Source organism: Prunus dulcis, chromosome 4 (assembly GCF_902201215.1).
Source record: "Prunus dulcis chromosome 4, ALMONDv2, whole genome shotgun sequence".
Lineage (NCBI taxonomy): Eukaryota > Viridiplantae > Streptophyta > Magnoliopsida > Rosales > Rosaceae > Prunus > Prunus dulcis.
The window spans coordinates 7,701,715-7,823,949 of record NC_047653.1 but is presented as its reverse complement, the minus strand read 5'-3'; the positions used below and the strand labels follow the sequence as shown (position 1 = coordinate 7,823,949).

The 122,235-nt window shown below is 37.0% G+C and overlaps 20 protein-coding genes, 1 long non-coding RNA gene and 1 pseudogene across 29 annotated transcripts in view; 12 read left to right on the top strand and 10 right to left on the bottom strand.

Annotated features, from left to right (window-relative positions):
- Positions 1–1,403: 1,403 nt before the first annotated feature.
- Positions 1,404–3,772, bottom strand: LOC117626069 (uncharacterized protein At4g26485-like). Of its 2 annotated transcripts, none has more exons than XM_034357710.1 (4): positions 3,427–3,772; positions 2,932–3,130; positions 2,373–2,702; positions 1,404–1,738 (listed from the first exon to the last, which is right to left on the bottom strand). In XM_034357710.1, the coding sequence occupies exons 1-4, from the start codon at positions 3,578–3,580 to the stop codon at positions 1,444–1,446; spliced, it is 978 nt and encodes a 325-aa protein (XP_034213601.1). In that variant the 5' UTR covers positions 3,581–3,772; the 3' UTR covers positions 1,404–1,443. The 2 variants fall into 2 exon arrangements, with proteins under 2 accessions (XP_034213601.1, XP_034213602.1); XM_034357711.1 differs by lacking the exon at positions 3,427–3,772 and adding an exon at positions 3,234–3,315.
- A 5,513-nt stretch (positions 3,773–9,285) lies between these two features.
- On the top strand, positions 9,286–10,309 carry LOC117625026. The gene is made up of 4 exons (XR_004585405.1): positions 9,286–9,469; positions 9,583–9,706; positions 9,813–9,968; positions 10,081–10,309. It is a non-coding gene; the product is annotated as an uncharacterized LOC117625026 (long non-coding RNA).
- Positions 10,310–10,347: 38 nt separating this feature from the next.
- LOC117625025 lies at positions 10,348–13,088 on the bottom strand. The gene is made up of 6 exons (XM_034356588.1): positions 12,866–13,088; positions 12,200–12,410; positions 11,600–11,959; positions 11,242–11,414; positions 10,875–11,085; positions 10,348–10,774 (listed from the first exon to the last, which is right to left on the bottom strand). Exons 1-6 carry the CDS (start codon positions 13,017–13,019, stop codon positions 10,459–10,461), a joined length of 1,425 nt encoding a protein of 474 aa, XP_034212479.1. The 5' UTR covers positions 13,020–13,088; the 3' UTR covers positions 10,348–10,458.
- A 1,149-nt stretch (positions 13,089–14,237) lies between these two features.
- LOC117625235 lies at positions 14,238–15,422 on the bottom strand (annotated as a pseudogene).
- A 3,523-nt stretch (positions 15,423–18,945) lies between these two features.
- Positions 18,946–21,555, bottom strand: LOC117625032 (uncharacterized protein At4g26485-like). Its single transcript, XM_034356594.1, has 4 exons — positions 20,957–21,555; positions 20,294–20,504; positions 19,741–20,103; positions 18,946–19,197 (listed from the first exon to the last, which is right to left on the bottom strand). Exons 1-4 carry the CDS (start codon positions 21,108–21,110, stop codon positions 19,194–19,196), a joined length of 732 nt encoding a protein of 243 aa, XP_034212485.1. The 5' UTR covers positions 21,111–21,555; the 3' UTR covers positions 18,946–19,193.
- Positions 21,556–23,808: 2,253 nt separating this feature from the next.
- LOC117624356 (guanine nucleotide exchange factor SPIKE 1) lies at positions 23,809–41,025 on the bottom strand. Of its 3 annotated transcripts, XM_034355552.1 has the most exons (30): positions 40,671–41,025; positions 40,252–40,414; positions 39,477–39,604; positions 39,217–39,320; positions 39,051–39,106; positions 38,818–38,915; positions 38,569–38,700; positions 37,317–37,628; positions 36,794–37,075; positions 36,074–36,241; positions 35,793–35,984; positions 35,580–35,623; positions 35,112–35,181; positions 34,561–34,722; positions 34,076–34,183; positions 33,852–33,889; positions 33,202–33,346; positions 32,193–32,319; positions 31,007–31,200; positions 30,273–30,403; positions 29,681–29,756; positions 29,258–29,368; positions 28,588–28,770; positions 27,897–28,040; positions 27,495–27,668; positions 27,068–27,415; positions 26,654–26,986; positions 26,325–26,510; positions 24,382–25,356; positions 23,809–24,264 (listed from the first exon to the last, which is right to left on the bottom strand). In XM_034355552.1, exons 1-30 carry the CDS (start codon positions 40,728–40,730, stop codon positions 24,010–24,012), a joined length of 5,499 nt encoding a protein of 1,832 aa, XP_034211443.1. In that variant the 5' UTR covers positions 40,731–41,025; the 3' UTR covers positions 23,809–24,009. The 3 variants fall into 3 exon arrangements, with proteins under 3 accessions (XP_034211443.1, XP_034211444.1, XP_034211445.1); XM_034355553.1 differs by lacking the exons at positions 39,217–39,320; positions 39,477–39,604; positions 40,671–41,025 and having other exon boundaries at positions 40,252–40,329; XM_034355554.1 differs by lacking the exons at positions 39,217–39,320; positions 40,252–40,414; positions 40,671–41,025 and having other exon boundaries at positions 39,477–39,599.
- Positions 41,026–43,368: 2,343 nt separating this feature from the next.
- Positions 43,369–52,824, top strand: LOC117624060 (ATP-dependent zinc metalloprotease FTSH 12, chloroplastic). Of its 4 annotated transcripts, XM_034355181.1 has the most exons (19): positions 43,369–43,928; positions 44,236–44,420; positions 44,603–44,829; positions 45,576–45,853; positions 46,174–46,251; positions 46,335–46,577; positions 46,667–46,807; positions 46,915–47,082; positions 47,814–47,926; positions 48,536–48,752; positions 49,461–49,532; positions 49,914–50,033; positions 50,132–50,248; positions 50,343–50,519; positions 51,100–51,219; positions 51,342–51,416; positions 51,650–51,757; positions 51,896–51,976; positions 52,213–52,824. In XM_034355181.1, exons 1-19 carry the CDS (start codon positions 43,515–43,517, stop codon positions 52,288–52,290), a joined length of 3,012 nt encoding a protein of 1,003 aa, XP_034211072.1. In that variant the 5' UTR covers positions 43,369–43,514; the 3' UTR covers positions 52,291–52,824. The 4 variants fall into 4 exon arrangements, with proteins under 4 accessions (XP_034211072.1, XP_034211075.1, XP_034211074.1 ...); XM_034355184.1 differs by lacking the exons at positions 46,174–46,251; positions 46,335–46,577; XM_034355183.1 differs by lacking the exons at positions 46,174–46,251; positions 46,335–46,577 and having other exon boundaries at positions 46,631–46,807.
- A 127-nt stretch (positions 52,825–52,951) lies between these two features.
- On the bottom strand, positions 52,952–56,215 carry LOC117624062 (peroxisomal 2,4-dienoyl-CoA reductase-like). The gene is made up of 5 exons (XM_034355185.1): positions 55,938–56,215; positions 54,817–54,976; positions 54,018–54,187; positions 53,722–53,944; positions 52,952–53,366 (listed from the first exon to the last, which is right to left on the bottom strand). Exons 1-5 carry the CDS (start codon positions 56,121–56,123, stop codon positions 53,212–53,214), a joined length of 894 nt encoding a protein of 297 aa, XP_034211076.1. The 5' UTR covers positions 56,124–56,215; the 3' UTR covers positions 52,952–53,211.
- Positions 56,216–57,762: 1,547 nt separating this feature from the next.
- Positions 57,763–60,470, top strand: LOC117624797 (DEAD-box ATP-dependent RNA helicase 36). The gene is made up of 6 exons (XM_034356248.1): positions 57,763–58,403; positions 58,813–59,135; positions 59,297–59,500; positions 59,587–59,668; positions 59,925–60,023; positions 60,146–60,470. Exons 1-6 carry the CDS (start codon positions 57,789–57,791, stop codon positions 60,302–60,304), a joined length of 1,482 nt encoding a protein of 493 aa, XP_034212139.1. The 5' UTR covers positions 57,763–57,788; the 3' UTR covers positions 60,305–60,470.
- Positions 60,471–62,585: 2,115 nt separating this feature from the next.
- LOC117625760 (SKP1-like protein 1A) lies at positions 62,586–63,421 on the top strand. The gene has a single exon (XM_034357307.1). The coding sequence runs from the start codon at positions 62,719–62,721 to the stop codon at positions 63,250–63,252; it is 534 nt and encodes a 177-aa protein (XP_034213198.1). The 5' UTR covers positions 62,586–62,718; the 3' UTR covers positions 63,253–63,421.
- Positions 63,422–64,431: 1,010 nt separating this feature from the next.
- On the bottom strand, positions 64,432–66,798 carry LOC117625234 (FT-interacting protein 3-like). Its single transcript, XM_034356840.1, has one exon. The coding sequence runs from the start codon at positions 66,796–66,798 to the stop codon at positions 64,498–64,500; it is 2,301 nt and encodes a 766-aa protein (XP_034212731.1). The 3' UTR covers positions 64,432–64,497.
- Positions 66,799–68,229: 1,431 nt separating this feature from the next.
- Positions 68,230–71,123, bottom strand: LOC117624181 (nuclear transcription factor Y subunit C-2). 2 transcript variants are annotated; one of them, XM_034355323.1, is made up of 2 exons: positions 70,885–71,123; positions 68,230–69,450 (listed from the first exon to the last, which is right to left on the bottom strand). In XM_034355323.1, the coding sequence occupies exon 2, from the start codon at positions 69,395–69,397 to the stop codon at positions 68,555–68,557; it is 843 nt and encodes a 280-aa protein (XP_034211214.1). In that variant the 5' UTR covers positions 69,398–69,450; positions 70,885–71,123; the 3' UTR covers positions 68,230–68,554. The 2 variants fall into 2 exon arrangements, with proteins under 2 accessions (XP_034211214.1, XP_034211215.1); XM_034355324.1 differs by having other exon boundaries at positions 68,230–69,384; positions 70,885–71,068.
- Positions 71,124–74,476: 3,353 nt separating this feature from the next.
- LOC117624180 (GRAS family protein RAM1-like) lies at positions 74,477–76,075 on the top strand. The gene has a single exon (XM_034355321.1). The coding sequence runs from the start codon at positions 74,477–74,479 to the stop codon at positions 76,073–76,075; it is 1,599 nt and encodes a 532-aa protein (XP_034211212.1).
- Positions 76,076–76,436: 361 nt separating this feature from the next.
- LOC117624179 lies at positions 76,437–84,266 on the bottom strand. Its single transcript, XM_034355320.1, has 9 exons — positions 83,984–84,266; positions 79,790–82,751; positions 79,633–79,713; positions 78,489–78,641; positions 78,171–78,334; positions 77,826–77,973; positions 77,609–77,731; positions 77,133–77,220; positions 76,437–76,889 (listed from the first exon to the last, which is right to left on the bottom strand). The coding sequence occupies exons 2-9, from the start codon at positions 82,568–82,570 to the stop codon at positions 76,696–76,698; spliced, it is 3,732 nt and encodes a 1,243-aa protein (XP_034211211.1). The 5' UTR covers positions 82,571–82,751; positions 83,984–84,266; the 3' UTR covers positions 76,437–76,695.
- Positions 84,267–86,977: 2,711 nt separating this feature from the next.
- LOC117624178 (L-ascorbate oxidase-like) lies at positions 86,978–89,429 on the top strand. Its single transcript, XM_034355319.1, has 5 exons — positions 86,978–87,262; positions 87,367–87,459; positions 87,729–87,941; positions 88,023–88,211; positions 88,304–89,429. Exons 1-5 carry the CDS (start codon positions 86,978–86,980, stop codon positions 89,264–89,266), a joined length of 1,743 nt encoding a protein of 580 aa, XP_034211210.1. The 3' UTR covers positions 89,267–89,429.
- A 244-nt stretch (positions 89,430–89,673) lies between these two features.
- On the bottom strand, positions 89,674–95,162 carry LOC117624176. Of its 2 annotated transcripts, none has more exons than XM_034355317.1 (13): positions 95,055–95,162; positions 94,158–94,367; positions 93,779–93,829; positions 92,706–92,836; positions 92,467–92,583; positions 92,154–92,273; positions 91,753–91,874; positions 91,364–91,530; positions 91,180–91,233; positions 90,799–90,908; positions 90,305–90,418; positions 90,094–90,225; positions 89,674–90,016 (listed from the first exon to the last, which is right to left on the bottom strand). In XM_034355317.1, exons 2-13 carry the CDS (start codon positions 94,332–94,334, stop codon positions 89,989–89,991), a joined length of 1,323 nt encoding a protein of 440 aa, XP_034211208.1. In that variant the 5' UTR covers positions 94,335–94,367; positions 95,055–95,162; the 3' UTR covers positions 89,674–89,988. The 2 variants fall into 2 exon arrangements, with proteins under 2 accessions (XP_034211208.1, XP_034211209.1); XM_034355318.1 differs by lacking the exon at positions 95,055–95,162 and adding an exon at positions 94,977–95,046.
- A 3,807-nt stretch (positions 95,163–98,969) lies between these two features.
- Positions 98,970–103,556, top strand: LOC117624175 (glyceraldehyde-3-phosphate dehydrogenase GAPCP1, chloroplastic-like). The gene is made up of 14 exons (XM_034355316.1): positions 98,970–99,275; positions 99,733–99,827; positions 99,925–99,992; positions 100,074–100,112; positions 100,595–100,695; positions 101,217–101,329; positions 101,480–101,579; positions 101,664–101,810; positions 101,937–101,997; positions 102,094–102,191; positions 102,333–102,475; positions 102,562–102,645; positions 103,045–103,134; positions 103,256–103,556. Exons 1-14 carry the CDS (start codon positions 99,180–99,182, stop codon positions 103,305–103,307), a joined length of 1,287 nt encoding a protein of 428 aa, XP_034211207.1. The 5' UTR covers positions 98,970–99,179; the 3' UTR covers positions 103,308–103,556.
- Positions 103,557–105,145: 1,589 nt separating this feature from the next.
- LOC117625233 (receptor-like protein EIX2) lies at positions 105,146–107,479 on the top strand. The gene is made up of 2 exons (XM_034356839.1): positions 105,146–105,438; positions 106,549–107,479. The coding sequence occupies exons 1-2, from the start codon at positions 105,146–105,148 to the stop codon at positions 107,477–107,479; spliced, it is 1,224 nt and encodes a 407-aa protein (XP_034212730.1).
- Positions 107,480–107,600: 121 nt separating this feature from the next.
- On the top strand, positions 107,601–108,638 carry LOC117625232 (receptor-like protein EIX2). Its single transcript, XM_034356838.1, has one exon. It carries the CDS (start codon positions 107,601–107,603, stop codon positions 108,636–108,638), a length of 1,038 nt encoding a protein of 345 aa, XP_034212729.1.
- Positions 108,639–108,654: 16 nt separating this feature from the next.
- LOC117625231 (receptor-like protein EIX1) lies at positions 108,655–111,547 on the top strand. Its single transcript, XM_034356836.1, has 3 exons — positions 108,655–109,205; positions 110,175–110,266; positions 111,228–111,547. The coding sequence occupies exons 1-3, from the start codon at positions 108,655–108,657 to the stop codon at positions 111,545–111,547; spliced, it is 963 nt and encodes a 320-aa protein (XP_034212727.1).
- Positions 111,548–118,857: 7,310 nt separating this feature from the next.
- On the top strand, positions 118,858–120,048 carry LOC117625230 (receptor-like protein EIX2). Its single transcript, XM_034356835.1, has one exon. It carries the CDS (start codon positions 118,858–118,860, stop codon positions 120,046–120,048), a length of 1,191 nt encoding a protein of 396 aa, XP_034212726.1.
- A 1,715-nt stretch (positions 120,049–121,763) lies between these two features.
- The window catches only part of LOC117625229 (receptor-like protein EIX2), a 1,017-nt gene continuing 545 nt past the window's right edge, over positions 121,764–122,235 (top strand). Inside the window, exon 1 of the mRNA XM_034356834.1 lies at positions 121,764–122,235. This exon is cut by the window's right edge and continues 545 nt beyond it. Coding sequence (XP_034212725.1) covers positions 121,764–122,235 — 472 coding nt within the window.

The window sequence follows — 122,235 nt, the reverse complement described above, 5'->3', positions numbered from 1 at the left end:
GTGGAAATAGCAGCACTCTAGTTGGAAATAGCAGGACAAATGTTATATATATACAGAGTGAGCAAATTGTTGACACAAAGACGTTTCTAGTTGTGTTGGTTTGTAGGGCCTCAACTTCTATTCAGGACTCGACTTCAAAACCTGCTTGTGTTAAAGGCTTGTCCGATGTCAACACCAACATTCAATATCNCATCTACTTTCACAACCACAAACTGAAATAATAAATACCCGATCACAATGAATTAGTCAGTAATTATGCTCAGATATTCAATTTCGCAAAAATAATGCATCCAACTAAGTCAACCAAAATAATTGCATCAAATTAATGATGTTCTTGGAATATTGATACAAAATAAATTAGGTGTTAAAAAATATTTAATATCTGAGTATGACCTATGATNACAAAGACTCATCGTCACAATCATGGTGATTATTCAAAAGGTGTAACATCTCTGACCNAATGTAATCGATTTAATCCAATTTAATTCTTTTGTGAAATTTCAATTTTGTCCTTGGGAGTAGGGGTACTTTGATCACTTGAAGAAAAAAAAAATTTATTGTATGACATTACATAATGGTGTAAGTTTGTGTTAGCTTATGTGAGGCCCCAATTTAAGGTTTGCACAGGGCCTTCAAAATCTCAAGACCGGCCCTGCTGTAGTGCTTGGACTATTGAATATCTTGCAGGTCAGGGAAAACTGTTAACCTCCCAATTTGATCTTAAAAGCATATAAAAAAAACTCCAACACGCGTGCAAGTTGGTAATTGAAAGGTTTCCTATTTTAATGTTCTTTCTAAGTCCGGTCATGTTCCATTTCCATGTTGTGTTATTTAATAAATTTGGGACTTGCTGGAAAACCAGTAATGTTTCAACTCTACTGATGCATTAAACAGAAAACAATTCGGCTTACGAAATTCACTTGCTTAAACATTGCAGGGTTCAAAATCACAACAAACTTCAAATAAACTAAAACAAAGCACGATGTGGCCTAGAGCATCAACCATGCACTACTAGTACTCTCCAACCACCGAGGAGGAAACTGGAAGCAGAACGAATTGTACTTGGAAAATTTGAAGGTGCTAGAAATTCCAAATTTATAGTGGAGCCCAATGTTAAAAAATATTTAAAAAATATTTAAGATCAACCTTTATGAGATGTTATTTTGACATCAGCACATTAACCAAAGGTTTATTTATTGCTCACCACCTTTAGATTATGTCTCAAGTTACTATTGCTTTATTATTGCTTATTTTATTAAATACATAAGATACATTGGCCTGGTGGAATAAATTGCCATATAAACTATCAAATTTCAATTTTATATATTTATATATATATATATATTTTTTACAAGAATTTCAATTTAATATTTTACATTTGACATTTTGCTTAGATGCTCTAACAACGGTAGTAAGGATTGTGATATTGGAAATCTTCAAATCTTATGGAGGTCTCAAATTCTTGTGGCCATGCTTTGGCTTCTTCCTTTCCAAGCTCTCTAAATAAGAACAAGCCATATCTACTATGTCAACTGACCATAAACTAATGGTCAAAGTACCAGGGTGGAAACTGGAAGCAGCACATGAACAGTCCCATGGTGAGAACTCTTCTTCTTTAACCAAAAACAAGCCAACCTCTTTTGTTAACTTCTCCATTTCCCAGTCACTGAAAGGATATGAAGCCCTGTGCATCTCACTGGAACTATTCAAGTATCCCATCACAAAATTCTGATGCAACCTGAAAATTAAAAAAAGAGAGAGCATGATTTTAATCTAATGAACTTAGAAGATGGGCCTAGAGTACATGCTATTTGGGCAAGGCTGAACGGGTATGAAGCACGGGTAGTGAGCTCAATTTAAGTAGGTCAGCATGACCCGATTAGCTCGGTTGCCACCTTTATCATGTGATCATGATCGATAAGAAAACGTACGTACATGATTTTACTTGCACCCACCCTATCAAGGTATTCGTCCTTGTCAAAATCAAGTCCTTGAGAGACAAGGAATATATATAGCAAATCTATGAAATAAATACAAATAAAACAGGAAACTAAATTATGTATCATTAATCTACTCCATGGAATATTTTGCATCCCCTGATCTATAATTCTTATGTGCTTGCTTTCTTTCAACAAGTTAAGCAAAAGCACAGGAGAAAATTCAAGTGCTCTACCCCTTGAACTATAAAGCCTTGCTATATTCAATAATAGTACTTGTATATTTTGGCATATCCCGGTAACATCCACTGTGCCAAAATTTGACTTAGGCAACGGAGTCCGTTGCCTATGCACCCACCCTACCGAGGTATTCGTCCCTGCCAGATTTCAACAAATTGAAATAGAAGAAAACAAAATTTCTATGATGGGGCTTACCGTTGCATGTGAGGACCATTAATTCCAAAACATCCAGACCATGAAGTGGTAGAACTGTACAACAGCTTGGCAAATTTGAAGGTGCTACACATTCCAACATGAAAAGTTTTATCACACATCCCAGCTCCTCTCTTATTTTCATAACCTGGATAATCCAATAGTGAGAACTGTTCTTCATCAACCAGATATAACCCAACCTCTTTTGCTAACTCCACTATTTTCCATTCACTGAAAGGAAATGTTGTCTTGTGTGTCACATGAATTTCTCCTATAGCAGTCAGCATTTCGCATGCATTCTTGAGGAATCCCCTGACCAAATCCCGATGAAACCTGAAAATGCATGAATTTCATTTAGAATTCAAAATCCTCTGTCTACATTTTTGTGCTAGTGTTCTGCTTATGCTCAAAACTACATTGTTTCCATTCTTCATTTAATTACCCTTCTAATATAATCCTAAACCCTTTCTCCTAAAATAAACACATTATGAACACAAAATACCATAGAGCATATACCATGATTCTTAAAAAGGGCTGGATATATGGGTTTGTTTGAACTTACCAAATTTGTAACCTGTTGCGTTCAGAAGAAAAGAAACCGGCGTGAGGAAAATTATAGATTATGCGATCAAAGCGTACCCTAATCAAGAAAGGGTGTTGGCTCATGCTGTGGACATCCACCTCATGCAATACTTTGCATCCCCTGGCCTCTAACTCCTTCACATTGCTCATAGCTTTTGAATAATTCAGCATCAAAGACTCTGCAATTAGCATGCAATGCAAAGATTCAATAAGCAACCTTCCAGGTTTTTTTTTCTCTTTTTGAAAGGTCCCCTCTATCTATTATTTCCTTTGGGTCATTACCAAAATGTAACTTCTAAAACCTGACACAGAGTTAAATTGCAGACAGATAAAGTAACCAAATTTAGAGTTAGTTGGTTGTTTTTATTTAAATTTTAAAATTGGGTTGCTTGAAAACCAAAGAAATGGGCATAAATAAAGAGTAAAAATTGAAGGACTTGGACGTTGACACAAGTCAATGGTGATCTAAAATTACCTCTGGAGTCGAGAGAAGTCGCAACCATGTTGACAGCCAAGCCAAAAGCTCTAGCTAAGCAAACAGAAAAAGAGAAGTCTCCTTCTCCGGCTAAGAGTATCTTCTGATAGCTGCTGTAATGCTTAATCTTTTTCTCAAAGCTAAACACTTCCATTCTGATTTGATTTTCTCTTCTTCTTCAACTTTCCCAGAATTCCTTTTTTTTTCTCTTTTGGGACTTAAAACAGTTTGAGTCTGTATTAATACACCTCGAACGCTTACAAATTAAAACACCATCTCTACTTAAAGTTTGGTATTTTAAAGCTATATAAAACGATAATTCAACCGAAAAAAAGGATGTACTTTTGAACGTGAAGGGAAAAAAAAAAAGTTGAGGAATCTGCTCGTTTCACACAGTGATGTAGTAGTTGTTGGGTTTGCAAAAACTGATTTGCATTTTGAATTTTGAATTGGAAAACTAAAAGAAGTCAAGAGAGCATCTGTTTGTATTGAAAAATCTGGTCAGATTGATTGCTTCGGGTTTGTGTTCATGCTGCCTTTACTTTCATTGAGGACGTTGAAGTAAATCTCTTTGTACTTCTACTTTACTTTTATTTTAATTTATACTTTACTTTTAGGCTGCCTTACTTTTTATTTAGTTAAAGAAGTAACTCTTGTAAATCATGTTCAATCTCCTACTTCATTCGGTGGAAACCCCTCAAGGGGACGACCACGTAAATGAATGTTGTCTGTGGAATCAATTTGTATCCGCAACACGACACTACTACAATATTTGTGTGCTTTCAAGTTTAAAAGCACAAATATTTGTGCTTAATACCAATAGCTACAGTGCAGCCATGGTCGGTTTCCTCTATAGGAGTTTCTTTTGCTCATAGAGCACAAATCTGTGATCAGTAGCAAAAGTTTAGAGCACGAATAAGGGATTTGTGCATCTATTCCGACACTTTTCAATTGATGCAACTTTTGTACAGACCCTTTTGGCACAATACTGAAATCGTGCTCAAAGAGTATACTTTCTTTATATATATAAAATTAATTTATATGCTTGTGGTCTTCGTTCTCTATGCCATTGTATGCGATTTTCTTAGAAGAAATATCTGCATATTTTCCTGCGGATGATAATGATGCTAATGGAGGTTCAGTTGAGGAGCATCGGCACAAACAAAGCCTTAAGATATTTGGAAGGACTGTATGGGAACTTCTAAATCACTGTCTTGTGATGTGAAGAAAGAGGAAAAACCTTCACAGCTATGGAATCTGCATCTGAGAATGTGGAACACGTTTGGGATAATTTTCCCTATGGAGTACATTAAGGCATCTATTTTATTCAATTTCAGAAATCATAACAATTAATGATGATGAAAGCATTTTGTATGAATGCTTCAAAGTAACTTTCCAATAAAAAAGAAAAAGAAAAAGAAGAAGATAATTTCAATTAAAAAAGAAAGAAGAAAAAAAATGCTTACCACAGATCAGTGGTGGAGCCAAGATTTCATTTGTGGGGAGCCTCTCACAAAATATATATATATATATATATATATATATATATATATATAAAATTCGAACTCACAACACGACTAAGTGGACCAAAACATCTTTTTCGAAGCAGATTCGAACTTCCCACAACGTTCCCTTATAACACTTTATATTTGCGAATTTGTTAGTCTTTTGCCTTATCACTTGAATGATCAAGCTAGGATAAAAATCCATCCCAACTGAAACTCCAGCATCCTCAAGCATCTCTGTTACATTAACGTCTTCATAAAATTTGAATGCTAAATTGAAGTAGTCTTTAGCAAGCAGATCAGAGTATTTATCATGGACTTTCCACTGTTTTTTTTCCAGAGTTTTGAGTCTCAGTCAAATCCTTCGCTGTTGGATTTAACCAGTACTCTTTCAGCTTGACAAAACAAGCTATTTCTCCGCAATCTTGAACTGTTCGCCAATGAAATCCCTTTGAGCTGGTAAAACTGATGTGCACCGTGGATGCAGTGCACATTAACGTCATGATATGTTGGCCATAGACCATGGATGATAAATCTCTATGCAATGGGTATTAGGCCAAAAACGGTCTTTTTCATTTGCAGGCAGTAGGTATTAGGCCAAAATACCGACAAGGTGTAAAAATTGAAAGGGTCGTATTCACCATATTTGCCAGCAACCGCGGGGGCTGACTTGGAGAGCACAATTAAACAAAATATAAGAATGCGCATCACACCTGGGAAAATTGGGGTTACGGTTTAGGGAAGGACTTCTATTACTCTATAGTTATTTCTTGGACAGCTTCAACTATATATATCCATCATGAAAAACCATCACATATTAAATATATGGGTTCAGGGTAATCAATTTCTTATATTCAGAGTTTGGCAAATAGTTTAATTTTGATGATGTAAGGTGTACTTTCATTTCTAGAAAAACTATAGAAACTAAGTATACAAAAAAAAATTATCATTCGATTGGGTTGGTGAAACTGAAAACTCGAAGACTCGCCTCTAAGTAATTATCACAGGGTCTCTATCTTTTCAATTAGGGTTTTTGTGAAATTATAGATGCTAGCTTTAAACTAGAAGACTCGCCTCTATGTAATATCGATTGAAAACTATCAGGTTTTTGTTTCGTTTTATTTGATCCAAAAGCGATCAGATTAAATAAATATGGGACATTCAATGGTTATAAAAATGTAGTGTTGTATTTGGAGAGTGTAATGAAGGAAGCGTGCGTTCAGACAATGAAGGAAGAGCAGCAACTGTGCAAGTTATTGGGTTGGTGAAAACCATTATTTGTTCTATCCACAACTAAAGCAACAATCAAGACACATGAATCAAATCAACCACATGCTTGTAGCTCATAGGTCTTAGGTTCGATTTCCCCTCCTCCAATATCACTTTCACTTGTATAAAAAAGAAATAATAAGCTTGAAATTGAATCAAATAATAGGAACAACTAATGCACGACTAAACCATGACATTCAACCACTAACCATGACTCCATGACAACTTGGACTCTCCTATTAACTAGCAACTAAACAACCAAGTCCCTAAAGAATAGGACTTCCACAACTTAACAAGATAATCATAAACATAATAAATAGAATAATAAATATTCTCAACAAAGCAGCGGCAAAGCACCCAAGAGGCCGTAGTTGTAGGCAGTGGCGGATGCAGGAATTGCCACTCATGGGGTCACAAAAATAGTGGCGGTGACGGAGATGGCTGTTGATGAACGGCAGCTAGCACCCTTGGCAGCGATGTCAAGGGATGAGATATTGATGGCGGACAGGGACGGACCCAGGAATTGCAAATCGGGCGGGCTAAATTTACCTTAAGTACAAATGTATTAAGAAAATTTTGTGAGTTTTGTGGATTTTGGTTGGTTTTTGTAGATTTTTAGGCTTGAACAATAGATTGTATGAACTGAGAACTAGAGATAACCCACAAGAGTGGCTTTTTTTTTTTTTTTTTGGGGATAAATTATAAGCCCTTGTTGTTATATTTTTATTTTATATAAGCAATCTTTTTTCAGTATATTTTCTTCATCATATTTAGAACTTTTTGTTATTATACGACATTTGAAATAGAGAAAATTATGGAATTATTGATAATATTGTTGAAATATTTGGAAGGAATTGAAAGGTAACAAAGAAAAAAAAAGAAAAAGATATTTATTATATTTCCCCTCTCTCTCTTTTTAATCACTCCCTCTCTTTTTTATTATTTTTTCCTCTTTCTCGCTCTCCCTCCTCCCTCCTCCCTCCTCCCTCCTCCCGTCTCCCTCTTTCTTTATTCTTTTTCCTTCTTCCTTTTTCCCCTCTCTTTTTTTTATTCTTTTTCCTTCTTCCTCTCTTCTTCGTTTCTTTCTTCTCTCTCCTCCGTCTGCTCCATCTCTCTTCCCTCTCTCTCTTTCTTCTTGCTCCAGCTGCCACCACCGAAGCTTCTTCTTCTTCTCCATGGGGTCACTTCCATGGCTGCCAAGGGCAAAAACCAGTCCCTACCACTAAACTCCAGATCTGCCATGGGGTCGTCTGACCCCATTGACCCCATGGTGGATCCGTCTATGGTTGCAGGCTTGCAGCGACCACACCAAGTAAGAAGCGTTGCAATCCATTGCTTTAAATTCATTTCCCCAACAAACATCTCATATGTTGGCTTCTTCTTGTGAATGTTTCCATCACTACAATTCCAAAACTGTACACATCCTCTCTTGTTGAAACCATTCCTTCCAATCCATGCTCTGCATTACAAAAAATCGGCCTAGGCTGCCTGGGCAGGTCTGGGCGGCGCCAGGCGAGTCTGGGTGCCGAGGTGGGTTTGGTTCTTTTCTTTTGTTCTTAAGCCTACTGCCTAGCGATTTTTCAAACTCATGCACTGCAAGGCAAGTCTAGGCTGCGCTGGGAGGGTCTAGGCGGCGCTGAGAGGGTCTGGTCGGCGCTAGGCGGGTCTGGGCGGCGCTAAGCGGGTCTCGGCGGCGCTAGGCCGTTCTGAGCGGCACTAGGCGGGTCTAGGTGCCAGGGTGGTTCTGGTTCTTTTCTTTTGTTCTTTAAGCCTACAGCCTAATGATTTTTCAAACTCATGCACTGCAGGGCAGGTCTAGGCGGCGCTGGGAAGGTCTGGGTGGGTCTGGGCGGTGCTAGGCGGGTCTGGGCGGTGCTAGGCCGTTCTGGGTGGTGTTAGGCGGCGCTGGGAGGCAAAGCAGCGGCAAAGCACCCAAGAGGCCGTAGTTGCAGGCTTGCAGCAACCACACCACCCAAGAGGCCGTAGTTGCAGGCTTGCAGCGACCACACCAAGTAAGAAGCGTTGCAATCCATTGCTTTAAATTCATTTCCCCAAAAAACATCTCATATGTTGGCTTCTTCTTGTGAATGTTTCCATCACTACAATTCCAAAACTGTACACATCCTCTCTTGTTGAAACCATTCCTTCCAATCCATACTCTGCATTACAAAAAATCGGCCTAGGCTGCCTGGGCAGGTCTGGGCGGCGCCAGGCGGGTCTGGGTGCCGGGGTGGGTTTGGTTCTTTTCTTTTGTTCTAAAGCCTACTGCCTAGTAATTTTTCAAACTCATGCACTGCAAGGCAGGTCTAGGCGGCGCTGGGAGGGTCTGGGCGGCGCTGAGAGGGTCTGGTCGACGCTAGGCGAGTCTGGGCGGCGCTAGGCGGGTCTGAGCGGGTCTAGGTGCCAGGGTGGTTCTGGTTCTTTTCTTTTGTTCTTTAAGCCTACTGCCTAACGATTTTTCAAACTCATGCACTGCAAGGCAGGTCTAGGCGGCGCTGGGAAGGTCTGGGTGGGTCTGGGTGGGTCTGGGAGGCGCTAGGCGGGTCTGGGCGGTGCTAGGCCGTTCTGGGTGGTGTTAGGCGGGGTCTAGGCGGGTCTAGGCGGCACTAGGCGGGTCTGGGTGCCAAGGTGGGTCTAGTTTTTTTCTTTTGTTCTTTAAGCCTACAGCCTAGCGATTTTTCAAACTCATGCACTGCAGAGCAGGTCTAGGCGGTGATGGGAGAGTCTGGGAGGCGCTAGGAGGGTCTAGGCGGCGCTAGGCAGGTCTGGGTGCCAGAGTGGGTCTGGTTCTTTAGGGTTTAGGGTCTGGGTGCCAGGGTCTGGTTATTTTCTTTTGTTCTTTTAGCCTATACTGCCTAGCGATTTTTCAAACTTCATCTATCTTTGCTAATTGTTCGCACAAGTCTCATTTTTGCATCTATCTTTGCATCTATCTCAAACTCCATTAGTAATCTGTCACATTTTTTTCCAAGTACGTGTGCCATTTTCTTCTTTGAAGCCAATATTTCGAGCAATAACTGTATCAGATGCACCACCTTTTGACCCCAGCAATATTGTGTCATTGCAGGCACATTTCTGCAGCCACTTTCTTTTAGTCTATTCCTTAACTTCATTTTCTTCTATGTTAATTGATGGGATTCAAAATTATGGCAGATCATGTTTAGAAAGTTCGAATTTGATGGGAAACTAAATCCTACTTTTGTGGAAGGGGCATTTAAGCTCCCATTATCAAGCATACGAGCGTATCTAAAAGAGCCTATTACTCCCAGGTTTCACATTCTTTTCATTTTGTTGGATTATCTTATGACTAAACATAATTGATCTGCTAGGTGCACTTTCTGTTTTAGTCTTTAAAGAATCTCTTTGCTTGTGTTCCGTGTAGGTTCGTACACCTAGGTTCTGCAGGAGTTACCCGACCTGACAGGCCTGGACTTGATCCAAGTAAACAACCTCCTGCTATTCGCTTAAACAAGGAATTGGATTTTATACTGACATGCAAGTTGAAGGTTTCATACTAATTCAGTGCACGCTGTTTGATATTTTTATATATAATCAGTGTATCAAAATACCACTTCTTAGCTCTTTTCTGTTCTTTTTCTTTTTCTGGGTCAGATTTAGCTCTTTCGATTTTGTACATTGATAAGTTTCGGAGAAGGGGGAGGACTTAATACGGGAAATGGAATACCATATACAATTGTGAGGCCTTGTGCATTAACTGAGGAGCCTGCCGGAGCAGATCTCATTTTCTACCAGGGAGACAATGTAATGGTATATAATCTCTCTTTGTTGTATGCCTGTGATGACATGTATTGCTCTTTCTTTCCCTTATAATAATAATAATATCTGAATGTTATGATTTATAGTATTTATATATATGCAGGGTAAGATATCAAGAGAGGAGGTTGCTCAGATTTGTGTTGCTGTTGTAGTGCTTAATGGAACTGCTTGAACTATTGAATATCTTGCAGGTCAGGGAAAACTGTTAACCTCCCAATTTGATCTTAAAAGCATACAAAAAAACTCCAAAACGCGTGCAAGTTGGTAATTGAAAGGTTTCCTATTTTAATGTTCTTTCCAAGTCTGGTCATGTTCCATTTCCATGTTGTGTTATTTAATAAATTTGGGCCTTGCTGGAAAACCAGTAATGTTTCAACTCTATTGATGCAATAAACAGAAAACAATTTGGCTTACGAAATTCACTTGCTTAAACATTACACACAACAAACTTCAACTAAACTAAAACAAAGCATGATGTGGCCTAGAACATCAACCATGGACAACTAGTACTCTCGAAGGAAACTGGAAGGTACTTGGAAAATTTGAAGATGCTAGACTTTCCAACAGGAAAAGTTTGGTCACATATTCCAGCCCCTCTCTTGTTCTGATAACCTGGATAATTCCATAATGAGAAACTCTCTACATCGACCAAAAATAGCCCAGCCTCTAGCGCTAACGTCACTATGTTCCATTCACTGAACGGATATGTTGTCTTGTGTGTCACATGAACTTCTCCTGTTTCGGTCAGCATTTCTCGAGCACTCTTGAAGTATGCCCCCACCAAATTCTGATGTGACCTGAAAATCCATGGTTTAATTTTAATCCAATCGATCATAGTACTCTTTTATTTTAAAGAAATATAATGTTGCATAAATGGATTAGTTTGTTTGAACCTACAAAATTTGGAAAATGCTATATTCAGACGAAGAGAGACCATTCGAGTAACCCGAGTGAGGAAAATTAAAGATTATCCGATCAAACCGCTTATTATAAAGGCGAGGGTGAAGGTTCATTGTTTTGCAATCCACACAATGCAAAATTGTGCATCCCCTGTCCTCTAATTCCTTTAAGTTGCTCATAGCTTTTGAATAGTTCACCATTAAAAACTCTGCAAATATAATACAGACACATAAAGGATTTTACTATAGGAACCATTTAATTTTAATAGAAGAATAATCCTAGTTATGCAAGTATATAACTTGTAATCTTCATTTGGGTTTTCTTTTTCTTTTTTGTATGAAACAGTCAACGTTGATCCAATTACCTCTGGAGTCGAGAGAAGTTGCAACTATGTTGGCAGCAGAGCCAAATGCCCTAGCTAAGCAAGCTGCAAAGGAGAAGTCTCCTTCTCCCACTAAGAGTATCTTCTGATAACTGCTATAAGCCTTGCTATATTCAATAGTACTTGTATATTTTGGCATATTCCCAGTAACATCACTGTAAATAATGGGTACAGTCATATGCTTATTATGGTAAGTGATTCAATGAAGGAACATTATAGCTCTTTTGGTGTATTAACCCTGAAAACGATTTAGGCTCACGCAAGTCGCTTGCTCATTGTAGTATTAAAAATCACAACAAATTTAAATAAAACAAAACAAAATTCATGTGCTGGGGCTTACCATTGCATGTGAGGACCAATAATTCCAGAATATCCAGACCATGGACCCGGAGCAGTAATGCCAAGGTTGAAACCGGAAGTGGTATAACTGGGCAGCTTGGCAAATTTGAAGGTTATACACATTCCCACAGGAAAAGGTTGATCACAAATCCAAGCTCCTCTCTTATTTTCATAAGCTGGATAATCCAAAAGTAAGAAATGTTCTTCATGAACCAGATATAACCCAACCTCTTGTGCTAACTCCACTATTTTCTGTTCACTGAAAGGAAATGTTGTCTTGTGTGTCACATGAATTTCTCCTACCGCGGTAAGAAGTTGGCTTGCATTCTGGAGGAATCCCCTTATCAGATCCTGATGAAACCTGAAAATGCATGAATTTCATATAGAATTCGAAATCCTCTGTTTACATTTTTGTGTGCTAGTGTTCTGCTTATGCTCAAAACTACAATGTTTCAATTCTTGATTTAACTATCCTTCTAATACAAATCCTGAACACTAAACCCTTTCCGCGAAAATAAACACATTATGAACCCAAATACCATAGTGCATATACCATGATTCTTAAAAAAATGGCTGCATATATGGGTTTGAGTGAACTTACCAATTTTGGAACCCGTTGCATTCAGCAGAAAAGGGACCGTGCAAGTAACCGACATGAGGAAAATTATATATTATGCAATCAAAGCGTTCACTAATTAAGAAAGGGTGTTGGCTCATGCTGTGGACATCCACCTCAAGCAATACTTTGCATCCCCTGGCCTCTAATTCCATCACCTTGCTCATAGCTTTTGAATAATTCAGCATCAAAGACTCTACAATTAGCATGCAAAGGATTCAATAAGGAACCCTCTAATTTTTTTTCATAAATAACATAAAAGATTGCATCTCTGGCCCCCTTTAACTATTACTTAACCACTAATGACTCTACAATTGGGATGCAAAGGATTTCAATCAGGATTCAGAAACCCTCTCGTTTAAACAAAAAAATTAAATCTTAGGACCCCTCAATCAGGAACCTTCCAGGTCTTTTTTTTTTTTTTTCTCTTTTTGAAAGACAACATCTTTGGTCCCTATCAAAACGTAAATTCTAACACCAGACAAAGAGTTAAATTGCAGACAGAAAAAGTAACCAAATTTAGAGTTAATTGGTTGTTTTTATTTAAATTTCCAACTGGGTTGCTTGAAAACCAAGTAAATTGGGCAGAAATAATGATTAAAAATTGAACTATTCGGACGTTGACACAAGTCAACGGTGATCTAAAATTACCTCTGGAGTCGAGAGAAGTCGCAAACATGTTGACAGCCGAGCCAAAAGCTCTGGCTAAGCAAACGGCAAAAGAGAAGTCTCCTTCTCCCACTAAGAGTATCTTCTGATGGCTGTTGTAATGCTTAATCTGTCTCTCAAAGCTAAACACTTCCATTCTTGCTCTCCAACTTTCTCAGAATTCTTTGACTTGTTAATATTTTCCTTCTTGGGTACTTCAAACTGTTTGAACATTTTTGAGTCGGTATGTATACTCGCGCAACGCTTGCCCTCTTCACACCCTTTTGATTTGAAAAGCTTAGGAAGATGGAAAAGTGTTTGCGTGTGTCACATCAAATTAAAATAGCATCTCTACTTATCACTTTTGGCCTAAACGTTCAAGTTTAGTTTTTTTTTCAAGGCACACTCTTGTCGGGTGTTTTGCATTGTATTTCATTGATTTATACTTTAAGTATTTCATAAAACATCATTTTTGTGAAAATCATCGAAATTCGAAATAGTTTAACCATTTAGTTAAATGATTTTTCATTTTAATGTTTTCTTCAAACACCATACTCGTTTATTTGTGAGTAAAGTCTTCCATTATGCCCTCCTTTATATGACTTCCTTTCGAAGCTGTGGCCTTCTTTTTAGAATCTGGGGCTTTTTAGGTTCCTTCCTTTGGAAACTTTCTGTCAATCAAGTCTTACTCATGTTATCAAAATAACTAAACAAGTGCCTAGCCCATGTGGAGAGAGGGCCTTGACTTGCATATAAAATGTCTCAAGTGCGATCATGGCCCCCTCCTATATAATTTAAACTATCACTCGCTTGTACTGTTTTATTTATTTATTTATTTATTTAAAAGAAGTGCAACCTTATTTTACATTTTGGAAAACCCGAAATAAAATGTGCGTGCAAATAGTAAGTACTAAGTAGTGCCTGGAACTAGAGAGAGTTTTTTCAGTGAGAGAGAAAGACGTCTTGTAAATCTTGTTCAATCTTGTGAAAACCCTCAGAGGCCTTAACCTCAAACCTAGCTCATTCTGAGCAAACCACGTAAATGAATATTTTGTGGAATGGTTTGTATTTCCAAAATGAGGGCAAATTTACCTTATCAAATCCCTTGATGCAACTTTGCCTTTTTGAACCTACTTTCTCAATAAGATGACATGACATCGCACACAATTAACAAAGTGTTTTATTTAGGGAATTTGCCTCAGTCCAAGTAACTCATGTTTTATATGAGGCAAATGTTAGAGATAAAGAGCAACATAAACCATAAAATAAAATAAAAAATCATTTAACTTATGGTCTTAGATAGAGCAGGGATTCTAATTCAACATGAAGTATCCAACAATGGTAGTGAGGTTGTGATCTTGAAAATCTTCAATTCTTATGGAGATCTCAAATTCTTGCGGCCATGCTTTGGTTTCTGCCTTTCTAAGCTCTCTGAATAAGTGCAAGCCATATCTACTATGTCAGCTGACCATAAACTAATGCTCAAAGCACCAGGGTGGAAACTGGAAGCAGCACTAGGGTACAAGCGCTTGGCAAATATAAAGGTGCTTGACTCTCCAACATGAAAATTTTGATCACATTTCCCAACTCCTCTCTTACTTTTGTAACCTGGATAGTCCCATGGTGAAAACTCTTCTTCTTTAACCAAAAACAAGCCAACCTCTTCTGTTAACTTCTCCATTTCCCAGTCGGTGAAAGGATATGAAGTCCTGTGCTTCTCCACTTCTGATCAGCATCTCACTGGAACTCTTCAAGTATCCCATCACCAAATTTTGATGCAACCTGAAAATTCCAAAATGCATGATTTTAATATCAATATAATGGACTTAGAAGATGGGCCTAGAGTTTTGGCTATTTGGGCCAGGCTGACCGGGCATACATGAAGCACGAGTGAGCTCAATTTAAATAGGTCAGCTTGTTCCGATTAGCCCGGTTGCCACATTTAGATGTGATGTGACCATTGATCGATATAAGAAAACTTACATACATGGTTTCGCTTCAACTTACCAGATTTTGGATTTCTTCTTTTTCGAACCATTCAACTGATCGGAATGAGGAAAATTAAATATTATTCGATCAAACTGCATCTTGATAAGGAGAGGGTGATAGTGCATGGTGTGCACACATCTAGCCCGTGGAATATTTTGCATCCCCTATTCTCTAATTCCCTCAAGTTTCTCAAAGCTTTTGAATACTTCACCATTAATTCCTCTACAATTAGGATACAAATGAATTCAGTCAGAAACCCAAAATTTAAGCAGAAGTAAAAAAAAAAAAAAAAAAAGAGTAACTTTTCAGATTTGTTATATAAATATTAGAAGCAAATACATTAATGAGGTAACTTTAATATCAAAGTATATATCTTATAATCAGAATTTGTGAAACAGTCAAAGATGATCCAATTACCCCTGGAGTCGAGAAGTTGCAACCATGTTGGCAGCAGAGCCAAATGCTCTGGCTAAGCAAGCTGAAAGGGAGAAGTCTCCTTCTCCCATAAGAGTATTTTCTGAGAACTTCTGTAGTGCTTAATCCGTTTCTCATCGTGGCCAAATAGTTCCATTTTCTTCTCTTCCAACTTACTTGAAACTCGTCCCAAGTCTTTAACTTCTTTTCATTTTCCGGGTCTAAATTTATTCGAACATTTTCTCCGGTACTCTTTCAGCAACGGTGCTGATCACATCTACTTATATAAAGAGTTGCAGGCTAGAAAGGCAACTGTTAGGCTCACCCTCAAATGTCTCACATTAAATTTTCCATGCATTCATTTCCTTGTTTTCTTTCCCAGTCTGTTTATGTTCCATGTGTGCCACTGTTTATGTCCTCTCTTATACTTCAATCCCACATCGACGAGTAAAAGCGTTTATAAAGCTTTTTATACTTTTGCCCAACACAACAGATCGGCCAAATTCAATAGAATCTGAAACAAGAACAAACTCAAACTTTGTTGGATCTGGCCATTTTTGTTTGCTGTATTTTTTTTGTCTGCAACTTCCTTTTTGGAAATTCTAATACGACTACTTTTTTAGAAAATAAAAATAAATAAACATTAAAACAACAGACATTTTACTTTTATCTGGAAAACTTGTCGATTGATTTGCTCTAGTTTTTTTTTTTTTTTTTTTTTTTTAATAAAAAAAATTCAAGAAAAGCATTGGTGCTAGTATTTATGGATGTAATTTTTAGCTGAAACCCTTCAAAACTTGCAACACCTGAAGTAAGATTGTAGTACTTAAATGTTTTTCTTTCCGACTGCAATTGAGTGGGTATGTCAAAAAGATCCAACTTGGAGTAAACTCGCCCTAAATTTATAAAAATAAAAATAAAAAACTCGATCGGAACATGAGGTCAAGGCCCAAAAATAAATAAAAGAATAAAACACAAAAGGCAAAAGAACTTAAAACAACATTCATTAAAACTGTTAGATGAACAATGTTGAGATTCATGCTTTTCCTGATACCTGTAGCTGTAGTATAAAATACAAATTAAAATATGTGAAGAGTATAGCCGCGCGGCTATACTCCTTAAATAAATAAATAAATAAATATATTTAAAGCGTATAGCCGCATGGCTATACTATTTACATAAAAATATGTTTAACGAGTATAGCCGCACGGCTCTATGCTTTAAATAAAAAATATATTTACTCTTTAAATATTCTAATATATTTAAAATAGTATAGCCGCATGGCTATACTATATATATATATATATTCTCTAAATATATTTCCACCGCTACCTCCAGAGCTCAACAGCTCAACAGCTCCGAAGAATCGAGCTCTTCTCGGTCACAATGCTTTGGCAGAAGCTTCAGATTCGTTGGCGGTATGGTTATTCTATTGCATGCATGAATTTTACTTATTTTATTGAACATAATGCTGATTTGCCGTAAACCATTTCCCATTTTTTTGGTTTCTAACACATTTTGTTATTGTAAAACTTGCAGTGGGATGGTTTTGTTAACAATGATCTCTGCTGGGTTAGCTGAAGTATGATTGCAAGCTCTCTCTTTATACAACTTACAAGTCTTGTTGTTTTGAGTTTTTTATTTAGATGTAAAATTTTGCAACTAGTTAGCCAAAAATACATGTGAGATTTTTCAACTTCAATCATTTTAGATAACAAAGCAGATTCAAGCTATCAATGAGGTGTATAAGCTTCACAATCTTCCTGAATTTTACAAGGTTAGCATTGGTTAATTGGAGCAAGTGATTTTGCATCAATTTTACTCATAACTCGGAAAAAAAGAATTCACAATATTGGATGTAGTTCATGGCAGGATCCAGGCCCTCATAACTCGGAAAAACAGAGGCCTAAAGTCCATCATTATCAGGGAACCAATTGATTCAGTACGTGCGCCTCGCCTAACCTCATCACTATTGAATTTTATTTAAATGGCAAAGTTGCACAAGTGAAGAAAACCTTTCAATTGCGTTCAGATGTCTAATCATATTCTTGAACAGTCAGTATATATACAGAAGTCCCTTTCCTTGGTTATGTCACAACTCCGGGGAGGATATATGTATGGCAAAGAGGTTTAAAGCGGTAAAGAGGGCAACTATTGACGGCAATGCACTTCTTCTAATCAAAGGGATCGATCCGAGGTTCATGTTCGCTTGCCATCGCCATTCCAGTGCAAAGGCATGTAGGGCACATTACCTGCCAAATCACACGTAGTGTTAAATATAGTTGACATATCAGTCCTCAAAACACCTGAAGCAGATAGTCCACGAACGGTATGAAACTGAATAGTTTAGAAGTTAAAACCAAAGATATGAAACTGAAAGTGTGTATAATTCATTCCGGAACTTCCACGAACGGTAGCACATTTCATTTCTTTCACCACAAACTTCAAATGAACTAAAACAAAGCATGATGTGGAGAAGATATTACTTCTTAAAATCATCTAATCTTTAATTCTGTAATAAAAGATGGTTGAAAAAGTGGAGAAGATGCTTTGTCCTGTCTCTTATACTTGAATCCCACATCGACGAGTAAAAGAGTTTATAACACTTTATATACTTTTGTTTAAGACAAGGGGTTGGCCAAATTCAAAAGAATCTGAATCAAAAAACACTCTCAAACTCTCTTGGATCTGGCCTTTTTTGTTTGCTGTGTTTTTTTATTTCTGCAACTTCCTTATTGGAAATTCTAATACGACTACTCTTCTTAGAAAATAAAAATAAATAAACATTAAAACAACAGACATTCTAGTGCTATCTGAAATTGTCGATTGATTTGCTTTTTTTTTTTTTTGGTTCAAGAAAAGCATTGGCTGTAGTATTTATGGATGTAATTTTTAGCATTGGGTAGAGAGTTCCTTATAAGTCTGGGAAAATCTGTACCAATCCGAGTGCACCAGGTTGACTCCCTGGTCACAATGCTTCGGCAGAAGCTTCAGATTCAGAGGCGCTATGAACATAATTCTCTTGCGTGCATGATTTTTACTTCTTTTATTGAACATAATGCTGATTTGCGGTAAACCATTTCCCATTTTTTGGTTTCTAACACATTTTGTTATTGTAAAACAGGTATTGGTATTGGAAGCAAGTGGGAGGTTTTTGTTAACAATGATCACACCCGGACCTTTATGTCGATAGAAGTTATTGCTGCCGGGTTAGCTGAGGTATGATTACAAGCTTTCTCTTTATACAACTTCCAAGTCATGTTGTTTTGAGTTTTTTATTTATATGTAAAATTTTGTAGGTAGTTGGCCAAAAACATGGGATTCTGAAACATTATATCTTGCTTACTTGTTTTTTTAGCTATATATGTGAGATTTTTCAACTCCAATCATTTTAGATAACAAAGCAGATTCAAGCTGTCAATGAGGTGTATAAGCTTCACAATCTTCCTGAATTTTACAAGGTTGGCATTGATTAATTGGAGCAAGTGATTTTGCATCAATTTTACTCATAACTCGGAAAAAAAGAATTCACAATATTGGATGTTGTTCATGGCAGGATCCAGGCCCTCATAACTCGGAAAAACAAAGGCCTAAAGTCCATCATTATCAGGGAACCAATTGATTCAGTACGCACGCCTCGCCTAACCTCATCACTATTGAATTTTATTTAAATGGCAAAGTTGCACAAGTGAAGAAAACCTTTCAATTGCGTTCAGATGTCTAATCATATTCTTGAACAGTCAGTATATATACAGAAGTCCCTTCCCTTGGTTATGTCACAATTCAGGGAGGATATGTATAGCAAAGAGGTTCAAAGTGGTAAAGGGGGGAACTATTGATGGCAATGCACTTCTTCTAATCAAGGGATCGATCCGAGGGTCATGCTCGCTTGCCATCGCCATTCCAGTGCAAAGGCATGTAGGGCACATTACCTGCCAAAGCACACACACTGTGTATAATATAGTATATATCAGTCCTCAAACACCTGAAGCAGCTAGTCCTCAATATGTATGTATGATGAGCCAAATACACTTATGTGGCGACAGGAAAAGGATTTTAAGTGGGCAAAACACGACATTTTAAATCTCTATTACTCAATTGAATACTGCTTTGCACATTACATGGAATGGTTTAAAAGTTAAAACCAAAGATATGAAACTGAAAGTGTGTATAATTCATTCCAGAACTTTCACGAACGTTGGCACATTTCATAGCGAATATAAAACTTGATAGGCCTACTTTCTAGCTGAAGATGCACCCTAGATTTAGCTATATTCAGATAGTCCAAACAAAGTAGTTGCCTTGCAAACAATGGTAATGAATGTCACTTGCTTAACAGAAACATAAGCTCATTCTCATTCGGCGTATTGGCCCTGAAAAAGATTTAGGCTCATGCAAGTTGCTTGCTCATTGTAGTATTAAAAATCACAAAAAATTTAAATCAAAGAAAACAAAGTTCATATGCAGGACCTTACCATTGCATGCGAGGACCATTAATTCCAGAATATCCAGACCATGGACCTGAAGTAGTAATGCCAAGGTGGAAACCAGAAGTGGTAGAATGGCACAACAGCTTGCCAAATTTGAAGGTGCTACACATTCCAACAGGAAACGTTTGATCACACATCCCAGCTCCTCTCTTATTTTCATAACCTGGATAATCCCATGGTGAGAACTGTTCTTCGTGAACCAGATATAACCCAACCTTTTGTGCTAACTCCACTATTTTCCATTCACTGAAAGGAAATTTTGTCTTGTGTGTCACATGAATTTCTCCTATTGCGGTCAGCATTTCGCGTGCATTCTGGAGGAATCCCCTGATCAAATCCTGATGAAACCTGAAAATGCATGAATTTAGTTTAGAATTCAAAATCCTCTGTTTACATTTTTTTTTGGTAGTGTTCTGGTTAAGCTCAAAACTACATTGTTTCAGTTCTTCAATAAGGAACACATTATGAACGCAAAATACCATAGAGCATATACCATGATCTTTAAAGGGGATGCATATATGGATTTGTTTTAACTTACCAAATTTGGAACCTGTTGTGTTCAGAAGAAAAGGGACCATGCAAGTAACCGGCATGAGGAAAATTATAGATTATGCGATCAAAGCGTATGCTAATCAACAAAGGGTGTCGGCTCATGCTGTGGACATCCACCTCATGCAATATTATGCATCCCTTGGCCTCTAATTCCTTCACATTGCTCATAGCTTCTGAATACTTCAGCATCAAAGACTCTACAATTAGCATGCAAAGGATTCAATAAGGAACCCTCTAATTTTTTATTTTTTATTTAATAAAATAAAAGATTGCATCTTTGGGCCCCTTTATCTATTACTTAACCATTAATGACCCTACAATTAGGATGCAAAGGATTTCAATCAGAATTCAGAAACCCTCTGTCTATCTTTTCACCATCAAAGACTCTACAATCAGCATGCAAACTATTTCAATCAGGAACTTTCTAGGCTTTTCTATTTGAAAGACAACATCTTCGGTTCCCTCTATCTATTATTTCCTTTGGGTCATTACCAAAATGTAAGCTTTAGGACCAAATACAAAACCAGTTGGTCGTTTTTATTAAAATTTCAAACGGGGTTGCTTGAAAACCAAGGAATTGGGCATAAATAATGAGTAAAAGTGGACGTAATTGGACATTGACACAAGTCAATGGTGATTCAAAAGTTACCTCTGGAGTCGAGAGAAGTCGCAACCATGTTGACAGCCAATCCAAAAGCTCTGGCTAAGCAAACAGCAAAAGAGAAGTCTCCTTCTCCCACTAAGAGTATCTTCTGATAGCTGCTGTAATGCTTAATCTTTCTCTCAAAGCTAAACACTTCCATTGTGATTTGGTTCTCTCTTTTTCTTCAACTTTCTCAGAATTCCTTGACTTGCTATTATTTTTCTCTTTTGGGACTTCAAACAGTATGAACTTCAAGGAAATTCTTAATTGCAACTCCTAAAGTAAGATTGTAGTTCTTAAATGTTTTTCTTTCCCACTGCAACTGAGTGGGGATGTCAAAAAGATTCAACTTGAGGTAAACCCACCCTAAATTTATAAAAATAAAAACTCGATCGGAACATGAGGTCAAGGCCCGAAAATAAATAAAAGAATAAAAGGCAAAAGGCAAAAGAACTTGAAACAACATTCATTAAAACTGTTAGATGACCTGCCTGTATACCTGTAGCTGTAGTATAAAATACAAAGTAAAATGTGTCAAAGATGTATATATGATTTACTTCATTCACATTCACACTAGATCCTCTCTCTCTCTCTCTCTGCAAATTCAAAATTGGAGCAGGAGGAGGAGGTCTTTTGGGTGGTCATGGGGAAAGATAAGTTTTTGGGTGTCTTGAGAAGGGTTGACTGGGGTTCTGGGTTCGATAGAGAGAGAGAGAGAGAGAGAGAGAGAGAGAGAGAGAGAGAGAGTGGGCTGGGGTTCTGGGTTCGATAGGAGAGAGAGAAATATATATATATATATATATATATATATTTAAAGTGTACAGCCGAACGGCTATACTCTTTAAAATACAAATACATATTTAAAGATTATAGCCGGGCAGCTATACTCTTTAAATAAAATATATTTAATGAGTTAAAATATTTAAAGAGTATAGCCGTATACCCTTTAAATAAAAAATATATATTTTTCATACGTCCACTCGGCTATACTCTTTAAATAATAAAAATATAGTTAAATAGTATAGCCGTCCGGCTATACTATTTAAATATTTGAATATATCCGGCTATACTATTTAAATATTCGAATATATTAAAACAGTATAGCCGCCCTGCTATACCCTTGCAATAAGAAAATATATTTAATCCGTACAGCCACTCGGCTAGACTCCTGCAATAAAAAATATATATTTAACAAGTACCGCCGCGCTGATATACTCTTTAAATAAAATTATATATTTAAAGAGTATAGCCGTCCGGCTATACCCTTTTAATAAAAATATATATTTAAAAAATTATAGCCGCGCGGCTATACTATTTTTAATATATATATATATATATATATATATATATATATATATATCGACCGCCACATGCAGAGCTCAAAAGCTCCGAAGAATCGAGCTCTCCTCTGCCCCCACTTCCTCTGTCACTGCTCAACAGCCCCAATTCCGTTGGTAACTACTAATTGCAATCAATTTTCTATATTTTTGCCTTGTTTTGGTATGGTTTTGATAAGAGGAAACTGGAAGCAGTAGAAGGGTACAACTGCTTGGAAAATTTGAAGGTGCTGCACTTTCCAACAGGAAAAGTTTGGTCACATATCCCAGCGCCTCTCTTTATTGACTAGCCCAACCTCTTGTTCCAACTTCACTATGTTCCATTCACTGAAAGGAAAAGCTGTCTTGTGTGTCACATGAACTTCTCCTGTTCAGGTCAGCACTTCTCGAGCACTCTTGAAGTATGCCTTTACCAAATTTTGATGTGACCTGAAAATACATGGTTTTGTTTCAATCCAATTCATCATTGTACTTCTTTATTTTATTTTATTTTTATGTTGCAAACGTGGTTTAGTTTGAACCTACAAAATTTGCGAAACGCTGCTTTCAGAAGAAGAGGAACCATTCAAGTATCCGGAGTGAGGAAAATTATAGATTATACGATCAAAACGAGAGGGTGAAGGTTCATGGTGTTCACATCCACCCCATACAATATTGTGCATCCTCTGTCCTCTAATTCCTTCAAGTTGCTCATAGCTTTTGAATAGTTCACCATTAAAAACTCTGCAAATATAATACACAGACATATTAAACTTTCCATGCATGAGCATCATTTCCTTGTTTTCTTTCCCAGTCACTGCCATTCATGAGCACTAAAGTTCACTTTAATTTGGCCCTTGGTTGCTCGAAAATTAGTCGTGCTCAGTTATTGTGACTTCATCCCCTTGTTTAAGACATCAATCTGTGCAAAGAAATGTTTTTAAAAAAATACACAAAGCAAAGTAACATATTAAAAATCATAATCTTTAATTCTGTGGTAAAAGATGGTTAAAAGGTGGAGAAGTTAGCCTGAATTTGCTCTTATCTAATCCCACATCGACAAGCTGACACTTTATATCTCTGTGTTCAACATAATGATTCGGCCAAGTTCACTAGAATCTGAAACACAAAAACTCCCAAACTCTCCTGGGCCCGGCCATTTTTGTTTGCTGTACATTGGGATGTTTTTAAATAATACGACTTTTACTCTTTGTAAAATAAATAAACATTAAAACAATAGACATTTTAGTGCTATCTGGAATTGTCGATTGATTTGCTTTTTTTTTTTCTTTTTTTTTTTGGTCAGAGAAGAACATTTGCACTAGTATTTATGAAGGAACCCTTTAGTTGAAACCCTTCAAAACTTCAAGAGGACATTTTTAATTGGAACTCCTAAAGTAAGATTGTAGTTCTTAAATGTTTTTCTTTCCAAATGTAATTGAGTGGGGATGTCAACTTGATGTAAACCGGAGCTAAATTTATAAATAAATAAATAAAAGCTACATGACCTTAAAAATAAATAAAAGGCAAAAGAACTTTGAAAAAAAAAACATTCATTAAAACTGTTCTGATGAAACAATGTTGAGATTCATGCTTTGCTGCTGAGGCATAGGCCAGATACATGAACAACCATGAGCGTGAAAGATATTGACACATTGCAGCAACAGCACAAGGAGAAAAACCTAAAAAAGTAAAAACGAAAAGACGAAACAAAACAATAACATGAGTAATTCTACAACAATGTCACAGCTCTGACAGAATGGCAGGGATGTAATGAGACAACTCAGCAGTTAGAGATTGAAATCCATTCACAAGCTGTGTGTGGAACTCCTGATCTTCCTCACCAATCAATCTGAAGTGTACACGGATGGCACGCTTGCATACCGCCATAAATTCAAGGAGCGCAGCAATGAGTTGCTGCAGTTCCTGTGACCGCAACCTTGTTGCAGGCTCACCAGACAGGAATGCAGTGCACACACTCAGTACCCCACTGTTAACCTGCAAATAGAAAGTAGAGAAATCTGATCAGTTATATATAGAGATATAATTTGAATGATGAAGTAAGCAACTGATACACTTGCTTCAGAAAAACGGAGTTTGAGAGCAAACTTCAACCTGAACTGCAACACTGCCTTGAAGAATTCTCTGTAGGCTCTGGAGACGTGGGAGTTGATCCCCTTCGGAACTGCGAGGCTCTTCAAGTTCATTTCGTAAGGCAGCTGTTCGAGTTTCAATCATCCCAATGGCATTTTCTACTGGGGAAAACTCAAGTGATTCCGATTTGGTAACTAAAAGCCTATTCACAAGAGCTGGGAATGAACCTTCAGTCTGAAGAACAGTTCGCCTCTTCCACTGGTCTTCCAATCCACCTTGAGTCTTTCCATTTTTCGTAAATGGGGTATCAAACAAGAAACGATCAAAGACTCGTGCACGAACACTACCAGTGGAAAGCGAAAAGATTCTCTCCCTTCTGCTTCCCAAATCTTCATCTTCCATGACTGGATCAACAGCAGTTATCTGCAGGTAGCAGACACCAGGCTGCAATTCATCTGCCTTTACCTGCCTGGAATCCGGAATAATGTGTAACGTGTGATTGCCATCCATCCTAGACTCGTATATATGACTAAGTTTCTCCATTATGTCACCTAGCCTTACATCACGGGCCTCCCTGTATACATATTCCTTTCTATCTAACTTTCCAAATCGGTCACTGTAAAACCCAACCCTGTAGTATGTTGCATCAGTGAACGGAATTGGACTTGATTCCTGCTCAAGTATTGATTCATAGATATTAGTAAGCATCGTGTGACATTTACTCAGCTGTCCATATGCCCTCCTGCTTTTGTAAACTGGGATAACAAGTTCCAGAATGCTTGCACAGAAATGAAAGAGTTCAGCTTGAGAAAATAGCTTATTTGCGAGTTGTAGGTACTTCACTGCAGAGTCAACAGTAAGTTTTGATGCACCATATCCTTCTACCTCAGCTGCAGAAGTCTCAGAGCTGATCTCATTGCTGACCATTGGACAAATTTTACGTAGAGCAGTTATGTGATCTTTGCTCCAGACACCATCATTTCTCGCCACAAGGGCCTATAAAGAATAAAAATAGACTATTAGCTGAAAGTAAACCAGTGAGCAACTGTTTTAAAGTTATGGAGCCATCTTTTTAATCCTCTACTATACAGAGTAATCCACAAAAATCTTACAAAACTAATAGGAAACCAGATACTGAACAGAGAGAATACTGGTATAATTCTGCATCAAGCTATACACAGAAAGTAATTTCAATTTTACATCAGCTCCTCATAACTCAGAATAGCCAATATCTAGCAATTACTTTCAAGTTTTCACCATAACTGCTGCCACATTAGCCGGTGCGGGGTTTTTGGCTACAATTTTTTTTTTGAATAGAAACATTGTATTGATAATCAAGAGGAAAAATCCTCGATCAAACAAGAAGACCTAAAAAAGAGTCTGACCTACTAAGATTGAAAAACAAACTGTATAAAAAACAGAAAAACACAAAGCTTTAGTAAAATCATCTTAAGACTGCCATCATGTCTCTCATGATGGTAGAGTAGTGATAGTCCTTGAACTGCCCCGAATTAAGCAGGTCTAAGCCTCATTTTGATAAATTATTGACTTGTTCAACTTTCACATTCCAACCAACTAAAATATCTCAAATCTCAAATTAAAATTACCCAATAAAAATGAATTTAAAAAGTCAAAGAATTTGTCCAAATTGCACTAGTGTCAGAGCCTAAACACATTTAGTCCTTGACAATCTTTTGAACTACAACTTGAGAACAAAGTAGGTACAAGAAGGTAATAGATACCAAGAAAATATGTCAAAATGGAGAGGGAAGAGAAAGAAAATTAGGTTGGTTAGTCACAACTCACAACCAACAAAGATAAATGTAGAGTTTGGAAGTTTGCAAGGTCAGTCACAACACAAATAGGACTGTGCTAACATTTGAGACACTTCAAAGGTCATGAATTTTGAGAACAGACAAATGTTTCATGCAAGATGGCATTGTGAAAAACCATAACACTGTTACCTGCATTACAATACCAGCCACAGCAACAGCACACTGAGCAGCTTCTGCCCAAGACTGCATTTCTTGGTGTGCATCACATAAATGCAGTAACCACATTATGTGAAGATCTGGGACAGGGGCAAATGCCATAGCCAGTCTATAGAAGCTTTCTGCAGCTGCATATCTGTCCATAGTCATCAAAGAGCCCTGCAAACCAAATTGCAGCCAGTATTAAAATCTAACATCGAACTTCCAAATCAACAGCTACAAAGGATAAAGGGTCAAGATCATTTAATGTTACACAAAATATCCTATAACAAATAAAGTTATGCAGGCATTGTCAAACTTACCAGGAGTGCGTGTTCCAAGCTGGCATCAAGAGCAAGAAGAAGGCTTTCAGAGAGATACTTCACTTCTGACCAGGACCATCTATTTTCTGTCATTCTTTCTGGAATGTCTAACAGAGCACTCTCAGGAAGTCCACACTCTCTCAAAAGACTGGGGCTCTTAGAGGCATCTGCCACTTCCTCCAGTGATTGCCGAAGACGCCTTGCTTCACCACTCTCTTCTAGTGTTCCATCAGACTTCATCTGAGTCACTTGTACATCAGACATCAACTCTGACAATGTGATGATCAGCATGACCCTCAACCTTGCTGTCTGCATAAAGTAGTAGAAAGAACTCTGCCAAAAAGAGAAGGGGAATTATTTTTTAGTTGAAAATGAACTGGAGCACATAATGTCAATGTGTCAGAAGGAGCCTACCCTTATAAGCATCTGGAGCCCCATAACAGCCCTTTTTCTGATATTATCATTTCGAAACACAGCAAGTCGAAGAAGATGGAAAGTGACTTGCTTTAAAAAACGGTCATTTTCCCTTGCCATCAAATTTGCACCATGAAGATTGAAGACACTGTTGAAGACAGGAAGCAGTGATCTCCAGAAAGACAATGGTTGATTTCGAGAGAAGAAGCTCATGAATATAGCTGTGACGCAATCAAATTTTCCATAGTCAGTGGCGATGCTATGGGATGCTGCCATTGTGGAAAACTTCTCGGTTATTTCCAAAACCTGAAGACTGACAGAAGCACTCAAGTTTTCTTCCCAGAGCTCCTGAAAGGTGAAAGCTATTAACCACCTAATGGGGATCATGCTGCAATCAACAAACATAGAATATTTATAGAAGCATTACCAATTTTTGTCTCAATATTGGATGCAAAGATTCTCTTAGTGCTTGAGCAGAAGCTCCAATTCTAGAGGATTGTGCCTGAGCCAGAGCTTCTCTTAAGGAATACGGCTGGCTAGGGGAGCTTAACTGAGAATTTACTCTCTGCCACGAATACCCATTTTCAGGTGTACCCTGAGGCTGCATTAAAGAGATTCAAGATTCTTGAGGACACGTTTGAAGATATTGATTTCTATGTAACAAAACTGAATGATTTACCCCAAGATGAGACATGAAACTACTAATGGAAGCAACATTATATCCACTGTGCACAAGATTAAACTCCTTATAAGCAGTGAAAAAAAAAAAAAAAAAAAAACTTGCGCCTCGTTGGTTTCTTAAGGAACTGAGATCAGAAAATTAACTCACTCTGACTTCTTGTCTAGATGCCTCAGACAGATAGTTGTTGATCGCTGGAGAGAGTCTGTCAGAATACTTGGGGGAAGCAGGGCCATCACCAACAGGACTGCGAGAACTAGATCCCATAAGCATGCCATCAGCAGGTTTTCTGTGCTGTAAAACACATTAAATACAACTAGTGTTATGGGAAACATTTGAAGTTGGAGTATGTTGGGTTCAATTAAGCAACTTGTACATTTCATAATCTCATAAATATATCTTGACTATGAAAAGACCTAAAAGAGTTTAACTCCTTCACTGAGGAAGAAACACGAAAAAGTGAATGATTTCAAGAATGAGTCACAGAATGAAAAATAATATGAGCTAAATCCTCAAAGAACTAAACAACTACAACAATTAATATGCACCATTCGCTTGAAAGTCCATTTACATCCAAAGCGGTCTTGAAACTTGATGGTCGAAATTATATGGTTAAACATAGCTCAGTGAGTTTTCTCACGTTGACTTAGATTTTTACCAACTAAACAAGAACTAAAATGTAAGTGCCACATGAGACCACATTATCACTTTCAAAAAGAATGAGCACATGAACATCCTCAAAATGAGAACAAAAGCATAGTATGTTAACAATATGAATAAAAGGTCATAGATAATCGCCAAGGTAACAAATAACCAAGAGGAGTAATTAATAAAAGGCAACCTCAAATAGAACAAGGCATTCCTCCATGAGTTTGAAAAATAATCTAGTTCTAGCAATGCTTTGCTGCCACGCCTTGACAAGTGATGCATCATCAAGGTTCCGGACAATTTGCAAAATAGCGACTAAAACTTCACGCTTTTCAACAGCATTGAGGTTGTAAAACACGGGCATTTCATCTAGAATCTGCATAGACCACAACACCACTAGTTAGGATTTCTTAGTTTATGACATTGACCATGAACTGATACGTGCATCATTCTATATTTTGGAGGACCACAAACTTTCATAATATTATAGATATAGCTAAGAACTGTCCTTATTTCAATACATGGGAATATGTTATTAGTTTGAAGCTTATGCAGGTATGGGGAGTGAGAGAACCTGGAAATTTCTGGATCTACGAGAATACTAATGGATATTTTGACATCAATATTAGTAAAACATTAATTAAAAAAATGGTTGTAAAATGGTAAACTTCAAAAGATGGTATAGCTATATTGAGTATATGATAAACTTGTACTATAATGTAGAAAAGCATCTTTACTTCATGGTATTTTAAGTGGTTAATGCAAAACTGAGATTCCCACTAGTGGGGTTAAACAATGAAAAGGAGGAGCAAATTGAAAAGAAAACCTTTTATACAGTGCATTATGAAAATAACACTATGCACCTGTCCGATAAGTGGGAAATATAGCTGCGCAATATAAAGTTTATCTTCGGGCTTTTGGTATCGAGCATCAAACTCATGCTTGCACAAAAGGACTACTAAAATTCTAGCCGCCTACATGCAGAGACATGAAAGAGTTAGAACAGAAGCATAACATATAGTGCACATCTAATCAACAATAAATTTTCAAGACTTAGCAAATTTATCAAAATCCTGTATATGTTTTCATGCCTCCTGCTAAAGGAAGGTGCAAATTAAGGATGGATGAGTATAAAAATGTATCCACCAACATAAGTAGAACAAAATAAAAAATGTCAGGGCAGATTATGAACTCCAAGCTTTTTGTTTCTTGTAAAAAAAACACTAAATAAATAAATAAATTCACTAAATAAATAAATAAATGCACAATTATCACTATAAACTCACCTTTGACCGCAGAGATAAATCATCATGATCCCAAGTAAGAAATAGCTCTTGTATTAGAACAGACGAAAGGTAGTTCCTATGACATGAGCATTCACTTCATCAAGACATGCTAACACTCAAAAGCTTCTTATACAGATGAGGTCTATGCAATAAAAGTAAACAAAATCTTGAAAGAGAAAAAAAAAAAAAAAGATAAAATCCATCTTACTCACAACTATTAGCATACAAATAAATAATCATGGAGATCAAATGAATCTTTCTTTTCTTATTAGAAATAAACCTCCAAAAGAGAGGGTTCATTTTATTGAAGGCAACAATCCTACCCATGTGTGATGAGCTCAGTGTAATGTGCATAGCTTGCAAAGATTGCATTTAATATAAATTGTGAGGATGACAAAAAGTCATGAATTTGGTAAATGAGAGAGAGAGAGAGAGAGAGAGAGAGAGAGAGGGTGTAGAGAGGAGGAGGAGGAAGGGGAAGGTAAAATACCATAGAAGACATACTTTTCTTTTTCAAAAGTTCATCCGTAGTGCCATGGTAAAAGTAAGAAGGTGAGGTAACCAAAAGTGAGACAGTTAATTGGTAAGTTACCTATCAGAAGGGTCTCTCCCAGGCATTTCCACAAAAAGGTCGTGATCACATATAATTTGCAAAAATGTGAGCTTGCAATCATGCAGAACCAATTGACATACCCCAGAAAACTTGTCCAAGTACAAGGACACCTACAGCAGATGGAAGACACCATAAAGTGAATGGAAACTACAAAATGGCAACCAGAAAGCTGAAATAAATGGATAAACCTAACGCTTACATTGGCCCTTTCAATCTCATTTTTATCATTAATATCATGCATGCAGCTAGAGTAGTACTTTCTTGTTCAATCAAAATTTCATGATGTTGTTCTTTCACTGTACATATATTCTTTCTGGACCCCCTTTGCTCTAGTAGCACTAATGCAACCCGCAAAAGAAATATATAAACATACACCCACACACACACACACAAAGAAAGGAATAGAAAGATTTGATTCAAAATTTGAATAAAACATTAAAAGTACCAAGGCTCCTGCAACATGTGCACCTCTAGGACGGAAGTGTAGCTCAGCTCCACAAACTGAATAACGGAAGTTGAGCAGAAGGCTTAAGAATTCATAGGGTTGTCTTTTTCTATAATTGTTGGCTACTCCATGGTTTTTTTTGTATCTTTTTTAGGTTCAAGCTAGTGGTTGCAGTTTTCTGTGCTTTTATGTTTTCTTTTTTTAATTAATAGCTCTTGTTTCATAAATATATATATATATAAACAAGACAGATAAGCAGACAGCATACCAATTCAAAAACTTGCCGAGGTTCGATGATGGACAAGAGATCATAACAAAAGAAAGCCAAACTGCTGTTTAAACGCTTTGCCAAGCTTAATCCTTTCTTACAACGTTCATGCACTTCTGTTAGTAGGCAATCATACAACTGCATTATACATCTGAATACACCTTCTTTCAATTGCATAGGCGGAATCTCTTCACCTGCAATACAAAAAGAAAAATAAATAATAAGAACCTGAAGAAAATTGTCTGCAAATACTTATCATAATAACAGGTGAATTGGAAACCTAGGCACAAATAGAAATCCAAATTTAAGAGATGCAAGAATATTCCATAGAAATGTAGACACCATATATTACCAGAACAGTATGGAACAGGTATGAAGTTGAAACTGTACAAAGTCCAATAAAGTAGGGTAGGAAAACAATCTTTTCTGGGCAATTGTTGAAAAAATGAAAAAACAAAACAAAAAACAAAAACAAAAACAAAAAAAACAAAAACAAAAACAAAAACAAAAAACAAAAACTATATTATAGCTGTTGGAATGATCACTGAACCATTTAACTTATGTATGGCTATTTGAGATTCTTTTTTTTTCTTTTTTCTTTTTTTGGAGAAGAAATGAAAGTTATTACCAAAGATAATAGAGAACAAGAAAGGAAAGTGGCTAAGAAAGCCACAGGCTATTAGATATTTTAATAAATTGAAGTTCTAAGAACATAGAAACAATGTTTGTGAACACTTGTGAGAGACAGAAGCTTGTAGGCTGAAGAGATATTTTCACCATGGTTCAACTTTATACATGATTACTATGTTCACATTCTATGCATTCTCACTGAAATTTACTAGCTAATAGATTCTGAGTCCACCAAACACACCACTTGCCTGCCTGAGTATTTTCTCTTCATTGGTTTATCTGCCATCTATTTTCGATGACATTGCTAATGTGTATACAACTTGCTAGACAGAAGTATAACTTTCAAAAATTTGATTTCTACAACATGTTACTACTGTTATTTCTTTGTTTCATTACTCGAAAGCTATTGTTTGCAGCTTCTTTTTCGTGTTTGTGTGCAGAAGGGTCGTCGGTGTATGAGAGCAAGAAAAGACGCTGTTTAACAATCAAAAAAGATAAAAGTTAAAATAGCAATCAGATGATTTGTTACGAATAATTTTCTTGCATTGAAATCTACCTAATGGAAGATTATGATAGAAAAGACGCATCTTCTCCAATGCCATTGACTTGACAATTAGCTCAAGGAAAAACCAAGCCATTGCCAAAACGTCATCATACACAGGTCCAACACGGTATCCTTTTGCCTGCACAATGAAATAATAAAGTTTAAAACAGTTGGACTGTTGGAACAAAATAATGATGATAAGAATCATGAACCACATCTTGCAGCCACCATACAGAATCAAAGGATGCAAACATTACAAATCGACACAAGCATAATTCATGAAAATCAGGATTCTCAACTAGATGGGTATGAAGTCTTCAAACTACAATGGAAAGATGAGGGAGGGAGTTGATATGTAAGAGATGCGATGAAGGAGTGGGAGAGATGAGGGAGAAGCACAAAATTAAAATGAAAGAAAAAAACTTTAAAACTGTTAGTTTTTAGTTTTTGTTTTAACAATCATTTGACATGCATATTTTCCTCCTTTCCTCACATCTATCATCTCTCTTCTCAACATCCTCTCATTTTCCTTCATCTTTAATTAAAAATGAAAACCAAAACTTAAAAAACCAAACGTAACATAACTTACAGGAGAAAAACTTAATTTTGCTAAGTAGATTAGACATCAAGTGATCTCGGATGACCCTGGGCTATGCATATAAAAGTTAAGCAATTATCTCCCCATTCTTTTATAATAGTAATAGAAAAATGAGCCATGGAAACCCATTAGATTAAAGATGATGCTATAAGAGAAATATAGCCTCACAAACAAACTAGAAAGAGTAGCTTAGGACTCTGGCATGACAGAAACCAATCCAATTGGGTAACACAACAACATGGAGAAGTTATCAAACCCCAATTGGCAGGGAACAAGTCTTCTTTCAGTTGAGTATACTGTATGAGAGAAGGAAACAGCATATCTCATTTTGTCAGGAGGAAGGAGAAAACTAATAGTGATGATCAAGAAAGCACATGATAGTAGCAATTGGCATATGAAAATCTCCATTCCCAACAAGCTTACCTTACTACGAGCCAAGCTTCCCCAAACAGTTGACAGGCCAGGATAAACTGGTGGTTGACGACCTCCAAAGTCATCAAACGCATAATCAACATAGTTAACTAGGAAGTGATTTCTTTCAGCATCATCAACCGACTCCTGCTGTACCCTACAGAAGACGTTCCATACATGTCAAACCAGAAGCGTTTTAAACAAATGCAAGAAGAGCAAAGGCTGGTGCAGAGTACAACTTTACAGCAAACGGCCAGTGATTACGAATAGAGCAGAGGACCAATGCATGTCATATTTAAGCATTTTGTATCGTGTTGTATGATATTACCCTAAACCCAAACCCATTCTCTAATTTAATGTATTTTGTCTTGTTTTATGCATAAAGAAAAACCGTAAACCCACATCCACACTAAATAAACCATAGCCTAAAGGAATTTTCCAGAAGCAAAAACGTAAATAAATAAATCACCTTCCATAAAAGTTTAGCTTTCACCACCGTATTGCAAACTACAAGCATGCCTAAAAAGTACAATTGTGTACTACTAAATTAGTTATGGAAGAAACACAAACTATAAGTTTTTTCTTTAAAAAACACTTCTGAAGCCATGATAAATTGCAATTCTGAAGAATGTAAAATCATTAATCAAAACTAAACCACACACCGGGTCACGATATTAACCATGGCTCTGAATGCTGCAACCTGAAAAGCAGCAGTAAAATCAGAAACTAAGATGGCATTACACAACCCAGAACCCAGTCAGTAGAAGGATGAATCTATATTGTTAAAAAAGGGGTTATTGAATTACCAATTTAGGAAATAAAGACAACGAATGGAGCAAGAACATCAATTAACATTAAAAATCAGTACTAGAAATTTGAAAAGAACCTGGAGGGTTTCTCCGCCATTGCCTATTAGATGGAGAAGCATATTCAAAATTGGATGAAGAAACTGAAGCAAAGCAATGGAATCAACATTCTTCAAACTGTTAATAGCCTGCATGCAAAATTTTCAGACACTCGAATCACTTATTGCTCAGCATACATTAAACACTACAATATCAATATGTAAGGAAAAGACAGAAAACAAAAACCCTCTATATTAATTACACTGCTTACAAGGTATTGCACGATCAACATCCCAGACACATATTAACCAATAATCCAATTACCAACGTTATGTGAATATTGAGATTTAAAGTGAAAGATATGTATCCTAATATCACCTTATTCAAGAAAAAATAATTCTAATAGCATATACATACATGTATTTCACAACTTTTGTTATAAATGAGATAATGGAATTTTGTCCCACAATAATACAAGAAAACAGGACAAGTGGATGTAAAATAAAAAAAATAAAAGGAAGAATACCTCCAGAAGTTCAGAACCCCAAGGTGCGCTTGTTCGAAGAGTGTGCCTATCGTATTCAAGGAAAAAATCTCTTATGCGCTCATTGATAGGATATAACGACGAACAAAGCCTTAAGCGCAATCGAAATATATTCTTTCCATCTTCCAAATAATCCAACCTCTCCTGGATGGGGGAAAGGGGTGGAGATAAACAGGCAATGGAATCATCAGTTTAAGAAAACAAAAGCTTCTTACCAACTACAAGACTAGAATGCTGCTCGTGTATATGAGACTGGCAAAATGGCTTATCAAAACAAAAGATGTAGTTTAACATGCACGACGATGGCATTCATAAAATTAATGGAATGAGCACTCAAAATTAATGAAATCAATATGTACTTGTTGAGGAAAAACTGAGATTCAATTGTTTTGTACAATATATCCCTGGTAACCATTAAAGTGAGGTTCAAACTAAAAAATGATATAAAGAGAATCAATTCAAACAAAAATGAAAAAGGAATGAAACCACAAAACACAAACAAGTTATAAACTCAGAAAGCAGCCCAAACATACTCGGCCCATATCTTGGAGATAATGTGGAACCAGCTCCCTCATAATTGGCAAAGAAATTTCTGAGCGCAACCTGAGAAGGAAAACAACCATTATTGCTTTGGGATACCACTGATAACATTAAAAGTCTAGAAGCCATGGGAAGATCAAACAAGTAGCAAGCAATAAACTAAAGCACAATGTTTGAAGACCTTTGCAAAATTTGTTTAATTCGCATAATCGAGCCCAACAGAGTTAATCACGATATTGTATAGAAAACAGTAACCAAACTGAGGCATGCATTAGATACAAGTTGTATTAACTCTCGAGCTATTTTAGCAATTTCATTGGATGAAGAAAGATTGGTTTCAAATGAATAACAGACATTCATACATGATCAATATATTAAACAAGCAACCCAAAGCTTTTGAGTTTCATTATGTTTTAAGATCAAAAGAGGAAGAAAGATCAGACTTGAAGGCATATACATACTGAGCATGTGTGGATAATGGAAGTGCCGCATATCCAATTACTATCTGCAAAGTCAACGGATGTAATAGTCATTTTAAGGGAGTAGATATGATCAAAATGAAGCAGCAGGGTAAAACCAGCCAGAAAGAAAATAAACTATTGTTGGGGGTGGGGGGAGTGAAAATTCTTGGGAAAAATTAGCAAGTCCATCAGAGAAACAAAAACTGAACTTACCGGCTTTGGAGCTTCTAATTTTGTTTGAAGATCAACATGAAAAAAAGTAAATAAAAGATGATGTGTTGGTGTCCAGGTGGCAGGGAGAGAGAGTTTTATTTCATCATGGTAAAAGGCCACCCTTGCCCCAACAGTCAATTGTGTGTGAGCCCACTTCTGAAGTGATGCACTTGGCTCCCGTGGATACATTGCCTAGTCAAATCAATTGCACCACAAACCAAACAAGTAAGGAATGAATTCAGAAAAGTGAAATTCTTACATAATATAATAGGCATATTTACCTCTAAAGGCTGCCTACGAATGTCATTATCATCCTCCCGAAGTTCAACTCTTATGAACAAATTCCTCTTCCGACTTAAACTAACAGTCGTAGGATACACATACAGACAATGAAAAAGCTGCAAGAAAGGCTCATTTCTTGTTGTAGTACGGAAGTCGAAAGCTTGAAACTGGAAGTTAAACAAAACAGTCACTTTAGTATATATTATGCATGAATACAAAACATTTAAAACATAATTAAAATTGGAATTACTATTTATTGCAATAGACGTTCCTGATATGTTGCATGCATATCAGAAGGATAGAAATGAATGACAGATAGAAACAGCAATCCATTTCGTGGTGCCATATACAATATTATACATTACATACATAATTAAGATGTATGATAGTGAACAAACAGTTTTTACAAATGAAATGGAACAATACAAATCAAGTGAACCAGAGGTCACTGAGGGTTCGCTTAAATATTATAGCTGCCGTTAATCAGAAACAGCCATAGAATGAAACTATCAAACACAACTAAACAACCCAGACCCTAACAAATTACACACACAAACAGAAACCTAAAGAAAAACCTGAGAAACAGTTGCCTCTTAGCAGACATTCAGAAAGGACCCACTGCAGGGATATCATTTTCTCAAAGCATATACACAGAAACAATGACCCACAATAACACTTGAATTTGAAGACAAAAAGCAGTACGATGCTATGATACTTACATCATCAGAACTGGGAACTGAATTTCCATGAGCATTTGATCCATTTCCAGACATTTCTTTGGCATCGAAAGAATTCCACTTAGAGCTGCTACCCTGAGGACCATCCAAACCATTACTTGGGAGCTTCCCAAATGTGGAATCAGTAATGCGATCATCAATAGAATCATTGGTCACACTACCACTTTCTGATATATTTTCCATGTCAACATGGTCATTCTGGTGCTTCTCGATTTCAAGTCTCAAAACACCTTTCACAGGTTTGTGGATCTTGCGTTTGGGATCCTAAAATTTTCAGGTCAACCACCCAAAAGAAAACACACTGTCATAATATGAAAATCTATAGCACTCTTAAGTTTAGACATACTAAGCAAGTATTCAGAAAACAATCTGTATCTCCTACATAATTTTTGGGGAAAACAAAATACAGACAAAAAAATTCAAGCCAACAAAGTGAACACGCACAAGCACCATGAATAAAGATTATGGAGGTGTTAAATATTCATTCAAGACAATTTGTGCATACCTGAAGTGAGTCCTCAGTATAGCATTCTTTGACTTTATTTAAATTTGATATTTCGACAACAACAGAGCTTCGACTTGAATAACCTAGCTTCCCATCTAATGTAACCTTTGCACTAGGCTCAAACACACCCTCATGAGAACTTGAACCAGATATACTAGGAGCAAGAGGACTGCTTGGTGAAGCAGACCCACCAGAAGCTGCACCAATGCTGTTATCAAATAATGAAACAATAGCCCAGGCGAAGGACTCTCTGTAAGGCATTATTTGAGACCACACCTGCAGTTTTTGCTTTTCTTTCTCGGTCAAGTGTACCTGTTCAGGTAGAGTGAACCCAAACTTCTTAAAAAGCAGATAAAAATTAACAGAAAGTTGCATAATCTTACTATGTAATCATGTGCACAAACAAAGACACAAATGCTATCCTAGCCTACCCAAAAAGAACAAATTGTGAGCAAACCTCTATTTCTCAAGAACAAGGGAGTAGTGTAGAATGTCATTTCTTTCACCACACAATGCAAGTCGAGGTTGAAACAAACTTCTTAAAAAACTCTTTTACCATTTTTTATTTATTTAAAGAAAGCTCTTTTACCATTTAAGAGAGCATGCCCTCCAGTACATTGTTTGCAATCATGTATCCTATCTATTCCAAGATATCTATTCTCCCTTCCTCTTCCCTTCACAATGACGTCAAGATAATTCAAATTACTCCTCAGGCATGTATTAATTTCATGTCATTCCAACAGTAAAACAATAAAAAACAATAAAAAACAATCTTCCTTTATCTTGTCATCAAATTCTTCTAACTTTATAGAACAATTACAATCTATATCTCATTCCATAAATTACTGTTTTGTCATTTTGAAAGTCCATATGTGCAAAGCACAAATTAAAGGATACATCTTAGCAAGTCAAATGGATATAGGTGAAAATATTAGAAATACACTAGGAAAGGTGAAAATTGACAGTTATGCAATTTTATGTATTTTTTTCTTATGTTTATTAACTTAATATATATAGTGTAAAAACTGACAAAGGAGCATTGAGTAGAGGAGGTTGTATCAGGAAAAACTAAGGATGCTTTATCTGGTTGTTCTATTTGGAAAAGAAATCAACATTTTAAAGCAACCTAGGATTTCATATGATCTTCCGTTGAAAGGCAACTCCAATTTCGGCAAAACAAATTTCAAATCATAATCACAAGTTGAAAGCAATGAATAAATAATAAAAAAGTAACATATAAACGTGGACATACTGGTTCTTTACGAGAATAAACTGAAGGTGTAACCCCGCCTTCTTCTGTGGCATGCTTCTCTAACTGGATTAGGAGACAAACAGATGATGATGGAGCATCCAAATAGAAGATTCCACGAGGTTCAAAAGAAATCTTCAACAAAAATGATGACAGGGGCAACAAAAAAAATTTTAGTCATAACATATGCCGAAGTAAAGGACACCCATTAAAATTGGAGGGGGAAAAAGTTATATTGATCTTATAGCTTACATCCTTCTTTTCAGTTGGTGCATGACGAAAATAGAAGTCCTCTGACAGTTTTTCTCTTCTCTCCCTATTGTATAAGCAAATTGTTCCGTAAAATGGTTCTACATGAGAGGGAGGAGAGGACATGGAGAGAGCACAAAGTCAGAAGTCTTGAAACAGCTCCAAGTTACAAAAGCAGTAGTACAAAGATGTGAGCACCAATGATATAGCACCCGTACAAAGAGCATAACACTCACCAGCTAATCCCGCTTGAAAAGATAGGGACATAACTTTCACTGAGATCTTCAATCCACTGAGACAGTCCAAATGAATAGAGAAAAAGACAATTAATAAACACCTGGAACAGCCCAAAGAGGCAAAGATGAAATTCTACTCAACAACAAGATTTTAGAACTGCCATACTGAGATATTGGTGTTTCGGGAACCCTTTGGCCAAATATCATTGACCTTTCATTTTCCCAATCAAAAGCTGGTTCATAGGCAGGGAGGGGAGATTGACCAAAATGCTGCATATATAGTATCAACTTTAAAGAATGAGCACTAAACAAGAGCAGATGGGTCATTTGAACTACTGTAGTATGTTTTAGAGATTAAAAAAGACAGGTACTGAATAAAAGTAACTTATGCTGCATGTATAAAAACTATCATCAAGCCAATAAAACCTTTGGATCGTTGGAGTGTACTGAATCGGATACAGTAGCGTCCATAAATTGTCGTCCCGAGGTACTTGGGACATCATCATCAGTAGTATCTTCCACCTTGGTTCGCCTTGCACTTGAAAGGTGCATTTCTGCAAATAGGATCAAGATATTTCAAGAACTCTACAAAGAAGTCAATGGCAAAACCCAGTCCTGCAGTGTCACTCAATCTTACTGCAATCTGACTCGCTATCACAAAAACTTAGCATCTAACAGGTGCCTATTGAAATAAACAATTTTAGTACTTGGACTACACCAGTCTTCCACTTTAACCAGCACTAGACTGACACCTACTAGAGGCGGGCCAAATTCACAACAGCATGTATTCCCCATATCTATAACTACCTTTAAACTTTTCACAAACTATATATGTTATGCCAAAAAACCAAGTTACAAGCATTCCATTGTTTTCTCTTTATATTGTCTTTAGAAACCAGGTGCAGAAAATAACAAATACAGAACAAAAAATCAAATATTTATCATTAATTAAAAACTCTAGGAAAATAGGTATCGACCAGATACTGGTAATGGACACGTTTACACCAATTGTGTACTTTTATGAGAAGGGTTTCATACGTGTAACAGAAAAGGGTCTGTGGTGTCCAATAATGAATGTTTCCATTCCAGAGATTAATCTAAAAACTTAAACACCCTTCTGATGTAAAGACCCAAATGCACCCCCATTTGTGCATGCTCGTGAAAGCAAAAGGCTCCAAGAATGAAAGAAGGGGTTACATACCAGTCTCAATATCAGTGTCAGGACCCTCATAAATCTGGTTCTGAAATGACGGCGGTCCAACATTCTCGTAGTGACCATACTTGTTCTCATCCTTCACCCAGTCTGTTGTGTAGCACTGTACCAGCTCCTTCAGATGTGGCCATTGCTCCAAATTCTCCTCAAACTACAAAAACCCAATTGACCAAATAATCAAATAAGTACCCACTTTTAATTATTAAGCTCAATCCCTTTAAAAGCTTGAAACCAACCCAAAAAATTCAAAGACAGAGAAATGTACACGCACATTACCTTGCTCTGCTAGTTAAGTGAATACTCAAAATTATATACAATTTATTGCATTTCTAAAGTAGAATTCTTGGACCCTTTCAGCCCAAAAAGAAAGGGAAGAAAAAACAAAGCCAGAGAGTAAGACATATTACCTTGTTTTGCCATTTGGTCGTGTACGGAGTGGAATCGCGGCGAGGCCGCAGGTTGAGCATGGCGGATCTATGGGTCAAAAGTTTTGGACTACAAGAAGAAGAGGATGAAGAAGGACAGGAAACAGAGGTAACAAAACTGGGTTTCTTTCAAATTTGTGATTTTCTCTTTGGTTTTTAAATGGCAGACACAGACAGCAGTAGTGGGAAAAGATGAAATGTAGTGCTGTATTTGGTAGATCTTAACTGCAACCAAAAGCTAAAGCAAAGAAACTTAAAGAAATGCCTGAAATGAGTAAAATTTGAAAGAAAGAAAGAAAGACTGAGAGAGAGAGAGAGAGAGAGAGAGAGAGAGAGAGAGAGAGAGCAAAGGCCAGAGCTTGAACACTGTACGCTCGCACTCAAGTCAAGAACAGTCCACCAGAGAAAAATGCCAAGCGGGTCTTGGCTGTTTTATCGCACCCCAATGCTTCGGGTCTGGCCCGTGGGATAGTTTATTACTTTAGTTTTATTATTTTAAATGAAATTATTGGTTTGTTTTTATTAAATAAATAAATGTTGAATACATTATGATGTTAAACTTTTACAGCTAACACAATGTTGTATCATCATTTTATGATTAAAAATTAAAAAAACACTTGTTGAGTCCAGTAGTATGGATATATAAATATGGGAAATTCTATCTTATGTTATGTAATAACATTTCATACAATTAATTAGGTAAGTTTTGTTTAAATGTGTGTGCCTATGTTGACAGTCTGACAATGTAATATATTTAGTTATTTTGATTATATATTTATAAAATATGAGCACGTGGAATAAAAATAGATTTGAAGTACTAAAGTGAATAGCTACTTCACAATATAGAAAAGTTTAGGATGAGGGGAGGCTATCCCATTCTAAGGTCAGGGCATATCAAGGCCTCTTTGAGGACTCTCTATTAAGTATTTTATGTTCAAATTAGTTAAGGATTTCTAATCTTGGGCGTTTGATTGCATGTGTGTTGCATATTAAGCCCACAAATATATCTAATAAATCGCTAAGATTATAAAGCCTTAACCAATCCTTAACTTAAATCCTTAGTGGAAAAGCTCCCTTTAAGTAGGTAGGGTAAAAGTAGAATAATGTGTAATTAGCAATTTATCATAGTAAGTTTAAATTTACTTCTTATCAATAATTTAGTATGGTATGTACTAAACCAATGATTAGGTAACTTCTGTTTGAAGGTATTGTTCATGCTAACAGTTTAGCAATGTGGGTAGGTCATATGTCTCATTGTTAACAACAAAACATGGGATAAAAGCAAATGGGGTTGACGTATTAAAGTGGGTAGGTCATATGTAGCATAATATGTAATTATTGCAACAAGTTAGTGTTTTTTAAACACGAAATATATTAGAGGAAAGGAAACTGAATTCACGAGTCATGACTTCGTGAGTAGGGAAGCACTCTTGAGTACTTGAATTATAAACTCTGTATGAGTTGGGTATTTTTTAGATCAGCGACGATTTGAGTCTTGAATGTAGGAGATCTTTCACTGTTGAGAAGAAAGATACTATTACACAAGCAGTTAGTTACTATATTTGTACACATTATCTACGGGGAGAATTATCTCGATGTCTCAACTTATTCTGTCAACGTCAAGATATAACACAAGCACAACAGACTAGCATTTCCTTCTATTGTTTCGCTTCTAAGAAAAGCATTTGGTATTTTGCTTTCTCCACTTGTCTTTTTTTATGCATACTTTTCCAGCTTCCGACCAAATAAAACTTCACACAGAAGTTACAGCTACTATGTATGTAGATCTAGGATTCTAGTGCAACCTTTTCCTGCATCCTATGCAGTTGGTGCCGTTTTTGGACCCTTTTGTAAATGCTCATGGCTTTTACTGTTAAGCTTTTTATACTAATTGATGAAAAGGTTCTTGCACCAACAACGCAAGTGGAATAGTTTCCAAAAAGAAAACGGGGACAATGTCACATTATCAATTTACTTTCAAAAAGACTAATAATTAGAGTTAAGTCACTCTTAGGGCAGTTTTCATTACCTTTAAATGATTCACCAGACACTTGGGATGGACCAGGATTTTAAAATGGGGTGAGTTAAATTTACCTTATGTACGCACCGAATAGTGGAATATAAAAGTGCAACTACTACAGCGTACCAAGGAAAATTAGCAGTAGGCTGTTTATAAAATAAATATAAATAAAATAAGTTGGCAGTAGGCTAAAAATGTAAGAACAAGACAAATATTTTTTATTTTAAAGAGAACTTTACAGAGATATCCTACACAAGAATGTCCAGAAATTATCATTAGTAGGCATAGGGGCTAAATCAAATTTTTAACTAAAAAAATAACAACTATTCCCTTCTAGGGACCGTCCCCGCCAAACACCATAGAACAAAAGTGCTTTTACTAATTTTTCTTTTGCTAAAAAAGAAAGAGTGAAAGCATTCCTCGAACTTTTACCCTACATACGAAGATAAAATGTTCTAAGCTATAAATTTATCATAATGCATAAGTTGATTTCTGCTGTAACTTATCTGGTCTAGCTATCTTTATTGGTAATATAATTAGTGTGCATTTTTCCCAATTGGTTTAAGGCTTTTTTTTGTTTTTCCATTTTTTGGATGAGAATTTAGGGTTTTTTTCTTTTGTGCGACAGTTTAAAAAAAGGTTTTAGAACAGCATAACGGATAAACCCCAAAACCTCTAAAACCTGAGCAGTCCTAAACCACCACCACTGCTCTGTTCAACTACTGAAAACTGACAACCGATGAGAGGGCGCACAAATTAAGTTTTTTTCTATGAAATCTTCGTAATTCTCAATTCTACACCCAAAAATGGACCTTAAAATCACATACAAATCAAACCCACTTCTCTTTTCTTCAACCCAACTCACCCAGCCATCTGCAAGACCCGTCCTTTTCAACCTACCCACAAAGCACAGACCCAAAATTTCCCCCAAAAAACCCACTTTTCGTGTTATGGGGTCTGCAAATTCAAATGGGTCTGATGGGTTTTCTTGGGTGAGTCTGACTCAGTCAATTCGGCGCGGTTCGGAGCGATTCTGGTCGAATTTTGGTGAGTCGGTGAAGAAGGAAACTGGGTTTGATTTGAAGGATGCTAATGTGAAGGTGGGTGAGTATGTGGGGCGAGTTGAGGGTGGATTAAAGAAGGGTAGGACTGAGTTGGAACGGTTTAAGACTGAGTTGGTGCCAGAGTTCGTCAGTTGGAATCGGTGGGAACGTTGGAAGGTAAGTTGGATTTAATTTTAATTTCTGTTTGGTTGCAAAGAAAGTGTAAGAAGATACTGAAGCTACAAGGTTCAGTTTTTTGTTTGATTAAGTTGAGGCGGGCACTAAATGTAGCTTCGGATTAGTGGAAATGTTAACCTTTTGTATTAATACTTGCAATTGTTTAAGCACATGAACAATCAAATTCATAAGGAATGGAGGTCGGCCCTTTTGAAATAGTTTTGTGCGGTGCGATGTTTACAATAGATATGCCAACTACACCCTCTTTTTGTCTTTTCACATTGGTCATTTTCATTTGTTTTCTCAGGATATTAAGACATGGGAATCCAAAAGAATTGCTGCATTGATTTTCTATATTTTTCTTGCCGTAGTTTCTTGTCAAAGAATATATATAACAATTCGAGCTCCTCTCCAAGATCGTCAAAGAAAAGAGTTGACAGAGGCTTATATGGAGGCAGTTGTTCCCGAGCCATCTCCAAGTAATGTTAGAAGGTAATTTGATTTTGTGTGTATCTGTCCTTTAGGTCATGTTGACTAAACGCATTTATGCTTTGAAGTTTAGATATTTCCTTGACATAGATAAGGTTTTAAACATGAGGAATAAAGGTAAAGACGCTTAAGTAGTTCGTTTCTGCTTTCACTAATCCAGGCCCTCTGGTTGTCTTACATTATAGGTTTAAGAAGAGTATATGGAGGAAGACTACACCAAAAGGCCTGAAAATGAAGAAGTTTGTTGAAAGACCTGATGGAACACTTGTTCATGATAGTTCTTATGTGGGAGAGGATGCATGGGATGATGACCCACAGCCGCCTCAGGACAATGTAGAACAAATTATTGACAGTGATGTAAAATTAAATCAAGAGGAAAAAAAGGAACTGAAAGAAGACTTGGGGATTTCTGGTTAGTGTCCGTTTGCCACTTGCATAAGTGTTTTGAGTTGGTCTTCATTACAAGTCCAGCATGGCAAAATTGGTAAAAGGAAATTTTTCTCTGTCTATGAAGATTTTTTATGTTGAAAAAGATACAATTATATTTTCTTTGCCAATGAGGATTTCATAGCATATTATGAATTGTGATTTGTGAACATATCATATCCTATTACATGTGTATGGGTGTGTGATAGCTAAACTAGATAAAGTGGACAACTTGTCCACAATGATTGTAATCATTGTGCTGTACTGTAGATTTTACATTGTAAGCAGTGGACAACTTATCCACAATGATTGAAATTGTTTTGATTCCAACAAAATTTTCTTTTCTTATAATAAAATATACAGCCTTTTCTAGAAAGTTATTACCTTAATAGAAAGAAAATTTAGTCAGATATCTAATTTTTCAACTCTGCTTAGAAATGTTGGCTGTCTAAGTGCCTATGTAGGTTATTTGGTCTGAAACCCCGCTATACATGAGCAACTCTGAATCTCAAGGAATGGTCGCAGAGAATTGTGTGATTTGATATCTGTGTATGTTTACTGTAAAACTGCATTCTAGAGATTACAAAAACTTCGACTGATTGATGGTTCTTGTTAGATATTATGTAAAGTTTGACTTGAGAATTTGTCTTCAGATCTATCTATCAATACTGTTTTTGATATTATCTACCCTTTGGAACCTTCTGGCCAATTCATTTGATGTTTGCTTTGCAGGTGAAGTTCAAGAAAATAGAGGAACATGGCGTGAAAGACTTAAGAAATGGAACGAGATACTTCAAAAAGAAAAGTTAGCTGAGCAGTTGGACTCTGCAAATTCTAAGTATGTAGTTGAATTCGACATGAAAGAGGTAGAAAACAGTCTTCGCAAGGATGTCGTGGAAAAGGTAACAGAGACACAGGGAACACGGGCCCTATGGATAGCTAAAAGATGGTGGATGTATCGTCCTAGACTTCCTTATACCTACTTTCTTCAAAAGCTTGATTGCTCCGAGGTAACAAGTTTCTCTCCTTTGTTTTATTTATTTTTTGTTTTTCTCCTTGTGTATAGATTCAGTGGTTCCTTGTTGTTTGGTTTAGCATTAAGTATGCGTTCTCTTTGCATCTATTGGTTTTCATGGAAGAGTGTATATTATTTGGGTTTCTCTAGTATCTAAACGGGTTAGTTCAAAAAATAAGATGTTATATTGACATTGTTCCCAACTCTGCATTCACATGTCCAATCTAAACATTATGCATCTAGAGGATATTTTTTCCAACGTTGTTAGCAAGGGTTGGGCAGGTAGTTTCTGATTCTTTAATTTATTTTGGACAGGTTGCTGCTGTTGTATTCACGGAGGACCTAAAAAGAATATATGTTACTATGAAAGAGGGTTTTCCATTAGAATATGTCGTAAGTTTACCAATTTTTTTTAACAATCACCCTGATCTTATTGCTTGACTTATTAATGCTTAGTGTTTTTCCTTATATGGTAGGTAGATATCCCCCTAGACCCTTACTTGTTTGAGATTATCTCAAGTTCTGGAGCTGAAGTTGATCTTCTTCAAAAGCGCCAGATCCACTACTTTATGAAAGTTCTGATTGCATTGGTGCCTGGGATACTTATTCTCTGGCTAATACGCGAGTCTGTGATGCTTCTGCACATCACTTCTAAGCGTTTCCTTTACAAAAAGTATAACCAGCTTTTTGATATGGCTTATGCAGAAAATTTTATCCTGGTAAATTTTTAATTTCCAGATATTTTGTCCCTATTTATCTTCCTACTGTGTAGATTATTGAGTTCTCATTGCACTTGACACTCCTTCAGCCAGTCGGAGATGTGGGGGAAACAAAATCAATGTCCAAGGAAGTTGTGTTGGGGGGTGATGTTTGGGATCTTCTTGATGAGCTCATGATTTATATGGGAAATCCAATGCAATACTATGAAAGAGATGTCAAGTTTGTCCGGGTAAGTTTTTCTGTAATCATGAAAGATAAAGGCAACTCTACTGGAGTTTTGCCTTAAATATTGCAAATGTTATAAGAGAAAAGTTGTTTGATGATTATTCATAACAGGGTGTTCTTCTCTCTGGACCTCCTGGAACTGGCAAAACACTTTTTGCAAGGACACTTGCCAAGGAAAGCGGATTACCCTTTGTTTTTGCTTCGGGTGCTGAGTTCACAGACAGTGAGAAAAGTGGTGCTGCAAGAATCAATGAAATGTTTTCCATTGCAAGGAGAAATGTAAGCATTCTTCTCTTTCTAATTTTCAAATGCAATACTGTGGATTAGTAAAATGCGATTTTTTTTAGGAGATCATCCACAAAAGATTGGTGTTTGTCATAAATATGTAAGTCATAATGCTATGGAGCTATTGTGCTTACACAGATGATGAAATAAATAATTTAGTCTGTCGTAATTGTATGATTTAGGATACTGGTTTCTTTGTGATAAATGAGTTAACTCCTAAAATTTGAGCGCTTAGCTCATACTCATTTTATCATCTTTGTTCCAAATGGGTCTGTATTGGTCTGATGGCTCTTTATGAAAACTTTTGCATTGAAAAAAGATCTTAAAATTTAAGCTTGTTATGTCCTATGTGTGCTCAGCAGTTGATAAGATTAGTGCTCTTTCACCTACCACTTTAATTCACTGTATCTTTCTTTCCTAGTTTGGTTGTCTAACATTTGATTTTCAGTATATTAAAAATGTCACGGTGTAAAAAAATCATAGAAGTTTTTATCTGACCATATCTAGTTGACCTTATTGTACTTTTTTAATTTCTAAGCTTTGTTTATTTCTGTCATGGAATGTACTAAAACAGATTTTTACATAACCTCAGGAGCTTTAAGGCCAGCCCATAAACAAAACTTTTTAGAACAGCCGTCGTGGAGTTTTTTCAATCTGGATATTTTATTTTTATTTTTCACTAATTACACTAAGACAAAACATTGAATTCACTACCCTGTGCTCAGGCTCCTTCTTTTGTATTTGTGGATGAAATTGATGCTATTGCTGGAAGGCATGCAAGATTGGATCCTCGAAGAAGTGCAACATTTGAGGCTTTGATATCACAGCTCGATGGAGAGTACGTGTATTACTTGAACACATCTATTTTTGCTTTTATCTAAGCAGTACTAATTAAATTCAACTTATATTATAAATATAGATATATATTTCATGTGCCAACCTACTTTCATGTAAAAATGGACATAGTGGTTTGATTATTTTCTGTAGTCTACTTCATCATGTTATTTTGGACTATAACTTTTATGTGTGGGAAAGAGTAAAAATCACTTTGAAAAATAATACCATTTGAATTCTACTGTTGGAGAGTATACAAGTTAGACCATTGTGGCAGATTTTGCATGACTAATTGCTTTATTATTATTTAGACTGTGGCCTTGCATTGATGTGGCTACCCGTGGAAAGTTTTGAACTTTTGGTTACTGAACAGTCATATCGACTATGATTAATACAGGTTTCTTGGTAAGAATATTAAGTTATTAACGTCTAATTTTGAAGGTTTATTTTAGGCATCATAGGTTGCTCCCCAATAACAATCAGTTAGTGTTTTCAGTGACATAATGTTTATCTTTTTTTTTTACGTCTAGTGTATTATGATAGGTGCTACATGCGAACTTATCATTTTTCCTTATATAATGAATTTTAATGTTCAGTATTTGATCATGTCTAGGAAGGAAAAAACTGGTGTTGATCGGTTCTCTCTCAGACAAGCTGTGATATTCATCTGTGCTACCAATAGGCCAGATGAACTAGACCATGAATTTGTTCGACCTGGGCGTATTGACCGTCGACTGTATGTTGGTTTGCCTGATGCTAAGCAACGAGTACAAATTTTTGGTGTGCACAGTGCAGGAAAGCAACTTGCAGAAGATGTAGACTTTGGGAAAGTAAGTGGTTGATGTTTCTTGTTTTGCATTATTCCTTCAAAGTCATGCTTAAGAAGTTGAATTTTCTGCAATTAATCATGGTATTTGACATTATTTAAAGCTAACCATTCAACAATGAGCATATGAATTGGTTCCTCTCTCTCTCTCTCTCTCTCTCTCTCTCTCTCCCGTCCTCTCTGTCATTGTCTTCTTTATTGTTGTACGACTGTTCTTGTTCATTGATTTTCACCAATATGAATGGTGGAAAACACTCTTGACTTTTCAACCATGGGCGACTGTTGAAATTTACACATACGGATTCCCAAAGAAACACAATGTTTGATCACCTCTATGCATATTTTCTTTTATACTTGCGTGAGTTGGTTAAGTAGGGAGATATATGGTTCTTTTTCAGATATCTTGTGGATATAGTGCTTGTTTTGTCCGTTGGTTCTCTATGCTGTGGTACTTTATTTTGGTAATTGGTGCTTACTTTATTGTTCATATTATTTGAGAAAATAGATTTGGCGTTTGGCTGCATATTGCCTCTTCCACTCTAAAGATTCATATATATTATGTTAAGTGTCTTGTATCCAGTGATGATTTCGTCTCTAGGTTTGGTTCCTTTTATTTTGGTAATTGGTGCTTACCTTTTGCTGTTTATATAGTAGGGATGGACATCTAACTTGGTTTTGTGCTACTGTTTGCCTCCTCTTTCTTCCACTTCAGCTTGTCTTCCGAACTGTTGGTTTTTCTGGGGCAGATATTCGGAACCTTGTCAATGAAGCAGCAATTATGTCAGTAAGTAAAACTTACAAACCTACAAAGTTGCTTAATAAGCTTTATATTTGTATGAATTTTCTCTTGAAATAGGATCCTTAAGTAAATATGGATGCTTTGGCTCTTGGAAAATAATATGCTTCCTTATTCAATTTTCGGTAGTAACTATGGTGACGTTACTGTTCTTGGTGAACAGTTATATTAGGTGAAGGGTGCGTTTGCTATCTACTGGGATCTTAATTTAAAAATATTTAAGTGATGTTTCACATGATATGTAACTTTCAACTACTTTTAATTTTTTATCTTGAAAAGAAAGTTTCTAATGCATTTTTTGCAATCTAGTGTTGCTGAACAGTTCTCTCAAGTTTCTTTGCATGTTGTTTTCTACCCTTCATTTTTTAGGTGAGGAAAGGGCATTCAAAGATCTTCCAGCAAGACATTGTTGATGTATTAGATAAACAATTGCTTGAGGGTATGGGTGTACTCCTTACTGAAGAAGAACAGCAGAAATGCGAACAAAGTGTATGTCCATGTTGGTTGTTCTTTGGTGTTTCTTTTGGAGTGACAAATGTTATATAATACTTAATTTAGTCATTGAGTTGTATATAATTACATCATAGGTGTCTTCGGAAAAGAAGAAACTGCTGGCTGTTCATGAAGCTGGTCACATAGTATTAGCTCATCTGTTTCCTCAATTTGATTGGCATGCATTTTCTCAGCTTCTGCCTGGTGGCAAGGTACAAATTCTGGTGATAAAAACAATCACTGGTGGATGCTATTGAAATTCTGTGGGAGTTGCTCTCTGACGAAGCTCATTTATAATATGAACAGGAAACTGCAATATCTGTGTTCTTCCCCCGAGAAGATATGGTAGACCAAGGTTATACAACCTTTGGCTACATGATGATGCAAATGGTGGTAGCTCATGGTGGGCGTTGTGCTGAGCGTGTCGTGTTTGGTGATGACATAACTGATGGAGGAAGGGATGATTTGGAAAAGATAACAAAGGTAACCACAGTTCCTTTCTTATGATATAAATTTACAGAATTTATTCTCTGGAAGAAAAATAAATGAAAGTGCAATTAGCTCAAAGTTGTATGAATAAATTGCCTATTTAGCAATATACTTATTTGCTTTAAAGTTTAGGTGATCTAAGGTGTTTTCATTTATTTTAGGCAGTGAAAGTGTGTTCAGCTCATTTCCTTTTTATCTCTCTCCTCCTTCATATCAGGCAAAGTTATTGATACAGACAAACATGGTTTTTAGGGGGGCTTAAATTTTAAGAATTTGGATGTGTTTATATTTAATAATAGGCAGTATGCATGTAAGTAATCCTCTTTGCAGAAGTACTGTGAAACACAGTCTCTCTTTCTGTGTTGTAATCTCTGTGATGAACATTCCTTGTTTAAATGCACAGTGCATTTTAATCTCATAGGAAACATGAGTTTTCACAGATTTGTCTTAAATATGAATCTTGACCTTCCGAACAATTTCACAAATGTTTCCTAGTAGATCACCAAGGACATATTTAGTAGTAGTTAATACACAATTTGGTATATCTGTTTCCTCAATTAAGTAATCTCTTCAGATTGCTCGAGAGATGGTAATCAGCCCTCAAAATTCAAGGTTGGGGCTTACAGCTTTAACAAAGAGAGTTGGACTTGTGGATCGACCAGATAGTCCAGATGGCGAGTTAATAAGATACAGGGTAATCTTATTTCTCTTTACTTGCAAATATCTACAAAATATGCTGTGAACCTCCATCATTTTTATTTTTTGATTTGATTATCTTCATCAACTGATTCTTCTTATCTTTCTTCATGATGTTAGTGGGATGACCCCCATGTTATTCCAGCCAATATGACTCTTGAAGTGTCTGAGCTATTTACTCGAGAGTTGACAAGGGTAATTTAATTTGCTTAACTTTTTATCATTTTTCATGCTATCCGGAAAGGATACTAGTGAATGTTAGCGGTTGTGTTGAAGCTAGTTGTTTACTTTGATTTGGCTTAGGAAATGCCTTGGTATAAATAATTGAGGCAGGATCATTATGTATTCAGTCCCCATGTGCTTATGGGTGCACAATGACATGACAATTTAGATGATAACACTTTGTGAGTGTTTGGTGTTTGTTGCAGTACATTGAAGAAACAGAAGAACTCGCAATGAATGGTTTGAAAAACAATAGGCACATATTGGACCTGATTACGGAGGAACTATTAGAGAAGTCGAGGATTACTGGTTTGGTACGTTATAAAACATCCTTCTCTTATTGCATTCTCTCTGTAATGTTGATTTGATAACAATTATCTTCATATCTAATGAAATTCTTGCACTGAACTTGTTAGATGTGTGTTCTCACAATCTTGTCTTCCTATTTATAGGAGGTAGAGGAGAAAATGAAGGACCTTTCTCCAGTGATGTTTGAGGATTTTGTAAAACCATTTCAGATAAACTTGGAAGAGGTATTCATTTCAATAGTTGTTAAGCTGGTAGATATCCATTTAAGCTTTACAATTTCATTGATTTCGTAGGGAAGTTTTGCTCTGAATATAGCTTTCTCAATGGTTTTATATAAATTTCTTTTGTTATAATATTTGTTTCTCTGTGTAGCTTTCTTCCTCATGTTAAAGCGTCTTTTGGAAGATAAATTTCTTTTGAATGAATTCCAACTTACATGTGTTATTTGGCTAATGTTTAGGATGGACCGTTGCCACATAATGATCGGTTGCGATATCAACCACTGGACATATATCCTGCACCACTGCATAGATGTTAAAATATTGCTGGAACTCATCAGCTCATTGGAGGTCAAATCTTTAGCTTTTGTCATGGTGCATGGGAAGTCTGAGAAACTATGCTAGATAGTTTCCTCTGAAAGCCAAGCTACCTGGTTGTCCACGACTCTGTTGGTTCAATTTCCAGCAGAGATGGCGGTGACATCGCATATCAGGGTTTTCCATCTGCCCCAAAAGTCGACTTTGTTGAAGCTCCTGATACCTATAAACGGCTGAGCCTCAAATATTGCTAGCTAAACAGACAACTATCGCCTGTTAAAGCAAGATGTGGACTATGTAAAAGGATGGTAATGTGTTTTGAAACGAGCCTCAGTTGGAGTTTATTAGAGAGAGAATATTAGGCTCGGCTGGTACTTCGTGTCAATTTTGTATTTGATAGTTCTTTCTTTTCTTTTCCTGCTCAAATATATCATTCATTTTTCAAATATTGCAAACTCCGAAAGCATAACCAAAATTTATTTTGTAAGGATGTAAGCTACACCATATATAAAATAGGTTCAGAAATTTCAGGAGCATTCAAAATTTTGAGCTTATATTGAATTTTCCTTTTGTTTTAGCTTTTGCTTCATTTGCGACAGCAAGCCTCAAGTCACTGTCATGGCACCTTTCATGTTTAGTCAGCTTAAATTGATGGAAAAAATCAAAATTAATAATCCCATGAAGATTTTATTATTACCTTTCAAAACATATTAAGATATAACATAAACACAAAATAAGCATGCTAACAACTTGGCACACGCAAAGGACCTACTAGTGCAGTGGTTTGGAGCAATTAATCCCTCAGGCAAGGTCCTGGGTTCGAGTCCTAGCATCCATGTATCGTGTGTGAGTTTGGCATATTATTGCCCCTCTCAATAGGAAAATTCCTCGAAAAAAAATTGACCATGTACTTATTCTATGCCTTACAACTTGCTCCTTGGAACCCCTATTGGTGCATCTCTAGATCTCTTTTCTACTGATCGTGAAAGCTGCTTCACCGCATCTTTTGGCAGATGGCGAGGCCGGCTCAGCCAAAGTCCTCCATCAGCTATAATGACAGTTCCATTTATAAATTTCCCTGCAAAATTTATAATGATAGATAAGTTTCCAATGAAACAAAAGGGAAAAAGAGAAGGGTAACAAAACTTGTTTAATGATTTGTTTCTACTATTTCCTATTGACTTAAGCTGCGTATGCATGCTCTATTCCACCAAAAGAATAATAGGACCGTGATGACATTAAAAAGCTGAAGCATCAATCAAGAGACAATGTGTACAAAATAGTCCAAAATCAGATGCATATGGAACACGTACAGATTCTTGCATGATCTCAAACTATCATTTTATCTGGTTTTGGCATGAAAATTTATGATTATGCAAGAGGTACTGTACAAATATGGCGATGATACAAAATTGCATGCAAGGGTTACCAACCTGCATCCGAAGCAAGGTAAAGGGCGGCCATAGCAATATCCCATTTGTCCCCTAGTTTATACAAAGGCATGTAATCTCTAGCTTTGCTATTTATCTCCGAAGGTGCAAGTTTACTCATGCCAGGCGTATCATCAATGGGGCCTGGAGCTATTCCATTCACCCTAATGTCATAGTCAGCTCCCCACTCCAATGCCAAGTTTCTTGTTGTGGCATCAATTGCTGCCTGTTGGAAAGGAATACTTCAATAAGTTTATCACAAAAATAAGATATAACAACTGAAAACCTATCAAACAAACCTTCGCAGCTGCTACATGGACTTGATACCAAGAAGCTGTATAATGTAAAGTAGCACTGATGTTCAATATTGTTCCACCACCAGATGACCTCCTTCCTGGTCCTCCTTTTTTAAGATACTTGAGTGCTTCGTAGCACATTGTGAATGTTCCAACAGCATCAATATCCATAACTGCAGGGAAGAGATGAAATCAATGGTTTTTTGTTTTTGGGTCAAAATCTAGAAGTACCTATAACATGAATATGTTTTGAACGCCAAAGATAATCAACTTTTTTGTTTATTCTTCAGCGATCTAGTGAAAAACCTCAATACTGTGACTTTGAGGAGTCAGCGATTACCTCAGAAAATCACCTATTGATCTGACAATGAATCCCATTTGACTGTTATTACTCTCTATTCTCCTATTTCAATTGAGTTAAAAGGCCAAGACGCCTGGATCTTATCGTAAAAAAGTAGATCGGTTCATAAGTTATGGATGCATCCATGCATTCCTGCTTTCTTCTGATTTGAGCATTTCTTCATAATGTTATTTATTTTCTCTGTTAACTTAATGTCTTTGAACTTTCCAAAAGGTTCATTTTACACATCGAACATGAGATTCCAAGCTAGAGCAAACCTCACACTTAAGCAAATTTTCACCAAAAATCGTCCTCGATCAACCATTGGCTAGAAAAACTTTTAGCCCATTCAGCCACAAGGAGAATTTCTTTTGATGAAAAAATGACATGAATAATAATAACCATGTGTTGAAACAAATTCATACGTGCAAAAAGATGATAAAGACTCTTACAACACCCAACCTGTTCGAAATCCATTAGGGGATAGATCCTCGGCTGATACAAGAAAATTGCCAGCTGCACCATTCACAAGTATGTCAAGCCTACCAAAATGCTGGAAAGTTGATTCCACCACTCTTTTTGCATCTTCATGTTTACGAACATCCCCCTCAAAACCAACAGCCTGAAACGAAAGAAAAGAAATAAAATAAAATCTAGAGCTATATAACCAACTAATTTCAAGTCAGATACAATGTCTGCATGTCACAAGCAAGTCAGTGTCATATAGATAAGTGCCTGGAAGAAGCCAAGAAAAGCGACTCAGAAAGCTTTTGAATGGACCCTTAGCAGACTAACTGGAATTTTTTGTAACATTGTTGAACAAGTCAATGCAGCCAGCGTAAACTAAGCAATCTACTTTTAGAACTTATGAACTAACACTAAACCACTACTCCCACAGTTGGATTTTGAGCCAGTTGATGCCAGTGAATACACAGCGACCCACAAGCCGCCAAGTAAACTCTAGAACCTACCTCCTTGTGTTGCTCATAGTTTTCAACTTTTAATTTCATATCTCAAACCATAATGCATTTCTGCCTTCGAATTATTAGTTTTAATCAATTGACCTCGTTGTAACTAAAATAAATGAAACACACCTTTGCAACTCCAAAGTATATAATCCCACGATCACATAGCAAAAGAGACAGGCAAACATGCATAATTTAACACTTGTAATTCCTTGGCATCAAAGTATAAATTAAACTCCGAAACGAAATTCAGAAATTCACAGCTTTTTCCATCAACCAAGCAGAACCACAATTTTTATTTCCTGGACAAAAAAAAATCTGTTTCACTTCCTCCTTTATCAGCAACCAAACAAGCCCACGACACGGAAAAAAAAAAAAAAACCGATGGGGAATTAAAGCATAGTGGGAAATTCAATAAATTTCCTCAGTTTTCTCATCACCCAATTACAAAAGTAGTTCGCTAATAAAAAAGAAAACAAAGAGACCCAAAATGGGCAAGAACAGAAGTATGTCTGTTCCATTTTCCTCAAGTTTCTGAGCAACCAAACAAGCCCAAAGCTAAAAAAGATAGCCCAGATGAAGAAACACAAAAAGCAAGAGCTTGAAAACAGAAGATACCTGAATTCCAAGAGACTGAAGAGCCGAGACAGCAGAGTCAAGGACTTGCTTGCGTCGACCCATGATGGCAATGGAGGCTCCATGCTTGCCAAATTGGGTTGATATTTCGAACCCAATCCCCGACCCTCCTCCTGTTATCAGAGCCACCTTCCCTTTCACCACATCAGCCTTGAACGGTGACTCCATCTCTCTCAATCTGATTTTCTCTGTTTTGCTTTCTAACTATGAAACTCCTGTTTTGTTTCATATAAGAACACAGTTTGTGGTCCAAAATAAAGGCTTTTTTTTTTTATTTATGACAAAACGTCATTTAAGTTTGCGAAACTGTATTTCCGTCTGAAAATCTGTTAAACTGATCACGCACACGTGGACTTAACGTATGCAATGATATGACGCCACGTGAATTGAATAATACTCTCCAGGCCAATCCCACCATCCTCTCTCTCTCTCTCTCTCTCTCTCTCTCTCTCTCAAGTCTCAACCTAGGTAAGAACTTACATTACATCATGTAACAGATGACGGTATTCCACTTATCTTATATTGGTATATCGGAAAGTTGTATTAGCATATTGGAAAGTGACCCAAATACTTCTACGGCAGCTGGACTCTTTGCCGCCATCAACACCCCATCTGTCTCCTCCAATCCTCATAGGGTACCTCTTCGAAAAACCCAACCCAATTATCTTCTTCCCCAATTATCCAATCCAAGCCTTACTTATGTAATTACGTAGAAAAATTTGTAACGAGGATACAGAGGCGGACTCATTAAGGCGTAAAGAGATGCAGCTGCACCTTTTCTCATTGGAAAAATCATTGTAGGTGCTTCAAATTGCCCTTTTGCTCAACTGGTATATAAATTACCTTATTTTCATTTTCAACTTTTAAGTAAATGTTTTTGTCCTTTTACTTTAATTTATTTTTATATTACTCCATTTACTTAAGTTTACAATGTAAATAAGGAAGTACCCCTATTTGGATTCAAATAAAAATACTAGAAAATCAAGTTTCCACCAAATCAAAATATGAAAAAATCGATTTTAGTGCAAAATACGATTTATGCTAAAAATGATGACTCATTAAGTCAATATATACTTCATACTAAAATCCCATAAAATCAAGTTTTCTTATTTGATGTGTAAGGAATAAAAGCCGCTAAAAATTATCTTGAGAAAATGATTATTCCGAAAAATCATTTTTCATACTTAGTCAATTTTACACCTCCGCTAAAAAATTTATGGGTCCGCCAGTGCAGGGATATCACTGTTTTTTAATCTCCAATCAATAATACAATAACATATAAAAAGTTATCTCACGTTTTCTTACGCTATTGGTCGAAAATACTCTTCCCGTTGCATAAACAAGGCTAATACATAAGACAAAACTGAATAACGAAAAATAAACAAATTGATCAAGATGAAAACCACAAAACCAACAGTACGAATACATTAGACCAAACATAATAGGATCGATGGGGGCAAGGAAGCCCATCCTTAGGTAACTTTTTTCGCCCCTCCCTTTTTTAAAATTGTTTAAAATTATAATTAATTGATGGAAATACACTTAAACAAAATAGAAATTCGAGTTAGACTTTAACTCAGTTAGATATAGACGGTGGATTGTAATATTTTACAAAATTCTTGTGTTTAAAATTAAAAATTAAAAATTCATGTAGTAATGATCTACATGTCCAAAATTACGATGATATTTATACAAATTTTTCTATTTATTATTAAATTATTTTCATTTTGGCGCTAACAATGGAGCAGCCAGACGGTGTCGTTTCTGCCACACCCTAAGTTAAAGGTTAAAACTTTCGTCCCAAGCGCTCAACTTTCAGTGAAGCCAAACACCATGGACGAAGAAGAAAACACAGTCGACATAGACTTCCCTCTCTTCAAACCATTCAGACCCAAGACCCCAAAACCCTCCCAAACCCCTAACCCTAACCCTACTCCTACGCCAGACCCCTCCAGCACTGAGACCGAAATCGAAAAATCCACAAACCCTAACACTGACTCCGCCGCCACATTCTCCGACCTCGGGCTCGCCGACTGGGTCCTGAGAACATGTACCGAGCTCGGTATGCGGAAGCCCACGGCGGTCCAGACCCACTGTATCCCCAAAATCCTGGCGGGACGGGACGTCCTGGGCCTTGCCCAGACCGGCAGTGGCAAAACGGCGGCGTTTGCGCTGCCGATACTGCAGCGGCTCGCCGAGGACCCTTTCGGGGTTTTCGCGCTGGTGATCACTCCGACTCGGGAGCTGGCGTACCAGCTGGCTGAGCAGTTCAGGGGTCTGGGGTCGTCTCTGCACTTGCGGTGCTCTGTGATTGTGGGAGGCATGGATATGTTGACCCAAGCTCAGAGCTTGATGGCTAGACCGCATGTGGTGATTGCCACGCCGGGAAGGGTTAAGGTCTTGCTTCAGCAGAATCCGGATATTCCTCTTGTGTTCTCCAACACCAAGGTAATTGGTCTTATTTTAGCTTGCAATGTGGTGAAGCGAAATGTATTGAGTATTTGGAAATTCAATTGTTCTTGATGTGTGTTAATGTGGGTGTTTTAATATTTAGGAATTGTAATTATTTATCCGAAATTTCGGCCTCTTTATGAAAATGGGATCATGTATGGGAAGCTAAGGATTTTTTATTTATTTAAAGAAATGGTGATTTGTAGATGATACTTGAAAAGGGATATATAATGGGAAGATTAGGATTTTTAATGAAAAGGTGGTTTGAAGATAAAAAATTTGCAATGGATTTTGCTTGTTTACTAGTTATCCAGGACGAGGAGCATAAGGTGTTTTTATTTGTCATACTCACCCTGAATTTCCGAACTCAGCTCTTATAGTTATAGGTTATTTCATTTTCTTTCAGTTCCTAGTTCTTGATGAAGCAGATAGAGTATTGGATGCTGGCTTTGAAGAGGAGTTGAGAGTGGTGTTTCAGTGCTTGCCAAAGAGTCGGCAAACTCTGTTATTTTCTGCAACAATGACGAGTGACCTCCAAACGCTGATTGAACTTTCTAAAAATAAGGCATACTTCTACGAGGCATATGAAGGTTTCAAGACAGTTGACACTCTTAAGCAGGAATATGTTTTCATATCCCAAAATGTGAAGGATGTGTATCTGGTATACATTTTGTCTAAACTTGAGGATATGGGTGTTCGCTCTGCCATTATTTTTGTCTCAACCTGCAGGTATTCTTTCTTTTAAGATCTTTGTCTGGATTTTCTCGGCCTCTTCTACTTCTAGTGCTTATGTTATAGAGCCATGGGTGGCTCTTTTGTTGAATGTCTAACCAATTGACTTACAGATCATTAATTAATTATTAATCTATGATTTTATGATGTGTGAGCAGAAGTTGTCACCTTTTGAGTTTGTTATTGGAGGAGCTTGATCAAAGAGTTTCAGCATTGCATTCATTCAAAGCTCAGTCTCTAAGACTTGCTGCATTACATCGATTCAAATCTGGACAGGTTCCTGTGTTGCTCGCAACTGATGTTGCCAGTCGTGGTCTGGACATTCCTACAGTTGACCTAGTAATCAATTACGACATTCCGAGGTCTTATTCGTCAATGGATTTTAATTATTGCTACTCTCTGTAGAAAATGTAGTTCAAGTAGGATTTAATCGCCAATCTACTTGCAGGTATCCAAGGGATTATGTTCACCGCGTGGGGCGTACTGCAAGAGCAGGCAGAGGAGGATTAGCTATCAGCCTTGTTACTCAAGTAAGTAGCAGACTTGGTCATTGTGAATTGAGTTAAAATTAGCATTTTGTAGCTCAGTAATCTCTTTCCTAGTTTCCACCGGTCCCAACAAATCTGTGGTGGTCGTTCACTTGCAGTTCACAGTTCTAACTGTTGAGAACTGGGAGGAAGATGGTTTTTTATTAATTTTCTTTTCTTTTGTTTGAAACAAAAATAAAGATTTTTATTTGTAGAGAGAGTAGTATTTTTGTTTAAACACGGAGATTGTGTTTTGCAGAATGATGTAAAGCTCATTCATAAAATAGAAGATGTTGTTGGGAAACAAATGGAGAAATTTGAGTGCAAGGAGGATGAGGTTCTTGCTGATATTACCAAGGTATTGCCTTAGTAAATATATGTACCAGCTATTAGATTGGTAAAGCTTGTGGAAAAATTATTCGTCAATGTCCTTTTTTAGTTTGGAAATGTTAGCTTATGTATTTCACCTCCAATCTGCAGATTTACAAGGCTAGGCGTGTTGCAGCGATGAAGATGGTGGATGATGGGTTTGAAGAGAAAGAAAAAGAACGGAAAAAACAAAAACTAAATACCCTAGCAGAGAAAGGTTTATTGAAGAAAAGGAGTAGGAAGAGGAGAAGAGAAAAATCTGCTAAATAAGTGGCTCCACCTTTCATCCTCTACGCTCTCTTCATATGGATTATAGAGCTTTCCTGGTTCAAATCTACAACAAGATCTTTGGCCATGCAACATGAAAATGCCAATTGTATCATTTTTTGTAGTTTAGGCGTTTAATACAAGCATAGAATATCTATTTTTCATCTTACTATTTTGTTTTTGTTAATTGTGTCAAGCTTATGAATGAAATCTTCTTCCCAAAAAAAATGTCAAGCTTTGTATGTCTAGAAAAGTGACTTAATTTAAGAAAGAAACTTTCTTTGGCACAATTTGAATAAAATCCTCAACCCACTCGGTCCCTACTGCTTTTTTCTCTCTTTTGTGCTCGGCCTTCCCTCCTGTTCTTGGTTTTAAAGAAGGAAAAGAACTGGTTTCATGCGAGGGAAGTGCTTACTCTGCGAAGGGGACAAAATGAAAATTTGGGAAATGGGGTTGGGGGTTGTTTTCTTAATTGGGGAGAAAAACTTCCATATAAACGATTGCCAAGAAAGGTGGTGGATTTGATTTGAAGTCTCAAGTCGTAAGTTTTAAGTTTCTTTGATAATATACGTACTATTTTTATTTCAGATTACTTTAATGTGAAAAAGTACAAGGTAGAAAAAGTGAAGAATACTAACTGGCCTTTATTAGAGGTATTTTAAGATTGGACTCAAAACACATGAGAGGACCATATATATTTTGAGCAATATGCCTTTTCTGCCGTTTCACCCAACTATCACCTTAATCGAACTTACCCCATAAACTAAAAAAATTTGCCAATTTAGCACTTGAATTAAACAAATTCGCTAATTTCACCCATATCGTTAGATTTCAAATGATTTCATCCAAAGTTCCGTCAAAATTCACACGTGAGGCTCACGTAGAATATAACTAGAGGGCATTTTCGACCTCACATGAGTGGGACCCACATCGAAGCCAAGTCAAACCCACATGTGAATTTTGTTGGAAGTTTCGATGAAATCATCTGGAATCTACGGTATGGGTGAAATTAGTGAATTCATTTCATTCGGGTGCTAAATTGACAGATTTTTTAGTTCAGGGGGATAAGTTCGATTAGGGTGATAGTTCATAGGGTAAACAACTAAAAATCCTATATATTTATAGTAAGTTCGATACTTAATTGTGATTAGCGAGTCCGGATCTACTACCCTCAAATTCCATCAAAGTATTTTTGTAACTATCCTATCTTTATGTTTAGTGGTATTTCTCTTACCGGTTAGGTTGCCATTTGGTTTAGTAATAACCAAACCAATCGATTGCCAACCGATTTTTTTGGGTATGAAAATCGCTTTTTACAATTCAAAATTGAGAAAAAAAATCCAAAATTGAAAAATACCAAACTGAAATACATGGAAGAACTTAAGAAAAATGTTAGGTTTGGTGAAAACCAAATCAACCGGTTACCAACCGAATTTTAATTTTGGTATAGTAATGAATTTTCATAATCTAAAATCGAAAAACCCAAAAGCAAAATACCAAAAAGAATTGGTTTGGTTTTAGTAAATAATGAGACTGACTAATTACTGGCTTTTTTTTAATCGAAATATATGGTAGAACTTGGGAAAACGTTAAGTTTGGTAAAAACCAAACCAACCGATTATAATCCATTTTTGTTTTTGTTATGGTATTAGGTTTTTGCAATACGGAAATTGAAAAATACCTAAAGAGTGACGAGAAGGTATAGTATTCACTCACTAATACTAAACTAACACTTCTACTATTATTTCTGATATTTATATACTAAGATACATACATATGCGTATGTGTATATACACACACATATATACCTACAAACTTTATAGTACAACAAATACTAGAACATATATAATGCTATTAACACTTTGATTAAATTATACAAACACACATATATTACCAAATTCCTTGTTTGTTGTTCTAATGGTATACTTAAGAGTTCTAAGAATGCATTCATTAAGTTTCTTTAAGAGTCCCAATTTTTCAAGAAGGTAAATCTAGAAGAAGGAACACCTTTTTTTTCCCTTGTGTTTTTTCGTTCTTCATTTTTGTGGTTTCCAAAAAATTAAAGATAAAAAATTCCTAATTTGTAGGACGTGTTGAATTCTTTTAAGCCATGTTCACGTGTCATGCACGTACCCGGTCTTCCTCCACAAACAGCTTTTCCCGGGTAGCTGCAGGGCCTGTGATTTTCAAAATTTTTTTTTTTTTTGCGAGAACACGATTAAACACACTCACTCACTTCCAGCTCTCCCTAATTTTTCGTCGAATTTGTATAAATGTCATGTTTTTAGCAACCAAATCCTAATTTGGAAATTAACTTTTCAAATTCCATTTCCCCCAAACCGCCCTCCCTATAAATTCCTCTCATAATCTCCACAAATCAAACACTAATCCCCTTTTTTAATCTCTCCTGAAACGACATGTCGGCCGAGGAGGAGAAGAACGACGCCGCGCCGGACGGGGAGAAGACGAAGATCTCGCTCAAGACCTCCGAGGGCGAGGTCTTCGAGATCGAAGAGAACGTCGCGATGGAGTTTCACACCGTCAAGGCGTTCTTCCAAGACGAAGGCGTTTCGCGCGAAGTGGTGATGCCGATCCCCAACGTCAACAGCGTCGAGCTCGTCAAGATCATCAATTTCTGTACCAAAACGCTTGAGCTCAAGCGCAAGGCCGATCACGAGGAGAATGCGAAGAAGGAGCTCCGGCTGTTCTACCAGGACTTCGTCAAGGACGAGACCACCGAGCACATCATGGAGCTGATCCTGGCCGCCGATTACTTGCACGTCGATGATTTGCTCGAAGTTCTGAACCAGTGCGTGGCGGATCGGATCAAGAACAAGAGCGTTGAGTACGTGAGGAAGCTGTTCGGAGTCGAGAACGATTTCACGCCTGAAGAAGAGCAGAAGCTCCGCGAAGAGTATGCTTGGGCTTTTGAAGGAGTTGATGAGGACTGAGCAAATTTACTCTACAGTAAATTCTAATTGAAATTGACCACACACAGATAAAAAAAGAAAAAGAAAAAAGAAATGAATTGAAAAGAAAGTTGCTATTTTTTTTTCTTTTAATGTTGGAATTAGGGGTAGGGTTAATTTCTGTGAAGGTAAAAATGGGGAAGATCGGTAGTGAATGGATGAATAGAAGAAAAATTACAGCTTAATTTTTTTTTTTTGGGGTTCCATTTTAAATAAAGAAATTTAATTTTCAAGTGCACACTTGTAGATTGTTGGTATATGTGAATTTCTTCCATGCATGTCTTGACTGATTTATGTTGATGCGTTTTGGGATGTGCTGAACTTGGTTAAGAAATCTTGGATTAGAAGTTTGGAGTTGATTTAATGATTGAGAGAATTAATAGTTGAGTTCTTCTTGGGTACTCTTGTGTTTGAGAAAATGCTCCAAAGAGAAAATAATTATAAAAATAAGGCTTAGGAAGATGTTTTGCAAAAGTATGTAGTTTGAGACAGTGCATGATGAACAAAGATTTTTCGAAAAAGAGAAATGAGCTATTGAGGAGCAAGTTGGTGAACAAATTGGGAAGTGAAGCAGCATCACATTGAATTGAGGTAGGGGGATTTGAACAATAAAATATTTGAATTTGTTTTAATGATGCTTTCTACGCCTTGTTTAATTGTGCGGTCGTTCCAAAGGAAGAAAAAAAAGCATGTTTCGAAACAAATTTTAATGCTACATGATCATTTTGTGACAACAATACATTTTAAATATATTTTTTCATTAATCCTTCTACTCTTATGCTTTTATTTGTCATTTATTCACTTTTTAATTTCATTATATCACATCTTAGTTTTGGTGTGTGACAAAATTTGAATGTAAAGAATCAGCTCACTACTTAAACCAACTGGCGGCCTAACTCACGTTAAATTGGTATGTAATTCTATCTTTTGGGAAGGGAGTCAAAATATTGTTTTGGAATTATGTGAACCATAAAAAGGAAAAAAATCAAGTTAGATAAACTGCGTTTTGTATAGAGTATTTGTAACTTTTTCAACAACGGTTAATAATGTTGCTTGCCACAACCATAAGAACATACAGATGCAATTCACAAATACCAACTTCTGTTTTGGAAACAAAAGAGAGTAGGGAAGAAACTAAACAAGAAAAAATATCTCCCTAGACGTATTTCGAACTATAGAAATTAGAAAAAAGATAAAAATGATTCTGTCACCAGATTATAAAGCTCTTCATAAAATGCTATCTGATTTTGCTGGCATCCTCCTGAGGAAGTTTTGTGGGAATGTAGGGATGTTAATGCGCCAATATGGGGGCCTCATCACATAAGTTCCTGCAAAAAGAGCTAACCACCATGCAGGGACAACACAAAACACTATCCCAACAATCAAACAGAATATCACAAACAGAGCTGTGGCTCTTGGATCTCTCCAGCTGAGCAAAGACTGCATCCTCTCCCCTTGAGTTGCTATGTCCCCAAGCACTGCCTGGATCCTCCCTGCAATGCCCCGGAGCCGATCGTATCTCCTCTTCAGAATATCACCGGTCTTTTTTGATGGAAATGAATCAAACTCTTCATCCAAATCTTCTGGGTGTACATCATACGCATGTGACAGTTCTGTATCTATGTGAGCAATCTGTCTCGGCCTCTTTCGGTAGTTCAAAGCCCCTCGAAAAGACAAGCACAAAAATGCCGCGGCGATTGTCAAACCAGGTTGACAAAGCACAAACACAAAGGTAATGTAGACAAGTGCTGAGGCAAGCGGATTAGTCCATTTGCGTATTTGATCAAACCATTTGAAAAGCGCAACGAGACCATCGAAAAGTTTGATGATCCTGTCGAAATTGGCCTTGCCTCTTCGAAAGCTCCAGAGATGTGCGGTGGCATCCAACATACAATCTACAACCTCTTTCCTTAAAGGTGGCTCAGCACGGCTCAGCCTCAACCAGAGAATCAAAGCGGCTTGGTGTCTTAAACTAGCAAGCTGGTAAATAGATAGTGGGAGGACGTAATGCATTTTCGGCAACAGAGGCTGTGAATATAATTGCAATAAGTTAAGCATGTTTGGACAAGAAAACCTCACAGCCAATTGGATTTCGCCCATCTTCTTCACCCCGGAATGTTGTAAAGCCACAAGAGGATAAGAATGTGTGTAAATCCTATCAGTTTCGAGAGTGGAAAGCCGAATCTTTACCTTCCCAATGTTTAAATCCATAGCAGCCTTATCCTGCAAATTTCCATTGTCAAAAACTCCAATAGTAATGACTGTGCATGGATCATATACTTCCCAAGTATATTGCTCATTCCACTTTGGAGACGAACTATCAACAACCGTCCTTGTTCGAACCCACTTCATGCCATACTTAGCCACGCAATACGCGTCAACCTGATTCTTAGGCTTCATCGGCGATAATCCAGTTGCATTCAAGATTCCCAGTTCCAAAACCCCAATTGGTGGTTTCCACAGTATCTTTGCTGTTGGTCTAAGATCACTGGTGCTGTGAGCAGGCTCATCAAGAACATGGTACCCTCCATCCAAACTGACCCTCATTTGGACCTTGCTGGCAAACTTCACCTCCTTCTGCACACCCGCAGCCACTTCAACCATCCCGAGATTATACCACTTGGGAGCAGCAGCAGCAGCATCATTCCTCTTCGCAACATCCCCTAAAGGAACCACAATCCTCCCCATGGATTCTTCCTTGTTATTGTTCAATTTCTCCTCCACACTCACCACCAAAGGATCATCAAACGGCTCTGCTACAACAAACATTAGATCCTCATTCCATGTAGGGTTCACAGTCTTATTTGGAGAGACTCCACTTCTCAAGATCAAATTCCCAAATTGAGCTTTCACAAAAAACTCTGGTGTTGTTTTGTTCTTGTCTTTAAGCACAAGATCCTGAGCTTGAATCACATTAACTCTCATGTACCAAAGCCTAGGTGAAAGATATACCTTGGAACGAGTGCTTGAAACACCATCACCGCTTACCGCAGCCACATCAGCATGCCAAGCCTCAGGAAAGGCCTCATCTGCCTGTGTCCCAATCCAAAATGACAGCATCAACTCCCCTCCAATCCTAGCCTTGTTTTTATCCTCCAGCATATACCATTGCGGCGCCAATGGACTATCCGGGGGAACTCTAGCGGGAGCCTCGACCAATGCAAAAGCAAACTTCCCAATGGTTCTATGATCCCCACCTTCTGCAACAATAGCCTTGTCCTTCACCAAAATCTCCACACTGACAACCTGAATTCTGTCTTTCGAAAAAGCAAACACTTGGTTCCATTCTGGGTTTGGGTTTTTTATCATGGGTCTTGTGATTGCCCTGTAGTTCCCAAGCTTCAGCTCAACATAAGGGTCAGCGATAGCCGGCAAACCTCTAGCTTTCACAACCCTCACATACAGATATTGCATGTGCTCCACGAGGTCAAAGGCGGTCATGGGGCCAGTGGAGACCCTCCGGCCACTGATGTTCGGCGAGGTTTCCTTGAGGGAAAAATCTTCTTTTGGTGGTTTCTGGTTAGCCATATGTTCAGACTGCAAGATTGTCCAAGTCTTAGAACCAAATGGATAACAAAAACAGAATAAAATCATACGGAATAAAACTAAATTGCAAAGCCATTTGATGCACATAGTCAGCTTTAAGAAGACCACTTCCTAAATGAGTTTTGGATATATTTCTCAATTGTGAGAGAGAGAGAGAGTAGCAATTTTCCTCAATGGAGCCTGACATTTATTTTTTCCAAGAAATAATGAAGAACCAATATGAACATTCTAAGAACAACCACAAAGCTCAAACAAAGAAAATGATGATCAATATAAATCTCAACATTTTCAAGCAAATCAAGCTTTACTAGTCCTCAAACAGAAAAGGTGGTTATAGATTGTTCTAGCAAATCATGAACTGCCCATGTAAACTCAAAGAGAGCCCTTAAAAGAGAATCACATAAAAACCACACAAGCATTAATCATCGAGAAAAATGCAATACAACCACTTACAAAATCTTGAGAGAGCGAAAGAGAGAGAGAGCACAATAGAAAACAGAGCAGCAGATTTCAAATGTACTGCAGAAGAACAGATTGAAAAACTCTGGATTGATTTTTTTTGAATTGGGTTTGGATTGGTGTGGGGTGGTTTATGGTTTTAGGAAGAAACAGGGGAAAAACAGAGCAAGAAAAGCCCAAGCCTTTGAAGTTTTGAGTTAATGGTGAATTAAACCCTAGGGATTTCAAAAGATGAAAAAAAAAATCAAGAAGATGGTTTTTTGGAGGTTTGTAAATGGAAAATATAGAGCTAATTCAATGTGGAAGATTTTTGGAAATCGAAATGAAATCAAAGAAGCCATTTTTGGAAGGTTTTTTACTTGCTTCGGTTTTGAAACAGAGGGAGAGAGGGAGCGAAATCTGGTGCACGTACGCTGACCGTTATTCGTTGAGATTGAATTTATCGTATGTGTCGTGATATTTTGTGGGGATTCTATTGACGAGATATTGTTGTTGTTCAATATATATATATATTTTTTCCTTTCAATGAATTTTGATTTTTGAATCTTTGCTTGGGTTCACCTTTGTTTTTTCCTACTTTTCTGCCATAAATGATGAATACATCGATTTGAAGTCATCCAATTCACATTAATAAAATATATATAATTACGATTTTATTCTTCTTATTCTTCTGTGAAATTAACTCAAGGTATAGATTTTTTATTTTTTGGTTAATTAGGCTAAAGAAGGACCAACTAGTCCTAGTAGTACTTCTTTTTTCAATATTCTTTTAATGGGAAATTCAAACTCGGGAATTATTCCAATATTAAGAAGAGAAGTACCACTAAGCGAATAGCTAATTTGGCCAACCAGGCACCATGGAAGATGGAACCACCCAAGAATACCTAGAAAGAACAATGATGCAAGATGAAGTTCAGATATGTTGGCAAAATATTCACAGCAGCCAAAGTAGCATCATAACAAACAAAAGCACTATAAAAATATTTTCCAGTCAATTTTCAAGCTTCTAAAGCTGTCTTGATCCTCTGCTGAAGCAAACTAATTTAAGAACAAACTAGGCCAAATAAGAAAGGGCCGAGATAATAAACACACAATTAAGGTCAATTTTCGAATCAGAAGCAATACAAGCACATACACAATACAACCTAACATTAGCTCACTGCACAATCCACTGCATCACAATCGCCAACTAATCCAACGGTATTAAAACTCATCTCTAACAATTAAGAAGCTATGCCTGGGAATAGCTTTGAGAACAGCTTGGCCAGAATCATTAACATTAAGTATCTGTCTGCTGATGTTGGGCTTCTTGTTGCTGTTGCTGTTGCTGCGGCTGCTGAGGTTGAGGCTGAGACCATGGCATGAAAGCCATAGGTGGTCGAGGCTGTTGAGCAGCATAGATTGCCGCTTGATCCACTGGCTTCCCCATGATCATCCCAGGAGCTCCCACAGGATGTTGTGGTGGTACATAATAGTATGGAATATCTGCTGGGGAGCCCACCACCGGGATTGTAGCCTTAGTCACTCCAAGTCCCTCTTCTTTCAACTCATCTCTTGGGATAATATCAACCAAAAAATCAAAGACATCAGTCCTCGAAATAGCAGCTGCAATATCATTCTTTTGTAACGTCCTCCTTTTGTTCTCCTCTGTGTGAATCCATGAGCGCAAAGTCAGCTCCAGGATGAATATTTCACATGCCTTTGCAAATATCACTGGAGCCTCAGCAGATATCATTCGAACATCCTCATCAGCTTTCATTATTTTCTTAATTCTTGCAAGTGGAAGGCTGTGATTCTTGAAGTCAGATGCTTGTTCAATATCTTGCATTTGGTTGGCCCAGAACACTTGAAGCTGCTGCTGTTGTTGCTGCTGCTGTTGGTTGTGGAAATGCTGGGCTTGCTGGTAGGCAATCTGATGCGAGGAATTAGAGAAAGAGGCAGGGGGCTGTGTTGGGGAAGGGACGGCCACAGCAGGAGTTCCCGAAGCTACCATAGGAGCAGTTTGATAGGAAGGAGGTGCATATGTCATTTGGCCTCCACTTGCCACAACACCCACCACAGGCTGCTGCTGATGGTGTTGCTCCTGTTGCTGTTGCTGTAGTGTTTGTTCTGAGTGATTCATGGTTAATTACAGGAAAGTATCTTTCTTGTTCTTAATGTTACCTAATCACAATGCTGGATAAAGAATAAAACAAATGAATAAAACAAATTAAAATATATTGGACCTCTACAAGACAAGAATAAAAACCACCTGCACAAAGAGAATGCTAAAAGAACTCCTCTTTCATTCTCCTGAGTTGGGAGGAAACAAAAAAACTCATTCCACTCTACATCAGTACATCAGCAACTCATGAACTTTAGCATCTATTATAGGTCCTAATTAAACACATTTTTCCTCTCTTTGATGCAGAATAAATGGTTTTGACAGAGCATAATCATTCTAAGGTCAAACGAAGTTTGAGTCACACTTTTCTTAAATATTCAAATAAATACGGAATACATTAAAATATCGTAAACATCAATCATCACTTTTTCACCAAAACCAAATTGTTTCAACCATCTCTAACTCCTGTTTCAAAGGGATAGTCAGGGTTGTAGTTCTTTGAATACTAATGTGGAGAAATTACCAAAAGCTGGGGAGAACTTCGGATTGGTGAAGGAAAACTCAGATATGCAATAAGCTTCATTTAAAGTCATAAGTCTCTCCAATAAACCGAGTTCTGTTTCCATTCATTAATGCACTCTATACAAGCTTAACCCCCAAATGCCTAGGCCACGGCTAGCTAATTTCAGAATTTTAATTTTTCTAAGTCATCTTTTTTTCCCTGTTACATACCAATGGAAACAATTGATACATTTAAACCCACACAGATCCAAACTAGTCAATATTCCCTGCTTATCAAGGAAAAATGACCACCGCCATTCCTTCACTAACATCATTCTTGCCAAATTGTTTTATGACATTTTTCGACACATGCATGTAGCATACATAGAATCACATATACATAACCAAAAGGCAAAAGCCATTGGCAACACAAACAATATACACACTAGAACCTTTATTTAAAATAAAAATAAAAATAAAAGAAGAAGAAGAAAAAGAAGATAATGCAAATAATATCAACCTATCATATCAAATCTCAAAATCAGCCTAAAACTAAGTTATCATGAACCATCATGCAAAATAAACAGGCAGTTGCCAACTGCATGCCTTCAAGTTTCTAACAAGTAAAGCTTGAATAATATCAATCTTTTAACCAAAAGATGCAACTTTTGTAAACAAACAATTAAAAGAGGAAACAGGAAGTGCTCAATTTCATCTTACCACATCCAAACCCCTAAAGCACTATTTGGTTGCTGAGGAATTTATATAAAATGACACATACAGCTAAAATTATAATTCTCTTTCCATTATCCACTTAAGTGAAGCCACTAATTATTATATAATCTATAACAACATAAAAACACAAAAATGGAAGATTTTCCCTTTTTCTTGCCTGAAATTCCCAGCAACTGAACAGAGGATACATAGAAAATAGCAACCCAACAAACGATCTAACAATGAAATTTCTCAAGAACCCCCAAAAAGAAAGTAGAATTAAGACTTACCCATCAAAGCTTAGCTGAACCTTGTCCTTGGCAGAAACCCTAAGAGAGAGAAATTTAGAGAGAGTGTGTGAGAGTTAAAAAGGAGGGACACAGAAAGTTTGAAATGTTGGGTCTTTTAGGGGAGAGAGAGAGACAGAGAGAGAGACAGAGAGAGTTCTTCTGAGAGCATCGTTAGGTTGACACGTTTCCAACACTGAGAGTTCTGACTATTCGAGGAGTTATGTTCAGAACTGACACGTGGCGAAAAGCCACTGGAGTTGCAGTAGAAAAGGATGCTCACGTATACCACTGTGACGTCTGAAGAAAAAGACAGCTTATTATGTGAGGGTATTTTTGGAAAGATAGCTTTGTCCAGATAAGCAAGCGGAGGGACGTGGAGCAATCTCATGAGATCACGTGACTAAAAGGGTCCCATTCACTTGGGAGTCTATTGACCATTGTCATGTTCACGTGACAGACTTTTTATTTATTTATTTTTTTTAAAACATTGTCATGTTCAGGCAGGTGACAGACTTGTGCAAGCTGTACTGGCATTCAAGCTGTGCCTTTTTTCGGTTACATTTTGGAGGAAATCGGATTAGATATACACTACGGATTTATGAATTTTTCTTATTGAAGGCTAGATGTAATACAGTCCTGATTTTTTGGATTACAAGAATCTAAGAGATTTGTGGTCATTTATCGTTGGATGTAAATTCAACGGTTCACTCACTCTTACACTCCTTTTAAGAAACTTTTTTGAATCATTAGATTAATATCCAATGGTGGTGACCAAAATCTCTTGAACTCCTGTGATCCAAAAGATCGGGACTGAGATGCAATATTTCAATTTTACTTATATTTTTGAATTTTTTTTTAACAATGTGATATTTTAAACTACTTTAATATACGGGGGAGGGAATTGAATTCATATGCAAGAGACATGCACATTGCTTAGTCAACGAACCTAACCCACATATGCACTTTTATATTTTGAAATTGGGGCTAATTCTTTTTATAATTGGAGTGCTTTTAAATGCAAGGGGATTGTAACTCAAACAGTTAAAAATATTTACCACTACATTTGAGGTCTTAGGTTCGATTCCCTCTCATTCAATATTGCTTGTATATAAAAAAAAAAAAAAAAGTGTTTTCAAATAATCTTTTAAGGGTGTGTTTGGTATGCCTCACTGGACTGGACTATACTAAATAACACTTGCAACCCATGTTTGGTAAAAGGGGGGACTAACTTAAATGGGATTCTACAATCCAACAGTGTAAAAAACACGGTACTCGCTCGTCCAATATAGTGAGGACAAAATGCAGTTCGCAAAATAGCGAGCGTGCTATTCTGAATAGGCGAGTCCGACCAACACAGAACCGTCACAACCTCCAATCTCTTCTTCTCTCCTCTTTTTCTCACATGGAGAAGCCTAAACACCAAAGCCAGAGCTTGCACCTCGAAGGCCATTACCTTTTCCCTTGCTGTTTATGGTGTATTTAGGTCAGTAACATATATAAATATATATTGACTTTTCAGATTTCAATTTAGGCTCAAAATTTCAAGTTTTCATATTTCAATTGGGCTTACAAGATTACAGTGGTGATGAGGATGTTGATGGAGGCTTTGAACAACGACAACGAGGCCACGATGCAGGAGGCTCTTGAGTTGTTGATCGAATTGGCGGGGACCCAGCTCAGGTTCTTCAGGCAGCAGGGAGAGTAGGTTGGGAAGGAGTGGATCTATTGGCATTAGGTCCAGGTCGGGGCGGGTGTATGTGGGTGGGTCGACACTAGATCTCTTGGGGCTGGTTCAAGGTCGGCAATGAAAGAAAGGTAGAGAGAGAGAGAGAGTGTGTGTGGAAGGATGAGGAAGGGAGAGAATGTGTTTTTTTTCCTTTTTTAATTTTTTAATGTTTTAATTTTATAATATTTTTAAAGATTTTTTATTTTTTATTTATTTCACACATCAGCCCCAATTTAATATTCCTAATTGAATTTAAATATTTTTCATGTCAAAATCCCTAATTGAATTTTAATATTACAATAATCATTTTTTAGTCCGACACAACACCAAACGTAGGTCTTCACTATTTTTACAATCCAGCTTGTTAGTCCGACGCTGCACCAAACGTAGGTCAGTACTTAATCCAGCTTAAGCCAATCCGAGCTAATCCAATACAGTCCCAGGATTTAGTCCAGTCTATGACAGTCCGCCGTACCAAACGAGCCCTAAATGGATAAACTTGTCTTTAAAAATTCTATTAAAACATAGTTGTGGGAAGTCTTAAGTTCAATTCCCTCTTCCGTTATCCTAGGCTCGCTTTTCCATTTTCCCCAACCCCAGGTGCTAAGCCCACACCTTTTGTTTGGTTAATGGATAACGGGCTATCTCTAAAGATGAGGCATTTAACAATACGATTGTGGGGTTTTGACCCAAAAAAAGAAAGAAAAACAATATGATTGTGGGGCACCTACAACAACAAAAGTGTTTGTGTGGTTAGTTGGTCCAACCACTGGGTGAGCCCAAATCCAAAAGCACACAAGTGGACAAGGCATGACACTATGCAAGGACTCACTCCTCTTTGTAATGCCCTTGTTCACTCTCAAAACGCTCTCAAGCCTCCATTTAAGTTGTAACCCTTCACAATTTGTGTTTGTGTGTGTGATTGTGATTGCTTGATTCAATCTTGACCGTTGATCCAAATTTTCACATCAACAAAAAGCAAAACCAGCAACCAAAAAAAATAAAGAAGCATAGATTTGCTAGAGGAAGACATGAGTTCCTTAATACTTGGTAAAATCCCACATTCTCTAAACGACTTCATTTTGTTTTTAAAATGGCAAGATATAAATTTACTATCCACCACCTTCTTCTGTATTAGCAACTGACCATACATAATTATGAGCTGCTGAGGGGTTGGCTTGGCATGCTATAACCTAGTCGTCTAGATAATAAACACGAAGCAAACCAAATTGGTTGCAACCAGAAGCCACCTCCTATGTCTCATTGCTTGTTGGCCGACCAAGCTGAGAATGACTTAGAGACAAACAACAAATGACACTAAATCATAAACTGTGGAGCCCACATCTTGGTTGAGGTTACCGACCCAAAAATCCCAAACTGTTTGTCTTTCAAGGCCGGCTACTAAATTTGCAGCACAAATTCATATTCCTTGAACCTTTCTACATCCAATAACAAGAAAAAACTTGCTGTTTCCACCTTAGTTCCCTTTGAGGAGGAAGCCAAATATGATGCATAGAAACATGGTGAGATTTTTTAATGTCTCAAAATGTCAAACCTCAGCAACCCATCTGCAAGAATCAGCGGTGTTTTTTTGGGGTCACATCTACGAAAATGTATTATTTTCACCTTATATATATATATATATATATATATATCTAACCATTGCTCTCCATAGAGTAGTTTATTTTGTAGGAGAGATCATTGCCCATCACCTCAAAACAAAGGGAATATTCTAGCTCAGCATAGTAAATAAAGGAACAGCCATTTTACACACTGTGAGTAGGGGAACCATCCAAGTTCCTAAGATCTCTAATCTCTTTTATTGCCTTACTCTTCTCTCCCCTCAATCTCCTCCAAAAGCTAGCAATGGAAGACTTCAATGGTTGGCTCTCTTTCCCCTTCCATGAGAGTCTCAACCACGATCTCGCCATTCGAAGGTTTTGTCCAGCAAGAGTTCAGCAAGAACAAGGAGGAGAATGGGAGGAAATACTGAATGAGATTGAGTTTTCTTCACCCTCTGAGACCACAAGCCCTCCTTGCTTGCCAGCCTCAGAGGTAGATGACTTTGTTGACAGCTTCATCAATATGGATCATTGTAGGGATGATGATATTCAATCCTTGGAGAAGCAACAAGGTTTTGATTACTATGATCAAGATGGGATGGAGACATTTTCAATGGTGGATGATATGTATGGAGATGTTCTGATGATGATGGAAGGAGATGACATGGAGATGGGTGGCTTGGCTGAGGATTTTGGAGTTGGAGAAACTAATATGGTGCCTAGTGTTGAAGAGGTGACCCATGGAGTGGACCAAGGGCTTCACTTGGTGCACATGTTGTTGGCTTGTGCTGAGGCTGTGGGCTGCAGGGACACCAAACTTGCAGAATCTTTGCTCAGCCAAATTTGGGCTTCAGTTAGTCCTTGGGGTGATTCTTTGCAGAGAGTCTCATCCTGCTTTGCAATGGGATTGAGGTCAAGGCTTTCTCTTCTTCATAATGTCAATATAAATGGTACATTCAACAATGATACTATGGATGTCTCTTTGACCTCTAGGGAGGAGAAATTGGAAGCTTTTCAACTCCTTAACCAAACAACTCCTTACATAGCTTTTGGCTTCATGGTTGCAAATGAAGCTATATGTCAAGCAGCACAAGGGGAGGAAAACCTGCACATCATTGATTTGGGAATGGAACACACTCTTCAGTGGCCATCCTTGATAAGAACCCTGGCATCAAGGCCGGAGGGCCCGCCTAAGAAGCTCCGAATCACGGGACTCGTTGAAGATCACAATGTGTTTGAACTTGAAGCCGGCATGAAAGCCCTGGTGGAGGAGGCTAGCTCACTAGGCATACCAACAGAATTCAACATGATATCAGAACCAGTAAAACCATCACTTCTAACTAGAGAGAACCTGGACTTGAGAGAAGGAGAAGCATTATTTGTCAATAGCATCATGCACTTGCATAAGTATGTTAAAGAGAGTAGAGGCTTTCTGAAGGCAATCCTCCAAGCTTTGAAGAAATTAGGTCCAACTGTTCTTACATTGGTGGAACAAGATGCAAATCATAATGGGCCATTTTTCCTTGGGAGATTCCTCGAGTCTCTTCACTTTTATTCTGCCATTTTCGACTCACTCGAGGCTAGCCTCCCACGAAATAGCCCTCAGAGGATGAAGATAGAGAGGCAGCACTTCGCCGACGAAATTAGAAACATTGTTGCTTTTGAGGGCTTAAATCGGATCGAGAGGCACGAAAGGGCAGACCAATGGAGAAGGCAATTAGGCCGCGCTGGGTTTCAAGTGATGGGGTTGAAGTGTACAAGTCAAGCAAGGATGATGCTATCTGTTTATGGCTGCGATGGGTATACTTTGGCTACTGAGAAGGGTTGCCTCCTCCTTGGATGGAAAGGCAGGCCCATAATGCTGGCTTCTGCATGGCATGTGCACAATGCTTCTTCCTCCTAGCCTCCTCCATGATATCATTTGCCGACGTTGCAGCTGATTTGGTTAAGCCATTGGCAGTCATTTTATTTTATTATTGGAAAGTAATAAAATGAGTTATCTTCTAATCAAAGATCCCAGTGATGATAGAAATTTGGTTTCTAAAGATCTTCCTAGTGCTCTCACTTGGGCTCAATACACTTCAGTTATAAAATTAGCATTGTAGCTTTGAAGATTGCTATTTGCTTGGGACCAAATAAACCAGTCAAGGTGCTCTAATACAAAGCTCTTTGAAGGCCCCATTTATAGCAAAATTGGCCTACCAAATAAGAAGTTATAGTAAATCAGAAATGTTGAAGGCTAGTAGAAAATGCATTTGTAAGAATAGTAGAAACCAACTCGCAACCGTGCATTCTCTTTGTGAAGCTAAAACATTCTACTACAATTTTGTGAGTTTCAGGGGTAGAAAGCAAAATAAAAGAAAATTACTTGAAAGGAGCCTATTCCATTCCAGAAAAAAGTGGAAAATCGTGGATCTGCGCTCCAAATACGATATCATACACACTATCTTATGAGGTACCAATTGAATGAATAAAGGTATCATGTCTAAAGCATGCAAAAACGCCACAACTGTGTTCAAATGATCATTTAGAAGCCTTATAACCCTGTGCTTTGGGTTGGCTAGCAGCTGTAGTCATTACTCGTAAGCAACCGGCGATCTCTGTGAAAGATGGCCTGGCCGCAGGATTAGGAGCCCAACACTGCTCCATAAGCACTCTCCATTCAGGATCGCAATAACTTGGAATGGTGGGTCTCAATGTGTTATTTACAATACCTCCTGCATGTATTAAAAGAAATTCAAAACACTTAAATCTGTAGCAGTGAGTTAATAATTATATACATACATACATACATGAGAGAGAGAGAGAGAGAGAGAGAGAGAGAGAGAGAGAGAGAGAGAGAGAGTAATAATAACAAATTGAAATTAAGTTAACCGTGAGGCAAACATCAGTCTTTAATGGTGCAACAATATTGACATGCAAGCTCAAGCTCAACCAAAACAATAGAGTAAAACAATCACCTATAATTGCTCCATAGTGCATGTTGGCATATGGCTCCTCGCCAGTAAGAATCTCCCATAAGACAATACCAAAGGAGAATACATCAACCTACAGCATTTTATCAAGAGTCAGACAAGGGAAGCAATGAAGTCCCTAGATATGCGAATGTACCAGGTTAATCCGAAATCATTCAGATCCGAGGAAAAAAGATATATGTTAATAAGTTTCTTTCTACACTGGAAGAAACAGAAGGAAGAGAGAACAAGAGATGAAGAACAACAAACAAACAAACAAACAAACAAAAAAAAATCTTAAGAACAACTTCACCAATTTGACATTTTTATTAAAACTAGAAAGAGATCCAGTAAGAGACTTCAATCACGTTAGCTGCAGACTGCCCTATATTTATATGGGCTAAATTGATACACACTCTATCCCTCACTATTTATCTATTTCTATTTCCATTGTAAAAATAAAACTTAAACAGAAATCTTACCTTTTCAGATACCTTAGTGCTGCTGCCATTCAGCAACTCTGGTGCCATCCATGGTAACGTTCCCCGTACACCACCAGAAACCAGGGTATTTCGCTTGATTTTCGAAAGCCCAAAATCACCGACCTGGGAAGAAACACATATTATTATTGTTACTCATGGTAAGTTGCTAACAGAGAAAGTTAACCATTTCTAGTATTGATAACTTCATGATAATTACCTTGCAAATTGGCCGTACAGGATCTTTTAGGTTCACAAGTAAGTTGTCACACTTCAAGTCAAAATGCACAATATTCTTTGAGTGCAAATATTCCATTCCAAATGCTGCATCCATAGCAATTATTAGTCGCTTGCGACGATCAAGATACCTGCATAATAAGATTAAAAGAAAGAAGGTGAAAATTAACGAAATAACTGCTGCCATTCAGAAACAGTGAACTTGAAACATACAGATAAAAATACATCAAAAGCTTAGTGTACTTTCATGATTGTATAGTATTGCCATGATGATCTGAGCGCATGAAACAAAGCAGAAAAGTATAGGACAGCATCAATGGATCATTACCTATCTTTTCGAAGCAAGACATGCCTAAGAGAACCATCAACCATGTACTCAGTTACAGTAGCAAGTGTTCCCCCTGGTCCATCTTGCACTACACCATAAAACGCCACAACATTTGGATGGTGAAGCTTTGAAAGAATGTCAGCTTCCCGCCAGAACTCTATACTCTGACAATTGGGTAAGAAATACCATTATGGCCTTGAAAAGGAAAATATTAATGTGTCATAGAAGCAACATAAATATTAGAATATATTTCCTCCACAAGCTTTTCAATAAATGTGAATTTCATTGCACAATTCAGAGGTGGGGAAGAAAGGCTACCAATCTCTCTTGCTCTGATGATCTCCCAGTGAAGCAGCTCTTATTTAGTCTCTTAATGGCAACATCACTGCCCCTCCATTTTCCATGATACACAGTCCCAAATGTACCAGAACCTAGTTCCTTCAGCTGTTCGAGATCATCGTTCTTTATCAACTATCATGTGCACAAAGAAGAAAGAATCAAAGAGATGTCAAATGGAAAGTCGATACTGTTGTCAAAAGTAGGTTAACCAATACCAAAATAACAGATCCAGTGCATTTACTAGCAAGTTTGTGTAGATGTATAAAAGAAAATGAATAACCAATTAACTGGGGGACCAAATGCTTTAACAACAGTGAAACACCTGAAGCCCATAGAGATTACTCAAAATCTCCACAGTATAATTAATGAATGATAAAACATTGCATATTAAACATTAGGGATGATTCTCTCTGTGTGTGTGTGTCCATGTGCCCAAGTATGCATGCACAAGTAGTTTTTCTTTTGGATGAGGACAATATTGAACGTAATGTTTCTTTCTTTTTTATCCCAACCTCAATTCATCCTTTCATGACATAAGATATTCACTATGCTTGCATATAATGGTTTTCCTGACATACATGTGAGATTTATTCAATTAGAAGAAACTGTGACGAAATGGGAATGAACACAAAATGATGCGATATTCTCATTTTCTGATACTAATAGGAGGGCTATTTGACATTATTATCCAGATCCAAATCCTAAGCCAAGTTCTAACAACATTGAAAATTTTTGTTTCTTAAAATATGGAGTAGCCAGGTCTCATCAGTGCAAAGCACTATATTTGTTGTCTAAATCGGGGGGTTAGGGAGAGGGAGGTGGATAGGGAAATGAGAACAAAGCAAAACTTTCTACTAAGAGCTACACCCACTCGAACGAAGTAAACTTTTGGTATAGCTTTTTCTATAGCCAATCACTTAATAGACAAATATTTCATTTAACCAAGTTAAAAAGAGAAAACTCTTATATCAAATTATTTAACATGTAAGCATCACACTCGAACGAAGTAAACTTTTTGTATAGCTTTTTGTATAGCCAATCACTTAATATACAGATATTTCATTTAACCAAGTTAAAAAGAGAAAACTCTTATATCAAATTATTTAACATGTAAGCATCACACCTGCAAGGTACTGATATCAAAATCTCCCAGAGAAGGATCTAAAGGAGGCAAACCAGCTTTTCTGCTTGCAAAATTCCCCTCCTACATCCAAGTTATGGGAACATTGTTAGCAAAGGGGCAATTTGTTAAGAAAAATGAGACCTGATCAAAAGACTACCTCATACTCCGAATCTTGCGCTCTTATGTTTTCCATCATTCCCTCAAACTGCATACTTTCGGTGTCCTTCACTTGGAGTTGATCATAATTAGAATGCAGAACTGTTGTTTCAGCTTGGGTCATTCCAGGCAAGTCTTTTTGAATGTCTTTCGCAAATTTAGGCTGAGAATCCACATGGACCATTGAAACTCCAGCTGCTATTAATGGTGTGAGATGATAAGATCTACCATCTCCTTCCACATCATTTCCAATCACAGACGGAAAACCAAGATCCTGGTCAATAAGAGAAACATCTTTTTTATCAAACCCTTCTTGTGCCAACTTCTGGAAATATGACCAGCGTCTAGGTTCATGATTTTCCATATTTAAGCTCAAACCAGTTCCATCCTTTTGCAGCAAACCAAAATCAGGGGAGTCTTCAGAAAGTACTGCCTTGGAGAATATATCAGACAGGAAATCACGAGGAAATCGTTCTTCAATATCAATAATGATGTCTCCCTCCACTGGAGTAGAAGCACCAACTGGAGCTGTTTCTTGAGAAACATCTTTAGACAACTTCCCTGTCAAAGTAATGGGCTGAGCACGGCCCATAGTATCAACAGTACTTGGATCCTTGCCAGTGGCCTCTTCCTGATTAAGCTCAGAATGATTAGATGCAGAAAGCTCCTGGTGCTTTACAGAAGGTATCCCACTTATAAGTGATCCAGCTTCTACAATGTTATTCTTATGGCTATCTTTAGGGAAGTTTGTTTCTTGGTCAGACTCAAGAATCCTATCCCTTTTTGCAGCCTCTATATTATCCACATGGGTTGGTAATGCCCGCTTTAGTTCGCCATCTGTATCTTGCAAAAGCTTTGTATTCATCTGAGAAATTGAATCAGCAAACTCTTTGTACTTCTGAAGTTGGGCAAGTCCATCATCAACAGTTTGAGCATCCACATATACCGTTGGGGTAGACTGTTCAGTCTGGGGAGCAAGGTTTCCATGTTCATGCAATTTGTTAACTCCTTCCGTGATTGGATCCTTCTGGGTGACATCAGAATGAGAATGAGTTATGAGAAACGGAGAACCATGAGAATCATCAGATTTTGATGAACGATTCAGCAACTCTGCCTGTTCCCTGGGAATTCTTTCTGAGTAGTAGACTCTTTTAGGAAGCACAGCTGGCTCTTGGTAACTGAAATCAACTCCATTAGACAAATGGTCAGCATAAGCAGGAGCAAATGCATTGCCAGATGTGGAATTATGTTCAATTTCACTGGATTTATGAACCAGCACTGGGTTCCCAGAATCAATTGATGAAGCAACCTTTTCAGGTTCCTGGTACTTTCTTTCATCTTTTGATGCTTCTTCAACAGGAAGATGGTTCATCAAATTACCATCATACAGCTGTAAAGGGACAGAGTGCTCTTTCCCCGAGGGGCGAAGTTTTTCAGGATCACTCTCTTGCTGCAGTGAACCATCACGTTTCACCTGCTTTACTGGCATCTCAAAATTTTGTTCTCTTGAGTGACTAGATGGCTGCTCTTCAATTGAACCTCCTTGTTGATTCATAATTCCATGATGAGGCACTGAAACAGTAGTTCCTCCAAATGGGGAGTGACTTGGGAGGGTATGGCCATTGTGCAACGAGTACTGCACATTTTGTCCATAATGCATCACCTGGCTATGCTGAAAATGAGGATACGTGTCATAGGCATTTGAAAAGTTAGGTAGCATTGGTTCAGAAGACTGAACGGTTCTTGATGAAACAATATTGCCAGTTAAACTTGAAGTGCCTACCTGTATTGAGTCTTTTGCAACCCTACTTGTCTCCTTCTCAATATTCTGTCCATTTAACTCATCCAAATTATTTGTTAAAGTGCTCGTCATACCAAGTAGAGTCGAGTTTTTTCTCGACCCCAGGTCCATTCCATTGACAGCAACTACATACTGAACCTCAGAATCACCATCCACACCGTGCAGACCAAACTGAGCATCATCCAGATCACTCATGGAGAACAAAAACATCCTAAGCTTTTGTGGTCCTTCTTTATCTTCTAGTTCATTCCATTCTTCCATCATATTCTGCAGATCCTCGTCGCAAGATACAGACACTAAGGCATCAAGATCCTCTCCAGGAAGCTGATATTTAATTACATGCACTTGATTATAAATTGATAAAGCTTTATGTATAAGCTCCTGCCAGGAAATGTCCTTTCTTACACGGATAATGCGTGTTTCACCTCCAACATACCTGAGCTTCCCGTCACTTGGTCGGGGTAAGATTTTACCTCCAAAGCTGCAGAGAACTTTCATTTTCATTGATGAACTATCAGAGGCTCCAGAAGAGGCATATCGATGAATATGACTATTTTCATAGCCTGATGAAGCTCTTGGTACTGATTGAACTGACGCATAGTTATTCCTGTCATCATGTAAAGATGACCTGTTTCTTTCAAACTGGTTTGGCCCTTTTTCAGCTAAAGGGAGCATTGAAGTATCTGACCCACTCTCAGACCCTGTATTACTGATTCCTAAAATTCCTTTTAGTTCAATATAATCTGTTGCATAACTTGGATCACCAACAGCATTCGGATTCAAAGGCTTCCTGGGGTTCACTCGATCAAGCATAAATTGAAGAGCAAACTCCTCTCCAGTCTGTATGGAGTAATTATGTACAGGTTTAATTTCTGGTATATTAAGGTCATTAGATCTCATATCAGTATGCATGCTGCTGCTCAGAGAGTCCTGCAAATATGACTGGGATGCAGGTTGGAATTCATCCTTTCCAGGTTCCATGGAATTGTATTGGAACTGTCTATGCGTTAATAATTGTCATACCATTGTTTGAATTTCTTCCTCACCTTAATTGGGATTAACCTCAACACCAAAATACTAACAAAAACTCATTCAATATATCGATTGCTTGCAGACAACTCCTATGACATGCAGTAATGCTGATTTCTCCAAAAAGAGAAAACTGAAACGACAAACAAGCTTCAATAAGTTTCCAGTCCCTATTATCTAGACAGAACCCAGAAGCTTCAGCAATCTTGAAAATGCTTCATTAGGTAAAATATGTATATTAGTAGATCTTTTTCTTAATTTCAGTAACAGAAGTGAAAAATATGAGGAAGCTGTGTTATCCTCCACATTTTAATTTATCAAAGAACTAGAAGGAAGAAAAAAAAAAACGCAACTTTTATTGTATCATCTGTCATTTCCTTGTAAAAAAACCAAAAATGTACAAGTCATATAGAAACTATTTTTCTAGCATGTGCGTATTGCAATATACTCAGTGTCACTGCCCATGGAGTGCTAATGCTTACATGTAACCATCAAAGTAATTAACACTGACGTGTCCACAGTTTCCACCGTGTTCATGACTTATGTTACAGTAATCACAGACCACACAAACACCAATGTTTATTGAACACACAAAAGGAAACTTGTTCTCCAGCCTCCATTACAGTCAGAATGATCTTATTAAAACTTCAATTAGATGCCTAAGTTTCTTGTATTACATTCTTTCTAATTTGTTTGAAAAGACAGATCATACTGTAAGAAGTCCTTCTTCCTATCCTATTGGAAAGGATTGTTAAATCATGAAGGCCATGCATAAACACATTTAGACCTAAAATTCTACCTAGCTTAGTTAACTAGCTTCTTCAAACCTGCTGTGATCACCTTTAGCTTTAACCAACTCTAATCACGACGCGTAGCGTATTTTCTCTATTGTATGATTATTGTTAGTCAGTTGCCCTCACTATGAGAAACCAAAGCTAAAGAACTACTGCTGCATAGTAAAATCCAAGGGAAAAAAAGAGAAGAATGGAAGGATATATCGTTCAATGTTAAGCTTGATTACTTTATTGCCGCAGAAACATCTATCCAGTGGAGGACTATTAACTCATTGAAGGAACCAATTAAAAAATTTACCAATAAAACAACTTTATTAATTATTCTCTCTATTTTATTGGATTAATAAAAAAATTCTTACCCAGTCAATAATCATAAACAAATTAAACTACCTTCAACCTGTATTCAGTGCCATGAAATACAATGCACAAAAACACACAGAAATGCATGAATATACGCATACACCAATACCAAAAAACAACTTGAATCACTCACAGATCAAAATAAAAAAAACCCAAAGACCAATACTACAAATAGATCAAAAACAATAAAAATAAATTTAGCCTCAAGTACCTGAAAGAACAATGCTTTTGTAGCTGAAAAGCTCTCACAGTATATCTTTGGTTCGCGAGGGCTTGAGTGAACCAGCCACCATTACTGTATTAGCGGAAAAGGAGGAGTCTTTGTGACTGCAGCTCAAAGAACACAAATTCGAAAGAAGGGAATAAGATTTTCCCTCACTTTCCCTCACTCTCTCGCTCTTTCTATTGAAATTTTTGGATTGTTTCGGCTTCCGAGAAATGAAACAACTGCTCATAACTCATAAGGCTTTTGCTTTCTTGTCTTTTAATTCCTGCAAAATCATGTTTAACTCATTAAGTCATTTATTTATTCGCTTTGATGCTAAGTCAAATCAGCGAAGACAGAGTTGGTTTTCCCGGATTACCCCTCTTGGGTTGCATTTTTACGTAAATTGCCATGTAAAATGTACAAGTTGACTAGGTAGTCGGCGAAGTTGGTTAAGAGGGAGGAGGACTAGCCTAAAGAGAGTCCCCATGGATCTTGTAGTGAGCTCGCATTTCACTTTCTATTTTAAAAAGATTTGGCTCAAATGAAATTGTGTGCCTACTTTCCAAGAAAACATTTTGGGGTGACACAGTGGAAGAAAAATACTCTAGAAAATCAACCCTTCTTTTCAAACTGTTTTAGGTGAGACAAAATTTATAATATAATATTACGATTCATATAGAAAGGTGACCATGGCCCCTTCAAGTAATGGGACTTCATTAACAAGTTTCTAAAAATAGATGTAATTATATTGCAAAATCTTTATGTAATGTGTTATTAACTCCCATGCATTTTAGCCTCTAACCTATCTTATAAAAATAAAAACTGTTGGATCTTTGCTCATATTTTTGGGAATGTTTTCTTTATTTTCATTTTATTCATGAAATACATTGTACTTATGTCCAAAATTAATGCACGATCCTTTTTGGAGCTCTTGCATATTGTGTTGATAGTCTACTTATGTCCAAAACTACTCCCTTCAAACTTAAAGTTCTAATATTTCGGAGTTAGTAGGGTGTAGGTTAGTTAGTTGAGCTCTTTCACATTCATTCATGTGGGCAGAGGTTCGAAACCCCAGACACTTAATGAATATATTTGTGTAAATCCCCCTCCTCTAGTCGCTTGTACTAAAAAAACAACTTAAATTTCTAATGTAAACCATAAATCTTGATTTTAAAAAATACATGTAAACCAATTTATGAAGAATTATTATTTGACTACGATCACAGGCTCCCAAAGCCGCAAGCTCAATGTAGGCTTGGGCACATCCTACCCCAATTCACTCCTTCACTTAATTAGTAAATCACGTGACGCCGCACGTGACATTAAATTTCCAATCTCTTAGATCACATCGCACGCTCTCTGCCAATTTAATATTCACCTCCTTGTTCTGAATATAGTCAAGATATTAATGAATACATGAGGATTCTATCAGCGTTCCATTGAAAATAACATTTATAGTCAAGATAATTACATACTTTTTTAACCTTTTTTTTAAAAAGAAGCTTGGAATTGGCCATGGACGGTCAAGATGTCCTCCTCAGCAATTATATTTGAAGAATCTGGTCGGTCCAATTTGTCATTTTTTTCTTGGAGCTAAAACAATGTCAAAGTATTCAAACCCAATAAGAATTTTAAAAAATTCCCATAAAAAAATATAGAAGGAAAAAAAAACAGACGGCTTGCCAATCATTTATTGACCATTCAAATTAATTCATTAATTCATCCTTTTTCTTGTATTTAGCATATGTTAAAGAATATATTTGATTCTCAATCTTGGCTTGCAAAAAGAAACAAACCGACCCAAAAAAAAAAAGGTTGGAGTGTTGAATGGTTGAGTGATGGATGGTCAATAAAACCTTTCTGTGGTCAAGGCTTATCTCACAAGAAACAATTGGTAGAATATTTGCTTCCACCGCCATTGTCAAATTTGACATTTTGTTTGCTCTTGAGGCCCTTTGATTGTCCTCCTCTGGCTGTTGGGCCTTCTTTGTATGAGAATCAAGTGGGCTTAGCTAGACCTCGAGGAAATAGAACCTCGGATACACGGATAAACCTGCTTAAATTGCAAGCTTTTTGCAAAACGGGAGAGGGAGAAAATAGAACCTCGGATACAGAGATAAATCCACTTAAACTACAAGTCCCTTAACGTTTGCTTCAGTTTTTCAGTACTTTCTTTCAAGTACTTCAAATATGTGAGCAGAGTATGCATGGTGGCGTGGGATCATTAAACCAACCCACATGAGTACCCTGAATCAATGATGAACTCATTCATATCCAATGTCAACAGTTCGCTAAGTCCAAGGCCAGAGACTAGGCATTGATTGAAGAACCTCTCTTGTGTTTTCTTCTGTCTCATCATTTTAGTCATATTTTACAAACTATGGACAAGCAAGATCTGTACATAATTAGACAGAAATTTAGCCTTTTCACAACTTTTATTATCTTAACTTAGCTTGTAACGCGTTTTTGTGTCTCCTCCAGTGTGCATCTTTTACAGATTTTTTCTCCAGAAATTCTATTTCCTATATTGCCATTGACCAACAAATTTGACAGTTCACAAAGCAAAGTGTATGATAATGCAATGAGGAACAGGAAGTCTTTGGTTTAATTTCCCCAAAAAAGAAAAGAAATCTTTGTTAACTATGTGGTTTTGATCTGTCCTCAGTTTCCAAGAGATCAATACTTTAATGCATTATGCCAGAGACATCTATATATTCTGCTGTGGAAAGTACTTTTAGAGGGCTTAGTTGCATTGCTTTCAGTCACATCTACAGAGAAAGCATGTGCTCCACATCCTTTTGGAAAATGTAAGCTGGAAAGTTAAAAAAGATTTTGAATATTCTATTAACCATTCAGATTGACTGAGACTTGGATACATAGTTTCATGCCAAACCAATAATTTTTCAGTAAGATGTATATTTCTATTTATATATACTGCCAGAGCTATGTTGTTTGTACAAGCTTCTTCAAGCTTTCTGAGGTTTGAAAGCCCCAAACATGGTTGAGATTTTAGCATACAGAAGTTTGGTGAAGCTGTTGGCTTTATGTCATTTTATTTCTTTGGCAGCTGTCGTGACAGTTGAAGCTAGAATTCGGCATTACAGATGGGAGGTGAAGTATGAGTACAAATCTCCAGATTGCTTTAAGAAGCTGGCCATAACCATTAATGGAGGAACCCCAGGACCAAAAATATTGGCACAGCAGGGTGACACAATTGTAGTTGAGCTTAAGAATAGCTTGTTAACTGAGAATGTAGCAATCCACTGGCATGGAATTCGACAGGTAGTTTCGTACTCTCTTGTTCATTTTCAAGTCAGCATTTGGATATAAAAAAATTTAGATGTGAACTTTTTTGTTTGCTTTCGTTTTCTGTATATAAATTGCAGATTGGAACACCTTGGAGTGATGGAACAGAAGGTGTGACTCAATGTCCTATTTTTCCAGGAGATACCTTCATATACAAGTTTGTTGTGGATAGGGTGAGTTTCCAATGAGTAAACTTTTATATTGTTTGCAGGGGATTTTTCTGGTCAAACAGTCTGGTATGTTATGTTGCTAAACTGCCAATCTAAACCGTTGATCATGTGAATTCATGTTTCAATTTACGACACTAGATTGATAGTTTGACAACATCGCGTGCTACAAATGTGAGAAGAAAACATTGCCCATTGTTTACATATCCGCACCAGCTTTGTGAATATGTTTCTGATTATAAACAATGTTTTAATTCATCATACAACAATTGTAGGCAGGGTCATATCTATACCATGCACATTATGGAATTCAAAGGGAAGCTGGGTTATATGGATCCATTACTGTCTCTGTTCCGAATGGAGAATCTGAGCCCTTTGCCTATGATTATGACAGAAGCATTATCCTTAATGACTGGTTCCACAAAAGCACTTATGAGCAAGCTGTTGGCTTGTCTTCCATACCTTTTGTTTGGGTTGGGGAGCCTCAGGTAAATGACTATATTCATTTATTGAAATTACATATGGACTATTTTGCATTGTTGATAATTCAAATTCCATTAACTTTTCAGTCACTTCTGATTAATGGAAGAGGGAGGTTCAACTGCTCTCTACTAGCAACTTCTAGCCTAGAAGTCGGAGTCTGTAACACAACAAACCCAGAATGTTCTCCCTATATTTTGACAGTCATCCCTGGCAAAACTTATCGGTTAAGGATTGGTAGCTTGACCTCTCTATCAGCTCTCAACTTCCAAATTGAGGTAACTTAAACCTCACCAAGTCTTTGAAAGTTTCAAATGTGTAGATATTATAAAGCTTGTCCTTGTTAGTAACAAACTTTTTTTTAATGCAGGGTCACAATATGACTGTTGTTGAAGCTGATGGGCATTATGTGGAGCCATTTCAGACTAAAAACCTATATATTTACTCCGGTGAGACATATTCTGTCCTAGTAATAGCAAACCAAGACCCATCAAGAAACTACTGGGTGACTACAAATGTAGTTAGCAGAAAACCTGCAACCCCAACTGGCTTAGCAATCCTCAATTATTATCCAAAATACTTCAAGAAATCCCCTCCAACTCTGCCAACCACAGGCCCTCTATGGAATGACACTGTACCAAGATTGGCACAGAGCCTTAGTATCAAAGCCCACAAAAGTTTCATTCACTCCCCCCCTCTCACTTCAGACAAAGTCATTGTGCTTCTCAACACACAAAATAAGATAGATGGGTACTATAGATGGTCCTTAAACAATGTATCTTTCTCTCTCCCCCACACACCTTACTTGATAGCTCTAAAGGAAAACTTAAACTTAAACCATGTGTTTGATCAAACCCAACCTCCAGAAAACTATGACTTCAAGAATTATGATATATACGCTGTTGCCGAGAATGTAAATGCCACTTCCAGCAATGGCATATACAGGTTGAAGTTCAATACCACAGTGGATATTATACTGCAGAATGCAAACACCATGACTGTGAACAATAGTGAGACACATCCATGGCATCTCCATGGGCATGATTTTTGGGTGCTGGGCTATGGAACAGGCAAGTTTGACATGATGAAGGATGTGGGAAAATACAATCTTGTAAATCCAATCATGAAGAACACTGTGCCAGTGCATCCTTATGGCTGGACTGCTTTGAGATTTAGAGCTGATAATCCAGGTGTTTGGGCTTTTCATTGCCATTTAGAATCCCATTTCTATATGGGAATGGGAGTGGTTTTTGAAGCAGGGGTGGAGAAAGTGGGAAAGCTGCCTTCTTCTGTTATGGGTTGTGGAGAAACAAAAGGTTTCCATAGGCCATAGTTCTATAAGTTATTAGTTCCTAAAGAAAAGAGCAAGTCATTGCCCCATATATCAATCATATTCAATTACACCCTGGTTGTTGAAGTCCTCAGCAGAGCTTCTACATGTACTGATTTAAGATTTTATAGATTTTTTTTTTCTTTTCATATTTAGATATTACTGGAAGCCACTACTTTCTGTAGGCTGATGGTCATTGCTTGGAGGTCATTAGTTATAAAGAAAAAATGTTATTGCATTTGGAAATTTATGAGGTTACTTTTGTTCATAAGATGCAAACTTATGATTGATTTTTCATAACCTGATATTTTTTGTTCAACTTCCCAGATTATAGCCCGGCCTGTAGATACATTCAAGATTTTTAAAGTTCGTGACTAAATTGTAAGACTACCCCTATCATCAAATTAGGGTTACTTTTCAATTGGATGAATCAATTTTCATTGGACTCAAATGTGACTGAACCTATGGCAAATGAAGCAGAACTATCTGCCTTTTGAGAAAGCAGACGCTTAAAAGTGCTATCTTTTGTACTTCAGCTCACACAGTTTTCGCAAAAAAATACAGAAAAAAGAGTAAAACTCTTCAAAAATATTACAAAAGCAATTCTACATGAGAACCAAGTAACAGCATTCACTCAATTCATTTGAGTTTTTCAAGAATGCTCTCACTTAATGCAGAGGATGCAACCCCTTGTCATCAAAGGTGGCAAGGTGGTTTTTGTCAGCTTACATGATAGTGCAGCTCCCTTGATCCCTACAAATATAAGGCTAATTCATCAGTATACAAACAGAAGATTCTGAGTTTTTAACTTACAAGTGGAACGGACGTACTTAAGCTTCTTCGTGTCTTCGTACTTGCCCAAGGCTTCCTCAAACTTGAGCCACTGTGGACCTGAATCTTGAAGATTCACGTTCTTTGGTCCCAAGATATAAGCCTGAACAACAAACTCTGGAGTTCTTGACCTGCTTATGGCATACATTGGTCAGTGATATTATCAACCTTAGGAAAGACATTAATTTCAGTGATATTAAACAGACTCACCTTCCTTCATACTCCACTAACCATACTAAATAGGCTGCACCAAAGTACATTGACACAAATGGCATGGAAAGATCATCAGCAGAATGAATTGTGTATGCCTTAAAGCCCATCTCCCTGCACACAAAGAGAAAGTTCAAAGCAAATACAATTATACAAAGGGGGAAGAGAACACCAAATTATATTTATTCATTCATAACAGAAGTCTTTTGTTTCTGGGGTCAAGAAAATGATAGTTCTTAAAGGAGTTATTTGATCTGATATGAATTGAATTGACCCCATTTTGCATGGAAGTTCTTTCTCATTCATTTTCTAGGCAATTTAAGGCGCTGTCCAAGCTCAGCTCAAGACAGACCATTTGTAAATAGGTGGATTTACCACCAGAAACAACCATGATGAGTCAAGATAGTTATCTTTCAAGCTAGGCTCTCTATACAGATGGATTTTAAACTCTTTTCCAATTAAGAAATTTAGTTCTGATTATGAGATTGACATACGTGAAAAGCCATAAAGCTGTAGAATAGTCGATTCCCATTATTCCAGTACGTGGTCCAACGCCATTCAAGAAACGCAAACTAATAACCTCTGCAAGAGCACCAAGAACTGACTGCAAAAAATAAATCCCAAGAAAAGAAGAAAAAACAAAGTAAAATACACTGCGGAGAAAGACAAAGAAGTGATGACTGAGGTGAGGGCAAAGGTAACAATGCTTAGGAAACTGAAAAGGGAGAAGACTGAAATGACAAATGGTTTCATGATCTTCCGGGATTTTCCTCAAGAGCATTCTTTTAGACAAATGTGCCTAAACAAAAAATTTAGGCACACAAAAGTATCTCATTTACAGAAACCGGACTTCACAAGTTAGAAGTTACACTTACAGCTTTGATTGGCTTTGTATTAAAGTGTTTTGTGAGTACGATATCTGCAACTGCCTGCAAGAAGTCAATAACATGTTTTGTGGTGACATGTTTCGCATTTAATATAATCTTGATTTCATTGACAGCACTAACAAAAAAGAATTCCTGAACTTCAAACCATGGTCTTCATTCTAAAAATTCGTACCTTCAGTTCTACACGAGAAAGGTATGGTCTTTTCTTGTCATCAAGGGAGAATCGTACTTTTCCCCTTTTCTCTCCAGTTGTGGTCCACTCTCTAGCGACGTCTTGATGATTCCACATTTCTGCCATGTCTTCTGGAGAAGCTCTGGAGTCCCAGTAAATGTGATGACCTGATGAAAAGCTTCTTGGCTTAGTAATATAATAGAAATAAAGTAAAGAAATTTCTCAACGTATGATATGGAATATCTCAGAATTCTTGAAGAATTCTACATGCTTGGAACTGCAATAGATTAAAGGAGAAGCAAAGTTTCACCAAACATCAGGTATTAAAAAATAAGTACTCAAAATCATTTGTAACAGTAGCTCCCTCTGTAACTAGAAAAAGGAGAAACCTGCGTTGTGTGGTGCGGGTGGTGCAGCATGAGCATGAGGAGGAGCATGAGGAGGAGCATGAGCATGAGGGGCTGCTGAAGTAGAAACCTCATTTGGAGATGGACGGCCTTCAAAACTTTTTCTGCACAAAAGAAATACACCATAATCAGCTCTGGAATATATATCTGACAAGGATTTAATGCCTGTTTCGACTTTTCAATGAGACTTCATAACATGTTCACCAAAACATAACATCCTTCACTGCACAACGATTTCTAAATTGGCTTCAATACTTCTTCACCAAAATTTCAAATATTTATACAATTGAGTGGAAAATTTTTCGTATACTGTTCTGAAAAATACTGTTGTAAAATGCTTAAAGCAAAGTTCCAGATCATAGTGATACAGAGAAGACAACAACCTGGATGGAAGACTTTCCTTGACTGAAAGATACCGTTGCCAATATTTCAAAGTTGATTTGTGAGTTGCCTTTTTGGTACCACCTTTATATGCCCTAACTACATATTCTTCACTTCTTTCTCTGCAAACAAAGACTGAAGCATCAATATCTCATCATGGAACTAACAATGGTAATTATCTTAATTACTTAACATCTACACGTAAGACACATGCAGAGGATCACAAAAACCATTGGAAGATGGACCCAACCAAGTCCACATTCGTACTAGCTGCATACAACCTAACACGAAAAAATTATATATTTTGCAACTTACTTTTGATCATAGCTTGATAACCATTTAAGATAAGCGGCACCAAAATATACATTTACAAAAGGCTTGAACAGAAGATCTGGATTCCCTTGCACTGCATATGCCTGGTAGCCCATATCACTGCAAGCAAGTTGCACTTTCAACTTCATTGCAGCAATATAACATAAAAAGTAGATAAACAACAATGCTGCTCAGTATAAGAGTTATGTGCTTAAAATGAAATCTGTGCATATTTTCGGTACCTAGCCAGCCAGTCAGCAGTTTTTGGTAAAAGTTGCATGATCCCTGCAGTGGTGGACTTAGTTTTTTTATCGTACCGGGTAGCAAGGGGCTGTCTATCACTTTCAAGGTCAGCAATAGCACGAATCATATCCTGCAGCAGAAGTAGAATGCAAAAGTTAAGGAGGAAAAAGGATCTCCAGAAGAAAATCCAAAGCTTAAAATTTCACTCTCTTTAAGTATTATTTTCATACAGAACAGAGTTATCCCTTTATAAACATTTAGAGTGGAGAGGTACCAGAAACCCCAAATATAGATGGTCATAGCAAACAACAAGTTTTCAATCCGGAACAGAACATAAACTTCTGTGTTGCCAAACATGTTCGAGGTTAGTTTTGTTCAAGAATACACGAGTCCTGCATCGGAAACTTAATGAAATAGAAAGTCCCATATATTAAATGGTTTCACTCCTAATAACATCGAGACCTTTTGTATAAAACCTCACACCTGCTATACATGTGGTTAAGTTGGGGACAATATCAATGTTCCTAGTGGTGGGCCAAGGGTCCGTTCCTCTGAAATCTTAGCAAGTTTTGCACTATCAATCATGAGTAGAAGATAGAAAATAGGTATATCATTCAAAGTAAGATCACAATCATTTTGTTATAGAGATTAAAGATGACAACAATGTGGATTGCCCCTCAATGCCATTGATTGCATTGACTTCACCGTGCTGTTAACACAAGAACAATCTGCCTGCAATGTCTCCGAATTGAAAAAACCTTGCGCGTGCAATGTAGGTTGGTGGGGTTGGTGTTTACTAACAAAATGCGACAGTTGCATTCTCAAGAAAGAGGAAAGTGACAATAAATCAAGTAACATGAACATTGTTTCTACTCAGGGCTTTGGGTGGCCATGCTATCATCATAGACCAACCCAGACATCTCGGTATCGAATTTAGTGCTACATATATAGTAACATGTAAATCTCTAAACTAGCTCCTCCCACTCCACAGAAAACATATCAGAGAAATCAGAGACTGAAAGGATAATAAAAAGGGGAGCAGACGAATCTGTTCTCATCATAGAAAACATACGGGATCTATTTGGTTAGCAAAGTGCCTGCGGATGGTGATCTCAGCCACAATCTGAAAAAGAGCCATACGATGCAAGGTAAATTAGACAACAGATTCAGAAGCAAATTACCTGCGTCTTAGAATCTCTAAGTCAAATCAAAATATTCCAAAAACTTTTTGTCTTCAGTCTTTTTTTTTTTTCTTTTTTTTTTTTTGGGCTATCAAAAAGTGTTACCAGAATGATACTTACAGTAATAAAAAGGAATGTAAAACTTCTTAGCTATCAGAAATTCAGTGAAAAATCTCCAGTGAGAGAAATATGTTGATTTATGAAGTGCAACTTATACTAAGCTAGTAACTAGGATTTCCTTCAATGTAATTAATTACATCTGCAATTCACCTTCATCTCAGTCTGTGTCAAAAAAGGCTGTCCATCGGGATCGCGTGAGAGATGAACTTTCTGTCCTCTGCTCTCTCCAGCATCTAACCATTCAGCAGTTACACAAGGACTGCTCCACATTTCTTCCAAGTCATGGGAATCAACACAGTCTTCCCAATATCTAAAGCTGACAGCCATCCCAGCAATATTTCTGGATCTCTATCCTAGCATCTGAGAAAAAAAAAAAATGTTTCAATATCATATCAAGTGCCATTACATAAATTTTTTGAAAGACAATGGAAGCAAAAGAAAAATATGTGCACTGTAATTTATTTAACATCCACTCCATACAGAAAGTCCTATAATCAAGAGAACATATTACATCAGATTCCATGCCTGTAAGCAAGAAAATTAAATCCAATTCTGTGCAATTCATTGCAGCCTTAAACAATTATTCAATCTATTTCATCCATAACACACTAGAATTGGAAACACAAATCAAACACAATTCCAGCCTGATGACTTCCCATGCCCAAACCAAATGAACCAACCTCATAAAAAAGGCAGCCAATTTTCGCCATTGCATGTAACAAACAATCCACATAATGTAAAAAATAAATAAAAAATTTACCACCCAATCAGCAAGATATAGTTTAACATAATCAAATCAGGAAACCAGAGCCCCCATGACATACCAACCCATATACATAAATACATAGAAAGACAATGTGCACATGCAAACATATTACACATGCATATGTAAAGCAATGATCTCGTATCATATACGTGACATGTCATGTTGTTCGACTGTGAATTAAATATTTATATATGATTGTATACATGATTTTGTGTAATCAAAAATTTTGGTTCACGGTCTGGAGAGAAAAGAGGCAAAGAAAAAAGTGTGGATTGGATTACCAGCAGCAGAGGCGAAATGAAGGAAGAAATAGTTTCCTTCACCTCCCCCTGGGGCTGATGCTAGAGAGAGAGAGAGAGAGAGAGAGAGATAGAGAAGGAATGTTTGTGTGTATTATATGAAATGAAGGAAGAAAACAGAAGAAGATGGACAATTGACCATTGTTGCCGGGAAGTTCTGTGGCAATGCCACTCTTGGTTGGCAGAACTTGTTAGAGAATGACACTTGGCGTTCCAAGCATAACCAATGCTGAAAATTTCCCCCTTTTCTTTTCTTTTTTTTTTAAAAAAAAATTAAAAAATTAAAAAAATTTAGTGCATGCCAACAAACTTACAAATATGGAAAGGAAAAAGTTTAGTAAGAAATCTTTTCTATGAGGGACAATTTTACAATAGTTCATTATTCATATTGGTCCGAAATGAGATATATACTAAAAACATTGAGGTAGAAATACGTTAAATTACTCTAATTTATGGAAAAAGAGATGGAACTCGGGTGTAAGGGAACCGATACACTGACTTACCCACGTGGCTTAACCCAAATATGTGAAATTGAATGAAATATTGAGAGAAAGATTAGTGAAAATGAATATAAAATATGAGAAGAAGTTCCCTATAAAAAAAAATATGAAAGAAGAGCTAGTGGATCCAATACTCAGGCCCAAACTTTTAAGAAGAATGAATGGATCTGTCCATGGCTTTTAAATACTCACAGAGAGAGGGAATGAAGAGAGATAAGAAAAGTTGACAAGAGGTATAGAAAACACAAAATGAAAAAAAGTATCAAATGATCTTTGGTGCTACGATTTATTTTTATCTCCATTCTTGCCTACCTCTTTATCAAAATCTTCATCTCACTTCCCACTCATAGTTTTCGTGTCATGATTCTGGGTACCCCTCAATCAATTGGTTTATAATGATGATCGACTTAACCTTTCCTTTCTTTAAGCTCAAGGTGACCACCACATTCGTTTTGGTCTGTTGAGTGCCAACCATCATTTGTTCTAAAAACAACTTTAATCCCTTGAGTAATAGATAACCCAAATGTTGATTTCTTCTTATATATATAGGCATCTAATATAATTATGGTCGAAATATAATCAACTACTCTAAGGTATGATTGTCACATTGTTCTATGGTGTTACTAATTCATGGGTATTGGCAAAGTCGATATTTTTAAAATTTTAAGTTAATATTAATTAAAAAATAAATATATATGTTATAACAAAAGAGAATTAATTGCACTGCGTGAAGATATAACGGTGATACCAACAATTTGTCCTCGACGTTACATCTTCCAACAACTTTGCTAAGCGGTTTGGGATCCATATTCTTTAAAGCTGTTGAGGCAGCTAGAGACCTAATCCCAAATGGAAGTATGCTATACCAAAATCCTCATATCAAAGTTCATGGACAGATTTGACAACCACCACAAAAAAAGTTACAGACAAATATGTCTTACTTTGCTTAAACAAATTGATTTAAAATAATAGCTCGTCTCTCTCTTCTCATGTTTCTTCTTATAGAGTTGTTGATAGGTACCATCAACAAATTTCTATGATGTTGGAGATTGGCATCATGCGATAAAAAAAACCCATTAGCATCACCCAGGTGTTTTGTGTAATAGTCCAAACTTGTGCGGTTGTGCCAAAGAAAATGTTACATGTGATACCTATGTCGAGACATCAGACAGATCATGTCATTTCACAAAACAAATAAGCATTAGTTGGCACATGTGCCTTCCGGCTACCACCTTTCATCTTTATGCCAAAAATAAAGATGACAGGAATATTGTCGCCCACGCGCACAGGTGATGTTTAACTATTAATGCATCGGTGTATAAGTTGACTAACTCACAAGGCAGTTCTCAACCACTAATGTAACCGAGTGCATGAACAACTAATTAGTATGAGTGATTCTCAGCTGTTGATGCAAACCGACTAACTGATCACACTCTTTCGTAATGGAAAAAGTTAGGTTGGAGAAGTTTTCTTCCTACTTCTAGGGAAGACCACGTGCATAGCTGTATTGGGTTGTTTTCAAGCCTACCTACCACAACACATACACGCCAAGGCAAATGCCAAAAGAGTACTATGCCTAATGCGACGCTTAGATATCACATTCAATAATCAATGTCAGTAATTTGTAATTATATATATAATATATGCTTTCCCCTACCCTACTTCTATAATGGACGGTCCATACTTTGAAACCCCCCGACCAACATAAAATAACAAAAAAAGGTTAGTCACTTGAGTTTGCACTTGAGTGCGGTTCGGACTTGAACGGTTGGTTAAGTTAGGAAGTCCGAAAACCTAAATTGAGTTAAGGGGGCAAATTACTGGTTGGCGATAGGGTTGCTGGGGGAGGGGAGTGGCTATAGGTTTGGTTCAGTGTCTTTGTTTGTTCGTTTGTTTGTTTTTTCTTTATTAAAAAAAAGAAAAAAAAAAAAGGATATGGAGGGAATCGAAAGCTATGTACATGTTTAGGGGACAAATTACTAATTAACCGTTGAATTAAATGAGTTCAAATCTCACGATGCAAGGCGAGATTAGGGACTGGGTACCAAATGAGTAGTGAACTCCTAAAACAAAGTTACTATAATAAGAATTGAACCATGTGTATTGATATCAAATTTTAAACTACTCATCGACCTTTTATTTTTATTTTTTATGGGGAGCTGATTTTTTTCATTTCATTTTTCTCTACTTATACTCATTTTTTTGTTCTTTCTCTTTCTTATTCTACCCTTACCTTACATTAAAGTTTTCCTATTCTATCCTTAGCTTACTCTTTCTCTGTTTTTTGTTTCTTTGGGCCACCTTGGGCTTCTCTGTATTTTATTGTCTTTTGCATTAAAATTTGTTTCCTTTAAAAAAAAAAAAAACTATGGATGTAAAAAAAAAAAAATAATGTAGGATAATGGTAGAATAAGAAAGAGAAATAACAAAAAAAATATGAAAATTAATTAAAAAAATAATAAAAAGTAAAGGGAGTATAAGTGGAGAAAAGAGGAGTTGGAAAATCAGCATCCTTTTTATATATAAATATTATAATAAAATAAATATTAATAATACAACAGAAAATATAAAATCAAAACCCCATAATTTATCAAATTACTAATTAAACATGAGAGAGGTTTAAAACTTCATTCAAATCATTAATTAAACAAAAGAACTTGATAGGTTTAAAACCATTTTGAGTTCTAGTTCTATTCGTGCTTTTCTCTCCAACGTGCTTGTACAAGTTTAAATTTCGAGTTAAAATATATTGCATTCCTACATCCAATCATATTTAGTTTTATTTTGTTGAAAACCATTAATTCACCAACAAAAAAAAAAAGCCATTATTTTCTTGATTGTTGTCACTTGATTCTTAATTGGTGGCTAGGAGCCCTACCCAACTCTTGGCCAGATGCAAAAGTTTTTCTAATTATTTTTTCTGCTTTTTGCGTTGAATGAATGACTCCAATAAAAAATAATAGTTTTTTTAGTATTTATTTTTTTTTTGGTGACCTTTTATTATTATCATTTTTAGTTGCAAAAGACGAACTTACTGTCCTAACCAACCGGTATAAACAACGCTTTCAATTATTGTTGCATTAAGCACACACTTATCTAAAGGATCAACAAATTTTTTATTTATTTTTATCTTGAGAATGTAAATATAAAATTAAAATCTCTTTAAAACAAAATATTAGAAAAGAAAAAATTCATGTAACTTTCTCCAATAGTAGAAAACCAACAGCTAACTTTCTGCAATTGTAGAGAAATGCAAGCAACAGCTGGGGCCTGGGCATAGGAGACAAAGGAAGAATGGACCGGGAACGTGGACCGGCCGTCTGTAGACCGGCCAGAAAATCTCAAAAAAGAAAAATCCCAAAAAGCCCACACGGGTCCGACGTGGCTTTCGAGGATCTACTTTATTTATTTTCGTGATCTTTTTCTATAAAAGTTTAATATTAAAAAAAAAGCAAAAGACGCATTTGGTTCTGGTGGGCTGTTCGTAGTCTCCAAAAGCTGCATAAAAGCTTTTCGTTTTTAGGGTTTTCCATTCCATCTGCTTCGGACGAAGAGAGAGTGAGCGATAGAGAGAAAGAGAGCTCTGAGTCCGTTGAATCACTAAAAAATGGCGGCTTCTTCTCTGCTCAGATCTACAGCCTCAGCTCCGTTGATCGAAGCCTCGCGTGCTGAGCTCGCGGCCTCGTCCTCCGCTTCTTTCAAGGTCTGTTTTTTACTTGCCTCTGCTCCCATGGTTGATCAACCAACTTTTTCGAAACGGTGTCGTAGTCTTCCAAACATTTGGGTATTTGGTTGTGTTTTGAAAACAGAGGAATGAAAAATGAGGTCTTGAATAAATTGTGTTTTGGTTTTTAAGCTTACGTTTCTTTGGTTTTTTTGTTTATGATTACTGTTGATTTGTACCAGTTTCTTTTGCAAATTTTAAGGCTTTAAATTTCGGCGTGTAGTTTATTTTCTGTATGCTAGAATTGTTTCTTTTATGTAAAGAACAGTTTTTGTTCTTTTATTTGGTGATTTAGTTTTCTTCGCTTTAAAAAGGTTTGATTTTTTTTTTTCCAGTTTTTTTATGAGTGCAAAATACCACAACTCACTAAAACAATGAATAACAAATACACTTTTGTTTCGCTTTTTTGGTTAATTCTCTTTTATCTGTTATTCAGGTGTCAAGCGTTGGATTTGGTCGCAATCTGAGCCGTCCAAAGGTGCAATCAAGCATATTTGGCACTTCCATCCCAAGCGGCTCGTCTTCTTTACAGTTGAGCAACCTAGTCTCAGTTTTTAGTTAATTTTTTGGGTTTGCTATTTCAGGCATTGTTATTGTAATTGACTGTGATATATGGTCCATTTTTCAGGATATGTAGCGCCAGGAGTGTCCAACCTATCAAAGCCACAGCCACTGAGCTACCACCCACAATCCAGAGTAAGAACCAAACAAATTTTCAACATCACATTGATTTGTATAGCTCTGAAGCTTACTCATGATTTTTTTTGTTTTGTTTAGGATCAGGGTGTGGTGGGAAGACAAAGGTTGGGATCAATGGTAAGTTGATTTAAGTTGTGCTTTCTCTTGTTTGTCAGTGGGCATGGATGATGTTTTTCTTTGTTTAGTTTAAGCTTGTTTTCTTAAATGTTAAGTTGTTTGTCTAGTATGTCAGTATTACGGTTATTCTTCCCATGACCCCCTTTCATTGTTTTTGGATGCTCGTTAACTGTATAACTGCTACTCTTAGTACTGCTTGATATATCAATGCCCAACTCTCTATTTTGAATCTTAAGTTTGTTTGTCTATGATTTCAATACTACTGCTGTTCTTCCCATTAGCTCCTTTCATTGTTTTTGGATGCTTGAAAATCGTATAGCTCTTACTCTTTGTATGTTGCTCGATATAGCAATACCTGACTTTTTATATTTTACTAATGCTTAGCTTGTATTTTTGAAAGGATGATTTTCTGATGACTTGTTCGCTTTAGAAAATGAATTTTTGGTATATGATGACAACATATAAGTACTGAATTCATGCAGGGTTTGGTCGGATTGGAAGGTTGGTTCTCCGAGTAGCAACCTCTAGAGATGATATAGAAGTGGTTGCGGTCAATGATCCTTTAGTTGATGCTAAGTACATGGTAAGGAATAAGAATGATATTTATTTACAATTTGCTAATATCCTGGGATAATTACGTAGCCACCAGAGCCATACCTGCACTACATGTTCTTTGTGTTTCGAGATTAGAGTGGTATTGATTAGATTTTGTCATCCTTGTTTGGGTATATGGAAGCATGCATTCTGCTTCTAATTCAATTTTCGATTTTTTTTTGTTTTGGTACTTAATGGATCAGAGCCATATTGTAGAAAGTGTTGCACATAAATTAAGTGAGTACTTCATTGAATGTGTGTGAATGGTTTAAATTGCACTGTTTATCTCACTTTTAGTATCTACATGATTGAACTTGAATATTTAAAATTGTGGATATCTTTGTTTGCTTTGGTTATATTCACGTTTGTAACAAACTTAAAAAGTTGATGATTAGTTTCTTGGATATTCATTCTGCTCCTGTCCTCTAATCAGTATTGAAGTTAATTAATGCAGGCAAGAATGCTTGTATGTTCTCCTTTATTCTTATTTTCTTGTATTTTTATCTGCAGGCTTACATGTTTAAGTATGACTCCACGCATGGAGTATTCGACGGATCAATTAGTGTTGTTGATGATTCCACCTTGGAAATAAATGGGAAGACGATTAAAGTTGTGAGCAAAAGGTAATGTCCTAGTGATTTTCAATAGTAATCTAAATAGCTGTTTTATGTTTTGTAGCATGTTCTGTAGAGAACATTATGAACACCATAAGTTGGTTTTTTAATTGAAAACAGTATCTGTATTTTGGGATTTCATTTCTGAACCTTATCCAGAGATCCTGCGGAGATCCCTTGGGGTGATTATGGCGTTGAGTATGTTGTCGAATCTTCTGGGATTTTTACAACAGTTGAGAAGGCTTCATTACATAAAAAGGTTAATTGCCTTGAGTCAATTTCTTGCATTACATTGCTCGTTACTGTCACACCAAGTTGACCTTTGATTGATTTTGCTTTGCAGGGTGGTGCAAAGAAAGTGGTAATATCAGCTCCGTCAGCAGATGCACCCATGTTTGTGGTAGGAGTAAATGAGCGTACATACAAGCCAAATATGGACATCGTTTCTAATGCAAGCTGTACTACCAACTGCCTTGCTCCTCTTGCCAAGGTTTGATTGCATCCTGACCAAATAGTCTGTTTTATAGTTCTATTATTTCAGCTTTCTTCCTGCATTAGCACTTTTAGCAAGCAACTGCCTCTTGTTATATCTTGCCTCATTAAATTTATTGTGCAGGTGATTCATGAGGAATTTGGTATTCTTGAAGGTTTGATGACAACTGTGCATGCAACTACAGGTTTCCTCTCTCTCTCTCTCTCTCTAGAACACGTGCATGTGCACATTGTTTATCACACATTATGCGGTAAACTTATTGACAGTTTTACTTGATCAGCAACACAAAAGACAGTTGATGGCCCTTCGATGAAGGATTGGAGAGGGGGCCGAGGAGCTGGACAGAATATCATCCCAAGTTCAACTGGTGCTGCAAAGGTACCTTCCTGAAAATAGATTAGGGGCACTTTTCTCAGTTATTTTATTTACTATTTAAATCGATAATTACTCATGATTGATTTACATATTTATTTTATGGGTCTAATGGTACCATATTTGATTTGTTCCCTGGAATTGTAGGCTGTTGGAAAAGTTCTACCAGAACTGAATGGAAAGCTTACTGGTATGGCCTTCCGTGTCCCAACTCCTAATGTATCTGTGGTGGACTTAACTTGTCGACTTGAGAAGACTTCTTCTTATGAGGATGTCAAAGCAGCCATCAGGTATGCATTCTGCTTGTTGTGTATAGTGTATACCTTTATGTTTCCCCCTTTCGATAGCTCAGTCACCTTTGATATCTTATATGAAGGTATGCTGCTGATGGGCCACTTAGAGGCATCCTTGGTTACACTGAAGAAGATGTAGTATCCAATGATTTTGTTGGTGACTCAAGGTAGGTTTTTTTTTTTCTTTCTCCAAGCTTTTTTTCAACATAAAAGCCAATAGTAGCATGAATCTTACAGGTCAAATTGAGTAATTAAAAGAAAAATCATCTTATCATCTTTGGAGGTTATTTTCTTATGTGATTTTTTTGGCCAACTGGCATATATGTGCTGTCATTTTTGGCTGATATGAAAGATTTAAGATACTTTTATACTCATTACACAAATTAGGCTGACTTTGTTCTGGAAGGGAAAGTTGTCTTAGTAAGGGTTGAACCATTATTTCTTCCATGCGATTTCACCAGTTAACAATGATTTTATGAATTATGATTAAAAATGCGTGATCTTTTGCTGAATTGATTTATTCATGCATGAAGGGCTTATCTTTAAATCATTCCTTCAATTTCCAGGTCCAGTATATTTGATGCCAAGGCTGGGTTAGCACTTAGTTCTTCCTTCGTTAAGCTTGTTTCGTGGTACGACAATGAGTGGGGATACAGGTAAAGAATCCATCTTTTACACTTGCATATTCACACATTCGGCACTTGGCACGCACTAATGCAAAGTTTGTTGGTTCTATTTGGTTGTGTATGACCAATTGTGCTTTCATTTTTGGTACAGCAACCGAGTTTTGGACCTCATAGAGCACATGGCATTGGTGGCAGCATCATAAGTCTCGGTCGCCGAGTGCCACCACAATTTTAGAGCTTGCTGTTGCTACGAGTTTGGTTGAAGAGTAGTTATACAAATCCCTTTTTTTATCAACGTTGAGATTTAGTCGTCACATAATTCTATGTGAAAATAATGGAAATTCGATTTGCATGAGCTCTCGGCTTGTTTGGGCCAATGCATCATTTGTACTGCATTATAATATACAGCTCCGTTGAAGGAGCTTTCTCCTTGAGCTCTGCCCAAGAAGCCTCAACTTGAATGGCATTGGAAACAAATGTTAAACAGGAAGAAGGGTAATTATGTTTTCTTGCGCATTTAAAAATGAAATAAATTGCTCTTGGTAACAATTTGTAACTGATTTTTTTTTTCTTTTCCTTGTAAGTGATTATAAGTTTTCCCAAAAACTTATAATAAGGGAGAAAAAAAGAAAATTTCTTTATTTGTATCCCAAAAACTTTTAATAGGCATGGTGGCATTATTAGTTTCCAAAAAAATATAGTCAGTGGGTAGTTGCTGATTTTCTAGTAGTGCCGATACATTTAAATTTTCAGTTGACATATATAAAATGCCCATCTTGCAATTGAAACCCAATTGCATCATGGAAGAGAAAACTTGATTTTTTTTAAAAAGAAACTTAGCAGAGGATAACAATGCAGAGGCATGGAAACAAAGTCATTTCGAATGGATTTTTTTTCCTTTTGGTCCCTCGAAATAATATAACCTAAATATGCTGGTGACGTGGTGAACAAACATGAATGATAATGAATCTCTCTCCTTTGCAGCAGATTATAATTTTAGTGTTTCCATGAGCTAAAAGACTTGGTAAGAAATAATTTTAGTGTTTTAGTTATTCCAGTTAAATAAAGAGTCTTTATCTAAACCATGTATGCATATTAGTTTTGGGGTTTTATCGTATCATCAAAGGGTTCCATGTGCTAGAAAACTTTATAAAAAATGCATACATGGTTTAGAGCCGTTGGTATGGGTAGTGAGCCCTTCGAGTCACCCTCTTGTAAATTAGATTAGTTTAGAATAATTAGACTATCGCTTATATTTTTTTTATAAAAAAAACTTAGTAAAAAGAACTTCTAAACTTAATGTAAACCATAATTGAATTAACTGGAATATGAACACAAAAGCTCTGAGTTACAGTTTATAATGATCTAGTCCTAGTCATGAATACATTGAAAATTGAAAGCAAACCTGCTGCTGGACCTCAACTAAAAAACATGTGAAGAAATCCTACGGAACAAAAAGGAAGCAATTTGATATAATTCGGACAAAGTGCTGACAAATTCGGTCCAAAACCATGACATAATCGACACTCGGGAAATCATCGAAACTCGATTTAGAAATAAGGTTTGGCAGGGAAATCTTCAAGGAACGTAATTCGTAATTTGAATAGCCTCAGGAAGACTTGGAATCTCACTGAAATCTGTTGTAATCTCTCAAGAAACCTATGAAGAAATTTGAGTAATGTGTGAAAAAGTTTGTGTTCTTGCACAAGCTTTGATCCCTCTTTATATACTGCATATCGATCGTACCACTTTCCTATTTCAATTTGAGTGAGTGAATCAAATCCTATTTCAATTTCCTGTTTTGAACTCCTTGCGGGACTAGGATTGCATTGGGCCACTTTCCTGTTTAAGAACACTTTCCCTATCTATCTATTTAAAAAATGAAGTCACAAACTAGGCTGCCATAAATTCAAGACCAAACAAGAACTCATGGCAACGTTTGAAAGCTCATCATTTTGCTGATATTCCTGCTCTGAACACGTATCTTAAGAAAATTAATGATCATTTTGTCTAATCAGCTATGTTCAAACTTCAAATCACAATGGCCCTTGCGTTCGTCACCAAAACTGTGCTCATGTTTGCAAGAATGAAGGTTTCAGCAGCGGCCATTGCCGAGGGCTTCTCCTACTTCGAAGATGTATTTGCACAAAGCAATGTTAATTGGTTCACGGTACTGGAATTGTATATTGCTCAGAATCATTTGAATGGTACTATTCCACTCTATTTGCAACGTGCAAAACATGATAGTCCTTTCTCTGAGAAGCACCAAGTTATCAGGAGAATTTCCTTAAGCATGAAATTTGACTATAGATGTTGCATACAAGAATCTCTCAGGTAAATAATAATAATTAAGTTTTGGTTCTTCTATTTTCATCGCAAATAGTTCTTGAGATTTGTGAAATTATCACATTTCGTCTTTAATATATTTTTGCATGACATTAATGATCCTTAAGGATACTCTCTATTGGATACATATGTATAGAAGTTGAGTATAATAAGTGGTGCAAGACACATACTAAAACTTGTATATAGACTATTGACCATTCAAAATAAAACCCAAAAAAGAAAGAAAAAAGAAACAACAAATAACTTATCCGCTCGCTAATGGATGCTATGGAGACCCTCAAAGTCTCTGCTGCATATGTATTAATTCTCAAACCTACCGGTCACCAAAGACTTATATTTGAATATCCAAGATTTTCACATCTAAAAGAGTATATAGCCGATGGATGTAAGTCGTTGTCCAGGGAAGGAGCCACTGGATGAGAGTAGGCTTTGGCCACAATGGTCGTAATTGATGCGAAAAAAAAAAAACCAAAAATTGTGAGACTCTTGATTAATATATAGGCCAATTAGTCTAGGAGTGTATGAGCTTTTATGTGCTTAAACTCGTCACGTTATATATGGAGACTAGACTAGAAAACTCCTATCTCACGTTGTTTGAAAATTAGGGTGGAACAACATTTGATGTAAACACCATTGAAATTTGGCATTTGATTTATTTTTCTACTACATGTTTCACTTACCATTAAAAAATGAAATAAAAAACTTAAAACCCGTTTGTGTCGAAATAAGAGTGAATATTTGGGCATAATATAGTAACCGTAATAAGAGTGAATATAAGAGTGAATATTTGGGCATAATTCAGTTTCAGGGTCTAAATACAAACCCTTTGGCATTACATTTTTCTTTTTTTCTTCTACATCTACTTACCACAATAACTTAAATTCAGGACCTGGACCGTTGATTTTGGGTTTCATTTTTACACGCGCTAGCAAGCAGCCTTGTATAAATGCATGCATCATCGAGTCCACTTCTTGTGTGCTCATCTTCATCAAATTCAGAAAACTTGATTCCAAAAACAATGAAAATCCATCACCTCATCAATATTTCTCACTATTTTCTCCTTTCGTTGTGCTTATTGGGTATTGGACTTGCAACCAGTACTGCTGTGAAGGCGAAATCAATATGCATTGAGGAAGAAAGGAAAGCACTTGCGAGCTTCAAACAAGATTTTACTGATCCCTCTGGTAGGCTTTCTTCTTGGGTGGGTCATGATTGCTGCAACTGGGAAGGGATTTCATGCAACAACCGCACCGGTCATGTTTCCCAAATGGATCTCCACAATCCATATCTAGATTCCACGACTGAAGAAGAGTGGGACGAGTTGGCTTATAACAAGTCTTGCTTGGGGGGTAAGATAAATCCCTCTTTTCTTAGCTTGAAACACTTGCATTACCTGGGCTTAAGTTGCAGTAATTTTGAGCAGATCCACATTCCTAACTTCTTTGGAAAGCTTCAAACTCTGAGGTATCTCAATATCTCATTTGCAGAGTTTGCAGGAGAGATTCCCCCTTCTCTTGGTAACTTGTCAAACTTGAACTATGTTGATGCCGGTTGTTATTTATCTCTCTCTTCCAAAATACATTCCAGAAACTTGAATTGGCTTTCTCATCTCTCTTCCCTAAAATACCTCAATCTCAATGAAGTGGATCTTCATGGCAACACAAATTGGCTGCATATTGTTAACATGCTTCCTTCCTTACTGGAGTTACACTTGTCTCATTGCGGATTAGTAAGTCATCCCCTATCTCTACAGAGGATTAACTTCACCTCACTTTCGGTCCTTGATCTTTCATTTAATGATTTCAATACTTCTTCATTTCCTAGCTGGATTTTCAATTTTACTAGCCTCAAAAGACTTGATCTAAACAGCAATTCTTTCGGTGCTCATTTTCCAGATGAACTTGGAAATCTCAAATCTCTTGAATACCTAGATTTATATCAGTTAGGGCTCAAAGATAGTGGAGTTCCCAGGGTCCTTGGAAACTTATGCAAGCTAAAGACATTAAGTCTTGGGGGGAAACAATTTTAGTGGTGGGGGGATTGAAGAGTTTTGGGGGAGTTTGTCAAATTGTCCAAATAATACACCAGTATTAGAGTCACTAGATTTGTCTAGGTGCAGGTTGGAAGGCCAATTGCCGGCCTCCTTAGGAATGTTAAAAAGTTTGCAGTATTTGTACCTCTCTGATAATCAAATGAACGGGTCCATTCCACGAAGTCTAGGACAACTCTCCGAGCTAATTCGCCTCGATCTGTTTTGGAATTCTTGGGAAGGCAATATAACGGAAGCCCATTTCATTAATCTCACCAACTTGAAAAGGTTTTCAATAGGCCCCGATTTAGATGACATAGAGAAGCCCATGTCCCTCGTTTTCAACGTGTCTTATGATTGGGTTCCTCCTTTCAAGCTCCTCCAAATTGTTATTACCAACTGCAACGTAGGTCCTAGTTTTGGTGTATGGCTTCAATCTCAGACTGAACTGGCAGATGTCTTTCTTTGTAGAACTGGAATATCAGATTCTATACCAGAGCAATGGTTGTTGAAGCTATCTTCCCAACTTGAACATTTGGATTTATCTTACAACCAATTTCGAGGTAGGCTTTCATCCAACAAATTGATGAGATTTCCAAATTTAAGAATAATAAGTTTGGATCATAATCAATTTGAGGGCCCACTCCCACTTTGGTCCACTAATGCCACCATCCTTGATCTCGAAAGCAATTTATTTTCTGGGCCAATCCCCTCTAATTTTGACAAGCTGATGCCCGAATTGAAAGAATTGTATCTTTCGGAGAATCATTTGAATGGAACTTTTCCACCTTCTATTTGCAACATGCAAGACCTGACAATCATTTCCCTGAGGAGCAATCATTTTTTCGGAGAATTCCCTGACACATGGAGTTCAGAGAGCCATATACGGATTGTAGATGTTGCCTACAACAATCTCTTTGGTAATATTCCCACTTCAATGGGAGTATTAAATTCTCTTGAAATATTGAAGCTCAACAACAACAATTTTGGCAGTAAGATTCCCGATTCTTTGCACAATTGCTCTGTTTTAAAAAGTATCGATCTTGGAGACAACAAATTATTTGGGAGCATACCTCCATGGATAGGAGGATCAAATGTATCCATGTTCTACATGCTACGATTGCGATTGAACTTTTTTACTGGACATTTTCCCAAATAACTATCTGGAGACAACCATGCTGACATTAAAAGGACAAGAACTCGTGTATAACACCACTCTGATGTTGGTCAAGAGCATAGATCTTTCATCAAATTTTTTGGAAGGTGAAATCCCTGAAGAGATAGGTAGCCTCATTCTATTAGGTACCCTGAACTTGTGGAGAAATCAGTTGACTGGTAAGTTCCCCTCAGAGGTTGGAAATATGCATGGGCTCGAAACTCTTGATCTCTCAAACAACCGTCTTTCAGGACAAATTCCTGAAACCCTTGCATCTTTAACATTCTTGGCGCACTTGAATTTGGCTTCTAACAACTTGGTGGGGAGAATTCCTTCGGGCAACCAACTTCAAACGTTCACTGATCTGTCCATTTATATGGGCAATCTATCGTTGTGTGGGGTTCCTCTTCCAAGAAAATGCCCTGAAGATGACACTTTTACTGCTACAAATGCAAAACCAAGTAATGAAGATGGAAGTGATAAGTCGTGGTTCTATGTCAGCATGGTACTTGGCTTTGTCGTGGGCTTTTGGGGCGTTTTTGGTACATTACTTGTAAAGAAATCATGGAGGTATGCATATTTTCGATTTTTTAATGACACCAAAGATAAGATTACACTAGCATTTACGGTGAAAGTGACTCGTATGCAAAGAAAGTTTTGTCATGTTTAATAATGTACTATAATTTGACCCAATAAAACAGTGTAATGCATGTGTGCGTTTTTTTCTTGTGAAATTTTTAAATACCAATTTGGTTTGTTGTTTTGACAAAATAATAGTCCATCAATCATTTTTGGATGGGGTGTTTTTAACATGACCTTAATGAGACTCAAAGCTTAATTTAGTCTAGCTTTTTTATTGGGATTCATTTGAACCTTGTTTGAATTTGATTAGAATAATAAATAAATAAAAACTCTTGCACTGTTGAGCTACATAAATAAATCAATTTAAAGTCACAAAAACTCTTGCACATAATCGGATACCCAAAATCGAATAGAGCCACTTGCAACAGACAACGTTTCCTGCATATCCCCAGAAAGCAATTCTTTTTGACGACTGTCTTTCTATGGGTCCAGTAGTAGCACGTTCTGCTCATTCTCTGGTTACCAATAACCTTTATTAGTTTGAAATTTGAATTTATCCTGGCTTCCTTTCGATGCTCATTTTCTAGATGAACTTGGAAACCTCAAATCTCTTGAATACCTAAATTTATCTCAGTTTGGGCTAAAAGATAGTGGAGTTCCCAGAGTCCTGGGAAACTTATGCAAGCTAAAGACATTAAGTCTTGGGGGAGTTTGTCAAATTGTCCAAATAATACACCAGTATTAGAGTCACTATATTTGTCTAGTGGCGGGTTGGAAGGCCAATTGCCGGCCTCCTTAGGAATGTTAAAAAGTTTGCAGTATTTGTACCTCTCTGATAATCAAATGAACGGGTCCATTCCACAAAGTTTAGGACAACTCTCCGAGCTAATTCGCCTCGATCTGTTTTGGTGTATGGCTTCAATCTCAGACTGAACTAGCAGATGTCTTTCTTTATAGAACTGGAATATCAGATTCTATACCAGAGGAATCGTTGTTGAAGCTATCTTCCCAACTTGAAAACCTGGATTTATCTTACAACCACTTTCGAGGTAGGTTTTCATCAAACAAATGGGTGAGATTTTTGAATTTAGATACAATAAGTTTGGCTCATAATCAATTTGAGGGCCCAGTCCCACTTTGGTCCACTAATGCATCTTACTTTGATCTCGAAAGCAATTTATTTTACGGGCCATTCCCGTCCAATTTTGACAAGCTAATGCCCAAATTGAAAGAAATGTATCTTTCGGAGAATCATTTGAATGGTACAATTCCACCTTCTATTTGCAACATACAAGACCTGACAATCATTTCCCTGAGGAGCAATCATTTTTTTGGAGAATTCCCTCACGCATAGAGTTCAGAGAGCCATATACGGATTGTAGATGCTGCCTACAACAATCTCTCTGGTAATATTCCCACTTCAATGGGAGAATACTTGAAATATTGAAGCTCAATAACAACAATTTTTGGGGTAAGATTCCCGATTCTTTGCACAATTGCTCTGTTTTAAAAAGTATCGATCTTGGAGGCAACAAATTATCTAAGAGCATACCTCCATGGATAGGAAGATGAAATGTATCCATGTTCTACATGCTACGATTGCGATCCAACTTTTTCACTGGACATATTCCCCGACAATTGTGCAATCTTCGCTACCTTCACATCCTCGACCTCAGCCACAACAAATTTTCAAGTACTATTCCCAAATGTTTCAATCATTTGACTTCTCTCGTTCGTGCTGTTTCCAACATATTCCACGATTACTATCGGGAGCCAACCATGCTGACATTAAAAGGACAAGAGCTCGTGTATAACACCACTATGATGCTGGTAAAGAGCATTGATCTTTCATCAATTTTTTGGAAGGTGAAATCCCCCAAGAGATATGTAGCCTCACTTTATTGGGTACCTTGAACTTGTGAAGAAATCAGTTGACTAGTAATATCCCCTCAATTGTTGGAAGTATGTATATGCTCGAAACTCTTGATCTCTCACACAACCATCTTTCAGGACATATTCCTCAAAGCCTTTCTTCCTTAACATTTTTGTCCCACTTGAATTTGTCTTATAACAACTTGGTGGGAAGAATTCCTTTGGGCAGCCAACTTCAAACACTCAGTGATTCCTCCATTTATATGGACAATCCATCACTGTGTGGGGTTCCTCTTCCAAAGTGTCTGGGTGATGACACTTTCACTGCTACAAATGCAAAACATAGTAATGAAGATGGAAATGATAATGGAGCATTGTGGTTCTATGTCAGCATGATCCTTGGCTTTATCATTGGCTTTTGGGGTGTTTGTGGCACATTACTCCTGAAGAAATCATAGAGGTATGCTTATTTTCAATTTTTTGACGACACCAAAGATAAGATAACACTAGCAATTGCCTTGAAAGTGGCTCGGTTGCAAAGAAAGTTTCATCATGTTTAGTAGTGTATTTTAATTTGACCCAGTAAAACGGTGTAATGCATTCTATACACATGTTTGTTTTTCTTGGGAAAATTTGGATTAAGTACCAATTTGGTTTTTTATTTTGACAAAATAATAGTCTATCAATCATTTTTGACAAAATGGACCCTACAAGAATGTCCATCAAATAAGCGTATTTATAATTGAATGGTATATCAGTCAAAAGCCCATATATTTATAATTGGCCACAAGCTCACCAATAAACCACTACTATTAGCAACCGCCCTGGGTCACCCACCACATTCGCTAATTGGTTACAAGCTCACCAACAAAGTCCATATATGTCTTTCTTGGGGTCTAGTAGGAGCACGTCCCGCTAATTATATAGTTATCGCTCCTTAATTAGTTTGAATTAGTCCTGGATTAGCCGTATATTGAATCTTGCACATTTTTCAAATACAACAACCTCTCAGACAAACAATAATAATTATGTTTTGGTTCTGCTATATGTAAGATCCTACATCAAATAACGGAGAGGGGGTGATGTGCCTTATATGTGCACCCCCTCATCCATCTAACACGAGGCCTTTTGGGAGCTCACTGGCTTCGGAGTCGTAGGAACTCTGAAGTTAAACGAGTTGGGGGCTAGAGCAATCCCAGGATGGGTGACTCACTGGGAAGTTGCTAGTGAGCTCCCAAAAACAAAACTGTGAGGGCAGAGAGGGTGGCCAAAAGCGGATAATATCGTGCTACAGCCTAGCTGATCCCAGGATGTGACAATTTGGTTGAGTATGATGGTTTTGAGATGCATGAGATTTCTTGCATGGTTTTCTAAACAGTGGGGTTATATTACGTTGGCTTACACTGAACTAAATTTATTTTTGTCCACTCAAAATTTTCTGTTTTGCCCCCCCCAGAGAGAGGGGGGCCTAAAGCGGACAATATCGTGCTACGGCGGAGCCGATCCCGGAATGTGACAATTTGGTGTCAGAGCCACTCTGCCATGTGGTGCGAGTGTGCCGACGAGGACGTTGGGCCTTTAAGGGGGGTGGATTGTAAGATCCCACATCAAACGACGGAGAGAAGGTGATGTGCCTTATATGTGCACACCCGCATCCATCTAGCACGAGGCCTTTTGGGAGCTCACTGGCTTCGGAGTCGTAGAAACTCCCAAGTTATGCAAGTTGGGGGCTAGAGCAATCCTAGGATGGGTGACTCATTGGGAAGTTGCTAGTGAGCTCCCAGAGACAAAACCGTGAGGGCAGAGAGGGGGGGCCTAAAGCGGACAATATCATGCTACGGCGGAACCGATCCCAGGATGTGACACTATATGTTAGCATGGCACCTTATTTGTAAACAAGTTACGGTTTGATAACATAAGGAGTATATATAAGCGAAGGCTAGCAATTGCAATAAAAAAAAGTGGCTCCTTTTCAAAATAGCATTTGTGCCGAAATAGCATAAATAAAAGGGAATATTTGGGCATAATATAGTAGCAGCATCATAAGTATTAAAGAAAACATTGTGGCTCTGTCAAGGAGAAATAAAGAATATAATCATGCAGAAGGAAGAAGCCAGCCAACTAGGGGTGGGCACTCAAATCGGCGAACCGGAAATTTGAGCCGAACAGCACCGAACCAAACTGGAAAAAAACCGAATTGACCAAAAAGTCAACAACCGGTCAAAAACAGAACCAGACCAGTTTGGACTGGTTCTGGATCTGGTTTCATGTCTTCAAAAATCAGACCGGCCAAACCGAACCGGTCAAATTAAAAAAAAATATAAATTCAATATATATATATATATATATTTTTAATACTATATTTTTAATTTCACTAAAAAAAAAACTAATATTTATCCAAGTTCAATTTCAAAATCTCTCTCTTTTCTAACTTTAATATTTATATTTTTTATATGAAATTGAATAATTTGTTAATTTTCAAGTAAAAAAATAATATTTCAGTTAAGAATTGTATTAAAAATAATTTTTATAATCCGGCTCAAAACCGAACCGAAATCGGTTCAAACTGAACCAGACAGTTTTTGAAATTTTTTTATAAAAACCAAATCGAATGAATAGTACTGGATCGGTTCTAATTTGAGGCAAAAATCGGTCCAAACCGAATCGTGCCCACCCCTATAGCCAACCATGCATTTGGAGACCATTTCTCCGAAATCGAATTACAATTTGAACAGCCGAAAGGTTGAGTACAGTTTACATGTGCATGATTGGACTTGGAAACTTGCAAAATGGGTTGAGAAGACCTAGACATGGAAACTTGTGTAACCTCAATCCCTTTCTATCAAAGAAACGGTGACAAGGAAATATGGCAATAGAAACACGAATGAATTGTTGGAGTATTTTGTGAGACAATATTCTAGTTTTTATAAACTTTATTTATCTTTTTATTTGTGTTATTTTATGACTTAAATTTGGTATTTATTTGCATGAAGTTATTTATTAATTTTTAGCAAATAACACTATTTTTAGAACAAATATTCTGTTAACACTTATCACCTGGTTTAACGACCATGCATGCAAGTTGTTGTGCCGGGTAGGATCGAAAAAATTTCCTTCCGGCAACAACGGAGAGCCGAAATTTTCTCCGTCTTTCATAATTAAAGGTCTTGTGGTATGGAGCTTTTGCGTCCTTGTATTCTGTCACGTTATGGTGATATTAACAGCATCAAGAAAATGCATTTAACTCCATCTACTGATTGGACTGGCAAACTTGCAAAATGGGTTGAGGACCGTTTATTTTGGGTTTGATTTTCACATGACCTTAATGAGATTCAAAGCTTAATTTAGTCTAGCTTTTTATTGGGATTTATTTGAACCCTGGTTTGAATCTTACATTGGTATTGCCTTACCTATTGCTGTGATCATAGAGTTTCTGTGTTCTGCCTTATCTACTGTTGTGCTCATAGGGTTTCTGTGTTCTGCCTTACCTACTGTCATGCTCACAGGGTTTGTGTTATGCCTTATCTACTACCATGCTCATAGATTTCTGTGTTCTGCCTTACCTATTGCCTTGCTCACATGGTTTGTGTTCTGCCTTACCTATTGTCTTGCTCACATGATTTCTGTGTTCTGCTATGTGCCCTATTTTTTAGGATTTGCTCTTGTTTTTATACTGCGAACTTTGCTTTAGTTTGTCACTTGTTTCACTCGTCGTTGACGAAAAGACCTTCTCTACAATTGGTGCTTCTCAAGTATGGTGTTCTGCGACTAGCTTGTCAAGTTGGACGTGCAAAATATCTTTGCCCCAACTTGAGGGGGAGTGCTGGTGAGTCCACAGGTGGGCACAACACACAGGTCACCAGAAAAGTTGGCTCCGATGCCAAGTCAAACAATATGGGTAGAATATTTTTCAAGTTATATTTCATTCTCCAAAATGAGGTATTTATAGTACAAGGATGTAATCCTAGTGGGGTCAAACTAGAAAACAAGATAAAAACCTAATTACACAATATCTATACAAAAAGGAAAGAAATATAATCCTAATAAACTAGAAAATAAATATGCTAATTAAGCTAGGATGTCGCTAACATAAAATATTAATAAAAACTAAAATATTATAATTAAACAATGTATTTACTTGTTTAATTAAAAAAATATAAAAAGAAAAAGGATTTGGGGACAACATCATTAATCATCCATGATATCCTTGCTGAACCGTTTAATTAAGAAAAGAAAAAGATATCATCATGAGTTAATTTCTTTCCACCACTCACTCACCATATATAATAAGTAGTGAGAAGCTTGGCATTGGCTAGCATTTGCCCAACTAACCACTTTCTCCGAAATGGAATTACAATTTAAGCAGCCAAAAAGTAGACTATAGTTTAGTCAAGAAAATGCATATAATTCCTTGTACCTGATTGGACTTGCAAACTTGCAATATGAAATAGGAACATGTGGAGTTCCGGCTGAACGCTCAAGTAACTCAAATTCATCCCGAATATAAGAACAACACCTAAACGCAAGCATATATAACCCAAAATTTTAACTTATATATGCTTATATTTTGGCATCTTGAAGTTGAAATGGACAAATTGTAAGATGTTCTTCAATTTTGTTTCAATATTCCTATTGGGAAATTTAGATTTGCTACGAACCCATCATGGAAGGAAATACTAGTACTAATACATGAGAGTTTTTTTTTTTTTTTTTTTTTTAAAAAAAAAAAATTTATGCAAACGATATTGGACAAGGGAGATTCAAACACATAATGGGATGGAAACATGAGTTATGGAATTTTTTTTGCTTATAAATTGGTGAAGTAGGTTTGCACAAACACAATACTCACTAGCAAAAAATGGGAAGTAGGACATAAAAAAGCATAGATGATTAATAGTAGGAAACTTGATAATTCTCATTAATTCATAATATCAGGCACTATTGAGAGAGACGATAATATATTAAATTCACAAACACTACACGAATGCTAGGACTCGAATCCATGACCTTTTCTGAGGGAGCAGTTACGGCAGTTAATATCAATACATATAAAAGTGTACGGTGGCATGAATTGTAAATATATATGAATGTGCACCCGTTGAGTTGAGGTGCCACTGCTATTGCTAGACCGCTATTATATTGCTAATACGATATACATTCGATTTTCACAGGGTCTGTGTTTTAATCATTTGTTTTAAATGCGACTTGACTGACTCATTGTAAATTCAAAGACACAACATAAAATTTAATAAAATATACGCTAAATATGTTAGCGAGATCCTAGGTTAATTAGGATATTTATTTCCTAGTTTATTAGGATTATATTTCTTTTTTTTTTTTTTTTGTACAGATATTGTGTAATTAGGTTTTTATCTTACTTCCTAGTTTGACCCTACCAAATTTACATCCTGAAAATATTCTATCTATATTATTTGACTAAATAAACATTACAATTAATTCCTTCTTCTTTCTTTTCTCCGAGACCATATCCCTTAATATATGCTTCAGTCTCCTAGTCTTTGTCAAACTTCATGGTACAGAATATCTTCCAACGTCTATTATTTGAATTTGTTTAACAACTGACTCACTGCAAAACTTGCATTGCAATTGAAATTTCCAAGAAATCTGATTTTGGATTAGAGTCATAATTAATTTCATGGCCCATTCCCACTTTGGTCCAGCAACAATGAGATCCGCCTTGAGGTCCAAACCACTTCTTTATTCTGTTGGTCCAATTCCGTTGAATGTGGACCAACAAGTTCCACGATTGGTTGAGAATCATTCAAATGGTACGGTTCTACTCTATTTGCAATGTGCAAAACTTGATAGTCCTTTCTCTGAGAAATACCGAGTTATCAGGAGAATTTTCTTAAGCATGAAGTCTGATTGTAGATGTTGCATACAACAATCTCTCAGGTAAACAATAATAATTAAGTTTTGGTTCTTCTATTTTTATCGCAAATGGTTCTTGAGGTTTTGCAAAATTATCACTTTTCGTGCTTAATGTGTTTTTGCGTGACATTAATAGTCCTTAAAGTTACTCTCTATCGAATAAATATGTATAGAAGTTGAGTATATTAAGTGGTGAAAGACTAAACACATGTACACGTACCAAGACATATCTAGACTATTGACCTTATATATTTATATATATATATATATATATATGTGTGTGTGTGTGTGTGTGTGTGCGCTCGTGCGCTAGCTTGAAACCATGAATAACAACCACCCATTCAAAACAAAACAAGAAAAACAAAAAGAAAAAAGAAACCACAAATAACTTATCTGATTGCTAATGGATGCGATAGAGAACCTCAAAGCCTTCGCTACATATGTATTAATTCTCAAAGCTATCGGTCACCAAAGACTTATATTTGGATATCCAAGATTTCCACATCTAAAAAAAGTACATAGCCCAGTGGATATAAATTCTTGTCCAAGAAAGGAGCCACGTTGATTCATATATAGGAGCTTTTATGTGCTTACATTTGTCACGTTATCTATGGAGACTAGACTAGAGAACCCTCTATCTCACGTTGTTTGAAATTTCAAAGTGAGACAACATTTGATGTAATAATACCATTTGGCATTTGCATTTGATTTAATTTTTCTACTACATGTTTCACGTACCTTTAAAAAATGAAAATAAAACTGAAAACCCATTTGTGTCGAAATAACATAAATAAAAGGGAACATTTGGGCAGCATCATGAGTATTAAAGAAAACATTGTGGGTCTGTCAAGGAGAAATAAAGAACATAATCATGCATAAGTAAGAAGCCAGCCAACCATGTATTTGGGAACCAACAATAACTTTCTCCGAAATCGAATTACAATTTGAACAGCCAAAAGGTTGAGTATAGTTTAGTCGAGTACAGTTTACACGTGCATGACTGGACTAGCAAACTTGCAAAATAGGTTGAGGAGACCTGGACCTAGAATCTTGTGTATCCTCAATCCCATTCTACTATTGTGTCCAACGGGGCATTATAAAGTCATATTTAATTAGCCATAATATTAACATTGATGACAATGATAGTGATGAGGACTCAAGAAAATGCATTTAACTCCATCCACTGATTGGACTTGCAAACTTGCAAAATGGGTTGAGGACGGTTGATTTTGGGTTTGATTTTTACTGTGGTGTATCCTCAATCCCTTTGTACTGTGGTGTTAAGCTATGTGAAGACTAGAAAGCCTCCTCGCTCACGTTCTTTGTAATTTCAATTGACATAGACATCATATAGTGCAGAGACAGGGAGGGAACCATGGCCAAACTGAACAATTACGCGTACCTGATTGGACTTGCAACCTTGCAAAATGGGTTGAGGACTTAGACCGTTTATTTTGGGTTTGATTTTTACACGCGCTATCGCAGCCTTGTATGCAACCCCACCTAAACCACAACTAGCAACCACTCTCTGTCTCTAGTGGTCGGGCCATTTGTCTGGCACTGCCACGTTGTTTGTAATTTGAAGGTGGCCCAGTAGCACAGATGGTGAAAGTGAAGAGAGAGAACCGTTTGAGCAGCAAACAAAAAGTAGAAAATCTGAAGATAAATATTCAGTTTCAGGGTCTAAATACAAACCCTTCGGCATTACATTTTTCTTTTTTCTTCTACATCTACTTACCACAATAAATTTAATTCAGGACCTGGACCGTTGATTTTGGGTTTCATTTTTACACGCGCTAGCAAGCAGCCTTGTATAAATGCACCACTTCTTGTGTGCTCATCTTCATCAAATTCAGAAAACTTGATTCCAAAAACAATGAAAATCCATCACCTCATCAATATTTCTCACTATTTCCTCCTTTCGTTGTGCTTATTGGGTATTCGACTTGCAACCAGTACTGCTGTGAAAGCGAAATCAGCGTGCATTGAGGAAGAAAGGAATGCACTTTTGAGCTTCAAACAAGATCTTACTGATCCGTCTGGCAGGCTTTCTTCTTGGGTGGGTCATGATTGCTGCCGCTGGGAAGGGATTTCATGCAACAACCGCACCGGTCATGTTTCCCAAATGGATGTTGCCTACAACAATCTCTTTGGTAATATTCCCACTTCAGTGGGATTATTAACTTCTCTTGAAATATTGAAGCTCAACAACAATAATTTTGGCGGTAAGATTCCCGATTCTTTGCACAATTGCTCTATTTTGAAAAGTATCGATGTTGGAGACAACAAATTATCTGGGAGCATACCTCCATGGATAGGAGGATCAAATGTATCCATGTTGTACATGCTACGATTGCGATCCAACTTTTTTACTGGACATATTCCCCGACAATTGTGCAATCTTGGCTACCTTCACATCCTCGACCTCAGCCACAACAACTTTTCAGGTACTATTCCTAAATGTTTCAATAATTTGACTTCTCTCATCCGTAATGTTACCATATTCCCAAATTACAATAATGAGCCAACCACGCTGACATTAAAAGGACAAGAACTCGTGTATAACACCACTCTGATGTTGGTCAAGAGCATAGATCTTTCATCAAATTTTTTGGAAGGTGAAATCCCTAAAGAGATTGGTAGCCTCATTCTATTGGGTACCCTGAACTTGTCGAGAAATCAATTGACTTGTAAGATCCCCTCAGAGGTTGGAAATATGCATGGGCTCGAAACTCTTGATCTCTCAAACAACCGTCTTTCAGGACAAATTCCTGAAACCCTTGCATCTTTAACATTCTTGGCGCACTTGAATTTGGCTTATAACAACTTGGTGGGGAGAATTCCTTCGGGAAACCAACTTCAAACGTTCACTGATCCGTCCATTTATATGGGCAATCCATCATTGTGTGGGGTTCCTCTTCCAAGAAAATGCTCCCAAGATGACACTTTTACTGCTACAAATGCAAAACCCAGTAATGAAGATGGAAGTGATAAGTTGTGTTCTATGTCAGCATGGTACTTGGCTTTGCCATGGGCTTTTGGGGCGTTTGTGGCACATTACTTGTAAAGAAATCATGGAGGTATGCATATTTTCGATTTTTTAACGACACCAAAGATAAGATGACACTAGCATTTGCGGTGAAAGTGACTCGTTTGCAAAGAAAGTTTTGTCATGTTTAATAATGTACTATAATTTGACCCAATAAAACAGTGTAATGCATATGTGTGTGTTTTTTTCTTGTGAAATTTTTAAATACCAATTTGGTTTGTTGTTTTGACAAAATAATAGTCCTTCAATCATTTTTGGACGGGGTGTTTTTAACATGACCTTAATGAGACTCAAAGCTTAATTTAGTCTAGCTTTTTTATTGGGATTCATTTGAACCTTGTTTGAGTTTGATTCGAATAATAAATAAATAAAAACTCTTGCACTGTTGAGCTACATAAATAAATCAATTTAAAGTCACAAAAACTCTTGCACATAATCGGATACCCAAAATCGAATAGAGCCACTTGCAACAGACAACGTTTCCTGCATATCCCCAGAAAGCAATTCTTTTTGACGACTGTCTTTCTATGGGTCCAGTAGTAGCACGTCCTGCTCATTCTCTGGTTACCAATAACCTTTATTAGTTTGAAATTTGAATTTATCCTGGCTTCCTTTAGGTTCTACAATCCAATTCATTACAACAACAAAAATATGTCCTTTCCAGCAAAGACTAGGCCAACTTTATCACTATGAGTAAAAAACTGAAAATAAGAGACACCTAACACCTCTCTTTATCACCTAACACCTATCTTTCGGGACACCCTGGAAACTTATGCAAGCTAAAGACATTAAGTCTTGGGGGAAACAATTTTGATGGTGAGGGGATTGAAGAGTTTTGGGGGAGTTCGTCAAATTGTCCAAATAATACACTATTATTAGAGTCACTAGATTTGTCTAGTTGCGGGTTGGAAGGCCAATTGCCGTCCTCCTTAGGAATGTTAAAAAGTTTGCAGCATTTGGACCTCAATGATAATTACATGAACGGCTCCATTCCACAAAGTCTAGGACAACTCTCCCAGCTAGTTGAACTCGATCTGTCTTGGAATTCTTGGGAAGGCAATATAACGGAAGCCCATTTCATTAATCTCACCAACTTGAAAAGTCTTTCAATAACAAACGATGATTACGATGCAACTAAGAAGCCTATGTCCCTCGTTTTCAACGCGTCTTATGATTGGGTTCCTCCTTTCAAGCTCCACACAATTGATATTAGAAACTGCCAAGTAGTTCTTGGTTTTGGGGTATGGCTTCAATCTCAGACTGAACTGGAAGATGTCATCCTGGCAAGCACTGGAATATCAGATTCTATACCAGAGGAGTGGTGGTTGAAGCTATCTTCCAAACTCACACAGTTGAATTTATCTTACAACCAATTCCGAGGTAGGCTTTCATCAAACAAATTGATGAGATTTCCGAATTTATATATAATAAGAGGGCCCACTTCCACTTTGGTGGACTAATGCATCTTACTTTGATCTCGAAAGCAATTTATTTTCCGGGCAATCCCCTCCAATTTTGACAAGCTATTGCCCAAATTGAAAGAAATGTATCTTTCGGAGAATCATTTGAATGGTACAATTCCACATTCTCTTTGCAACATGCAATACTTGTAAGTCCTTTCCCGGGGGAGCAATCATTTTTTTGGAGAATTCCTTCATGCATGGAGTTCGGGGAGCCACATAAGCATTGTAGATGTTGCCTACAACAATCTCTTTGGTAATATTCCCACTTCAATGGGAGTATTAACTTGTCCTGAAATATTGAAGCTCAACAACAACAATTTTGGCGGTAAGATTCCCGATTCTTTGCACAATTGCTCTGTTTTGAAAAGTATCGATCTTGGAGACAACAAATTATCTGGGAGCATACCTCCATGGATAGGAGGATCAAATGTATCCATGTTGTACATGCTACGATTGCGATCCAACTTTTTTACTGGACAAATTCCCATACAATTGTGCAATCTTGGCAACCTTCGCATCCTCGACCTTAGCCACAACAACTTTTCAGGTGCTATTCCTAAATGTTTCAATAGTTTGACTTCTCTTGTTCGTGATGATTCCAATGAATCATATAGAATATATAATGAGCAAACCGTGCTGACATTAAAAGGGGAAGAACTCGTGTATAACACCACTCTAATGCTGGTAAAGAGCATTGATCTTTCATTAAATTTTTTGGAAGGTGAAGTGCCTCAAGAGATAG

What these genes read in the sequence shown, in the direction of transcription:
- LOC117625032 (XM_034356594.1), bottom strand. Translation starts at nt 21,110, where the DNA reads ATGGAAGTGTTTAGCTTTGAGAGAAAGATTAAGCATTACAGCAGCTAT. An exon ending in GACTTCTCTCGACTCCAGAG is followed by an intron (nt 20,505 to 20,956) that starts GTAACTTTTGAA and finishes TGCTAATTGTAG; the next exon opens with AGTCTTTGATGCTGAAGTAT. An exon ending in CACAACAGGTTCCAAATTTG is followed by an intron (nt 20,104 to 20,293) that starts GTAAGTTAAAAC and finishes ATGCATTTTCAG; the next exon opens with GTTTCATCAGGATTTGATCA.
- LOC117625025 (XM_034356588.1), bottom strand. Translation starts at nt 13,019, where the DNA reads ATGGAAGTGTTTAGCTTTGAGAGACAGATTAAGCATTACAACAGCCAT. An exon ending in GACTTCTCTCGACTCCAGAG is followed by an intron (nt 12,411 to 12,865) that starts GTAATTTTAGAT and finishes TGCTAATTGTAG; the next exon opens with AGTCTTTGATGCTGAATTAT. An exon ending in ATTGGTCCTCACATGCAATG is followed by an intron (nt 11,415 to 11,599) that starts GTAAGCCCCAGC and finishes CATTATTTACAG; the next exon opens with TGATGTTACTGGGAATATGC.
- LOC117624176 (XM_034355317.1), bottom strand. Translation starts at nt 94,334, where the DNA reads ATGGCTGTCAGCTTTAGATATTGGGAAGACTGTGTTGATTCCCATGAC. An exon ending in ACTGCTGACTGGCTGGCTAG is followed by an intron (nt 92,584 to 92,705) that starts GTACCGAAAATA and finishes ACTTGCTTGCAG; the next exon opens with TGATATGGGCTACCAGGCAT. An exon ending in AAGGAAAGTCTTCCATCCAG is followed by an intron (nt 91,875 to 92,153) that starts GTTGTTGTCTTC and finishes TCTTTTGTGCAG; the next exon opens with AAAAAGTTTTGAAGGCCGTC.
- LOC117625234 (XM_034356840.1), bottom strand. Translation starts at nt 66,798, where the DNA reads ATGGCTAACCAGAAACCACCAAAAGAAGATTTTTCCCTCAAGGAAACC.
- LOC117624179 (XM_034355320.1), bottom strand. Translation starts at nt 82,570, where the DNA reads ATGGAACCTGGAAAGGATGAATTCCAACCTGCATCCCAGTCATATTTG. An exon ending in CATCAGAGCAAGAGAGATTG is followed by an intron (nt 78,335 to 78,488) that starts GTAGCCTTTCTT and finishes CCCAATTGTCAG; the next exon opens with AGTATAGAGTTCTGGCGGGA. An exon ending in GCACTATGGAGCAATTATAG is followed by an intron (nt 76,890 to 77,132) that starts GTGATTGTTTTA and finishes TAATACATGCAG; the next exon opens with GAGGTATTGTAAATAACACA.
- LOC117624175 (XM_034355316.1), top strand. Translation starts at nt 99,180, where the DNA reads ATGGCGGCTTCTTCTCTGCTCAGATCTACAGCCTCAGCTCCGTTGATC. An exon ending in GCTACCACCCACAATCCAGA is followed by an intron (nt 99,993 to 100,073) that starts GTAAGAACCAAA and finishes TGTTTTGTTTAG; the next exon opens with GATCAGGGTGTGGTGGGAAG. An exon ending in GATGTCAAAGCAGCCATCAG is followed by an intron (nt 102,476 to 102,561) that starts GTATGCATTCTG and finishes TCTTATATGAAG; the next exon opens with GTATGCTGCTGATGGGCCAC.
- LOC117624060 (XM_034355181.1), top strand. Translation starts at nt 43,515, where the DNA reads ATGGACCTTAAAATCACATACAAATCAAACCCACTTCTCTTTTCTTCA. An exon ending in TCTCCAAGTAATGTTAGAAG is followed by an intron (nt 44,421 to 44,602) that starts GTAATTTGATTT and finishes CTTACATTATAG; the next exon opens with GTTTAAGAAGAGTATATGGA. An exon ending in TTCAGATAAACTTGGAAGAG is followed by an intron (nt 51,977 to 52,212) that starts GTATTCATTTCA and finishes GCTAATGTTTAG; the next exon opens with GATGGACCGTTGCCACATAA.
- LOC117625230 (XM_034356835.1), top strand. Translation starts at nt 118,858, where the DNA reads ATGAAAATCCATCACCTCATCAATATTTCTCACTATTTCCTCCTTTCG.
- LOC117625231 (XM_034356836.1), top strand. Translation starts at nt 108,655, where the DNA reads ATGCTGACATTAAAAGGACAAGAACTCGTGTATAACACCACTCTGATG. An exon ending in CTTGTAAAGAAATCATGGAG is followed by an intron (nt 109,206 to 110,174) that starts GTATGCATATTT and finishes CTTTCTTTATAG; the next exon opens with AACTGGAATATCAGATTCTA. An exon ending in ATCTTACAACCACTTTCGAG is followed by an intron (nt 110,267 to 111,227) that starts GTAGGTTTTCAT and finishes ACCATCTTTCAG; the next exon opens with GACATATTCCTCAAAGCCTT.
- LOC117624178 (XM_034355319.1), top strand. Translation starts at nt 86,978, where the DNA reads ATGGTTGAGATTTTAGCATACAGAAGTTTGGTGAAGCTGTTGGCTTTA. An exon ending in ACAAGTTTGTTGTGGATAGG is followed by an intron (nt 87,460 to 87,728) that starts GTGAGTTTCCAA and finishes CAACAATTGTAG; the next exon opens with GCAGGGTCATATCTATACCA. An exon ending in TTTGGGTTGGGGAGCCTCAG is followed by an intron (nt 87,942 to 88,022) that starts GTAAATGACTAT and finishes TTAACTTTTCAG; the next exon opens with TCACTTCTGATTAATGGAAG.
- LOC117625760 (XM_034357307.1), top strand. Translation starts at nt 62,719, where the DNA reads ATGTCGGCCGAGGAGGAGAAGAACGACGCCGCGCCGGACGGGGAGAAG.
- LOC117626069 (XM_034357710.1), bottom strand. Translation starts at nt 3,580, where the DNA reads ATGGAAGTGTTTAGCTTTGAGAAAAAGATTAAGCATTACAGCAGCTAT. An exon ending in GACTTCTCTCGACTCCAGAG is followed by an intron (nt 3,131 to 3,426) that starts GTAATTTTAGAT and finishes TGCTAATTGCAG; the next exon opens with AGTCTTTGATGCTGAATTAT. An exon ending in AATGGTCCTCACATGCAACG is followed by an intron (nt 1,739 to 2,372) that starts GTAAGCCCCATC and finishes TTTAATTTTCAG; the next exon opens with GTTGCATCAGAATTTTGTGA.
- LOC117624797 (XM_034356248.1), top strand. Translation starts at nt 57,789, where the DNA reads ATGGACGAAGAAGAAAACACAGTCGACATAGACTTCCCTCTCTTCAAA. An exon ending in TTGTGTTCTCCAACACCAAG is followed by an intron (nt 58,404 to 58,812) that starts GTAATTGGTCTT and finishes ATTTTCTTTCAG; the next exon opens with TTCCTAGTTCTTGATGAAGC. An exon ending in ATCAATTACGACATTCCGAG is followed by an intron (nt 59,501 to 59,586) that starts GTCTTATTCGTC and finishes ATCTACTTGCAG; the next exon opens with GTATCCAAGGGATTATGTTC.
- LOC117624062 (XM_034355185.1), bottom strand. Translation starts at nt 56,123, where the DNA reads ATGGAGTCACCGTTCAAGGCTGATGTGGTGAAAGGGAAGGTGGCTCTG. An exon ending in CCCTAATGGATTTCGAACAG is followed by an intron (nt 54,188 to 54,816) that starts GTTGGGTGTTGT and finishes TCTTCCCTGCAG; the next exon opens with TTATGGATATTGATGCTGTT. An exon ending in TTACCTTGCTTCGGATGCAG is followed by an intron (nt 53,367 to 53,721) that starts GTTGGTAACCCT and finishes TAAATTTTGCAG; the next exon opens with GGAAATTTATAAATGGAACT.
- LOC117625233 (XM_034356839.1), top strand. Translation starts at nt 105,146, where the DNA reads ATGGCCCTTGCGTTCGTCACCAAAACTGTGCTCATGTTTGCAAGAATG. An exon ending in TGCATACAAGAATCTCTCAG is followed by an intron (nt 105,439 to 106,548) that starts GTAAATAATAAT and finishes ACTTGCAACCAG; the next exon opens with TACTGCTGTGAAGGCGAAAT.
- LOC117624181 (XM_034355323.1), bottom strand. Translation starts at nt 69,397, where the DNA reads ATGAATCACTCAGAACAAACACTACAGCAACAGCAACAGGAGCAACAC.
- LOC117625232 (XM_034356838.1), top strand. Translation starts at nt 107,601, where the DNA reads ATGTTAAAAAGTTTGCAGTATTTGTACCTCTCTGATAATCAAATGAAC.
- LOC117624180 (XM_034355321.1), top strand. Translation starts at nt 74,477, where the DNA reads ATGGAAGACTTCAATGGTTGGCTCTCTTTCCCCTTCCATGAGAGTCTC.
- LOC117624356 (XM_034355552.1), bottom strand. Translation starts at nt 40,730, where the DNA reads ATGCTCAACCTGCGGCCTCGCCGCGATTCCACTCCGTACACGACCAAA. An exon ending in CGACCAAATGGCAAAACAAG is followed by an intron (nt 40,415 to 40,670) that starts GTAATATGTCTT and finishes GGGTTTTTGTAG; the next exon opens with TTTGAGGAGAATTTGGAGCA. An exon ending in TACACTCCAACGATCCAAAG is followed by an intron (nt 39,321 to 39,476) that starts GTTTTATTGGCT and finishes CTATATATGCAG; the next exon opens with CATTTTGGTCAATCTCCCCT.